The sequence below is a fragment of the Dermacentor silvarum genome, chromosome 6, assembly GCF_013339745.2.
Source record: "Dermacentor silvarum isolate Dsil-2018 chromosome 6, BIME_Dsil_1.4, whole genome shotgun sequence".
Lineage (NCBI taxonomy): Eukaryota > Metazoa > Arthropoda > Arachnida > Ixodida > Ixodidae > Dermacentor > Dermacentor silvarum.
In genome coordinates this window covers 95,251,094-95,395,272 of record NC_051159.1, presented here as the reverse complement: position 1 = coordinate 95,395,272, position 144,179 = coordinate 95,251,094, and positions in this window count along the sequence as shown.

Here is a 144,179-nt window from a genome sequence, read left to right as displayed (position 1 = left end):
GAGCATTGGTCGAAGGTGTCGCAACAGATAGTGCTGAAATATAGCACTCGCGGGACGGTGACAACGTGGCAAGTGACATCCCTCGAGGAAGTACCTGAGGGCACTGGCCGAAATTGAGGATGGGAAAGACAGGTCTGATTGACCGCTACAGAAATGACGGTGTGTGGGAAGGAGACATTGTGGGAAAGCAGGACTGAAGTCGCGGGAGTGAGGACATAGTCTCCGTCTGGAACAGGTGGAGAGGCGAAAACGGTGATGCAGGTTGCTGCTTGGGGAAGAAGACCAATAAAATCCGCAGAACAAAGCTGAGTTGGGGCTTGAGCAGGAAGGTCAATGGAAAGGGGTAGGTCAAGTTGGACAACACCGGCTGAACAGTCAATCAGAGCAGAATGGGTGGTCAAAAAGTCGAGGCCCAGGATCACATCGTGGGGGCAGCGTTCGAGCACACTAAACAAAACGGACGTGTGGCGTCCGGCGACACTGACACGTGCAGCACACATTCCGAGCACAGCCGGAGTTCCACCGTCGGCGACCTGTAGCAGTCGAGTCGGAGCAGGAGTAAGGACTTTCTTCAGGCGAGTTCGAAGGTCAGCACTCATGATGGAAACTTGCGCTCCAGTGTCGATGAGTGCTGTAACAGGCAAACCATCCACATCCACGTCCAAAAGGTTCCGATCAGTAGGCAGGGTCAACAGAGGAATTTCAGGCCGGGGTGCTAGAGCAGCGTCACCTCCCGGAGCTGCCCCAGTCAGTTTCCCGTCGGAGAGCGGCGACGGTAAGCAGGGGACGGGGAACGATGCAGCTGGGGTGAACGGGAGCGGCTACTTTGCGGTGATGATGAGCGGTTAGTCGCAGTGACTCGGGCGTTGTCAGGTGCATCTTCGAACTCGGTGGGGGGCACAGGCGGGCGAGGATTCAGTGGGGAGCGGCGGTAGGCGGGAAAGTTTGGTCGAGATAGGGCTGGCCAGGAACCTCGGCAATGGCGAGAGATGTGGCCCACACGTCCACAATAGAAGCAGATGGGTCGATCATCATGTGTGCGCCATTCGGCCGGGTTGCGATAGCTCGGGTAAGGACCGCTCTGGTTCCGGTAAACAGGGGCAGAGGCAGCAGACGAAGCGAAGTCAGGACGGTTGGCGGAGCAGATGGATTGCAGACCCACATTGGAAAGTTCTTGGCGAACGACCGATTGAATGAGGGACGCGAGCGGCCGGGAATCGTCAAAGCACTGCGTCACTTGTGTGGCAGGAGACGCTGCTTCACTTTCTCGCCGGACTATACGTACGACGTTCTCAGAGGGAGTGGGCTCACGCGGAAGACAAAGGTCTTCACACGTCGATGAAGCAGCGGTGTTGGGTAGACGCGTGAACTGCTGAACTATGCGGCGGCTTTTCGCTTCTTCAAAGCGGCGACATTCGTTTATGATCTCATTGACTGTTGTGATGTTCTTATACACGAGAAGGTTAAACGCGTCGTCCGCTATGCCTTTTAAAACGTGACTGACCTTGTCTGCCTCTGTCATGTTTTTATCCACCTTGCGGCAAAGAGCCAAGACGTCCTGGATGTACGCCACGTAAGATTCAGTGGACGTCTGTGCACGGGTCCCAAGGTCCTTCTGAGCAGCACGTTGGCGGCCGATGGGCTTGCCGAACAAATCACGAAGCTTCTGTTTGCATTGCTCCCAACTGGTAATCTCTTCTTCATGTGTCTCGAACCAGACTCGTGCCGTTTTTCTGAGGTAGTATATTACGTTGGCCAGCATAAGCCTGTTATCCCACCTGTTGCTGGCGCAGACCCGTTCGTAATTTGCCAACCAGTCATCGACGTCAACATTGTCAATCCCAGAAAACATGCCAGGGTCGCGGGGCTGGGTTAGGATGACCGTCGGTGGCGTCGACGGGGCCGCGGTTGAAGACTCCCCTTCGGATGACATGGCTGCCAGGTTACGTCCGCTGCGGAGCTCCGTCTTGCGCAAGTGAGTACCCCGCACGTCCACCAATAATGTTACGGGAAGGAAGAAACGTACTGGTTTTACAGATGGGTTTTAATGGCTGCGCAGAGAAGCGAAAACCCAGAATCTTCTTTGTCGTCTCCCAGGGCACCAACCATGTCCTCTTCTTTCCACCTTACGCACTGTGACAATATTTTATCCTTTATAACTGTATAGCTGTGTATATAAATTATATATCATGTACAAGCTTCAATTTCACAGCGACATTGATTAATTGAGTGGGGTTCAGTAATGCTTTTTCTTACGTAAAACGTTTACCGAAATGTTCCAGAGTTGAGTGCTTGCGTTATTTTATTATTTCTTGCGCATTATGTGGAACAGTAATGGCGGACGCAGACGGTAGATGACAGCTATTAACGATTGTTCATTTCACCCCATAAACGGCAGGGAAGATCCACCGTCCTGAAGCACTGAGATTTAAAGTGGGTGGGAGCATTAATTACTGGTTAGCGGTAGAGATAAGCATAATACGTTTAGAGTATTGGTAGAAACAAAGCATGGACAAGATCAATAGAGCGGGGGTCAGTTGCAGGCATGGGTAACTAACTGCACAATATAGAGATATAGGTTTTAAAAAAGAGAAAAGATCAGCCGAAATATATCCAAAACGTTGGACTGCAATGAATATAGTAAAACCAGATTAACTCTAGCAGGCTAGGTGACTATTTGTCTCCTGCCCATTTTGAAGAAGATGCCAGTAGGTGTCATCATCGTCATCATGTTGGCGGTTAGCCAGCGAAGTAGCATGCCATCCGCCCTGGCTCCAATAGTTGGCTCCTTCTCTGTTCACGCTCAGCCTCTCGTCTTCTACACTACCGGACCCGGCGAGCGCCCACAATTGGCGCTGCTATAAAAGTGCTGAACACAAAATAAATAAGATAGTAATACCTGGGCTTTTATTGCACAAATGTAAGCGAAAAAAGCATAATGCAAGATTTTAAAAAACAAAGGTAAGTAATTGTCGAAAGTGATACAAATTGCACATCCATAAACCCACTCGAGCGTGTCAGGTTACTGACTGATGTCTCTCTAGGTCAGGACCAATTTCTACTTTAATAGCAAAGCAGGAAGAAGCAGAGAATTGCACTGTACATCGCTTAAACACCTTAGAGAACATGTTTGGTCTACGTAGTACGTTTCCACGGTAAAGTTCCGTTCCTGACTAACACGATTCCAATTCACCTTTGTTTGCAGCTCACTGTCATGTCTTTTTTATCAAAATGCAGTAACAGAAACCAATACCACGATGGACGTTCCCAGTTCAGATATCAACGTTACGTTTATTTACCATTTCGCCATTTGTGGCTATGCCCTCATTGGGTCGTTGAATTTTACTAGGCTTCTAATTCACATGCTCGACTTTGAGGCTGAATGAGGATAGCAGCGAATATCCTAAGGTGAAAAAAAAAGAAAACCGAAGAACTGGCTAGCACAATGACAAAGAATGAAAGAAAACAAAAGAAGGACCGGAGATTCCCTAAATGCGTAAGCTATAGTGAAGAAGCCACACTTTCATGCAAGATCCTCGCTCTTCATGTTCGATGTATTTGATACCACTTCATTAAAATAAACCAGAAGCGCTGCATGCAATTCCCCAACACTGTTGTTGAAATGTGAGGTGCAAAGCTGGCCTCCAATGCTTCCTCATCACGCCTAAAGCTGCAATGTCTGAGACAGAGAGAGAGAGAGAGAGAAATAAAAAGCAAAGGAAGCCCGAAAGTTGTTTTGCCTATATTCATTTGTGGTCTATGGCCTGGCGTAGCATTCACTAGTGCTTACTCTTTCCTCATTGGAATAGACTGAGGTACCGAATGTGACACTTGTTGGTGCAAAGGGACGACTGCAGTATTTATTGTCATCGTCCTCGTTTTGGTGCACAAAGGCAAGTACTTCGCATTGCGCTCCACGCGGTTGACAAGCGCCCCTTACGGAGCACAGAATCTATGGTCCCTGGTCTCAGCCGACATCAGCAATAGTTGCTTTAAATGCTCTAGTGGTTTTTTGAAGCATCTGGACTGCATGCAAACCTAAACACTAGCCGTTGTCAGTTGTCTTCCTCATGTGTGTGCGGACAGACGGATACAATCTGGTCTATTCTCTTCATCTTTTCTTCCCCTATACTCTTGCCCCAGAGCAGAGTATCCAACCTGACAGTGAACCTGTTAATACCTTTGTCCTTGATTATTTTTTTTTCACATCATGTAAAAATGGCATTCAATTTTGGGATCCTAGGAAACGAATATGTCAAGTATTTTGATGGTGTCGAACCTGTGGCAGCAAAGGTAGCAGCATGTTTTTCTTTAAATCGTATATTTCAATGTCGTTCCGCCGCATTCTGCGAAATGCTTAAAGTAGCTGCGTATCGATCGTCCTTGAAAGCATTACTTGTAATTACTCGCCCACTTTCAATGTGCATGGGAGTGCGTCGACACACTTCTTTCGAATCACGTGGCGACAGTATTATTCATCGTCTGCAACAATAATATACATTGTCAGGCCATAATTCTAGTTGAACAAGCTCTACTTCTTTAGTGTTGTTATGCAGAATGCTCCTGCGATTCCATTATGCGTTGGTTCATATTTTTTGCATGGTTTTGAATTAGGAGCACGTTTATGTCCATTACTATAGGTTTGCGTAAATAGTGTTGCTTATCTATCTTACATTAGGCATAATGGGTCTTAGTTGTTCGTTATAAATCTCATGCAACAGCTTACCACTTCAAACGTTTGTTCAAAGCACTTTAACTATATATTGTGCAGACTAGTTTGAGAGCTCAGTGTCTCTACATGAGGCTTAGATTCGAAGTGCACTTAGGCTTTTAGATCAACCTCAGCTCCAGGACTGTGAATCCAGCAATAATAAAAAAGATGAACAGACAACATAACGGCAGCCTAAAGCTCTTTAACGCAGCAGTTCTGGGGCCGAATCCGCGCAGGTAATTTGTGTGCGCTGTTTGTGATTAGTCAATCGCCTTCGCTAACAATATGTCCGATGTCACGATAGGCTGGAAGCTACTGTTACGAAACATTTTTGCGCAAGAACGTTTTCTGAATTCGCCCCCTGAAGCGCCAAAACGTAAGCACCGTGGCACGGTTCATTGGACATTAGTCAAATTTGAGAAGTGACGTATAGACTCATGGTTTCGGTCGGAGAACGACTCGGAAGGCTGGGCGATATCATTCGAGCGTTAATGCCAGGGGCGGATCACTTTTTACTCCCGACAGACGAGTTGTTATATGCGACGGGATGCGCAAAGAATCGAGTCAGCCGAGCCAAAGAGTCAATGGTGGCTGAGCGCCACGGACAGACCTCAGCAATTTCCTACGGCGCATCGAACACGTGAGTGGATGACAACGAGGAACGCGAGCGTGCAAGCTGAGCTCTGCGTTCGCTTTCACAAACTCCCCAGGCGGAAAGCGACGTGACGGGCCTCTGCATCTGCGAGCAGGCCGGCGGGTCCACATGGGAAACGGGCCGTGCCGGAGCGCTTATCCGGTCAGTTCCATCCGGAGTCGCGGGTGCCTATCGAGCACCGTGCTGCGCGTCGGACCGCGAACGGTGCGCGGTAGCCACTGCTGGGAGTGGCGGAAGGGGTGGGTATGCAGCATGCAGTCGACCGTCTCGGATCAGACACTGTAGCGCTCTGCCGCTGCCGACCGCCCCAATATATTCACGATTACGCGCGCGAGCCATTTCCTTTCCGACCTCATTAGCATTCACCTGACATTTGTGGGCACGAGGAACGGGGAAACTGAAGGCAGCGGAGAATCCCGCTGTATGTGATCGTTCACAATAGGCTCCCGCTAAGCCTAGGCAGCGGCGCGATTACGTGATGCCTTTCGTCATGTGCCCATTGCTCATGCAGAAGGCTGAGAGGGAAACGGAGACTGATGGGCAGAAAGTTGTAGCAAAGTACGATGACGTGAGTTCGACATACTCAGGGTAATAAAAAGTTGGCAACACACGTCGCACTCTGCTTCCCCTGCTGGCTTAGACTTAGCGATGCGCGAAATTGTGGCACATGAAAGGCTGTTGTGATTGTGTGGCGTATGGACGCGAAAGTTCCCATCCATCTGAAAGCGTCTGTACGTTTCATACGTGACTTTACGCCGCTAGATGCGGGTGTGCGTGAATGAACGAGAGAGTCAGCCGATGTGGGTGCTCTGATTCATATAGTTTGCCGCTGTGAACAGTACGTATGCAGACAAATGTTTGTGCCTAAAATACTGAGCTATAGAAAGCGGCTTCTGGGCTTAGTGCACGTACGCATCTGGCCTTCAGACTTCTGAATAGCTACCCATCAGTTCTTTGAAACATGATGACCTCTTGTCTATTTGTGCCTATGGAAGTGTGCAGATGTGACTTGAACGCGATGTGATGGATGCAGCTAAAGAAACAAGAAGAGAAGGAGAAGGCAGACTACAAAAGCCAGTAAGGTGTAGCTAGGGGAATGTTGGTTCTGCATTATTTTTGCATTCATGGGCTAGGTCATTTCATCCTGTTTAATTAGTGTACTTATTTTCGTTTCTTGAGTCCTTTCGTTCTTTCTGGTTTTTAGCTTAATTTGTAACGTCAGCACTCGATACATCTATACAAGTGCGGGATTGATTGCCAATATAGGTATTCGGAAGCCCACGCCCGTATTTCGTCTCCTTCTGTCATTTCGTATTCCTTCATGAACAGCTCCATATAACCCAAGAGGCAGATCCAGTAGCAGAAAACAAAATGTGTAGTAGATATATATAGCAGATCGATTTTTATGGTTCAGGATGAGGCGTCACGAAATGAAATTTAACTAAAGAATATACTTCCCTTATTGCTTCCCTAAATTGACTCTGGATGCAAAAATACATGACGCACAATTTTTTTCTTATGTGACGTTTCCTATGTTTTTGTTATGCTGGTATTCCCGAGAAACTACGAGACTTAGTTTTTAGAGTGGTGGAAGTGCAACGGCGATTAACGAGGGGGACACAAGCTCATCATAGTGGCTTTACGTCATTTACCAAGCGTTCACACCGTATTACGATGTCATTTATTGATATTACATCTGGCAAAACTTCCACGTCTATAATGTATTATTTACATGATAAATCTGGCTGCGCAAAATAAATTTACCGTTTCGTTGTTATGCATAGTGTTTCAAAGCTTGCAACGAGGGCCACACTGAAGTCATTTGTGAACCACACGCAAAGTGATGCATCTCGTCACAAGAGCCTTTTTACTGAAGCTCACCCGCCATGGTTACTCAGTGGCTATGGTGTTGGGCTGCTGAGCACGAGGTCGCAGGATCGAATCCCGGCCACGGCGGCTGCATTTCGATAAGGGCGAAATGCAAAAACACCCGTGTACTTAGATTTAGGTGCACGTTAAAGAACCCCAGGTGGTCCAAAGTTCCGGAGTCCCCCACTACGGCGTGCCTAATGATCAGATTGTGGTTTTGGCACGTAAAACCCCATAATTATATATTTTACTGAAGCTCACTGCGCATATAGGTGCGTAGAGCAGCCTGACATGCTCCCACGGTTTCGCCAATTTAGTGGAGCTGTTTTGGTGCATTTTTGGGTGACTTCTTGGTTCTAAGTCACCCAACAATGCACGAAAACAGTACCACTAAATTGAAGCAATAGTTCGTGGTTCTAAGTCACCCAACAGTTCACCACAGCGTTCTGTTGCCAAGGACAAGGTTGCGGACTACGTTACCAGGCATGGTACGTCGCCAAATTTTTATAACGGCACAATGCCAAACACCCGCGCATGGTGGTTTGCATGGGTGCAGAATGATCGCGTGCACTGAAAATAAATCCTGTGCCATCCACTAAGATGTCCCGCTTACCTCCCTGTAAGGGATAAGAGCGGCAAACATCAGTAATTAATTCTTGCACACACCTTTACAATTCAGTCGAGGGATATCCGTGTTGAAACGAATAGTGGTTTCTAGCTGTAGAAACTAATTCCACGCAATACACTGGTGCCATACCAGTGTCTGTTCACGGCAACGTATGTAAGAAAACCACGTGGTTTATAAAAACAATTCCCCCTGCTCCTTGGACGCTACCCCAAATTCTCTATAACATGTCGGTGACTACGCTCACACCCTAATCAAAACCAGAGCGGAAAGAGCCTTCACATTTTCGAACGAAGAAAACGCTGGATTTATTGCAAATTATGTGCAATTCCCTGATTCACGCCAACTCGCCATTGCACTTTCTCGAACCGACAAATATCCCCTTTCATCTATAGAAAGAAATGTGTTGCGATAACTGCGTGTTCTCACATATGCAGCTGTTCATAGCTTATACATACTCCAATCCTGTCTATATGCAGCAACACGTATGAGAAAATAAACGCGGTTATGTTCAGAGCTTTATCTAGCGCACTTCCACGAGCTCTTCAATACCCTGCTTTTCTTTCTGCTAGCTGTCCAGCCTGTGGGCGGCTGTGGAAAGCCACTAACGATCTAGGTGGATGGCGCCTTCGTTCTCTCAAAGCCCTTGTGGCATCACAAATCTGCCATTTTGTTTCTTCCTCTTCGTCTTCCCCTTCGGCCGGGGTCTCTTATGTTACTTTATATCTTTCTGTGTCTTTCAGCGTATCCTGACTCAGTTTCGTATGGAAGCTAAATGAAGGCAAAGGCTTTGACCAACGCCGGCTTTTGCATCACAAAAGGACGCTAATTGGCTGCCACTGAGCGGCTTCTATGCGTCATTCTCAAGAGCCAGTGAAGTGCTCGCTTTCGTGATTAACCGAAGCAAGCGGAAGGAATGCGGCTTGAGGAGGGAAATTTTAGCGGCTCCTGAAAAATTGGGCCCGACAACAGCGAGAGCTCTCACGTGACTGCTCATTTAAGCCCCGATTTCCTTTAAAGGAGCCTGAAAGATGAGGAATGCGTCTAAAGAGATAAATATTCTAGAGATTGTTCAGCTGAGTTGGCGTGTCCATAATGCTGGTCATACTTGAAAAACAAAATAACGCCTTCTTACTTCTAATATAATTTAGGTGTAATTTCTAGCGCGCAAGATTTGGTCGGCACACGTTCTTTGACAAACTGAACCTCACACACACAAAATGTGGCGTAGAAAGAACAGTAGAGGATTCTGCCATTCTAAATGTGCACGCCACATACTAAGGGTTTTTTGCCCATTTTTTCATGCTTAATAGGCACCGATAGCTTTACTTTAATTAAGGAAAAGCGCTTAATAGCCACGCTTAGCCCTGATGACCTTTTGGACATCTCTGCCAGAAATTATATAACTACTAGCACAAATTTCAGCCCTTGCTAAGAAAAACTTGTCTCAAAAACGAAGAGCATGGTGGAAAGTTCGGGCGTCATAAAGGAATTAGAAGATGATAAAATTTCGTGACTGCTTAGAATAATAATGCCCGCCTCAAAACTGTGATCCTATCATAGCAATTTACCATGAGGCATTAGCCTTGCTTGTGGGAAAAATCGGCCTCCATTCAATCCTGTGAGAGTGGATGTACAGCGAAGCTATTGCCGAGGTTAGACAAGCACCACCACCTCAAGGGACGTACGTCACGCACTCACGCACGCCTGAGAAACTGCAGCATACATGCTCATTCTCCTTGGCCCTCCGCCAAGCGCAAGTGCGTTATTGAATAAATTAATTTCTCAAAGCAAATTGCGTCAGAAAATTTGTAAACCGCCACATACACGCAAGCTGCAGCTAGACACGATAGATTCTGATTGTAATTCGAATACACGATAGTAACGGCATCGTCACGTGACGATATCTCCTGATGACGTAATTTGATGCCGTCATCAAGTCAAACGTGACGTCAGGCAATGACGTCTTCCTCAAGAAATGCTGTCACTTGATGACGTCATGTGATGCCTCTTGCAGAAGCAGCACACTATGCGCTTCCCGCTTCTTTGCAGTGTCTCCGGGATCGGCCCATATTTTTGGGAAGCAACGCGCACACCGGCACGAACAATCCCGACCAACTAGAGAGTAAGAGCTTCACTGTAAAACAAAAATGGTTACAACAGGAGTGCGATCGTGTCCCTATCTTCAAAACTTTGTTTTCCATTACGCAAAATCTTAACGCTCCATTCGTGAACTTGCCCTGATGAATTAGAAGGATGGCTCGCGATACAAAACAGATGAAATGGAAACTTTAGCGCCACGTCCAAGGCCGAAAAAGAAGGACTTCTGCATATAAATCTAACAACACTCAGTGATCTGCCGTGGTGGCGACGTGGCTTCGGCTTTGGACTGCGAAGCCCGAAGGCGCGGGTTTGAATCCCGGCCGCGACGACAGCATTTCGACGGAGGCTAAATGCAAAAACAGCCGTGTACCGTGCATCGGGTGCACGTTTAAGAACCCCAGGAACTCAAAATTAACATAGTCGCCCCCTACGGCGTGCCTCCTAATCATATCCTCGTTTCGGCACCTAATACACCGGAATTTAGTTAAGAGTAAATCGCCACTTAGCTTTCTTTTCGTATTCTTATAGTTTGTTGTTCTGGTTGTTGTTGCCTACCTTCATCACAGATTCAAAATAACGGAGCCTGTTGTCATCGTCGTCATTGTTCTTGTTGTTGCTGTTCCTGTAGTTGTTTGCCAAGGATCATAGGCTGTATAGCTAATATAAGGAGTTAGCGAAGTATTGGATTGATTATTTAAAATGACAATCACAAATGAACTTTTTGGATTGATAAAACGTCCAGCAGCAAGGCAGAATTGCAAGTTAAAAGGACAAGTACCGCAACAATCTCAACATTTACCGGAAATCATTTATTGTAAAGCCCACCAAAATAATAAAATAAGCAACGTTACCAGGGAAATCGGTTGGACCGAATAATAAAACCTTGACTGAACCCTTATTGTTGAATCCTAGATCCCAGATTCCAAAATAACGAAAAAAATGTGGTTGATCCCTCTTATATAGGAATCGGTATAGAACACGAAAGTGAAACGTGTCTTCACAGAAGTAGTGTAATGTTTATTGCACATTGATATATAATGTCTATTGGTGTTTTGTGGCTAAAGCGCCCTTAGGCGTTGATGCACCCACGCTGACGCCTGGTGGCACGTCTCCTCCATCACGACTACCAACGTCGATGACCATGAGCAACCGTCGTGCATATGGAAGCTGCACTACGCTGCACACGCTAGCACAACGCGAAAGACGAAGCACGTAACTGACACACTAATACAACGCGCAAGACAAAGCACGTAACTGAATCGTCACCGAGTCAAATCAGCGCGTACAGCGCGTCGTAATTGCAGCCTCCGCGATCAACTTCAGAAACATTTTCAGAGCTAATTGCGGAGGCCACGCTCCGCTGTGCTGAGTACGGTGAACGCCACCTAGGTGGCGTTGGTAGTGCTTCTTGATGCCAGCGTCCCTTCGAATGCTGGCATCGAGGCGTCGTAGTGCTGAGACCACCGAAGCGTTCACTGTCGGTGCGCGTTAGTGTCATAATGCAGTACTTCTCTTTTCTGCTCGTAGGCGGCGGCACCGCCCCGAGCAAGAGCGCGGGTACACGGAGGAGTGTTAGATATATAAGGCGCGTCTGTGTAGCTCTCTGCAAATGCGTTTGTGGCGCAATGGGTTAAACGCTCGGCGATCAATCGTCGCGGACCGAGAGGTCGTGGGTTCGATTTCCAAATTTTGCATGTTTGTGGAACTTTTTCTTCTGGTTTCTTTCTTTGTATTATGTTCGTGTACATTGTAAGCTGACGTATTTCCGTGACGGAAATACGCCAGTGAAGTCTTGGTGGACCCCGGCATAAAACACTTTCGTGTTAAAATAGAAACTGTAATCTTCAGGTCATGTCTGCGAAGGCAAAGTTGTAAATTTCGTCCATTTTTCCACGGCCTGTTTAGGTAAAACTTGATTTTCCAGGCAGCTCTCTGCTTTTCATAATCTAGAATGCACTCTGCTGTCCGCCAAACGCTATAGACTAATTACGCTTAGCTGTCTAGAATAGGTACTAATATTTAATTTAAGGAAACTTGTAAAGCTTGACAAAAGACTAATTTATTCACCACTAGTATTAGCTAATGACGCAATGGTTGAGCGCAAGAGTTATACAACATGTTGTAATTATTATAAGGTCCCTCTTGTATTTCAACTGATGTTAGTGGGCAAACGCTCTTGAAGGTGCATGAGAATGTTACTGTAGTGAAATCAATTACAGACCACGATGTCACAACAAAACGTGACCTAGAGAATAATAATCTTAGTGGACAGCGATCTCAATAAACTTCCTCCAAGTCCCAGTGTTTTCAGTTCTTAGTTGTGCTATAAACTAGTAGGCTGCACGCGGGTTTCGAGGGCGGATATATTTGAGAATGTTGTGTAGGGTTCTCGCTATGTCATTACTGTCGCACTGGAATGTCAGGGACTCGAATAAAGCTAATTAATCCCGATATCGAACGCGCGAAAAACACTTACCGATAATCGCGCAAAATAACTACATCATAACGAGCTGGATTGGATATATCGAAATGGAGTCGTCAGCTCCCAGCGCCATACAGCCGCTCGGTTGTCACGGAAGCGTGTTCAACTGAGTTATTTTTATTGTTTGTTTCTATTGTCATACTTCCTTGGTCGAGTGGACTAGAGTAGACCTACACAATATCGCGCATCGAAAATGTAGTTTTGAGGAACCGATCATGGCGTCGGAAAAGAAATGACTGCCCCTTACACGTCGTTTTGCATTAGTTAAACGGATTCCTTAATTCCTTCTTTTTACAACTGGATATAAGAAATCCGTATATAAAGAACGCATGAGTGCGTTATAGGCGAGTTTGGGTATGCCGAATTACTTGATAGCTCGAACTTTTTTAGTGCATAAGCCGGTTCGTTATAACCGGGATCGCTGGATCGAATTTCCAGTGTTGGTGGCTGTGGTGACAGAGGTTGCGTACATGGGACTTGTATTAGTACGTTACTGTGCCTCGTTTAACTCCTGTTTTTATCTTTCTGTTTATTTTACTCGTGGTCAAGAAATGTTTTGATATTTTGTCCCTCAAAAATCTAACTTCTCAAGAACGAAAACTTTATTATCAAATCAATCAGATTTGATCCGGCGTCTTTTTAGTGGGTCTGGGCACCCGCCGCGGACGCGGTTCCGAGACCTTGTTTCGAAGCGGCTTCCTCGGCTCGCTGGACGGCCCAGAGTTCTACTGTCAGGTTCGAGCTGAGCAGTGCGGTCTTCCAACGCGAGCGGAGGCTGGCGGTGGAAGAGAGGGAGGTGTCGGCACTGCCCGAATTGTTTGTTATGTCCTGACATTTTCATAACATGTGATTAAGTGTGGCAACCTCGCCACAGGATGTGCATCTGTTTGTATTGTACATGTCTGGATACAGGGAAGGAAGGAAGGAAGGAGTGGAGAAGGAAAGGCAGGGAGGTTAACCAGTTCTGGACAACCGGTTTGCTACCCTACACATGGGAGCGGGGTGAGGGGGAATGAAAGATGGGGAGGAGAGAGAGAGCACATAACGTACACAGCACACACATCGTAAGTCACAGTCCGTCACTCTCGCGTGGTACGTGACATCACTGTCATAGCTGGATACAGGGAGTGCATGAATCTCGGGTTTATATAAGAATCAGTTTGTAATTGCCTGTAGTGTACTGCTTGCGCCCTGTCTAACCTAGCGTGAGGGAATGGGTATACACGTCTCTGTAACTGGTAGTGTGTCGTGATGTCGTGGTACCTGGTCAAATGATCCTCCCACGCCCAGACGTTTGCAGTACCCCGTGGGCGCTCTTCCTCCGATGATGCTCGGTGAGTGAGGCCTCGAGCAACGCGGTGAGCCGCTTCGTTGGGGGTGCTCATTCCAGTGTGTGCCGGGATCCATAGCAAGTGCCTTCGGTTATCGACGTCGGCCTCTCCCTGGTGTATGGAAGTCGCTTGAGTATGTGATACGTCTCTTGTGATATGCACCCATTTGCAAAATTGCGAATTGCCGTTTGCGAATCGTAGATTACGTATGTAGCCTTGGTTTGTGTGAGGGCCAGTGCTGAGGTCGCTTCCTCTGCCGCTTGGGCATATGCCGTGTTCACGGTGACGCTCGTGAGGTGGTTACCTCGGTGGCTAGTAACTGCCGCCACGAAACTCTTCCTGTCTCGATAACGGGCTGCTTCGGTGAAGACTGCCTCCTTGTCGTTGGAGTAACTTTGGTTCATGTGCTGTGCCCTGGCTTTGCGTCTCCCCGTGTTTTGTTGGGGGTTACCTTCTCAAAGAATTTTTTTAGAATTATGTCACTTAGCGAGGTTGACAGTGAACAAAAGTCGTGTGCTGCGAAATAAAGCTTCAAAGGCTATTTTCAATTATCCAGCCGGTGTTCTGTAGTACATCTGTGTTTACTTTCATCCTACGCAGAGTATAATTTGATGTCATGTTTATGTTTGTCCACGACAAAGGACAACTTTAGACCCATGCATTTTTTTTCGTTTATGCACAACACCATTCACATGCTAGGCCAAAGTGCAAACACCAAATCAGGCGGATGCACAGTGTGAGACGTCTGTGCAGTAGCGTCACAAGGACGAATGCAATGTATGACGCTTGCCCAGGGAGCAATGAATATGGCGAGTGTGCGCACACAGAAGTACGACACATTGCGAGAGATTCTTTAAAACTTGCGTCAAAGTGACACATGCCCATTCTGTAGAATTGGCGAAGAATGGGAAGACACCTGTAGGTGTCTTCCCATTCGGTACGTCCCACTATAGTGGGACGTACTGAATGGTTGAATCTAATGGCGAATTTGGGTGGCCGTTTGAGGTCCCTTTGGCTGTGTTCCGAAGTTGGCGAAAATACAGCTTCAAAGCCGTATTACCAGAACAACTATATATGTATTGACCCTTTTCACTGGGATCCCGTGGGCGCTGCCATGTTTGATCATGTGGTGACGCGTCCATTGCCTTCCTCAACTGCCTCCATTGCCTCAGTGTTTACAATGGATGTGCATGACGGCGGTGCGGCTTAGCAAACCTCTGTTTCGGGAGACATCGTAGACGGTGACTGGGTGGACGACACGAAGCTTTGGCCACAGCTTCAGAGAACATGCAAAAGCGTTTTCGGAGCTGATTAAGCTATGTCCTAACGGCGCGGGAAGCGTATATACGGTGCTTGTTCTAAAAGCGGTGCTAAATACATATTCCAAGCTATCCCAACTTTCCGTTCATGAATGGAATCAGGATTATTGTGTTTTGCTCTTCGTTCTTTATTTGGAAAATATTCTGAAGCAGCGGCTTGTCACGTTTCTGACTCAGTAAAGTTCCTCGGTGCGGTCACTATCTAATTATTTTCTACCTAATCGCTCACGGATGTGCTCATTTCCGACAGACTTGTTCTTGCTGCGCGCAATGCTTGAGAGAGAGAAAGAAACGTTTATTGTTGCAACAGTGTCCCGAGCGAGGCCCGGTACTACCCGGAGGTTTGAAGGTTCCTTAGTCCAGTAACCCTCTGGCCTCGACTGCCCTCTTGGCCCTGGCGATGAGCTGTCGTTGGTCTTCCAGGTTTCCGAGGGCGTGGTTGGCCTCCCACCTTCGGACTAAGTGGTCTTCGTTTGCTTGTGGTGCTCGGTTCACGTCCATTTCTGGCTGCTGTTAGCTGTCTTCATGCCACGGGCATTCCAGGAGCAAGTGTGCAGGGTGTCGGGAACGTTGCAGAGAGGGCAGAGGTAGCCGCGGAGCGTCGGGTAGAGGCGATGCATTACAGTTTCATGGGTGTACGTATTGATTTGTAGGCGTCTGAGGACCATACTTTCGTATTTGCCGAGGTTTGGGTGAGGTGGAGGGTACACGTGGCGCTCGAGCTTGTAGCGTTGCAATATCGCCGAATAGTTGTTGGATACGGCTTCCGCCTCTTCTGCCGCGGGTCGGAGAGCGTGTGGGGTGACGGGGAAACGTAGCTTTTTTGAACATTGTAATATCTTGTATCAAAGATGTATTACTGCTAGTAACTCGCTTACTCTTGTGGACCGTCACGAAACATTCAGCTTCGATCATTCATGCGCTATCAGTGTAGTCCGTCATTTGTTGTGCGCATATATTCAGGTGGTCGCCTATTCACTTATTCTTGACACGTTGGTAATAGATTGGGCGCAAGTTTCCGTGCCAATTGGAGTAGATGTGTGTAGATACTGTGCGCGAAACTTACGATGACAGGAAGCAGCACTACTTACTCCCTTTGTAATAACGAGCGGTACTCACTCTTGCCAACGTTCCGGAGCTGAAGCCCTTGCTTTGAATGTTAACGATACAACGCTGGTGGATGAGCAAATTTCTGTATCCTCGAGGAAAGCCGCACAGCTGAAAGTGCCGGTAACACGCACGGACAGTTGCAGCCGCGGTCCGCGAACTTGCCACACAGATTCATTCCATTCCTTAGTATTCCAGTTACTATTTTCGCAGCCAGCTACTGCACACGTCTTCAGTCCACATGATTCAATCCAGCATGATTGGAGCACAGTGCGTTAGTGAAAACTCAGTAGTTTTTCCGACAGCTTATCGCACAGAAGCAAGGCAGAAGCGGTAATCAGGTAATCAGTCGCTACTACAATCTATCGTTTCCCTGATGACGATGTCGGAAACGGACCAAGCAAGTCCATCCCTACTGGTTCGAAAGGGGTTTCTGGGGGTTCTATTGGTTTAAGGAGGCCTGCGGATTTTAATGGAGGCGTTTTGCGTCTTTGGCAGTCCCGACATGTTATCAGATAATGCTGCACCGAACTCAATAGCTTTGGCCAGTAGTACTTCGCATGAATTCGAGCGAAAGTTCTATTCACTCCGAGGTGTCCTGCGGATGGGTCATCGTGACAGGCTTCCAATATTTCGGATCGCAATGCTGAAGGAACGACGTGTTGGAATTTCTCTGTGCTGTGCTCAAAATTTCTTTTGAAGAGGACGTTATTTTTTATCACATACGATGATAATCCCTGAATGAAAACTCGCGGAACACGGACGGGGTGTCCTTCCAGATGGCTGATGAGTAGAAGCATCTCGGCGTCAGACTGTTGATGTTTGGCCATCTCAGATGCGGTCACGGCTCCAAGAAACGGAAAGTTGTGTCTAACTTCCACAGGAGCAGATTCGACCAGTGCACGTGAGAAGCAATCAGCATCACTGTGATTGCGACCAGATCTGTACACGACCGTTATGTCGTATTCCTGCAGCCTCCATCTAGTATTCCTGCAACTCTATCTAGCACGTCGCCCAGAAGGATCCTTCAGGTTTGCAAGCCAGCACAACGAGTGATGCTCTCTGATTGCTCGGAACGGTCTACCGCATAAGTATGTTAGGAATTTTCCTATGGCCCGTATTACGGCGAGACATTCTTTTTCCGTTGCTGAGTAGTTAGTTTCAGCCCTCGAAAGAGTGCGGCTAGCGTATGCAATCACTCTTTCCTCTCCGTCTTGCACTGGACGAGGATGGCACCAAGCCCGAAATTGCTTGCGTCCATGTGGATGTCTGTTTCCGCTTCATCATCAATGTGCGAAGAACCGGGTGGTCTTGAAGTCGGCGTCGTAGCTCATTGGATGCATCTTCTTATTAACTTAGCCAAATGAAAGGTGCATCTTCTTTTGTCCATGGTGTTAATGCCTCGGCAATCTTTGAAAAAAAAAATGTGGTTGATCCCTCTTATATAGGAATCGGTATAGAACACGAAAGTGAAACGTGTCTTCACAGAAGTAGTGTAATGTTTATTGCACATTGATATATAATGTCTATTGGTGTTTTGTGGCTAAAGCGCCCTTAGGCGTTGATGCACCCACGCTGACGCCTGGTGGCACGTCTCCTCCATCACGACTACCAACGTCGATGACCATGAGCAACCGTCGTGCATATGGAAGCTGCACTACGCTGCACACGCTAGCACAACGCGAAAGACGAAGCACGTAACTGACACACTAATACAACGCGCAAGACAAAGCACGTAACTGAATCGTCACCGAGTCAAATCAGCGCGTACAGCGCGTCGTAATTGCAGCCTCCGCGATCAACTTCAGAAACATTTTCAGAGCTAATTGCGGAGGCCACGCTCCGCTGTGCTGAGTACGGTGAACGCCACCTAGGTGGGCGTTGGTAGTGCTTCTTGATGCCAGCGTCCCTTCGAATGCTGGCATCGAGGCGTCGTAGTGCTGAGACCACCGAAGCGTTCACTGTCGGTGCGCGTTAGTGTCATAATGCAGTACTTCTCTTTTCTGCTCGTAGGCGGCGGCACCGCCCCGAGCAAGAGCGCGGGTACACGGAGGAGTGTTAGATATATAAGGCGCGTCTGTGTAGCTCTCTGCAAATGCGTTTGTGGCGCAATGGGTTAAACGCTCGGCGATCTATCGTCGCGGACCGAGAGGTCGTGGGTTCGATTTCCAAATTTTGCATGTTTGTGGAACTTTTTCTTCTGGTTTCTTTCTTTGTATTATGTTCTATGACGTATTTCCGTGACGGAAATACGTCAGTGAAGTCTTGGTGGACCCCGGCATAAAACACTTTCGTGTTAAAAGTTTTGATGAAACGTCCGTAATAGCCACAAAGTTCTAGCAAACGCCTAACGGCTTTTTATCTGTTCGTCTAGGAAACTTTTCGACTGCTGCGGTCTTCTCAGCGTCAGGACGGATGCCTTCAGAACTAATCACACGGCCGAGGAAAAGGAGCTCATGGAAGCCGAAGTGACCTTTTTGTGGCTTTATCGTCAACCCTGCTGAACTAAAAACTTAGAGCACAGTCCTCAGTCGGTTCCACATGCTGATCAAATTTGGTAGAAATAATACCGACATCTTCAAGATAAACAAGACAGGACTGCCACTTTACCCTGGAGAGTATAGTGTCCATCATCAGCTCAAATGTGGCAGGTGCGGAACAGAGGCCGAGCGGAAGTACCTTGAATTCGTATAGTCTGTCTGGTGGGACGAATGCGGTCTTCTCACGATCTCTTTCATCCACTTCTACTATCTGCCAGTATCCGCTTTTGAGGTCGACAGAGGAAAATAATTTCGCATCCCGTAGTCTATCAAGGGTGTCATCGATCCTCGGAAGTGGATAAACATCTCGCTTTGTGATGACGTTCAACTTTCGGTAATCCATGCAGGAGAGCAAGGTGTGATCCTTTTTCTTTACCAGCACCACAGGCGAAGCCCACGGGCTGGTCGACGGTTGAATTACGTCGTCTCTCAGCATTTCTTCAACTTGGTTTTGATGACCTCTCTGTCCTTCGGTGCCACTCGGTAGGCATGCTTGCAAACATGCCTGACAGCTTCGCCGACAAAGATACCGTGTTTGGCGATGGATGTTCTCTGGACTTTGGATGACGTTGAGAAACACGTGGCGAATTCTCGTACAAGGCTTTCTATTTGCTGCTTCTGGGTCAGTGATAGCGATGCCTCGATTTTGATGGGTCGAGTATAGAGTCTACGTTGTCAGACTTGAGTGGAGCAGCCTCGGAGGCGTCCAAATCCATAATCTGGACTTATTAGTCAAGGCGGGCAATGACAGTTTCCTTCGCAACATGCTGGACTTCATTTCCAAAATTATTTGAGAAAAACATTCGAGCACCCATCACGCAGCCGAACAAGACCTCTGGCCATACAGATCCCTTTTTCGAGCAAGCGCCCAGTGTTACTGTCTGCTATTCCTTCATAGTCGCTGAATACGTTGCTTCTTACGGCGACAGCTATGCTGGATTTTAGGGGTATCGTAATGTCGTCGTCTATAATCTGGGGCACATCAAATTGCTCTTCACACTCGAAGGTCGTGATGGCGTGCTTCGTTGAGAACGACGCACAAAATTCCTGCAAGCTGATTACTGCACCGTTCGCCAGCAAAACGTTCATTCCAATAATTAAATGCCTTGAGCATTCTGACAGGACAATGAAACTAGTGACATATGCGAAGCACGTATTCCAAAAGTGCACCTGCCCACCGGGTTGATAAGATGTCCTCCGGCGGTTCGAACTTGCGGTACTCTCCAAGGAGTCAGTTCGTTCTTCAGTCTTCTGGCAAGTTCTTTACTCATAACTGAATGGTCTGCGCCTGTTTTTACTAAATTAAGCAGTGATTTCGTAGCCATCTATAACAAAACACAAATCGGAAGCAACGTCACTGTTTCCGCAACTGCTCTCGCGTCTGTCATTACATTCCGGAATCAGTGCTGGAGGCTCTGTTCTTGCGTCCACAGCGGCCTTACCTCCACAGGTCGCCGGTATTAGTTTTCCGACGCGGGCATTGGGGACGTCGCCTCGGGGAGCTTGAGGATGGACGCGGGCTCGGTGACTGATACCTCAGCGGCACTGTTGACCGAGGTCGATGTTGCTGTGAAGTGTGAGGGCTTTGGTGCGTTGACAAATACTCCTGGATTTCAAAAGGGCGTTCACCGTTTCTTGGGCAAAGAGCGCTTACGGAAAAACCCCGAAATTCCGCACTGCGGTATGCGCACATCCGGTAGACATGACCAACTTCGCCGCAGTGGTAGCACAGTGGGGTTTTATGAGGGGTGCGCCATATGTCAGCCTTCCGGAATCTCGTCTCAGGCGGAGGCGGCGTGAACCGAGGTTCGGGTACATGAGTAGTTGCCGTGACGAAAGTACGTCGAGGCGTTCCTCTGAGTACCCCGGCGTACGGTACCGTTGGCCGTACCCTATGACGACGCTTGTGGCTGTGCGTGTGGGTGCTGTTCGCGGACTGCTTGTCTCACTTTTTCGCGAACCTCTTCTGCCAATGAAGAGACTGCTGTAGGGCCATTGTTCAGCTGTTGCCTCTGGAGCTCTTCTAGAACAACAAATCTTAGGAGTTCTCTTAAGACATCGACGCCGTTTCCGAACACCGCTGATACTGCGTCCACAGATGTGACATTCATATCGCGGATGGAGAGCCTCGCTCACTGTTGGAGTGCATTTTCCATAGCTGTCGCCTCGGAGCGGAATTCGGTGATGGTGCGTGGAGGGATTCGAACAAACCTGGCAAAAAGCTCCTCTTTCACACCGCGCATCAAATGCCGAAGCTTCTTGTCCTCGCTCATGCTCGGATTGTCCTGGCGAAATAAGCAGGACATACCTTCGACATACATTTCCACGCTTTCGTTGTTTCATTGGCTTCTTGCTTGCAAAGCGGCTTCAGCTCTTTCCCTGCGGTCTGTTCTCGAATACGTAGCCAGCAGCTCCCGTCGAAAGTTATCTCACGACCTGAGGGCAGCTTCATGGTTTTCAAACCACCTTCGTGCAGAGTCTTGCAACGCGAAGTAAACGTTGCGACGCTCCGGTCTTCCTCCCATCCATTGTAGTGAGCGACGCGCTCAAAGCCTTCTAACCAATCCTCCGCGTCTTCAAAAGTGTCACCGTGGAAAGGCTCAGGCGTCATCGGCTGATCAACGACGATGCGGGTTGAGGCGGTTTGGGATGCCATTTCAGTACTGGCTGCTGCGGCTACTCTAGTTGGCTCCGGCAAAAGAGGAAACTCGGGTCGCTCACCACGTAGGTGACGACTCGTGCGCTGGTGGACACGCGTGAGCTCGTTGGGTCCGAGTTGGCGTGGCTCCGGGCTGCTTTCTTCAACTCTAATGGGGCTGGAAATCTTACCCAGCACCACCACCAAAATTGTAACAAATGGTTCAAAGAATTCTAACATAACTATTATTTGTGGGCTAACTTGTGCCCGGCAAGTAAATAAATAAGAGAACTGCAGAGATCCAAGCAGGAGATCAAGAAGCCTTCTGTTTTTTTTTTCCTCGAGCGGCGCTTCACTTCCTCTTCTTATACAGAGCCTACATGCAAGCGCTGTTTTAAAACAGCGCTTGCATGCAGGCTTCTTATCTTCTTATATTGTTCACCGACAACGGTCACATACGATGCGAGTACCGGCGGCGAATGCATGTGCCATTACGTCTTCGTCTGTTTTTCTCACCAATAGGCCATTGTCCCCTTGGAGGGCGCACGAACCTGCGCGCGGGATTTAAAGTAGGTTTTTGTCTTGTCATATATATATATATATATATATATATATATATATATATATATATATATATATGCGCGATGAATCAAGCAGCGAGGGCACTGAATGCAGCAGCCGGGCCAAATCCAAGATGGCAAGCAAAGAACGCTTTGTTTTACAGAATAAAGACATAAACCGTTTTATAAGGCATGCTTCTGCGTTGGGACTGAGCCAGCCATTTGTGCTGCCGTAGAAGAAACCATTGTCGTCACCGGTGCTGCAACACACTAACACTCTTCACAACTACAATGTCTTCTCTCCGTGAGCATCTAGCTGGCCAATTATCTGGAATACCTGTACTTCACGAGATGTAGCTCAACAGAAGGAACAATCAGCCAGTTAGATTCGTCCGCGTAGAAAAAATTTCACAGCTTCTGCCGTGCACTTGCTTTAGCGATGGCCTTTACCAAGAATGGGAAAATGTGGGTTTGCATTGCCACCCTAAGCACCATGGGCAGAATGTCAACAGTTGGAACACAGATGAAATTTTGACGCCGGAGGTATAGCCCTAAGGAGGAGAATCTCCGCTTTCAAATGTCACAGGCAGGAGGTACTGATAAATGGGGCAGGTTAGGCTTTCTACCTAGGACTTTGGGGCCACGTCGTCCTTTATAAGTCTCAATTGGGCTTAATTGAGAGTCTATGGCTGGAATTCAGGTGTTTTGGGCGTGCCGACTGAAAGTCAAAACACTCACCGAGCTGCTCGCAAAAGAATTGAATTTTATAAGATCAATTATACAGTTGTAATGAGGTGACAGACAAGCTGTGCCACATCGCCCAAGCTAATTGACGTCGATGTGGGTAGTGAATTCCTGCAGTTCAGCCTAGACAGCCTGCATGTTGTTCAGCCAAATGAAGCTCAAACTCTGAACACTAACGTGATAGGGATGCTGCTAAGTTCGCTGGGAAAAATATTTCAAAGTTGAATCCTCAATATGTAGCGAGTCTAACCACGTAAGATAACCTCTGCCCATAACACTTTTAGACATCATTGCTGACTCCCTGTTTATGTCAATGTACCAGACACACAATGAATAACTCGTATGAAGTCAGCTTCATCACCATCATTAAAGGAAGACCAAACCAATGAAATTGGTTTGCACCGTACACCGGTGCAAACCAATTACGGTGCGACATTGTACCGTAATAACATCGTAAATGCAGGCTAGCGATCTACGTGACCACTCGCTTACAATGCGTACGGTTTGCGATGTAGCGAGCGGCCGATTTTCATCTTCTTCCGATGCTCAGTTTCTCCCACCAAATGGCGTTTCTGCGAAGGTCGATAAACATCTGTGCGTCGGTGAGGTGGCAGCCCACTGTGGTGTCCTTTAAAATGCACCCCACGCCTGATAACACAAGTCACGTTCCTGAAAGGAGTCTCCTCTCTCCGAATCCAACGAAGCACTTGTCTGCATCCCACATTCCTCTTTCTTGTCCCGCATGTAGCTTGCCACGATTTTCAAAAATGTGAAGACAAAAATTTTATTCTTCGGCGTGCCTTTTACAAAATGGTTTCTAAGGCGAGTTTGGCTCGATTTACTCACTCGCCCCATTTGGGAAATGATTTTGTTTCGCTCTCTACTCTCACCACCCTTTCTTCCTCTCCCTCTCACACTTCCTTATTTGCTTCTTCTTTCCAGCAGTGCCAACTGCAGTAAAGACTCGGGAGGTCACGTCAATACCAAGACAAGTCGTTGCAAAACCATTTCACCCGACGCCGAACCCTTTCGCAGCTGCTGCAGCCACCATGGTGCCGTTCCTACTACAATATCCAGTGAAATGCTTCCACAGTGCACATTCTTCCTTTTTCCAGGCTTTGGGATTGTTTCCCTCATTGCCCTTTATTTTGATGCCGACGTATCGTTTTACAGGTCTGCACCTATGAAAGTGACGCGCTCAAATGGCCCTGCAGTGCAGCCACCTCCTTTTACGATGGCTGGTACGTTGATCTTATGGGCCTTGCTGCACTACTTTCACGGATGTCTGTTCCTTGAAGCCGCTATATGCTACTGCACGGCTGAGCCGGCTTTCTATTTTTCCTCTGCACGAGTACGAAACGGTTCCCATTCCCCAGCATTATTTATTTCGCCTGTTGTTGTTCTTGTTTTTTTTTTTTTCATGCACGAGCATTCATTTGCCGCACGCGTCGTCCGATTGTTTGGTTGTTTCTTTTTGTGTTGTTTTATTTTTATTTCACAGCCTCACTCTACGGAAACGTATGTGGAATAGCGAACGAGTTCTGCCCCCTACCCAACAATGGCTCCAGCAATTCTTTTTCATTTTAACATGAACGGCTTAAATGTGCAAAACGTGGTTAGGGTAAGAGACCGCTAGAAACATCCAGATTCGTCTGTCCAAAAAGGGCTAGTAGTGGGGATGCTTTTCCGCACAGAAATTTTTTCTTGTACTCCCACAATTTTTCCAAGTAATGTTGGAGCTTCATTGTCGCAGCCAAACGAGGCCACTTTTTCTGAGGCTCACTTGACACTTATCGCGTCGAACTATCGGTACAATTCTACGTTGGCCAAACGCTTATTTTTCTGTTCTTTTTCCGAGAACCAATATATCAGTGCGGTTTAATAATTGCAGCAATTTCCTGGCGCAGTGTATTCGTTCATTGTATTCGTTCAATTCATTCGTTTTTCGATAATTTAACAAGCAGCAGCGCTAATTCCAGTGCAGTGAGAAAATTTAGTTACACGCGTCTATATTTAGACAGGTTATACATCATGAGTTTAGATTTAAGCTGCGTACCGAAATGCATTAAAGAAATTCAGTTCTGAACTATTTCCTTTAATGGTAAGCTCCATACGATTACACGGTGCCATGTGAACGTACTTCTTTCTCATGCTGCTATAACCTGTTTTCGAGGTCATCTACTTCGCTGCGTTTACAGATATCTTGTTTTTAGTGTTTTTTTTTTTCTCGTTGCAAACATTGCCACGTGCAATCAAACTTATATACTACGTATATACCGGGTACTCGTGAGTAGAGCAAAAAAAATGCTCATTGAAGCTTGAAGCTAGTGTTTGGCATTTGTATTTACATTTGTATCTAATGTATTTTCACCAAGATAGCTCATCGACAACAGAGCACAAGGACCTTTTAGCTAGATAAAGCAAGACAAATAGAACTTCTATGACCTTTGCAGTTTGTCGTAGATGTTCTGTATCGACAAAATGGCACCGTAGCAATATTTATTGCGTCGATACAGTAATGATGGTATGGGTCGGTGTGCATTGTCGAAATCTAGTACGAACACGTGCAAGAGTTCAAGGTAGAAATAATTTTATCGAGAAATGTGTCGGAAAAGTGCAAGACATGTGTCCAAGCTTATGTTACAAAGCATAGCGTGGCAGGTTTCTTTCATTCGCCCTTTTATTGTTAAGTGTGAGAGCTCTCTGTGGAAGCTTAATTGCGAACGTGTTTTTATCAATGCTGCGAAGAAATGGTGTAGCCTAGGTGCAGCTTCTTTTTGTTCGTACTACCTTATTTTCGTTTGTCAAGGATGAATTTTAAAATGCGAAGCCCTACAACTCATTTCTTGTTTTTTACGTCTAGAAGAATTGCGCATCATCACAATAAATTCCTTTAGAATTGCAATGTCTTCTCCTTACCAAAATAATTTATTCGGCCAGATGTGCAGCGAGAGGGAAAATTTACGGGCTATTATGAAACATATCACTTCAAGAGCGTTTGTTCATTAATAATGCAATGCTGAAGTAGGATGCAAATCTTCTTTCCTTGTAAATTTCTATAAGCGTGGCCTGGTACCTGTTCCAGCTCAATCTCACGGAGGCAGTTAGCGACAAAAAAGAACTCCAGTACGATAAGAGATTGGGACTAAACATCTAGATTGTCTAGATACGATAACATCAATTTGAAACCGCGGGCGGAAAGACAATTCAGAACATTCTGCCTAATTACCATATATCATTTATGTAAAATAAGGGCTCATATCACTTTTACTCTCAGGAGGGAAATCTTCCTGCTTGAATTAAGTCACCAAAGTAATTTTCTACTCTTATGTCGTAGCCAAGAACCCAGTGCTTATGCGACTACTATGTCAGTTACGTTATGAAATCCCAGCAGCTTATTCTAAGCTAAATAAAGCTAGTGAACTGGGGAAAAAGATATGTGGATCGCGCTGAAGAATTTTTATTAAAAGTATTATTTCTTGGAGCTCTAACCAATTCAATCATATAACCAATTCATATTTAATCAGTAGGTCGCATCTCCTACTGCGTCGGTCGAAGTCTACTGCTTGGCAGATGGCGTGATAGGCTTGCAATTTTTGCAGCAGCGAGTAGCAGCTTCCTCGTCGATGGGGCTCATTAAAATACCTAGGTGCCAGGCAAGCACTATGGAGTGTAGGGCGAGAAAATAAGAACACAACACGTGAAACCTGCGCAAGAGTGTAACACACGAAAACTCCCGCTCTTCACTAATACCCAATGTGGTGCTGGGTTCTCGTTAAAACTTTGCATCTGCTTAGCCGCTCGAGCGCGCCTTCAAGGACTCAGAAAATCTTGTCAGAATAGTCTCCGAACGACTGAGCCTCCAAGTAGTATACCAGGCATTAATGCCAGGCTCGCGAGGCCTTTGCGACTTTTTCCAAGATGCCTCATCACCATGTGAATAGACGGCGGCTCGGCTGTTGGCGAAGACCGTTCCGTGTGCCAACGACGTTCGGACACTGTAAGAAGACGTTCCTTCTTCGTCATCGACGCGTACGGCTACCGAATCGCGCACTCCTCGTCGAGAGCAAGCTCTGTGCCAGCCTTGCTTGGCTGAAACCTTTGTGATACGCAGATTTATGCAAAGTTTGCCTAATTACCAACCTCCTCAGTTGAGCGCTGAAGCTTAAATTATTATCTTCAGGAGAAGCAAGAGCGGAAGGCCCACTGAGAGGGGAGCACGATGTAGCTCAATCTTACTTCGGCTTCAGTGGTTGTGCCGTGGTCTTTGGAAGCTGCGCCGTGTTAGGTAGGATTAAAATGGGGGGAACTTTCCTAAACCAGTAGCGTGGAAGCTGTTGTCAGACTTTGATGGGTAATTTGCGCGATGATGTTTGAATAACTAACATGCTTGCTGTTCTGTACTTGTAGTGTAGTGAGTCTGTTTCAGGTGCTTTAGCACCTGAAGGAGACTCACTAGGAACGATACTAGAACACCGCGCTATGACGTTTTTATGAACTACGCTTATTGCTGTCTTGTCTTTTCACCACACAAGAAAGCAAACCTTCCAAGATTCGAATATGTTTGCTGGCTGTACATGAAACCTTACTTGTTAAAATGCATAGATGGTCTTGGTTTATGAGAGTAACTTTTTTTTGTACAAGGGTTCGAGAATACGCGTTGTCCGGATTGACGTGCGTCCTCTCCAGCTTGTTGTTAGTACTTTCGATGTCCTGCGATTTCAGCCATTGACTTGCTGATAAGTTCCTTTGCGTGATAATGATATTTGTCTCACAAGTTATAGCATGGCGCGTGTTTTCAACGTTCTATGCAACGGCATTTGAAGCCAGGTGGTTCTCGGCGACGTCACTTTTATGGAGTTGCAGTCGCCTTTGGATGTTTCGCGTTTCTCCGATTTAAACAAATTTGCAATCTGCGCAGGGAATCTGGTAAATCACTCCCGGATGCTTTGCCTTGATCAAAGGGTCTTCCAAGTTGATGAGCTCGTTCCTTAGCTTGTTCGTCGGAACATGCGCAGTGTAGACGCCCTGTTTCTTAAAATTTATCTACAAAGGTTCGCTAATTCCACAAATAAGGCGGATCGCTGGGCGTCTTGGTTTTGAGGATCCCAGGGTGTCTTCTGCTTGCTACCTTCAATGCCGGATGATGATTTGCCGCACCATCTTCTGAATAAAATGCCTTGTGTAGCCGTTCCATTTCAAATCACCCCGGACTGTCTCCAGCTCCTGGTTCAAGTTTGTAGCCCTACAGCATGTCTCCATGACACGGCTGACCAGCACCGAAGTGACGTAATGCCTGTGGGCAGACGAGTGCATTAACTTGAAGTTTAGGCACCTCCGGGAACGCGTCCCCTTTTCGAGAAACATTTCTCAATACGGAGCATTCGGCTGTTTATAATATCTTCACAAGAAGTAAAATTGGATTGAGTCACAATGGACGCCGCTATATTTACAGCTGGCATTAATAACAAGCAGCAGTTTACAAACTCGAGAGAATATAAACTTACGCATACTATCTCAATAGAACACTAAGCCACAAATTGAAGAATTCCGTATGAAGAATAAATGGTAGAACTGTCTCTCCTTTTCTTTTGACTGCCAGTGAATATCGCTTATGTCGTCCATTTGAAGTAAAAGAACTTCACAGTCAAATATAGTATAAAAATCTTAATCAGAATGAGCATTCTATGACGCTCAGCAAAGATAAATTGGAACATATTGTCACCATCAGATGAGTGCCAGATTTCACTGTCACCTATTTTACGTCAGCACTTTTGTCCGCCGACGCGCCAACTTCTCCGTAGGTACAGAGCGCTATCGTTAAGATCGGCTTCACCACTACTGTAAGTTCATAATGTAATGATAAAACAAAAAAGATTGCTTCTTCGGTGCCAATTATCCATGGTCTATCGCAAATTTCGGAGGAAAGAGTGCAACGTTTATTGGCAAGAGGGCTTCGAGTGTGTCTTGGCGTCCTCCAAGCAACATCGAGTTCACCTAATACCACAGGAGCTCATCATCCACCTTTTCTAGTGGTGCCAACAGTTGAAACTTGTAGACACGAGTACCGCATCCTAACACAACACCAATGGCATCCACTCAAGAAGTCTCTTAAGGACGGAAACAAAAGTGAAATCCATAAGGTTATTCAGGATCATTAAACATTATTACCATGTTTTGAAGCCTGCAGAAGTGATCTTGGTTCTCCCCTTTGGATGCTGTCAACGCCCAAGATAGAATTTTAGGTCGAGGGTATCATACGCAAGAGAGACATGTTCACAATAACTGCGCAACAACTTGCGCTATTGCAAATTTACTCCTTATATCTACACTATATTCATGCCTATACGGACGGATGTTGCGAAAATAATTCGTCTGCATCTGCATTTATCATTCCTGACCTTGAGCTCGAACAAAAGTTTTGATATCGAGCGACATATTCTACAGTAACTGAACTATTAGCAATTATTTCTGCCTTGCGCTTCATAAGTCATGGAGATCGCACAGCAATGGGTAATCTTTAGTGATTACGAAGCCGCCCTCACATCAATATATAGTTCAGACCAAGAAGCGTTGTATACACCTTTGGTATATGATACCATAAAGAAACAAACAAAAGTCAGTGAAAGATATCATATTATAGCGTAGCAGTCGATTCGAAGACACCGCAATATTCCTGGAAACACTGTGGTGGAAGCTGCTGCAAAACAGGCGCACGAAAATGAAAATACAGCAAGTCTCCTTCTCACCCATAGTGAAAATCCCCCTGTTGCTGAGACAGATATCCTGTCGGCTTAGCACAAACACCTGGTTTGATCAGAAATCAAGTGCTCAGTGTTTTCTTTATAGATCCTAACTTTAAAATGTTCATCCCGCAAAAGTTGAGCAACAATAGTATCTTCGTAACTTTATTGCACCGTCTGCGGCTTGGGACATTATTCGCGCGTCACTTTTTACACAAGATTCAACGCGTTGCTAGTCCGCAGTGCCATTGTGGCCAGGCTGATGCGGACGTGGGCCACCTTCTTCTCGAGTGAGGCGAAGTTCACAGGCCGATTTAATGTAGTTAGGCCACATACATTTCACTCTGCAAAAAAAGCACTTGGACCATGGCCAACAATAGTGCTACAGATAACAGCACCTGTGACTTAAAATTTATTTTGAAAAAAGAAATATATTAGGCTATTACTAAATGCGTGGTGGTTGACCCCACAATTACATTTGCTTAGAATTCCAGGGGTTGTATAGTACATAGTATGTGTGTTCCTCACGCCTGGCGTTGTTATACGTTCTAAAGCGCAGCTCATGGGCACCTTTTCCTGGCTTGAGCGTTGGCGTCCCTCGGCGTAACCGCTCGAACACGCTCGTGCCACTGCTCGCGCGTTCGTCGTGTTCTTCCACAGCTGACTCCGATGCCGCTCATCATGTCAGCGTTCTCATACTGCCCCTCGTTGTGCGAAGGCGCTGACGGCACTGGCCTACTGGACATCGGCGCAGTGATTTAAGTGCAACATTATTTGCCTCAATATATCGCGAAATGAAAACACGTTTACAGCTGGGCTAAAATTTTGCTTTAGGGAGTATCGCAATCTTTTGTAGGAATCTTATCAATTTAAGGCCACTCATCATTGCTGCGCCGCGAGCACTCGTCAGATTTGTGTCTCACGATATGCTTGCAGCATATGCGAAGCTGCAGCTGGTCTCAGCCAATCAGGAAAGCAATACTACGAATGTGCCGTGTTACTGCTCCTATATGAGCGTCGGCTGCTCTCGAAAATACATGGCGGGGTCTCATAATGGTCTATCGACGTCCATATATACCTTCGAATCAATCGACTCAATACAAATAAAACAGAAGGATAAATCCCATTTCTAGCTAGCGCTCTATTGGGAAATGTCCTAGCTGTCAGCTACTCGTCAATTAGGGGCGGATCAGGCCGGCGGTGCAGGCGTATTTTTCCGCTTCCGTCAGTACAAGTTGCGGAACGACCACATTCGGGACTATTTGTGCATCCTTGTGTTGAATGTAGGTTGACCTTGTAGTTTGTAGGAAGCCTTGCGCAGTGCATGCCGCGAATATCGCGTCAGTGTTCCGCTTTCAAGAGAAATCAACGAGCATTCAGATTGCTTAGCGTGCTTCAGAGAGTGTACGAAGTGTTTATTGCACCGATAGTCATCCAAGAAGTGAAAGTAACGCACACATGGACCTTACAGCGCCCGTCCTTACTTAGCGGCGGCCGTATCAACAAGCTGCGAGATAACTGATGATCACAACACAAGATGATTTTGGCGCTACCATTTCATGAACATGAAAGAGCTTGTTGACCATGCGGTGGTTAATCATTTCACTGCTATTTACAACTATAACAATTCCATAGCAATATAGTGCGCAGAGTTGAGATACCAGATTTGCAACTTCTGAAAGAAACGTGTCAATAGCCACTATAAAAGCACTGATGAACGAGACAGCTTACCATGAGATTTTGAGACTACGTATATCGCGCTCATAAATGGCCGCACAATGACAGATGTGCAGTTCATAATCAAAACCACTTTTTATCATGCAGAACTGAACGCTGAGGAAATGCTCACAGGCTCCGCTGCTGATACACGGCGAGTGTACAATTTCCCTTGTTTGTTCGGCCACATGGGCTTCAAAGAATCAAGCTATGTCTAACAGGTCGAACATGCCTCACAGGCGGAAATTGCCAACCGTCGCCCTTGTACTTACGTAATTGATTCATTTATTTGCAGTGTCCGGTGCATATTTACGCTTCCGCGAACATAATTATTCCGACGTACTTTAGATGTATATATATATATATATATATATATATATATATATATCGGTGTATGTATGTATGTGTGTGTATGTATGTATGTATGTATGTATGTATGTATGTATGTATGTATGTATGTATGTATGTATGTATGTGTGTATGTATGTGTGTATGTATGTGTGTGTGTATGTATGTATGTATGTATGTATGTATGTATGTATGTATGTATGTATGTATGTATGTGTGCGTGTATGTATGTATGTACGTATGTGCGTGTTTTTAAGCACTGCCACGTTGTTTGTAAATAGACGTTAACTTACTGGTATGTTCTTAAGCAACTGCTGGAGCTGTCAGTAGCTTCCGCTAGGCCTTTGTGCTTAAAGGCATTGTTTTCGAATGTTGCAAGCGCTATATTGTAATTTGACGCATGATCACTGTGTTAAAAACTACCATCTTCTGCGAGACCGCACACAAACCTTGCTATTCGAGCCAGCTTTTGATACCCCGCTATGAACACTCTGCTGCGCTGAGTACAGCATGCCGAAAAATAAGTACAACGTGAGGTCTTCATGATTCCTACATCCCAACTACATAACACAGACAGCTACACTAGCCTATGTAGCAATATTACCGAGCCAGTCCACTCACGCACGAGGTTTATAACGCAATTCTTGATTGCACTTCATTGCATCGCCGGGGCCTTTCATGTGTAGGGGTGCAGCCAGGCGAACAGCCGTTCGGGAGGGAAGCCGCAACAGCACAGCACTATGCAGCAACGTGTTCCTCACTCTGTCTTCGCACGATCTACGAGACGCTGATAGGCTTTTGCCACAGCTGGCTGATGCGCCTCCTGCTTCTCCTTCGCTCCCTTCCAGCATCTTTTGCTCGTCTCTTCTTCGCTACCCTCCCACACACGCCCTCTTCCCTCTCATTTATTGTATTTTTTATTTATTTCTTGGATGTTTCGCACCCTTGTTGCTCTTCCGCGCGCAACACGGCGTCTATGGCCATCGCCATGGGCACCCTAGTTGCCATCCAAAAGCAATTTTCTTGATGGTTCACCGCCTCCACGGTGAACGTTCGGGAGTGCATCTAGTAGAACACATCCACGCAGTTTCTGTTCGATGCCGCTTAGCCCCGGGATCTCGCCCGCATTTTGAAACTTCATTCATCGGGAAAATGAGGATTTGCAACTGACTGTGATGCTTCCCTAGCTTCTCAATCACTTCCCAATGTAATTTTTCCATGCGCCCCACGTCCTTTCAATGCCTTAAGAAAGTGAATCTTTGGCCTTTGAGCAGGGGAAGAGGGAGGAGCCAGAGCTTAGTTTCGTTCACGTAACAACGCTGTCTTCTTGTCATGCTTTGTATATTTTTTTTCACATGCGATCTCATTGCAGAGCTCGGGGTGAGTAGAAGCGAACAGATAACACAAATTCAAGCCGAGCATGCGCCTGCAATTGGGTCGCAACCTGTATTGTGCTCCCGAATTTGTCGGCGAGATCAGAGCACTTGCTATTGTATTCCCCCTTTTGCTGGGATTTGCCGTGTTTATGTGTCTGCACTTTTCGCGCATTCTTTCTCATTTTTAACTTTCATTTTATGCTAAGTGTAAATATGCTGACTCATTCTGAGAGAGCCGGTGAGCCAGAGGTTCCTCGCATGCATTTCCATACAAAATTTTAATAACATTTTTTTTTCATTTGTTGCTTCCTTTTACGCTGCCTGTTTCTCACGTGCGGAGCTCCTAGAGACGTAACTAATTCGGGAATTCGAGGAAGTAATGCGCGTGAGGTCTACAAGACCAATGCTCTCTGTGGCACATGGCGAGAAGGAATCGTCTTTGTGTGCGGTCCCAATTTGATGGGATCCCTCTTCCCCTAGGGCCGTTCCTTTGTTTGCTCTCAAGTTCAGACCCGAGCTAGATTCACAGAACCACCCACGTTTGCCATCTAAGAAGATCCGCTCGAGGCACGTGCTGGACACGTCTCCCGCTCTCTGGGCTTAATTTGCGAGATTGCCGGCACACCTCGAACCTAGTGAAAAACGTTTAACGCTATTTGCACCTCTTGATGATGCTACGCATTCCAGTTATCAAATGTCAGTGCTGGATTCTCATCTGGAAGCCCCTACGCAGGGGGTTTCATATACAGACTGCTTTTGCGAGTAGGCATAGGAAAGTGCGATACTGTTTTTTTTAGATGAACACAGAAATGCGAACATGGTTTTCAGAGGCTTCAGCTTTCAAGGAAGACGTAAATATTTGCGGTCAAGCTTTAGAATTTGGGCGTGAATCCGGTGTAGGTTTATACGGATTTCAGATGCAGGAGCTTGTTGTGAGTAGGTGTATTGACCTGTGGGATGGTGTGGTCTTCTTCAGGGTCCAATATGATCTGAAAATGCTTTGCGGAGACGACTGTTTTCAACAACTGCTAAACCTGGAACTCAACTTGTTCTATTTCTTGGGTATATTTTAACAGCAGAGCTGTTTAATGCCGAGGTTGATCCCAACGGAGGGATGGTGTTGGCAGTTTCAAGCGAAGGGGAGAGAGGGTGAAATGAGGACAGGAGGTGCAGATAAGTGGTTCTTGAGGGAAAGGGAAAGGTTGGCGCTATCTTCTGCAGCCCTTGAGGGAGCACGGCTCAGCGCCAACGGGGAGGGGTAAGTGGGAGCGAAAGAAGGGATAGAGTGGAGTCGCCATGGCTGGGCGAAGCAAAACCGGCAGGCATAGGCGGCACGTATAAGGCCGAGATGGAAGGCCTTGGTGTGCTGCAGAGTCTGCAGGGGTGTTGTGCCAGGCCGGTCAGACCCGGGGTGGGGTGGGAGGCCGTGAGGCCTTCCCGCTTGTAGAAATGTCCTTAGAGGCGTGCGGAGAGCCCTGACGACTCAAGGAACTCCACGACGCCTCGAAGTGCAGAAAGGTGGTGTCGGCCGGGGAAGAGGAGATCTTCCTCCTTGCCAGAGGGGAGGCCCAGGCGGCGGAACTCCTGCAGGAGTGGGCCCCGCTGCTGGAGGTACGCCGGGCAGGCCAGCAGGAGATGTTCGATCGTCTCCGGCTCCCCGCAGGAGCTGCAGGCCGGGGACGTCGCTCGTCCCAGTCGGTAGCTGCGTGCTGTGAGGTGCAGAGAGAGAAAGAAAGAGAGACAGACAGAGAGCGAGAGAAATAAATAAATAAATAAAACATGATAAAATTTCTTGGCGAGGCTGAATTCAAACCCGGGTACCCACAATCCGAAGGCGAGCGGCACGACCACAAGGCTATACAGCCATGCTTGCAGAACATGCATGTGTAATAATCATGTGATGGCGTTGTACCGACGATTGTAACACAACCTGCTATGGGCAAGAGAAATAGAAAATGAGAGCGAGAGAGATAGAGACACAGAGAGAAAAAAGAAAGAGAGAATGGAAGAGAACCCCAGATAGAGAGAGAAAGAAAGAGAACCACAGATAGAGAGAGAGAGAGAGAATGAAAGAGAGGCGGGATGTGAACCCGGGTACTCACGGTGCGAAGGCGAGCGTCATACGCTATACATCCACGCTTGCTGAGCTCCGCTGCTTCATCATATTTCACGAGCGTGGAACTAGCTGAATTTTTTGGTCTATTCATGCTATTCCTGCTAAGTATGTGGCTGGTGAACTTATAAGCTGCTATTTAAGTCGTTAAAACCAATTTATATGCATGACGAGAATATAATATATACAACTCAAACATCTCTGTTGTTCTGAAATAAATGTAGCAACAAACAGTTAATGTTCCATCAAGAAATATTCATCCAATGCCGGAAAGATCAATCAGAATAAAATTCTTCCAGTTTGGCTTGAGGTATGGACACCCATGTAACTACTTCCCTCAATAAAGCGTTCTACAAGGAAAACACCAAAAGGCAAAAAAAAAATGAACGAGAACATGGCGCACTGTAGACATAAAGTAATGACATCATTCACTGCGGGTTCTATGTGCGTCGCACACTTCCTGTAGCCGGTGGTAGTGCAGGTGCCAAATCCAATTTGTTAGCCGCGTGAAAAAGCTATCCTGAAGCATATCCTGCATGCGCTCAAATTGATTTTAGAAACTCCTCCCCCAGCTCCCTCCTCAAAGCCCGAAGGACGTCCGAAGAAAGAGAACAATAAATTGCAGTATGTGATGAGTTTAGCATCTCAGCTATCCCCACATTTGGTGATGCACGGCGTTATGCTCCTGGGTATATCACCGCTAGAAAAACTTGTGGTTTGCATGTGCTGATTACCTGGAGCGGCCCACGTGTAGCTAACACTATCACACCTTTGATTTTTACGCCTAGTGCCCTTAAATAGCCGGAAGGCGGCGCTCACATTATGGTCTCTGTTCGAATGAGACTTTTTTATTCTCTTTTACGTAAAGTGTGGACGTGAATGCACTTATTTCTTACTTCCGGGATGCCTTCAACGGAAAGCAAAGGTGTAGGAAATACGGTACGGAAGCTTCCTCAAAAACTCGTATTCCCGTTATAGTGCCTTAAGAGAATCTGCTGCGCCATTTCATTTTGTAGACACTGGCCTAGCCAAGCCCGTTTCGCGCGGCACATCAAGAGCCGTGCTGCGCATGCGCAAGGATCAGTGATGTCACACGGCTTGCGCACCGGAGCCGGCACCTCTCGCGCACTCCGCCGCCGGTTTGCGCATTCCAGAGGAGTGACGTCGTAGCCGTGGTAGACGCACTGGCGCCGGCGCGCACTTGCTGTGCAGGCGCCGTCTGACACTGCGCTGGAGCCGCTGCGCTTCTGACTGGCGTTTGCCAGTGTGGTATAGCCATGGAGAAGGAGAGCGCAAATGCTGCTCAACAGCGCAGAAGAACGGAGAAGCTTGACTCATCGGATCCCGAAGTAGTTGCCTGGCAATTAGCGGTTGAGCGTAGGAGGAATGAATACATGTGCCACATAATACGTATACCGCGTGTGTGTCATTGGAGCAGCAGTAAGCATGACAATCAAGCTAATCCTTGACAATCTAGACAACTAGGAAAGCTAAGAATAATCAGCTGAACCTTTGCTAACGCTACGTATATCCTGGCATAGCCGAGCTAAGCCACTGCAACTTTTTTTTTCAGGCTGGAAAAAAACCCTTGTTGGGGCGTAGTTTCCGATATTATCTAGAGGGAAATAATTTTGACCCCGCCTCAACAACAACAACAAAAATATTTACAACATATGCTTGAAAGGTAAATCGCTAACTTCTGTCCACACCCGTTTCGAATATTTCATATGAGATTCGTTCATGCAAGTATCAATGGCAGAAATTTTACGAGGTCATTTTATAAACCCATAAAGATGTCTATGCCACGTCGGGTCGTAGGGCGCAGTGAAATGTGTTATCGCTTAGCGGGTAAATGAAATCAGATGTCTTTAATTTCTTCGCATGCAGGTAAATACGCTGGGAACTTCGCTAAGCTGTTACAGAAGCATGGCACCGGCGTGTTATTCGATCATGCTCGGCCGAGTCAGGCAACCGCAAAATATTTCCTTGAAAGGCTCAATTTGTCTATCACGCCTACATCGACAATTCTGCTCGCTTTTTGTTTCGTCCATTTTGATTACGTTTGTTTACATGTTTATCTTTCACTTTGCCTCAGATGATGTTGCAGAGAGTTGCTGGGCCGGTATTTTGTAGCGATGCCTTTCCGGTAATAATGCCTTTTCGCGCTTATCGCGCTTTGTCAGTGGTCGGAGCGACGGTCCGTTCGCCTTATGAACGGTATCAGCCGGCCGTGAGCGGTGGATGATAAGACTAGAGTAGAATAAGTCATAAGGTATCACTACAAAATCGCGGCCCTGGTTTCTTCCATTTCGACAGTAGCGAAGGCGTCTTCCTAACGTACGTATTAGTTTTCCTTCTTTTTTATCAATTGTTGTTGTTATAGCAGACGACCGGACAAGAGCGCTTTGTTCGTAACTGATAGCATCTTCCGGAGCGATCGACGAAAACCACGACAATAGCTGAGCCTGCATAGATGTATCATGTCTGCATCTTGCGCTTTGTGCTGCTTTAAAGGAATGCCGTATAACTTATGTAAAGGGTGTGCCAACTACCATGGACCAAGATTCAAAAATATGCAAATGTCACGTAGCTGGACAGAACCAAGGTAATGTTTGCGGACGCTTGGAGATACTAGGATTATTTTTGCATTACGCCGAATTACGTAATTAGTCTTAGTTAAATAATCAGTTTCTCAAATAATATAATTAGATGAAAAGTGTCATTGAGGCAATTTTAGAGCAACATGGAAAACTATTGATACAGCTTTCTGTTGCTCAATACGAGCTACATAAAAGTTTTTTTTTTTTTTTTTTTTTTTTTTTTACAAGCGTGAAAAAAGCCCGCGAATACGCGCAAAGGGCCTCGAGCGGCCGATCGCGCGACATCTTCACGTAGGATGATAAGCGCTCTTGTTATATAATTTTTTGCTTGTATCAACGGCACGTGAGATAGTAAAAGCAAGTCTGGTCTGTGGAAATTATTTATGCTTTTCGTTTGCCTCGAACGCTTCCGAAGCTGCGATAGCAACAATCCTTATCGAAAACGATCCTCGTTTGCTGAGATGTCCCAACAAAATATGAATATTAAAAAGAAACCGTAAGAAAAATACAAAAACCTTCGTGACGGGAGTGTAGGCATTAGAAGGAACGGCACCACTCTCTCCTTTTCATTTCACATCTCGCCGTGGCGCTGCGCCACATGTGGGCTTCGAGGCTATCTGCCACGCGCTCACGTGTGCCCTTTCATAATAATGACGGCTGTACGTACGTATGCACGATTGCTTCCTCTCGCGTGAACTCAGCACCAGCTAAAGCTAAGAAGAAGCACAGGAGCATGATAAAGGAACTACTTCCTCCACTCCCCTGCGAGGAAAAGAAAACGTCCTTTCCTTTCTGGGTTCCTGGCAGCCGGACCTGCTGCTACTTCTTGCTGCCTGCTTCTGGCCCATAATTTATCTCAAGTAGGCACGCGCTCATGGTGAACTCGCTGGAGCTTGCACCAAGGTTTCCTCCGGTCACTGCGGCGACTGCGAGTGTCGAACACCCCCCCAACTCATCTTCACCTTTTACTCCAATGGACAGTCGCCATTCTAGCACGAGTCCGTGCGAACGCGACGCCCTCTTTTTCTCTTTTTAAAATATATTTTGCAGTGCGCGCTTAATCGTCGCTTATTTTTCTGCTTCCGCCCTCCCCATTTATAGCGCATCGCATGTCTCTGCTGTCGTCATGATGGCCGCGTGAGTTAAAATCAATTGCGTTAGGACCCGGCCTTTATGATGATTGACGACAGCTTTTCATTCACGCCCAATGGGCTAGAGATACTTTCTTTTCTGCCGTCGCCACTTATTTTTCATCGGTGCTCTCGACACACTAAAATTATTGCCAGAGAAGAAAATGGTGTGAGTTGAGATCGCTCTCTGCATTACGCGAGGAAGCCATAACATTCTTTGAAGTTGCTAACCCCCCACCCCCACCCCTCCTTTTTTTTTGTTGTCATCGATCACTGTCTTTTTTGCATAAAATAGAAAAAAAAGAGACTGGGAAGTTTCGGGGTTCATGACGGGTGTCCTACGCGAAGTGGCGTTCAATATAACCACTTGTGTGTGCATTGGAAAATTCGGGGCCATATGAACCCTCGTGTGGAAAACGGTCGCTGTGGCTCTACTGGATTAGACAGTTGTGCTTCATTAGCGCCGTCTTTTGATACGTGTGTTCTCGCCATGGGTAAAGGAGTGAAAAATAATATTAGGACGGAAACAGAAACCTAATTTTGGCTACTAGGCACAACAGATACATTATCTCCTACTCTATCCTCGTGGAAAAGTTTGCATTATTTTGATCAAATAAAGCAAAATAATCACCAAGATAATTTCCTCTATGTTTCTCTTTTGGCAAGTTGCATTATGACGGCCAAACAATGCTAGCTGTTGGTCCACTGGAAGAATGGTTGCTGAAGGTGCAAACATTTTGTAGTTCCTTTCAAAACGTTTGCAATAATACATTCCCTTTTCTCAGGGCGCGGAAAACAGTTTAGGTGTTCGCACTAGCCTAATTGTATTTGCTTGCGTCTTATACTATATTAAATTCATAACTATAGCGGTCTCTTTTAGGGGGGTGGTGGTATATCATAAATTTAAGCCTCGCACTTGGAATATTGATTATCGTACATATAATAAAAGAAACCTAGAAAATATTTCTTGTGTAACAGAATTCGCTGGCTAATATGACCAGCCATACAACCAGCTTCACGAAGACAGGGCACACTTGCATGCCCTTGACAATTTCGCCATTGTGCACCACCTTCGAACTTTCCGGCATCCCTGGTAAGCTGATTAATTAGTAATTGACAACTTTTCTGCGTTATTTCCGCATTTAAAGCAACTCGCTAAATGTACAGTTATCGAGGGGCGCACTTTGACACGAACGAAGTATAAAACCCAATACGCAGGCCTGAAACCCCATCCCTTATACCTTCAATTATACTTTTCTACGCTGGCAGTGCTTTTGTACAGAGAACAGTGCTGGAAAGAGCAAACGCACCGTACCTAAAATATTGCGCGGCTCGCAACCCTCGTATGCGAGAGAAATCGAAACTACAGAGGAGAGGATGGGTAGAGGAGACGAAGGAAGAATACAGGGCGCCCAGAAATCAAGTCTGTAGGAAACGCAGTGCGTAGAAGAAAAGCAATGACAAAAGGCTTTTGAAGCCCGAACTAGAAAAAGGAAAAGACGAATCGGTAAACGCGCATGGAAATACGAGCGCGGGTGCCGGCGAAATGAAATAAATGGCGCCTCGGGGTGTCATTACTTGTGATGATGAGGGGGAGGGGGCCGGCGAGCTCCAAAGGAAATCAGCAACGGCAAAGCGGAAGTCGTCATGTCCACGCGAACAAAGAAGGACAAATGCGTGAAAGCGGGGAGGCATAGAATCAGCGGATGGCAGAAAGGGAACGGCAGAACGCACGGCTCACCAAAATTACGGACACGGTGCAAATTTAACTGCATAAAGCACTCTGCCAGAGAAAAAGGCGATGACGTACCAGCGGGGAAATGCATGACGCGGGACATGCGGTTATTAATTCCTCTCCGGATGGTTTTCGCCGCCACCGCAGTCGCGCCGATGGTTGCAGCGACAGTGGTAACAGAAAAATAACACTGGAGGACAGCGTGGCGTCGACAAAAGGAGAAAGCGGAAGCGTAGTCGCTTACACTGCGCTGGTGTTACATGCGCTGTCGGCAGGGGACGCTGGTGCGTATAACCAAAAAATTTGAAAGAAACACAGGAGAATAATAAAACAGACTCGTTGTAGCAAATTTTGTCGGCGCCGTCTTGCCCACAAGCTAATGTATCTTTCTCGGCTTCTGCGTATTTGCCACAGTTTAAATTGCTTTCGGTGGACGTCTCAAGCCATCCTTTACGGCAAAGATTGAATTTCTTTGCAGACCCTGCGGTTGGAAATATGGTTGTTCGTACATCAACATTATTTCTTTTCTGTACCTTTCTTTGTATGCGCAGCGGCATTGCGGCTGCGCTTGTCACGCGTATTTGAACAACTGGACTTGCGCGCGATGCAAAATACTGCAACGCTGGCTTAATTTCGTGCCCTAAAAATTAAGTTCAAACTCGAGCAACTGGGCGAGCCCGAGACACCCGAAGTTCGCGCGTTCTGATGCGTAAAATTCACACCCGGGAAGCTTGCTTGTGTTTTGATGTTTCTTGAAGATCATGCAGTTTTTTTTTCTTCATAACGTCTCCATTCCGCTGGACACTCGTACTACGACTACGCCTTCCCGCTTTCTTATTACGTGAGCCCCAGCCAGTTCGCGTGCTGCAAAACTCGGCCGAAAACTGTGCTCTTTATATCACTGCGGGGTTTTAATTATACGACCACCGCAGTGGCAGGTAGAACACTCAAGTATGAAGCTTATTTGCTGCAGAGAATGAAAAAGAAGGTATGCATTTAAGTTACAAATGGTCTTTGGAAACGTCGACACTTGCAAAGAATTTAATATTGTCCCGAGTGCTTGAGTATGCGTCAGAGAACTCACGCATTTGGGGAAAATTCAGTCTTCAAGTTTAGAAGGTAAATAGAGCCATTTGTAGTGTATTTGGTGCATTTTCTTTAGGATATTTTATTATCATTATTACTTCTATGAGCCAGCTGATGTTTAGCTATGTAGTTTACGGTTACGCCAAAGAAGTACCCGATTTCACCCACGTTGAGAACTTTGCGTACACACATTTATTGTATTTATTAAGAATAGGGATCGCTTCAGTGTTGCTGGAGTGAAGATAAGCTTCGTTTCATCGCATATCTTCATGCTCATTAAATGTTGGCTGATTTCTTACAAGCGCGATGAATTGTTGATGGTGCACCGTAACACATTTATTTGAAGCAGCGAAGCGGATTAGTCAGTACATTGTCTTCATCTTCTCCCTATTGGTTTTCTGCAGTTTTTTTGTTTTATTTTTATTTGATATGTATGAGGGCTATATGTTAAGTTTTGTAGTTATCTCATAGGATGTTTGAATAGCTTACAATACCTTTCGTAATTCCAGCATTAATATCACTATCTCAAGAAATGAAACAGCAAGTTACAGAAGCTGGCCGAAACGTAGTGAGAAGGCAGTATAAAAATAAACTTCCGATCCCACCCCCAAAAGGAAAGGTATAGTTGAGCTATTTTATACTTTTTTCAATTTTGTTTATTTCTAATGATCTTATGAATTAGGCTCACGTTTATTCTGAAGCTCTCTCGTGTAAAGATCAAATAATTTTTCTTTTCGCGCTCTCATTAAGTATTCATGTATCTATGTACCCACAGCATCCGTTAATAATCGCTTTTCATGTTTATGTTGGCGCCTCGAAGCTGATTAGGCTTAACTAAATGTTTAGTTGGATACGTTACCGAAATCTATGCTTCCGATCTGCTGAAGGTGCAGCCAATCCTCACGGCACTAACGTGACGCCTCGCATGAGGGGACTCGAGGGAGCGTTGGACTTCACGCTGTAATACCTTCGAGATCGGCCCACATTTTTATACTGCACAACTTCCGGGATCATTCCATATTCTTAGACGGCACTATCTGCTGGATTGGCGCACGAAAGAGGATGGAAACGCACAAGCCCATTAGGAAAGCTGGGGGTAACAGTGCTGCAGGTTCTCGTACGTTTTGCTGCGGGTCATTGAGGCAGAACTTCGGAACAGCCAATCAATGACAAAGTCGTTTGTGAACACTGGCACGCACAATACATATAATTACACACGGGAAACCAAAACACCATAGCAAAACCCAAATAGCTAACAGCAGAACACGTCTCAAGCTGACATTAACGAAGAAAAAGGATGGAAATCCAAAACGATACGAGGAAAAACATTTCGGAACCTGCAGTTCTGTGAAAGGAAGAGCAGTTCACCGGTGCGTGACCGACGGGCCTAGGTGTACAGGCAAGCGTTGACGAGCTAAGCGGTATAGACGTGTTTAGCGACGAATCAAAGATGGCTGGAACGCTGTATTCTCCAGACCACTAAGGAAATGCAGGCGTCGCAGCGGGCACCTTGAGAATCGAGGAGGGAGGAGACCAGAACGTCCTGACCAGGCAAGTGCACAGTCGCAATCTTTTTGAGGGTGAACACGGGAGTGCGTGGCTTTCTATATCACCAGCGCCGTCAGACGGCAGCCACAATATCTGCGCGCATGCTCGGGGAGGGTAGGCTCCTTTCGTGCGCATTACGTCATCGTAGCGCGCGTGTGTCGTCTGCTAGCAATTTTTTCCCCTCAATAGAAACCAAATTATGACAGAAGCCACGATTTTGATGCTTTTAATTCAGAACGTTGTGCTTCTTATGCTTGGCGTTATTGTAATTACTTCAACGTTTCACTTTGTTTAGTTTTCCTTCTGGTGTGTTCTTATCGTACAACGAACAGGCAAGGGAGCACAAAGATCCGAACCTTTATTTGGTGCAAGTTCAACAAAAGATTGATCCGTTTAGAAGTAGTATTAGTAAGCAGGAATAATTTTCTCTTTGGTGATGTTAGTATTTTCTCATACAACCCTTTGCGGAAACGACTGCTGCCCTCCTATAGCTAGAGGGCAGTGACACGTACAGTGCTGGCAAAATGTCATGATGTGCTCGAAGGTCCTCTCATTCTTGCCGAACGGCTGCCCACAGCTCGTCCCCAGTCGTCGGGCCGACAGGTTTTCGCACCGTGGCTGCTTTGATGTACCCCCATATATTTTCGCAGATGTTCATGTCAGCGCCTTTGGCCAGCCATGAAAGCATGCTGATTCTGCGATTTTCTATATGTTCCTTGACAACTTTTGCCGTGTGAACCGGCGCCAGGTCATGTTGAAACAAAGTCGGCATCGAGAAAGACGCTGTGGGCGTAGGGCAGCAACACATTGTCCAAAATTTCTGTGCAGTATCGCTGCGATGTAAGGGCACCTTCTATGCGATGCAGAGACCCGAGACCATGCCTTGACACCGCGCCCCACACGTTCACGCAGTTTCGGCCACTCGCACATTGGCTGGCTCGTAACTGCATGGAAATCGTATTTTTGACCATCCTTCGCAAAATTAAACGTGCATTAAGAAAAGTTTCTTACCGTGTGCCTCTGGTTTGCCAAACTCGCATCCGTTGGTCGTGGCGAGTTGTAAAAGTCGACCCATCCGAGAAGATCACTCACCCCCCGTCATTTGCCATCTATGAGGCGTGTGCTTCGGCAAACTGGAGACGTGACTTGTTTGAAGCAGTGACGACTGGCTTTCGTGCAACTACAGAGTTTCGCAGTCCAGCACTTCGGAGGCGTCGCCGGAGCGTAGCAAGGGAAGCGTCCACATCTAGCTGCTCCCGCACTTGCCTCGCGGACTGGAACGGGTTCTCGACGACAGCAGCTACCATAAGCGCGTCTTCATCCTCCATCGTTGCCTTTGGTCGACGCCTGTGTGGGGGGGGGCATCAGAGTCGGCCTTCGTTGCTGAATGCCTGAAATATCCTGTTGACTGTATCTAGCGGCCTGTGCATGAGAGCACCGATGCAGCGCTGTGAATATCCCTTGAGCGAATATTGTACGATTTTCCACCTCTCTTCCTCGGGAACGCGGGCCATGCTGAAATTCAGTTGCTGCTCTGACACATGCGGTAATGTGCAAGAATATAAATACGCTCCTCAAAGACGGAAGCCGCTTTTTAAGTACGCCCACAAGTGTCATGAGCATGCGTGGCCTGGCTACAGATCAATGATCTTGAGAACGCCCACCAAAACATTACATATATTTTCAAGTTTATTGATGCATCGTGGGGAGCCTAATGGGAAGTTCAACATCGTCACCAATCCCAAACCGTACGGCTACCTTATTGCGGTACGCGCGCAGCAGACGACACGCACTTGCTTGCGCGACGCAATGCGCGCGGCGGGAGAACTTGCGCTCGCCGGACACACTGTGCATGAGCAATGCTTCTCGTTGCCGCCGCTGAACCGCGCTGTGAGTTCAGAAGGCCACGCGTTCCCGTGTTCACCGTCAAAAAGATTGCGACTGTACGTAAGCTCTGGCCCGTAGCCCAACCACTCACTTTCAGCCAACGGGCGCAGGCGTCGACAGGCCTCGGGGTAGAATTCCCTGGCCTGGCGAAGGTACGAAGCGCAGGAACAAGTTGACAGGTTTCCCCGGTTGGGTGAACCCTGGTGGCTCGGGTCCAAAACCCGACGGCCCCATCTTCAGCTGAGAAACGACGGAGGCAGGTCCGACGGTAGACCTGCCTCCGTCGCTTCCTGTAACTTGTTGTTGTTGGCCTGAGTGGTTGTGGCCATGGAGAAAGGAAAAGACTGAAGAGGGGCCCTAATCAGCCTGCGCGCGAAGAGTGCAGAGGAAGTCACGTAGCATTTCTCGCTGTCGCGGCCATGTTGTCAGGCCACGATGGCGGTTTTGTTATGGTGGTGTGTGCTCATGCGTGTGCGGTTCCGTATGTCTCGTACCGTGTCAAAGACGTTGTATGTGCAGGTTAGCGTTAGTCCAAGTATTCCGTTAAGCTGTGTTATCTAGACCGTGCTCTCCCCGCTGTTTTAGCCAAGTGGGACTGCAAGAAGCAAAAATCGTGAAACGTGCGCGCATGCAAACGCCGTTCATCACGTATGTATGTACAACACCACAGATTGAGGACCATCGGGGAGCACAATTGCCGTCTTCGGTCGATTCATGCTAACGTGTCATCACGGACTTTAACCACTGCTTACGATAACTGTTTACGATAACAACCACAGCTTTACGATAAGCTCCTTGCAGGTCAGGGACAGCTATGTCGTGTTCCTGCTTCTGATAGTGGACGATACACTTGTGGGACGCAACACAGCCACGTGTAAGGATCGGAAAGAAGCGGCTGCTGTGATCAATTACGGGACGAACCCTCCTTACCACAAATATCTTATCTGTGTCCCGACGGGCGTAGGGAAGTGAAGGTTGGCGAATACGTCAATTTGATACAAGAGTTAAAAAGGCTCGACAGAAAAACGTACACCTGCGCGCCAATCAAATGACTGACGGTCGCACGTAGGCCCGGTCAACGTGCTAGCCGCACTGTTCGGCACCGCGCGGCAGATAATTGAAGCGGACGCACCTGCTCGTTCATAGAGACACGCCTTGCTGCGGTGCGCTTCGCCGTCCTTGGATTAGCGCAGTCAGTGGAGATGTACCCGAGTAGAAATCGCTCAGGACCGGGGCGAATACCGGCCCTTGCGCAGCAAGATCCGCATCCAGCAATCGAACAAACAGGCGATACACGCACCAATGGCAGGAATCTTCGCAGTTTTCTTTTCAGTGACTGGAAGTCGGCCGCAGTTGGAATGTATCACGCCGTGCTTGAACTAATCCGGCTTTGTACGGTCAGGCTCAAGGAACACGTGAATGCACTGGCGCCGATAGTAGTTTTGGAGCACTCGCACGAAGAATACCCGTATGCAAGTAATCAGCTGGCTCACGCACACAATAAGACGACAGATCACTAGCACTAGCTGACCGTCTTCTTGACAGGACAGCCGATCTATCTCTGCGCAGCAGTAGAATTTATCCGTTGCCGAAGCGCTCTAGACGATTGCACCGGTCCGTAATACGATGCTCTAGAATATGCTCAGCATAGTTAACGAAAGAAAATCTATGGAGACAACTTGCGTCCATCGGCAAAAAGCCGCCGAAGAGAGCGACAGATCACATGGTAGCCATGTTTACGTACTAACCGCACTCAAGGAGCGATTCAAGTTAGCGGTGGGGCTACCTTGAGATTCTCGAGTAAACCGCTCGAGCTTTCCTTCACTCAAGGGGCGTTTCGAGTCGAGGTGCGTTTGTGAATACGGGGGTAAGAATTGGTCATGACTTATTCTAGCATATAAGGAAAGTTTAGTACACACCTGCACATGACAGAAGCAGGGGTTACGGGCCATGTCGAAAGTGCTGCTCGAGTGCCCACTGAGGGTAAGATTCCAGGAAGCCGTTTAAATGTGCGTTGAAGGACCACGCAGCGGTCGATGTGGTTGGCGCATCGAAGACGAGCCTTGGTGAAGACACCAGGGCAGGAAAATGCGCGTCGACAGTGATGCATGCACAGCTTGCGCCAGGAAGGTGCGCGGAAACGCATTCCGAGTCGATGAGTGCGTCCGTTGATAGGGCCAACAGGAGTACGATTGCAGCCTGCGCAGAACAGGAGCAGGGGTTACGGGCCATGTCGAGAGTGCTGCTCGAGTGCCCACTCATTTGCATTCATCACGAATCTACTGCATTCTTATTATGGCTACATCAGCAACACGTAACAATAGCATGCCATTCATGGTAACCATGTCATGGCTTGACATACAGACATGCCATTATATGCATCCATATCCTTCAGGCCAATCTTGTTATGACATGTCATTCATGGCACTCATGGTGGCCATAACACGCATATCCAGAGTATATCCAGCTATAGAAATGCATGTCATGTAATTCAATTCATTATTGTAATGTCATCTCATGTATGACATTGCTGTCATAATATGCATGTAATGTTATTTATGCCACATGATTGTACGTCACTCATGTCTGGTCCATTTCTAACAAGGCATATGTCAGGATATCAATCACATGAATAACAGGGTACAAATATCATGACATCATTGTCATGAATGATATAAACGACATGATTTGATGGCATCGTGGTCATTTCTTTACCTGAAAAATTAGTAGGCGTCCCAACTAAGGTGACTAGAAGGCGAAATCCTGAGCGCCGCTAACTCAATGACACGACGACCACTTTTTTGTTTAGTCATCTTCACTCCGAACCCATAATTTGTGAAGTCAATTTTTCAAGTCATCCTTACTTCACGAAAAACGGACAGTGACTCAGCACTTATGTTTGCTCAGTCAACGTCACTCTGAATCCATATTGTGCAGTAATTTTTGCAAGTCATCGTTTTTGTAGCAAACTCGAACCAGGACTCAGCACTTTTTTGCTGAGTCAGCATCACTCTGAAACCACAAGTTACGGGCATTTTCGCAAGTCATCATGTTTTTTTTTTTTTTTGCAAGCAACCCTTACTATGATTCACCAGACTGGAACCGTGACTCAGCACCTTTTTTTGCTGAGTCACGCTCAATTGGACCTTCAAATGTAAAAAATATTTTTTGCAAGTCAGTCGCCCACTCCATAACCCCTTGATTCACTCTTTAATCACACTTGATTCACACTCGATTCACCCTACCACCACTTCATTCACCTTCAATACCCCTAATTCACTCTCATTTACTCTTCATTATCTTAGCTCACTCTATCTCATCATTACCTCACGTTTGACTCCTATCACCCAAATAAACCCCTTTAATTCACCATTACTTCACTCTCAATTCACCTTATTCAGCTCTCCGTAACACACTTTTTAACAGTTGGTGATTATCATTACCATCATCACCCATTACTATTATTATTTCTCGGTTCTTGGTCACTTCTCGCTTTCAACCCACTTTCCGCTTTGTCATGCTAATTTTCATCAATTTAATGACTATGGCTGTATTTTATTGATATTGTAAGCACATTTAACGTACTTCATCGTTCTCACTTGTACATAGCCATCATCATCCCTGTTTGTCTTCTTGGTGTTCGAGCCTGGGCCGTGCCTGCGGAATAAACGGGTCTGCCAGTGATGCCTGTCCTGGTCGTCGTGCGTCTTTCAAAGTGGTGGAGGCGCGTCAAGATCCCGACGTCCTCCTGCGTTCCTGCCCTACCTAGAGCTACGTTCCGGTCGCCGCCTGCGCCCGGCCACCCCTACAGCTATGGCCAGCCGTGCGTCGGCCGCTGGCACTATCACTACCCCTAACGCTCCCACTCCCACGACATCGGCTGCACTGACATCGTGCACCATTACCAGCCCTCACCGTGATCCACCAATCTTTGCGGGTCTCCGCGGGGACGACGTCGACGACTGGCTCGACAATTACAACCGCGTGAGTTCGGCCAATGGGTGGACTGACCAACAGAAGTTGACTAACGTCGCGTTCTATCTGACCCACGTTGCGAAGACGTGGTATTTTCACCACGAAACTGACTTCGCCAACTGGGCAGCGTTTACTACCAGCTTGCGGCAAATCTTCGCGTCTTCATCTGGCCGTTCAGAAGTCGCCAAACAGAAGCTTGCTGCGCGTGTTCAACTTACACAAGAGTCATATACATCGTACATCGAAGATGTCCTGGCTCTATGCCGCCGCGCCGACAGTGAAATGACGGAAGCCGAACGCATTCGCCACATTCTTAAAGGCATTGGTTCCATCGCATTCAACGCCTTAGCTGTTCAAAATCCTACCTCGGTTCAAGATATTACATCGACGTGCCAGCGCTTGGACGAGCTTCAAGCCCTCCGTCTTCACCATGACAGTGACCTTTCAATGCCTCCTCATTCTGATTTACGTGCTCTTATCCGCACTATTATTCGTGAAGAACTTCAGGAGCAGTAACACAGGCGATCCACTGTTGTTTCCGCCCCATCCCCAACGTTCGGAACTGCGCAACCTTGTGAAGCAGGAGTTGGCAGCCATGACGACACCGACAACGTCTGTTGCCCCAGCAGCGTTCCCTATGCCCACATACGCGGAAGTCGCTGCAATACCACCTGCCACTGTCCCTTCTGGGACTCCTGACCTCACCTGCGGCCATTTGGCCTCTATGGGCGCCCGAGCACCTGCTGCACCTTCGTATCCTCCGTGGCGTCCACCTCGTCCGGTCTGCTTTTACTGCGGTATACGGGGCCACATATCGCGTTACTGCCGTCGCCGCCAGCTGGATGTAAGCCGAGGCTATGCCGATTTCGAGCGAGACGAGATCCGACGACACGATGCTTACTACCCAGGTCCGTCCGCTTTCACGCAGCGTCGTTCTCCATCTCCTCCAGCGTCTCCACATCTGCCTCAGGGCTCCCGTTCGGCCCGACGACGTTCTCCTTCGCCCTACCGCCGTTCTGCATCACCACTTCGCCCCATCTCCCGCCTTGCTGACCAACACTCGGAAAACTAAGGATTGCAGTTTTTGGAGGGAAAACTGCGTCCTGTCGAACATCGGAAATACCTCCTTGTCGCCCGGCCAATATGCTATCTGTAACTCTCGAAGGTGTTCCTGTGCAAGCTCTCGTCGATACTGGTGCCGCTGTTTCCGTTCTGCGTAGTGATTTGTGCTCACGGCTCCGTAAAGTCAGAACGCCTTATCTTGGACCCGTTCTCCGCGGCGCTAATAACGTACTCATTCACCCCGACGGACAATGTACGGCTCGTGTTTTGATCGACAGCATTCGTCACCACATTGAGATGATTGTGCTACCCGCGTGCATCCATGAACTTATTCTCGGCTGGGACTTCCTACATTCTGCCTCCGCTGTTATATCATGTAGGGAAAACGTCGTCCACATCACAGATACCACGGATGCACCTATGTTGGAGTCGTCACCCTCCATCTTGAACTTGGCTGTCGCTGCAGACTACGTCCTGCACCCTGGTCACGAACACGTTGTAGCTGTCGCCTCCAGCCAGGTAACCGATGGAGACGCACTGGTTACCCCATCTTCACGCTGCACTTCACGAGGAATTCTAGTCGCCCCTTGTCTCGTCCGGTTTTCATGTGGCCAAGCCCTTCTGTTCGCCTGCAACACAACCCCAGATCCTGTGCTGTTGCCCAAAGGGATGACCGTGGCAACCTTCACCGTCCCACCACTGATATCTGTCGCAGCGCTCTCCCCTTCTTCGTCACCAGTACCAACCTCAGGTTTGGATTCTTCTTCTCTCCGAGCCCTAATTGGTTCCGACCTAACCGCTGCCCAGTCGGATGCGTTACTCGCCCTTTTGCCTAAGCACAAATCCTGCTTTGATAGCTGTGCCACTGCACTGGGTCAGACTTCCGTGGCTGCGCATCGCATCGAAACAGACGGTTCTGCAATTATACCCCGTCGCCCATATCGTGTTTCGCCGTCGGAACGGAAGGTCATTGAAGAACAAGTTGATGACATGCTAGCACGCAATATTATACGACCTTCATCCAGTTCCTGGGCGTCTCCTGTCGTTCTCGTGAAGAAAAAGGAATGGTTCCGTTCGCTTTTGCGTTGATTATCGAGCGCTCAATAAGATTACAACCAAGGATGTGTATCCCATGCCTCGAATTGACGACGCCTTAGATACACTACAAGGAGCGGAATATTTTTCCAGCCTCGATCTGCGATCGGGATATTGGCAGATTCCCATGAACGAGGCTGACAAAGAGCAAACCGCTTTCGCCACGCCGGACGGACTTTATGAATTTAATGTAATGCCATTTGGCCTGTGCAACGCTCCAGCCACGTTTGAGCGTATGATCGACACTGTTCTTCGTGGCCTAAAATGGAAGACCTGCCTCTGTTATCTGGATGACATCGTTGTTTTTTCTTCCAGCTTCAGCCAACACCTGCAGAGATTAGACGAAGTCCTCCAATGCCTTTCAAATGCTGGCCTCCAGATTAATACTAAAAAGTGCACATTCGCCAGCAGAAGCATCAAAGTGCTGGGTCACGTCGTTTCCAAAGACGGCATCCAACCAGACCCTGAGAAGATTGCTGCTGTGCTTCAATTCTCTTGCCTATCGGATCAAAAAACATGGCGCAGCTTTCTCGGCCTGGCCTCTTACTTTCGCCGTTTTATACGCAATTTTGCTACAATAGCAGCTCCTCTACATAAGCTACTGGTCACCGGCGCCTCTTTCACATGGTCCGAAGACTGTGAGTCGGCATTTCAAGCCCTTAAGAAACATCTCACTTCCGGACCGGTGCTTCGCCATTTTGATGAGAGGGCGCCCACTATACTCCACACTGACGCAAGTGCGCAAGGCATCGGAGCAGTGCTCCTGCAACGGGGTCTCGCGTCTAAAAAGCAGGTTGTGGCTTATGCCAGCCGGACCCTCTCGCCATCTGAACGGAACTACACGATCACAGAGCAGGAATGCCTGGCTATTGTTTGGTCCATTCAGAAGTTTCGCCCGTATCTCTACGGTCGCCACTTCACCATCGTCACCGACCATCATGCTCTGTGTTGGCTGTCATCTATGAAGAACATGTCAGGACGCCTGGGACGCTGGATACTGCGCTTACAAGAATATGATTTCACGATAACGTACCGGTCTGGCAAATGTCATCATGATGCAGACGCACTGTCTCGATGCCCGCTTTCCCCTTCTATCGATCGTGGGCAATCACCGTCTCTACCACGTCGCTCTGACGCAACGCCTGCCTCCTACCAGCTCACGCTAATGTCACTGGATCAAGCTCAGCTTTCTTCACGCTCCGATTTAACTTCCCTTCAGCACGCAGACTCCTACTGTCGAACTCTCATCGATCGCCTTCGCGGCTCAACTAAACCACCCAACAGCCGCTTGCGACGCCAGCTTCGACTGTTTCGCCTTCAAGATGGGGTGCTTCATCGTTATATTTATCATCCCACGGGTAACAAGTGGGTCCCAGTCATAGCTCGCTGCCTTCGTCTTCGAGTTTTAGAAGCATTTCATGATGTCGTTGCCACCGGCCACTTGGGCTTCCACAAGACCTACGACCGCATCAAGACCCGCTGCTTCTGGCCTGGATTGTCCACAACGGTAGCCAAATACGTTGCCTCGTGTGCGTTGTGTCAGCACCGTAAGCGCTCCACATCCCCTCCTGCCGGTTTTCTTCAGCCTCTGCCATGTCCGACCGAACCTTTCGAGTTCGTTGGAATTGACTTATACGGTCCCTTGCCGTTGACGCCCTCCGGTCACCGCTAGATCGTCACTGCGGTAGACCACTTAACAAGATGCGCCGAGACTGCGCCTCTTCAATCTGGTGCTTGCTTCTGAGGTTGCTGACTTTTTCTTGCAATCCATAGTCTTGCGCCATGGTGCTCCTCGCGTTCTTTTGTCCGATCGTGGCAAAGCCTTCATGTCCCACGTCCTCGAGGAAGTCTTGCGGGAGACTAATACGAAGCATAAAACCACTTCTACATATCACCCGCAAACCAACGGCCGTACTGAACGCTTCCACCGAACGCTCTCTGACATGCTTTCTATGTACCTACGTCCTGACCACACAAACTGGGAGAACATCCTTCCTTTTGTTACATTCGCTTACAATACTGCGACACAACGAACTATCGGTTACAGCCCTTTCTTCCTCGTGTATGGACGATCTGCCGCCTCCGTCTTCGACACCGAATTCTTTTTCTCTCCTGCTTCGCCTAACACCTCCCTCCCAGAAGAGTTTGCAGCTCGACTCGCGCATTGCCGTGAAATTGCTCGTCGCAACACCGCCGCTACCCAAGAAGAAAGAAAACGTCGCTGCGACAGTAAACGCCGCGACATCGCCTTCCATCCTGGAGACCAAGTCCTCCTTAGAACGCCGGTTCGAACCTCTGGGCTTTGCGAGAAATTTCTTCACCGGTACATTGGGCCCTACACAGTCCTACAACAAACTTCCGCAGTGAACTATCTCGTCACTCCGCTTCACTCCGCTTCACTCCGTCGCGGACCGCCGTCGTCGTAGTGCAGAAATTGTTCACGTCTCCCGCATGAAGCCCTTTATTCCCCGTTCAGCTGATCTTTAGAATGCGGCCAGGTTGACCACTTCCACGAGGGGGGGAAATTAGTGTAAGCACATTTAACGTACTTCATCGTTCTCACTTGTACATAGCCATCATCATCCCTGTTTGTCTTCTTCTTGGTGTTCGAGCCTGGGCCGTGCCTGCGGAATAAACGGGTCTGCCAGTGCTGCCTGTCCTGGTCGTCGTCCGTCTTTCAATATTTATATTCCTCATGTAATTACCTATCGATTGATATTTAATGGTATGGGGTTTGTAATGATATTGTTGAGTTATCGACTTTTTCTGCATATTACAGCGAAGCTGTTAAGGGCTCACTCTTCGATGGTCGTGTCCTGCAATAGAAAGAACTCTCATTGCCGTATGCTGCATGTGCGAATGAAAGCGGGCGAGGGCGAGGGACGCGCGCTTTCACGGGGAGCGAACGCACAGCGGAGAGCAAACGCGACTTTCCAGTGGAAGGGGAGCGGTGGGCGAGGAGGGCATCGAGGCACCCTAGACTGTGCGTGTGCGTGCCCGCTCTCCTACTGCGGCACATGCGCGCAGCCCTGCCGGCCTCTGCCGCCTGTGCCGCGAACTCTCTCTGGGCTCTCGTCCGCCTCTCCCCTAAGAGTGTCGACAACGGAAGTTGGGCCATTCCGTCACGTAGCCAGTGTTTTGACAGCGGCTGTGTGTAAAGTCCCCAGATATTTTTATTTTATATAGACACTTCAACCGGATTTCTGCCGTCGTCGTCGTCGCGCCGTCGTCGTCACCGTCGCCGTCGCCATGAGGTTCCATATAGATAAAATCTTCGCCGCGCGCCGTATGCCCGAGCGGAAGCGTGCGGGGACGCACGCTATCACGGAGAGCGAACGCACTCAATCTCCCACGCGCAAGCAAGGAAGCGGGAGGCCAGCGCTGGAGGGAGCGGGAGGGGGGGGGCGCACTTCTACTCTGCCAACAACCGCGCTCATCGCTCGCCCGCACCGTCTCTTATCTCCACACGGCTCTGACCTTTGCATGCGCTGTGCATTCACCGCTCAGTTTCCGTTCAAGCGATAGACCGCACGTACCTTCACCCGCTGCGGCGTATGCGGTTGCTGCCAGCGTTTCGACAGTCGTTGTCTGCAGTCATTCAGTGTGATCTATTCATGTTTGTTCGTGCGCGCTCACACCACGCTTGTTCATTCAGTTAGTAATAGTCGGGCCACATTTTCCAACGCACGCTACACATGCAATGCTGCCCGGATCGGCAGTGCAGAGCTACAGGTGTGTCCCTTCGCACGCGCTGCCCACGGGAAGCGCTTCTCATCAACACCACCGTTTCACACGCGCCTTGTCGTGGTCATCGAGTCTCTCTTCATGTCGGTCTACTTACGCTGCAGCACACCTGCTTACTTAATCAGCTGATGTTTACTACAATTCATATTGCTACCAAAGCCGCTCACCTTACTTCGTATGACATTGCTGTGTTGCTATCGCATTCATTGCTTCGCCCTTAGGGCGAAACTGTGACATTTTTTTTTACTTTCTTTAAAAAAAGAGCAGAAAATTTAGGGACTTTAGTTGTGTTGCGTGCGCTCACACAAACAACACGCACAACTGTTTTGTCGACGGCAGCGGCGTTTTGCCCGCGATCGCACCGAACGCGCGCCGCGTTGGTAATGTGTTTATGAAGAACGTGCCAACCTTTGCCGTACACCCTATGGCGGTGTACCGTAGCGACCATAAGGCCATGGTCCCTATACTAAATAAATGAAAACCACCGGATCATATATATATTTCTCATTCTTTAATAGTTCAAATAACCAATTACACAATCACATCTTAATAGTCGTAATTGGAAATACATAATTCCCACCATAGTACAGCTTCGCTGCTCTTGCATCTCCACCCCAGTGAAAGGGCTGGCAGATTTACATGTGAGAGCATCTTATGCTCGTGGCAGTGTCCGTTCTGCGGCGTCCGCACCCATACTGCGCATGCGCAACTCTCCCTCAGCCTCCTCTCCTACGCAGGTGTGCGCTCTCCTCCTCCCCTCTCCCCCTCTCCGCCACAAGTGCGGCGCAGCAAATCATTGCATATAACTCTTTCTCTCACTCTCTCCCTCTCTCTCTCTCTAAGGGTAAGCCGGTAGGCGGCGCAAGTGTCGCGGCGCAGTATAAAGCGCGCGTTCGCTGTGAAGCCACCGTCTTCAAGATACCGTGCGCACCGACGCTAGGAATCGCGTACGATCTCTAAATAAAGGACACAACAACCCCGTACAAACGTCTCCTCTCTTCTCAATACATTCTCTCACTCTAACTTTCATTGGGTTGTGTTGCCAAGTGAAACGAAACGGTAACTTGATGCGCACCCCCCGCGATGCTTTCGCATCCCACCATAGTTGCCCGTAGGGTGAGATGATGTGATTTTTTACAGAATTTTTGCCCGAATTTTTTCTTTACCCTTTCAAGGTCACCTCGAAACGAGACATATAAGGTTTTCGCCTTAATATTTATCAGGATATGTGTGGTGAGACATTCGTGCATGACATGACGAGAATGACATGTTCATGCATGTCTTGTAATTAATTTCATGTCATGCAATTCATGACTTTTATGTCATGACATGAATGTCATTCATGTGATGATATTTCGGTCATATCACCGGCCACGGCGGCCACATTTCGATGGGGGCGAAATGCGAAAACACCCGTGTACTTAGATTTAGGTGCACGTTAAAGAACCCCAGGTGGTCTAAATTTCCGGAGTCCCCCACTACGGCGGGCCTCATAATCACAACTGGTTTTGGCACGTAAAACACCATAATTTAATTTTAATTTTCGGTCATATCATTCTTGTCAGGCCATGCACGCATGACATGCCATTCATATACAAAGATCATCATCATCATCAGCGTATATTTATGTTCACTGCAGGACGAAGGCCTCTCCCTGCGATCTCCAATTGCCCCTGTCTTGCGCTAGTAATTCCAACTTGCGCCTGCAAATTTCCTAACTTCATCACCCCACCTAGTTTTCTGCCGTCCTCGACTGCGCTTCCGTTCTCTTGGTTTCCATTCTGTAACTGTAATGGTCCACCGGTTCTCCGCCCAACGCACTACATGACCTGCCCATCTCCATTTCATTCGCCTTACGTCAACTAAAATATCGGCTATTGGCGTTTGCTCTCCGATACACACCGCTCTCTTTTTGTCTCTTGACGTTGCGGCCAACATATTTCGTGCTATCACTCTCTGCACAGTCCTTAACTTGTTCCCGAGCTTCGTAGTTTACGCCCCATATGTTATCGCCGGTAGAATGCCATCATTATACACTTTTCAACGACAGCAGCAAGCTTCCAGTCAAAATTTGGTGATGCCTGCCGTATGCAATCCAACCCATTTTAGAGCGCAGATCTTAGGCGCCTGTTCTTGCGGTGAGCGTCGGCGTCGGCGTAACCGAGTGAATGCGCACAGCGAAGGATGAAAGAGCAAACCGGGAGCGCAGTGGTGGATGAAAGACGCGAGGAGGAAAGCGGAGGTGGAAGGTATGGCGAAAGCATAAGAAAAGCACAGCGCAGCGACGCTTGCTAAGAGATGGCGCCAGAGTAGCGCGCGTCTTCAGGGAAGTCTGTCTGCGGCGGCTGCTGTCATTCGCGCCCACGCGTAACGCACGCTCTGCCTCTCGTGATCTCCATATTAGCGAGGCAGTCGCGCCACACTTCGCTCCATTTGCAACGTGCCGCATGAGACAGATTGTGCGCGTCAGCCAATATATCGCAAAATGAAAACGCGTAGAGAGCTGGGCTGAAATTTTGCATTAGGGAGTAATGTAATCATCGGTGTTTTTTTTTTCTGTAAATTTTCTTCTTATGATGAGCGTCCCCTGTGAGTAAATGACCGAGATAAAGGTACCCATGCACAGACTTTAAAGCCGCACTGGCGATCGCGCAATCTTGTTCTTTTGCCAGGCTTTTGAACATTATTTTGGCTTCTGCATAATAACCTTGCACCGTACTTTTACATGCTGCTGAAAAATAGCGCGAATCAACAAGGGACGAGAAACAAACACGATACGAGCGCAGACTAGCAACACAAATATACCATCGGTACAATCATGTGTAAAGCTTAAAGATTATCGACTAAATATTCAATTTCGAGTTTATGGAGCATCACAGGTGGCCTCGCAACACGCATGTCACCGTACTTGTGAATAAAGTATGCTCCAGCATTCTCCCGCGCAGTACTATGTTTGTGCCTTGACAACACCGTAGTTTCATTCAGCAACGGTTTGCTGAATGACGAAAGGACGGGTGGACGGACTCAAAGCGCCTGAAGTTCGCAAAGTATGCTTCACATTCAGATGTTCTGCCTTTACAACAATGTTGGTAGGGCACTTTTAAATGAAGTCAAAGGGACAGTACTGCTGACAAGAGCTTTGTTCCTGAAAGGGCCACTGGAATATTGATATGAAAAATGTACCAAGCACATAGCAGGCCCAATTTTCCAAAAACCGAGTAATTCATGTGGTGAATCTAGGTAGAAGAAAAATAAATTACCGACGTTCCTTGTACGCAACACACACGGAATAGTGCGAAGCTCCTTTTTCATGTGACGTCAAACTGCAGGAGTCGAATACTCAAGGTGCATCATTCGGTTTAGCAGGGAAGAAGTTTGGGTGTGTTGGTAGGTCATTGGGATTTTTACTGAGATTCATAGGTGCTAAAACGACACGAGGGCGAGGAAGAACACGGAATGAGCGCTCGTTCCGTGTTCTTCCTCGTCCTTGTGTCGTTTTAGCGCTATGATTCTTAGTTAAAAGCATCAATCGGCGTCTGATTGGCGCAAGGTCTTGGTAAATGGAAAGTGGCAACAGTTCCTCGAAAGTCTCCCTCGAAAACTTTCCTCGAAAGACAACTTAGTGTCATTATACATACAGCACCTCCACATTTCAATCTCATCTTCCGATGTTGCAACGCAAAACAACAGCTCTGCAACACTGGCGAAACATGGGCCTGGACGAATCTACATTTGCAGAGGGCCGTATAGGTGGCAGATAATCCTAACATGTTACGGCGTACGGCTTATTGCTATAAGCTTCAGTGGCGCGGCATCGTAAGAAACTGTAAAGAAAGGCAGTGAGGAAAGAGAGAGAGAGAGAGCGTTCTACATCCTCAAAATAATCTTCCACGAAGGTCGCTTCACGGTACAGGAGCCGCAGCTAATCGCGGAACGCGTACGCCGGGTGGCTCGCTGCCGACCTGGCAGCATTCAAATCTAGAGTTACCCCGCGAGTTTTTGCGAAGGCGTGCAAGCGCGGCAGTTATGTACACAAGGGACGCTGGAAGCCAGAGGTGCAAAGGGGAGAGATTCGCCGCCGGTTTGCTCAAGTTAATGATTGTCCTGTTGACTTTTCCGGTGTGTGATGAGGGGACGTCCTTTGCTCCTCATTTCTCTCCTGCTCGCAGCTGTTTCCACAGGATGGTGGGCGAGCCAGCATGCTTCGGGAACTTGTGTGTAGACGGTGAAAAAGTATCGAGGTGCACGGCGGCACGACGTCAAAGCGACAGCACGAAGAAAAATTGCGGAAGACCAAAAAAAGCTAAATAAAGAAAACAACCTAACTGGACAGTTAAGCCGCTGAGGCAGGCGCGAGAACAAGATAAAGGTCCGAACCAGTGGTAGAAAATAAAAAGAGGAAGCAAGAGGGCCGCGAGGGGTTGGCGACAGGAAGATATGGGAAGTAAAGTTGGAGGTAAATGAAAAGCGGGGTCCTCGGAGGTGAGGAAATGAAGGGAAAAAAGACAGAGACAGAGGTGAAGACAGGGAGGGAAAGGCAAGCATTCGGGCATTTCAAGCCCGCGCCGACCCGCGGTCCCGCGCTGCCATAGATACTCGCAAGCCTTTCCGGCGGAATGAAGATTGGGTCGAGTTACGGGCTCCTCATAAAACCTCCGCCCTGGATTCCCTCGTCCCTTCTCTATCGTTTCCAGGGAGAGCCCAGCGAGCCGCCCTTGTGTCATCTAATCCTCTTTAATTGCGTCCGCCCACCGTTTGTCTTTCTGGGCACTGTCTTTCGCTATTGCTATTCGTTTTTCTTTTTTGCTTTTGGGACGCAAAGGCCACCTAGGCTATAAACCACGCAGCGTTTAATTTTGACCTTCGTATCGCAGTAGCCACTGAGTGGAAATAGGAAAAGAAAATCAGACATCAGGAATGAAAGTTCCTCTCTGTCTCTATGCTAGGACACTCATGCGGCATCTTAAAGTAGGGTTGTCGATGTCCTGCAGTCGGGGAATAATTCTTTTATTTCTTGCTCTACCTATCACTTGCCTTGTGCCTGTGCTCGTCTGGTCTTATCTTGTGTTGTGTGGTGTTGCGCTTAAGTGCAGCGTACTAACCAGGGCCCATATTCACTAAAAACATCCTACGCTATAATTGTTCGTCAGATGAAATTTCAGTCAATCCTGTTGTTGCACAATGACAAAGACCACTTGCTAAAGAAAAGCTTTGTAAATACGGCTCAGATTATATTTAAATATTTTAAACACAGACCTTTCAACACAGAAACCAACAGGTACTCTAGCAGAAAAGTTCTAAACAAAATAAAAGAATACGCAGCAGCTTTAATATAGTGCCACGAGACGTTATCTCCGTAACAATAGGAACAAAAGTAATGTTTTGAGCTTCTTTGGGGGAGAGACTATGTCCTTTAACTCCGTCGTTCACGCCTTTTGCACTCTCCAGCACCATAGGGTAGCTTCAATTGCTGCTCTGAAGAGGAAACGTGCTCGATGACAGCTTTAGAAAATTGAGTTAAAAATATAAGAAGCAGCCACTCTTGCAAAAGGCGTTGTCAGCACTCTCTTTGTTCCTCGAGCGCACGCAAAATAAGTAGTCAAAAGGCGGTGCAATGCATTGAAACATCACAAAAAAAGGTAAAACTTCTGTCGGCGTGAAGAATTTTGCCTAAAAGGATTTCGTAACACTTGGAAGGATTCACTACGTGATACCACCAAATGAAACTTCGGTGGACGCTCCACTTGCTTGGGTTCCGTGTTGCCGAGGTCAGTCAGCTATCCGTTACACAACTCCACTTTCAGCACTCGCAACGCCGCTTCGCAATTTGTTTGCTCTTTCAGGGTGCTGTTGAAATCGCATAGGTCTATCAAACATTATTCTCCCTTTCCCTCAATACGCCTTGAGAGACTCGTTCAAAAGCAGGTGAGGGGTAACATAAAGTTCTTGCTGTATTCTTCCACGTAATCCACCTGAATGCACAAAGCACTGGTATATCGCAATGTATGACAAACTCTATGAACCAACCTTGACTTTTTCTTCATTAAGACAACGTTTCTAACCATCTCTTGCTATGCCGTGGCGTAAGATACCAGCTGAAAGTTCTCAGTCATAGTATGCCGAGTATTGACTAAGGAACCAATATAAAGCTGAATAATATCATGGAAAATGCATTTTTATTAAGGGTATGCGAATCGAATCGAATGCGAACATTTGAAAAAAAAAGTGAATGCCGAATTTTGAATCGAATATCGAATACCGCCTTGGTTGCTTAGTGGCTTTAGCGTCGCGTTGTTAAGCAAGAGGTCGCAGGATCGAATCCGGCTGCTGCGCCCACATGGGCGAAATGCAAAAACACCCGTGGACTGCGCATTTGGTGCACGTTAAAGAACAACAGGTTATCTAACCAATAGCCTAAATTTAATCCACAGTCCCCTAATACGGGATGCCTCGTAATCAGATCATGGTTCTGTTGAGTAAAGAGGCTGAATTAATTTTTTAGTGTCAACTATTTCCAAATTTTCAACAAATGAAATGTGAAGATTGCGCTCTATTAGCATGTCTAAAAAATGAAGAAAAAAAAAAGCTTTGTGTACATTTCACGTACGCACGTTATCATGAAGTACAATTCGCAACTAGATGTCAGAAGAATTCAGGGGATAGCTGACGAGAAACAATTAGTTTGAATTGTCTGGGGTGCGGTGGTCCTGGAATTAATGAAACAAAGGAACAACACGTCATCAGATACACGGACATTGTTGTGTTCGTTGAAATCGCGAAGTGAGATGCTACAGCAGAGCGAATTGATTTAAAATAATCCAAATATGTTTAGAATGCTAGTGCAATAAATCGAAACAAATTGGTTTATAGGCTGCCCAAATGCGAGCTATTCTTACTGAATGAATGAAAATTATTAAGCGGAATGTATCTGTTTCATGCTTTCAGAAGTGAGAGAGATGCATGCTTTAATGAGATGCTGAAGATGTTAGCCTGGCTATTCGCCTGACATGCTATTCCAGGTGCTGGGTGATGATTACGATATAAAGTTATAAGCAATTAACAGCACATACAGTCAAACACACACATATATTACACTATTTACAAAGTTTTGTTAAGGCTTGTGGCTAGGAAGAGCGTCAGCAACGCTTTCGTGGCGTGTAACTCGCAGGTGGTGCTTTGTCATGGGCCGAGAATATGTCGCGTTTCCAAACTCGAGTCCTGATTAAGGTGTAATGCCGCCTTCAAAGACTGTCTCTCTGACGCGTTGCGGCAGCAGTCACACAGAACATGTTGCAGATGTTCAGGGGCATTACATGGAAAGCACATTGGCGAGTCAGTCAGTTTAATCTTTCTCTTGAAGTAGTTTGTGTAGGCGACGTTTAGTGTGAGGCGGTGTGGGCATGTTTGGTGTTGTCTGTTGAGACGTCGCGGCATGTAGAATGCACACGATGGATAAATTTTGTATAGGGGTCCATACTGGTGACTAGCATCTGTCCGGAAGAATGGCTGGAAGCACCAAGCGTTTGCAGATACCAGCGTCGCCGCGTCTTTTCTCGAGAAAGGTATCTGGACCATATCTCTCGAAGTGTGTCCAGCTTTGTTCATGCTGTGAAGACAAGGATGGGCACTGGGGCTCGCGTGCTCGGACCGCGAGCGAGAAAGAGGAAGCAGAAGTAAACCAGGCGTTCTGGCGGAAGGCCGATTGTCTGTCTGCTTCTCCTCATTACAATGGCGCAGCCGCAAGTTCACAGTGGTGACCGATAATGCTGCATTAACATGGATGTTCTCAAAGCAGCAGCTGAAGCATAAGTTTGCGCGATGGATTATCACGCTGCAAGAGTACGATTTTGACGTGCGCCACCGTGCTGGGGGGCTAAACAACATCGCCGATGCCCTCTCACGGAATCCCCTTGACCCCGTGTCCGAAAACGAGGAGAGTCGCATTTTCTTCTCGCAACAAGGTTTCTCCAAAGCCCAACAGGAGGATAAAGACTTAGCTTCAATCATTGCCTCAATCGCTGCTACGGGAAAGAATTCCACATATGTATTACGCGATGAAACGCTGTATCGGCGGCAGTGGCACAAGGACCACTCAGAAGAACGGCACCTCCTAGTGATTCCCAATTGTTTTAGATCACAAATATTACGAGCCATTCATGACACTCCGGAAGGAGGGCACATCGGCCAGCGAGCCACGCTCCGGAAAATACAAGAACGCTTCTGGTGGCCGAAGATGGAAAGCAATGTCCGCTCCTACGTCGCCAGTTGTGAAGTGTGTCAGCAATATAAGTGACTGCCAGGATGCCAGCCTGGATTACTGACACCTATTCCGCTGCCAGAAACTATTTTTCATACTGTTGGCATCGACTACATCGGACCTCTAGCTATTACTACAGCAGGAAACCGCTACATTATTGTGGCCGTGGACTATTTGTCGAAGTACGTCGAAGAGGCCGCTGTGCCATCTATCGCGTCCGGCCATCTAATCGATTTCCTGAAGCTACGATTTGAATGGAGACATGGCCTGCCAAAAAAATTAATATCAGACCGTGCCACGACATTCCGCAGTCGCGAACTAAGAAATTACCTGAGTACGGCAGGAGTACAGCACCATTACACGTCCGCATTTCATCCCCAGGCAAATGGCCTTACGGAGCGAACTAACCAAAGCATCCAGGCACGACTCGCTCCGTATACGAAAATCGGGAAAAAAGGAGACGCCGACTGGGACGTTCACCTTCAGTCAGCGGCTTACGCCGTTAACACGGCGTTGCAGACGTCTACCGGGACAACGCCATATGAAACCGTCTACGGGAAGGTGCCCCAGCTGAAAGCGGATCTTAGCCTAGACACTCCAGTTACCATCTCCAGCTCCGCCGACCGAGCGTCCGCCTTTAAAAAGATTAGAACAGCAGCGATCAGAAGAGCTTCACAAGCGCAAGAAACGCAGAAACGACACTATGACCGCCGACATCGACCTGCTCCGGTGTATAGCGTCGGTGAAGATGTGTGGGTACAAAGGGGAGTCAGCGCACCAGGCCAGAAGTTACTACCGAGGTTTGACGGGCCCTTCAAGATTACTGAACGCATAGGAGAGAACACCTGGCGCGTGAGCACCGCAATTCCAGGTGCTAGCCTCGATAGGCGTAAAAGAAATAACTTTGCCGTGCACGTGTCATGCCTCAAGAAGAGGTTCCGGCGCTTGAACTGAACTGCCAATTTTAAAATGAACTGTCGATCTATTTTTTTCAGGTCCGCAGCGTGGCCGAGTGTGAAGACAAAGATGGGCACTGGGGCTCGCGCGCTCGGACCGCGAGCGAGAAAGAGGAAGCAGAAGTAAACCAGGCGTTCTGGCGGAAGGCCGATTGTCTGTATGCTTCTCCTCATTACAATGCTTTCAGTTATGAACTAGCGTACTTGCGCAACCTTCTTCACTCGTCCTTCTTTCTTCTGTATCGGCGTCATACAGTCGTCGTCATGCCGGCTTGCTCATGGGCGACCTTGGAAAGCGAGTGTCATAGCAAAGCGGGACGATACCGGATTTCTCGCACATAACCGAAGCAACAGAAGTCTCTGAGGTGCCACTACAGATTTTATTGCGATAGCAATTATATGGACACTTCAACCGGATTTCTGCCGTCGGCGTCGTCGTCGTCGTCGCCGTCGCCGTCGCCGTGACGTTCCGTATAGATAAAATCTTCGCCGCGCGCCGTATGCCCCAGCGGAAGCGTGGGGGGACGCGCGCTATCACGGAGAGCGAACGCACTCAATCTCCCACGCGCAAGCAAGGAAGCGGAAAGCCAGCGCCGGAGGGAGCAGGGGGGGGGGGCACTCTTCTGCCAACAACCGCGCTCGTCCGCACAGTCTCTTATCTCTCCCACGCGCAAGCCAGGAAGCGGGAAGCCAGCGCCGGAGGGAGCATGGGGGGGGGGGGGGGGGGGGGGGGGCGCACTTCTACGCTTCCAACAACCGCGCTCGTCGTTCGTTCGACCGCACCGTCTCTTATCTCCACACGGCTCTGACCTTTATGCCGCTCAGTTTCCGTTGATAGACCGCACGTACCTTCGCAGCGGGCGAAGGTACGTTGCGCTGCCAGCGTTTTGACAATCGTTGTCTGCAGTCATTCAGTGTGATCTATTCATGTTTGTTTGTGCGCGCTCACACCACGCTTGTTCATTCAGTTAGTAATAGTCGGGCCACATTTTCCAACGCACGCTACACATGCAATGCTGCCCAGATCGGCAGCGCAGCACTACAGGTGTGTCCCTTCGCACGCGCTGCCCACGGGCAGCGCTTCTCATCAACACCACCATTTCACACGCGCCTTCTCGTGGTCATCGAGTCTCTCTTCATGTCGGTCTACTTACGCCGCAGCACACCTGCTTACTTAATCAGCTCATGTTTACTACAATTCATATTGCTACCAAGGCCGCTCACCTTACTTCGTATGACATTGCTGTGTTGCTATCGCATTCATTGCTTCGCCCTTAGGGCGAAAGTGTGACATTTTTTAAATAGACGTGACTTCAGACATAAGGTGTGTAGTTATATTGCTCAAATGCTAATCGCGTTGCCATTGGACGTCATCGAGATATGAGTTCTGACGAATTTTTTTATAGAACAAAAACATGATAGATACGACATAGGCACTCGAGTGGGCATTTACTTTTTTTCAAGTATTTATAACAGGCGGCGGCATCCTTTGTACTCACCGCATACATATTCCCGAGTTTGCTGCAGTGGGCATTTCTGTGCCTTCGCGTGCACAAAATAAAACATCTAAACGGGAGATGATCTTTAACAAAGACTCTATCTTCAAATAAGAAATCCACCGACGATTACGATACTACCTAATGCGAAATTTGAGCGCAGCCCTATACGTGTTTTCTTTTCGCAATATATTGGCTGGCGCGGACAATCTGTCTCGTGCGGCACGTTTCAAGCGCAGCGAAGTGTGATTCGACTGCATCGCTAATTGTGCGATCATGACAGGCAGCGCGTAGGTGACATGTGGGCGCGATTGACAGCAGCTGCCGCAGACAGACCTCCGCTCATGCAGCGCTTTGTTTCTATATATGGCATCGTTGGACGCACTCGGCGCATGCCATCGGTGAACAGACGACGGCGCACTCTTCTAGATCCATCGCGTAGCGGTCGTAACAAGTCTTGCGCGGTACTTCGCTTTCATCTTTCGCTGAGCTCGTTTGCTCGATTACACCGAGGGACAACGCCACTGCTCGTCGCAGGAACGCGCGCTTAAGAGCTGCGCTCTAAAAAAAAAAAAAAAAAAAAAAAACAGTATCTTAGCCACGCAGACAACCAGGCAGCAAAATGGGCAGTTACTTCTTACTTGACAAACAACAGGCTTAACAGCTTCCGCTACTTACGGTACGCCGTTACGACATTGGTCTTTTCTTGTTGAGGTCAGAGCCTATGTTGTGTGGACAAGCAAGGCCCGCACACACTACTTTGTGATGAGGTTCGCGAACTATGACGTGAACAGGGGCTTCTTACTGCGGTTTTAAAACTAGCTCACGTGAAATGTTGTGGGCTTGCTGCCCAAGTTCTTCTGCGTCAGGAATGCCCCTACAGCATTGTGTTGTGCATTCTTTACATAATATGTGCACTTTGTTGTGAAGGAAACTGATGACTCCTGCCGCTTTCTTATTTTTTACAGCATGGACACGTTGGGGGCACAGACGACCTATGGCCGCTTTATCACTTGAGAATACAAGCGCTGGAAATGTGGCCTGCGTCGACTTCTGTTCACTCGCATCGCTTATGTTTATCTTCCCAGCGTCTCTGTAGACTGTATCTCACTCGGAACAAATTCGTCTGAACTAATTAGACGTCTTCGTTTTGATACCCCAGGTGTAAGTGGTTTTGATTAAGCTGGCTGCTTCCGGGGCTTCGCAGCACATGGTACCTTGTATGATGGGCATCCAGAAAAACATCGTCGGAGCAGCTCCGGGTTCAAGCTGCCTTTGCTTGCAGTATTTTCTATGATCGGAACACAACAACATCATGCTAGCGCGCTCGGCCTGAGCGGCTGCGTTAACCTGACGCTCCCGAGATCCATCGACATCATGGCTGGCCAGATTAAATAAACCGTAGCCGCCGAGGCTACCTCTTTGTGCTGCCTCCTGCACTACTTTCAATATGACCCATGTATCGCCCAAATCTATTCGGCAAGCCAGCAGTAGCCAGCAGCAGAAGCAGCGGGAAAGTCGAAGGAAGAGGTACGGAAATATTCGTTTTGAATTCCATAAAATTCGGAAGTAGAGTCAATGGAGACCAGAATCACCGTATGGTGGTGTTGGTCGATGAAGACCCATTGCTAGCAGGTAGCGTCGCCAGATCTGGTTGAGGCCAGGGCATAATTAAAAGTTGCTTAAATAGTAAAATTTTCCAAAAATAATAAAAGCAACTAATACTACAGAACAATATTTTATTACATATTTGGACCCACAAATAGCTATCGATATGCCTAATATTGTTGTGCGGCACAGTCGACGTTAATAATGTTTTCACTCACTGTAGTGATTGTAAAACTGTTGCGCACTATATTAGAGAGAAGCTTTTGCCTAATTGGCTGGCAGACAAGTGCTCAGGAGAGTCGCACCAATGCTTCCTGGAATTCTTGCAGGCATTTCGCTATTCCAATTCCCGTTATGCTAATCAATTTATGAGTTATGTGACCGTCATTGAAGTAGGAAACACCGCAGACATTTTTGCACTCCTCCGAAAAGCAAGGTTCTGGGTCCTTCAACTACAAGTACAAGATTCTGTAAGTTGTACTTTTTCTAGGCGTCCTTTGATGACATTACCGTCTTAGTTTTCTAGCCGGCTTATAATAAAGCTGACTAAACGCGTCTGTAGTCTTTTTACAGCACAATTTTACGCAGAGCTGCAAATTCCATCAGAGCGCTCTGTAAAAAATAAATTAAGAGCAGCAAGTTGCTGCTGCGGTGGAAAAGAGCGAATCGCTGCAGGGAATACGTGATTCTTATTATATCTGGACTAGGCAGCCAAAATCTGATTTGGTTAACGTGTCGCTCGGTCGCTGTCTAGACTGGTACTTTTAATCACATTTTTTTGAAGGGCCAACGGCCGGTAGTTTTGGCTTTCTTTTTAGTTACTGCGTTAGCTCCTAGTCATGCTTCCTTCGGTATATATTGGTCTTCCTTGAAGATAAGAATACAAGAAAATGTGTACCGAGCCTGAGTGGCTACCGGCGTAGTGCTTGATACCCGTGCCTCGGAGTGTGCTGTCACAGAGCCTGAGCGTCGCGCGGAACTCCGCTCCTCTTCCTTCATTCAAAATTCGCGCTCTCACCAACTCTGATCCACTGACTTAATTTGCATGACTGAATAGATCCAAGGATATCTACAAAGAGCTGCGACAAAAGTAGCGGTCTAAAGTAGGTGCGTAGAGGCTGCTACATGTGCCTACTCAGGATCTCGTTGCTGAATAATTAGCTCTTACTTAGCGAATCTGTTACCATCTAATGATTCCTTTAGTGCCATCTCCCGCATCAGTGTTTGTCGATCTTGATTTTACACGTGAAATAAACGCAAAACAATTTCAGCCAGTGTGCGTCTTCTCGCCGTAGAAGAATTTTTTGGTTCAACTTCAGAGACAGTGTCACATATAGGTACTACGCGAGCTGAGCGCGATAAGGAGGCCATACCTCCAAAAAGCAGCGAAGCAACTTTGATTCATTACGGGGAACTTCTTGAGCTGCAGCGCTAGGTTGCGCACAGACGCAGAAAACTGAACTGCTCGATAAATGTTTCGGTACATGGCTAGCCTATCGAATAAACCGACATTCTCATGCCCAATTATCCCTTAATAACACATCGGAATCGCATGTAAATATAGGTATTTCTCATATAGCATATGGGGCACTCAATTGCAAAAATGAAAACTATGCAACATACCCTCTTTATCCAATATTTGAACATATGGAGATTTCATTAAAGTCCGCGTGTCGCATATATATTCTATGGGGAATGTGCCATACATGATATGTGGCATGCCGCATATCACATGTGGGAACACACTGGTTTTTATATACACGGTGTCCCCACAATCATGCACCAAACTTTAAACATATGCAAACCCCGCGTAGCTAGACAGAAGCAAAGTAATGTTTGCCGTAGCTTAGAGATACTCACATTATTATTTGCATTCCGCCTAATTACATATTCAGTCATAATTAATTATTCAACTTCTCAAATATTATAATTACATGAAGAGTGTCAATGAGAAAATTGTAGAGCAACATGAAAAACTCCCGATACAGGTTTCTGTGGCTGAATACGTGCTACATAAAAGTTTTTCCGAGTGTGAAAGAAGCCCGCCAATACACGCAAAATTGGCACGCGACTGGCCGCTCGAGGCACTTTGCGTCTATATTCGCGGGCTTTGTCACTTTGACACTTTTCCATCACCTGTGGTGATGGGAGATTAGTTTTTCTACCGGCATTGTGTGACACTTTGCCAGTACCAGTGCCAGTACTGGTAAAGCTCTAACTCCTCTCTCTTGCACTATTTATCAACTTACTCACATTCCACTCGTGCAGGGCAACCAATAAGAACAACGTTTGGTTAATCTGTCTGCCTATGCATCTTCAATGCACCTTTCTCTCTCTTTCTTTGCTATGTGGGGAGGGTGAAGTTCATATTGGGGAGGTGGCCCAATCATGACGACGATAAGATAACGACTTTCGCGCTGGCATGATGACCAAGCCTTGACGTGAGAAAGAATGATCGAACGGACAGACACAGTAAACACGATTTCCAGTACTTAACTGCGGTGGCGGAAAAATACCAGAGGAAAAAGAGGCCATAAGGTGCTCGTGGTAGGAAGAGAGGCCCCGACGGGCAAATACCGTTCTCGGTTCAAACCTTCTGATGTGAAAGCAATTTCATCGTCTCTTGCTCGGCCGAGACTATCACTAGCCGATGACGGTGCGACAGAAAGATTAGAAAAGATGGTGCGATGATTCCGCAAAACGTTCGCAGCGCCCTGCACTGCGAACTGTTCGAAGTGAGCCCTGCAGAACGGGAAATCGGTTTCCCTGTGTCTCACAATGATGGTAGCAAAACTAATCTCCCATTTCATGAAAAAAAAAAAAAAAGAGCTAGGTCAGAGATAAATGACCAGTCCTCCCACGTTACTCCTCTTCCCCAACTCCTCTTTCACCTTGACGCCCCTTCTGACTTTTCCCGACCTTCTGGCTGATTGATTACGGTTGAATTTACATGGTGCAGATCGGCGTCTGTGCACGGTCATATTTGGTGTAAGGGAGCCAGAGTGAAGAAAAAAGTCAGAAAGAAAATTTTGCTACGGGAAAAAAGTAGAAACAGAGAAGGCAGCAGAAAAAAGCTGTAGCTCCAGGAGAAAAACAAGAGAATGTCTGCATAAATTACGAAATAAGCTAAACTCGAGAGCAAATTTTTCATGTCGGACGCCTGAGCTACTTGTTGTATTTCACTCTGTCACGTTGTCCGAACTACTTCGTGTTTTCAGTACTCCGAAATCAGATTAATGACACTGGTATGCTGTGTATGGTTGCCTGTTTCCTCTCTTTTTATTTAGATTTTTACTATTGATTCTTTAGGCAATTTTGTATCGTGAACCTGTGTCATGCTCCTCTCACAATGTCGTACTTGCACCTCTTTTGCATAGTTTCCCATTTGTCACGTTCCCTTGAATATGAGAAAGCACCTGGGCCTCTTGGAAAAACGTACACAAAGAAATGACACAAATACCTTTCTGGTCATTGTCTACAAGCTCACTTGGGGATTAGAACGAGCACCGATAGTAGCTGCAGTACAGCGCGAAACATGCCAAAGCAACCAAAGGAAATCAGAGTGCCTAAGACTAGAATAGCTGATAAATGCAACAGGCAAACGATAGCTAACGAGATAATTAGTGTGCTAAATAGTCTGCTTCATTGAACGCCCACCTGAACTGTAGGCTGTACGCGAATAGTTGCGCAGTGCAAGGCATGGCAGCCACCAGACTAAACGCAAGCATACTTGTAGCGATTTGCGCGCCCCTACTTACTGCAAGCTGGAAACACAGAGTAAATGTTGATGGTTTGTCGAAGGAAGCAAACCAAGTTAGCAATTACGAAACATCATTGCTGTAAGTGCTTGCGTGAGTCTACAGGTAACATAAAAAGATTTCTGGCATGTTCGCTTTCGCGGTAGTTCTCATGGCATATGTACTCTTTGGTAGTTATCGTCTGCAGTACAATATCAAGTAAAACTTCCATAGATCAATTTAATAACAACCGGACCATTGCCAGGTTTGTTTGTTTTTAATTAACGTGCAAGGGGTTTTGTCCACCTTTAATGATGACGGCTACGGCTTCTCATATAATATCTGTGACATTAAAAAATATTTTAAGAAATGAAGTTGTTGCAGAAATCCAGAGTGGAGTTAGCTAAAGAAAGTAACTGAGGTCCGCATATATTAGCACGGCGGAGTCAAATTTGGACTTTACTAAACCGAATCAATCAGAAAGGACTGGATAATAAACTAGAGAAGCCCTCCATATACGCCGAGCGGATTTCACTTCTGTGTTGTTAGGTAATCTGCTGACTTCTCCATAAGATAAGTATATTTATTTTTTGACGTGACCACGCTATCACACGGCTACTTAGCCTAAAATAATTACTAAACACTGCGAAACTGTGCCGACAGCATGGACGATGATTGCTAATGTGCGTGAATAACCGAATGCTTCTAGAAAGCTATTCGTTTTATTCAAAGAATGATGCTCTTGAAGGCGCATATTGTTTTCCATGTGGATATTTGAGTAGTGTTTCTTGTTTTATTGTGTCATTCCGTTGAGAACAGAGCCGTTAACCAGCCCATAAGTGGCGGTAGTATAGGTGGGTGAACATGATAAGCCGATTCGCCATGTGTGTCGTTTCCGGAGGCACCAGCGCCGCAGAGGAAGGCCCGACCGTCGTTCTTCTTTCCCGCCCCAACAACAAGGTGAGGTTGGCTGTGGAAGAGGAGAGCTGTACTTCCCGAGCGCTCGAGCCACTACAGCATCTAAACTGTCTAAAACTTCAGACGTCCCGAAGCTCTGGCACGAAAGTTCATTGATATTCTATCTGCGTGTGTTGTACTTCAGCTAAAAGAAATTTGAAAGCAAGTATGTTTTACTTGCATGGTGATTGTGCGGTGAAAAAGGGTGTGCTAGTGCATAAACAAATAAACACCCGTTAAAAAAGAACATTTTTATCCAGCCCTCCCAAAAACGTAAAATATAAAACTGCTTAAGACAAGCTGTAGTTTCCCTTCATTCGCGTGTCTAAAATATTGAATGGGATTTGCAGCTTCGGAGTAATGGAGGCCAAGCTATTATGCAGAACTTCTGCTGAAGTTCATCACTGCGTTTTTCTCGCTCTCTTTTTCTCGACACGTGTGTTTAAGGACATAATCTGCTATCTTTCTTACGTCTGCTTCAGCACTATGTGAGGGTCACAATTATAATAGCTCATGCTTCAACACTTTGAAACGGTTACGATTATAATAGGCCTGCCCAGTTTAACATAGCTACCATCCGCGTGATTTTAAACGTCCTTTATTTGTTTCATGACCCTTACTTTCACGATTCTTCGAAGTACTAAGAGCCTTTCGTCTCAGAAGCGCTGACTACGTATTTCTCACACAGTTTTAGAAAGCTATAACTTGACTCATTACGGACGCATTTCATCTCGTACATTGTCTGCTTAAAATTCTCAAGAAACGAAACTTCAATTCACAGACGCCTTCATTACTTTCGTCACTGAGAGGATTTATTTCTGTAAAAGCTTAGCTTGAAGCAATGCGGCTGTGACCCATCAAATCAGAACATCTTTTAATATGAACTATGCAATGTGTCTGTGTAAAAAAAAGAGAGAGAGAGAGATTTTGCATGGCTTGTTCTCCCGTGCAAAGAATACACACAAAACCGTTAGCTGATCGTGAGCGAAGCTCTAGAAAGAGCAGCAATGCCACAGTGCAGAAAAAGCGCAAACAGAAAGTGAATTTAAACGTGCGCTCTTCTACCCTATAAAAATGAAAAGATAATCTGACAACGGCAAAGGAAAAAAAACTAATACAAGTAAATTCTAAACATGTCAAGCCATGTTTGATTCTACTGAGGGTTGGAAACGTAGACAAAAAATTTTGCATTTCACAAACGAATTGAAGAATTCCAACCAGACCTCTCCTAAAGAAGAGGAAGAGCATTGTTTGAGAATCCGACATGAGGCTGTAGACAAAGGCTGCAGGTGTTTACAAAATCGACAGCCGGTCGGAGATTGCATCACGCATATCTCAAAGTCGTACGGCGCATGTACAGCTGTTTTTTATTATTACATTTTTTATTTCATTGTGACGCACTCGCCGCTTAAACGTCACAGCCCCTCAACTTTGTTACAAAGAGGCTATATTTATGAGTCCACGTGCCTTCCTTTGTCTCTGTCGTTCAATTTTCAAAGTAAATAGATGATCATGCTGGTGGTTGAGCAAGACCATTAAAGCAGGAAAATCAAACGTTGCTTAACAACCTATTTGACTTCCCTTCCTGTGGATGACGTAATAAAACTTGGAGTGAATAAAATAGTGTCTCGCTGCTGCGCAATTATACAGATCATGTGCCAGCTGAAAGAATGAGACGTTTGAGCAACTGGCGCGTTCAAAGGCTAATTTATTTGATGTTTCCTTAGTTTCCTTAGAAGAGTTTATTAAAATGAGCACGCATATACTTTAAGCCTAGATGAATTATGTATGTAGTGCAACGGTCCAAAAAAATGTTTTGCTAATGGTTCCAGATATTCATTACGCAGGAGTAATAAATTTATTCGGATGACAAATAAGGCTCGGGAGTTATTTTTTTCTTTGAAACGAGAACGAGAATGGTTTATGCGCAACGGTGTGTATTGCTACGAAAACGAGTGTTCGTCCTTGGCATATTTCCATTTCGAGAATTTTCATTTCATGAAAAACTGGTTGTGTGTTTTTATTGCGTTCTTAACGGCATGTCTTCCTTTGCATTCTTATAACTGGTTTGCGATTGTTTTCCATGGCTAGTAGAACAGTGTGAAACCATGGCCACTGGAGAGGTGAGATAGCAAATTTTGCTCCACGGTCAGAAGAGAAGACAAATGAATACCGTCGTATACCATCGCACTTGTGCTGCTGCCCTCGTGTTCCCATGACATTATATTAGGCGGGGGCACCTTTGCAAATAATAACGCCGTTATTGACTGTTGTCGCCCCAAACTCGAACTTTCTGCCATTCACTATCTTGAGACTAACAAAAACCGCCCTTCTAGTGATAAAATGTTTATGTCCGAAGGCAATGCCGTTCCTCCGTGCTCTTCCCTGCTTGTGCCTGTATTATGCGCAGCTATTTTTGATAGCACTCTAATATTTTCGTCCTCTGAAGTGTTTATTCGTCGCAAATGTTCTCCGCTGTCCGTTTGTCTCCTTACTCGTCGCAGTGGTGCCACGCAGATGCTCGTAGACAATCCAACAGCGTGCCCTTTACCTTTATTTCAGGGCGAATACCTAGGCCTAGTTCAACCGGTCGACACCTTTTGCATCTTTGACGCTCCCGCCGCTTCTACTTCTGCGAACCTTAGCGCACTTACTTGTGACCCTGTTGTTGATCCGTCACTCCTCGACGCTTTCCACCGCTCCATCGACGATGAAACGTCGTCTTGTGAATGAAGCCAGCTTATCACTCTCCTGCAGAAGTTCGGCACTTCTTTTGACAGCCATGCTTCCGGTTTAGGTCACACATCAACCGTTCTTTACCAGATAGATACCGGCAGTCATGCACCTCTACGGCAACACCCTTATCGAGTATACGCCACGGAGCGCCGTGTAGTTGACGACCGAGTTGCTGACGTGCTGAAGCGAGGCGTTGTGCAGGCTTCAAACAGTCCCTGGGCGTCACTGGTCGTTCTTGTTAAAAAACAAACAAGAACACCGCATATCCACGAAGTGAATGATGATGAGTGAGCGAAGCATCGACCGGGGGATCATTCTGGCAAAACGCCGGAAGCGTTCTCGGGAAGCCGGAGCGAGGCGTACACACACACACACACACACACACACACACACACACACACACACACATATATATATATATATATATATATATACTGTACATGTGTAGAGTACATACAGCGCTTATATAGCCCTTGTGCACCGCAGCGCCCCTAGCTACGGACGAGAGAGAGAGAGCGAGTGAGAGAGAGCGCGTCGGGAACGAGAGAGAAAGAGAGCACAGCTGCACCTCTAGTGGGGGCGGCGAGTACTAGCGTGGCTACGACGGCGGGACGAGGGACAAGGTTCGACCGTATGGAGCTTCGCCCATAAAAGGATGGCTCTATTCGGTTCTGCTTCGACTACCGACGTCTGAACAAGATAACGCGCAAAGGCGTTTACCCGTTACCGCGCATCGACGACGCCCATGACTGTTTGCAGGGAGCGGAGTTCTTTTCTTCGTTGGATTTACGTTCCGGATACTGGCAAGCCTCTGTGGCACCATCTGATCGACATAAAACTGTATTTGTAACACCTGACGGATTATACGAACTTACCGTTATGCCTTTCGGTATGTGTAATGCTCCAGCCACTATTGAGAGAATGATGGATAATATTTTACGCGGCCTCAAATGAAACGCATGTCTATGCTACCTGGATGACGCTGTTTCTTTTCCGCTGACTCCCGCAGACTTCTCAGCCACCTAGAGCACATTCTCAAACGCATCACTGATGCGAGACTTCAACTCAACTTTAAAAAAGTTCGTTTTGGTGCCCGAAAGCTCACCATTCTTGGCGATGTTGCAGCGCGAGACGGCATTTCTTCCGGATCCAGCCAAGTTCTGTGCAGTCGCCGACTTTCCAAAAACAAAGAAGTTAGAGGAGCTTCGAAGTTTCATTCGTTTAGGCTTGTATTTCCGACGTTTCATTCGAAATTTCACCTCCACAAGTGCACCCCTGATAGACCTTCTAAGCGGCGACAAAGAACTTTCAGCTTGGTCGCCAGCCTGCGACGACGCCTTCGCTAAATTACTCCGCCTGCTAACCTCGCCACCTATCCTCCGACGCTTCGATCTTGCAGCCGCCTCCGAGGCCCACACCAATGTCAATGGCGTCGGACTCGGCGCCGTACTCGCGCAACGGAAAGCAGGGTTCGATGAATATGTCGTCACCTACGCGAACAGAACTCTGACAAAAGCCGAGGCTAAATACTCGGTTACATAGAAAGAGTGTTGAACAATTTTTTGGGCCCTTGGGAAATTTGGCCCTTATTGGTATGGTCACCCTGTCGACGTAGTCACTGACATTAATTATCAATTTCCAATGATGCCTTAAAGAGCCCCTTCCCAGGCCACATAGCAAATTTCGGTTATACTCTGGAAGTTGTTACGGGCCCTCAAATGAGTGTTCTACGGCAAAAAGTTTTCAAATAAGTTCATTAATAGCAGAAATGGAAATATTTGAAGTGCCGCGTACCCATGCTTGCAGGAGGCGAGTGTCACCGCCAACATAGACATTCTCGCCACTTGCCCCGTCCATCCTCTGCAAGCGAAATTCCCTCCCTGCGTCCTCCTGTACCGTAGCCAGACATCGCGTGACATATACGTAATAGCACCCCACCTTTTGCTTCTTTCTCTATCTCTCTCTCTATCGCGTTTTTTCTGAGTGGTGAACTTCCGATGAGGGTCTTGCGCGCGACCTGTTGCGTTTGTCTCATTTTGCGGAGCGGACGATTTTGCGTGCTCTGCACGAGAACGCCTGATGAATGGTGTAAGTCAGTGCCGTAGTCACGAGCACTGAGGCAGTCGGGAGCGAATGAAACAGCATGATCATGGCGCGGGAACACGGTAGAAAATGACAATTTCCTTCTCTGCGCGCGCGACTGGACGACGTGGGAGCAAGCAGCCGAAACGGAAGTATATCTCTCTAGCTACGGTACGAAGAAAAACAATAACACGGAGACATTCGATTTGAATGTTTCAATATTTCTCTCAACTTTAACTCGTCTATTGAAGCAATATACTAAACAAATTGCTGATGAGTCTATTGCTGGGCTTTTTGGTACATACTTGTAGAAACGATGGAACACAGCCTTTAAGAGCCAAACACCTAGAGAGAAGTAGACGGACACTCGCTGGGTCCGTCTACTTCTCTCCTGGTGTTTGCGTTTTAAAGACTGGGTTCCATCGTTTCTACAAATAGCTGATGTGTTAAATAATTCTCAAAGTTACGTGTCACTATGTGTGACATCAAAGCACGGCCATGTACTTTGGTGCACTTGCGCGATTGACGTCGAACCTCTGGCTGGGAGTGCGGCGCTCGTGAATAGAAAGGCAAAGGGCGTTGGATTAGAAATTTAAGCTCTTACCGCAGCCCGTAGGGATAATACTTAGAAGACACGATCGTCAGCGCACATTGTATGCACTGCGCTTGTGAGCTCATAATAGCCAGACTTGGTGAGATGCCCTTTAACGTCCTCCTCCCTCCATTTACTCTAAATATAAACTTTCTGAATGACAAAGTTCTTTCAGGACACCGTGAATACATGCAAATAACGTTTTCGAGGGTTTCTTAGTCGCACGAACACCTTCGCTGTATAATAAGCAGATAAGTATGTCGTGCAGACAATGAGCCGAACTCGGTAAATACTAGTATCGTGTGACACTTTTTAGTAAAACGAACTGGTGCCCTAGTTGTGTAGACGTGTTCTAAATAAAATGTGAGCGTGAAAACAAGCCGGGACAAGATAGACAAGTGGAGAGGTGCTCAGCACATGATGAGGTGCTGAGCATTCGTCCAGTTTTCCCTCTTGTCCAGTCTTGTCTTTGTGCTCTTATCTATGCCCTTTTTTTTTAATGGCATGAAATGACATCTCGGACGAGTACAACTTCTTCTTGCATTCCATTACGATACATCCTGGCTTTCTCCAGAAGCTCTCGCTGAAACTGCTTCAGAAACAAAAAATAATGACCACTAAGGAAAGTCCGCTCTCCGTCTACATTAACTTGTTTCCGTAGAAGGGGTTAAATCCTCGTTTTCTACCGGTTTAGAGGTGTTATACGAAACGCGTACAAAGTATCCCCGCTACCCTGGTACAACCAAAAATGACAGCAATTGACAAATGACAGCCCGCGAATACAGGCAAAATTGCCGCGCGACTGGCCGCTCGAGGCATTTTGCGTGTATTCGCGGGCTTCTTTCACGCTCAAAAAGCACTCTTACGTAGCGCTTATCGAGAAACCGAAAGCTGGCTCGGGAGTTTTGCACGTGGCTCTACAATTTTCCCATTGACAGTTTTCATCGAAATATAATATTTGAGAAGTTGATTATTAAATATTAATAATTATGTAATTAGGCGGAAAGTAAAATATAATCTCAGTATCTACAAGCGAGAGAAAACAGCATTACATTGGTTTTGCCCAGCTACGTGGCATTTGCATATTTTTACATCTTGGTGCATGATTGGTGGGACACCCTGTATACTCGTCACACCACAAGCCGGTCAAGACGCTCTTGAAGTTTTTATGCTCGAGTGGCATATTAGAGAGTCTATTGTATTCAGAGATGTTCCCCACCTCCTCTATGTGTTTTTCGTGCCTTTGTTTCATCACTCCGCTATTCATTGCGTTTTTTTTTCTTTTCTTTTATCCTGCACCCAGTGCAGGGTAGTAAACCAGAAGCTCTTCCGACTAAGCTCCATGCCTTTCCACACTATTTCTCTGTCTGTCTGTCTGTCTCTGGGTGAACAGGGGGGGGGGGGGGGGGGGGGAGCGCCTGCCCGGTGTGCCCCTGCAGCTCCCCCTGGCTACGCCACTGGGTATAGGCGATGTGTAAATGAATATTGTGTGGGTTAATTACGGCCTTTGCATTATAGTGCGTATCGAAGCTCTGCGTAGAATTATGAACGTGTTTTATAGCGAAAATGTTAGCCTCTAGTTTGGGATTTTTCGTGTGCTCGTTCTGTACTCATCCAAAAACAGTACCGCCGCTTATCGGCCGCGGCCACTCGAGCAGACCTCAAACGGCAGCTGGAAATGTGCTTTGTCTTTGAGTTTACGTGGACGTCAAATAATTATGTTTTATTCGAATTACAATCCCAAGCTATCATCTCTGCAGCTTATGTGTAAGTCGTATTTTACAAATTTCATGACGCAATTACTTTGAGAATTCTATTTTACTTCAATAACGCACTGGCGTTTGGCGGAGGCCTAGGAGAATGAGAGTGTATGCTGCACTACAGCACACGTGCGTATCTGTCCTTGATGCGGGGGTGCTCTACCCATTGCATCTGTCGCACAGCGTGTGTCGCTACCGTAATCGACATTATGGCATACAATGTCCAAAAACAGTACCTCCACCTAGCGGCCGTGGCCACTCAGACAGACCTCAAACGGCAGCTGGAAAAAGAACTTTGCCTTTGAGTTTCCGGGTGACAGAAATCATTTTTCTCCGATATTCGAATTCCAATCCGAAGCTGTCTTGTCTGCAGCTTGTTTGTAAGTCGTACTTTACGAATTGTCTGACGCAATTTGCTTTATTTGCTTTGAAAAAAATTGAATTAGTTCATTAAGGCACTTGTGCTTGGTGAAGGGCCTACAGGGATGAGGATGTATACTGCACTTCCACACACGTGCGCGCGCGCATGACGTTAGTCACTTGTGGTCGGGTTGCTTGTCTAACGTCAGCAACAGCTTCGCTCTACACCCACATTAACTGGGTGGAATTGAGGCTGATTTCTCTCTTTTTTTTCCATGTGATGTTCTTAAAGTTAATGCCCGGGCAAAAGGAAACGATTCGCAGCAGTTCAAACTCAAGCGGACTTGTCTCTCCAAATGGGTTGACCATTATTGCGGAAAACCTTAGGCACGTGAATATATTTCGTTCTTCGAACCCGTTTGAACGCTAATGAACCTGTTCACAAAGCTCCGAACCGCTTTGAACCGTTATAAGTTTCGCTTCGGAGCTCAACCTTAAACGAACCGAAAAGCATGAACTCGAACAAGAACCGAACCCGAAAAATGTTCGGTTCGACACCCACTATAGAGCCATGAGAGCGATCTGAAACAAATGTGAGGTGAATGGGTGGAGGCGTGCGTCAAGCGCTACGCACTCAAAGGCGTTCGTGCAGGCCAGTAGTATACAAAAAGCACAAAGCCGCCCACATTTCCTTTCTGGCTGACGATAAATGAACAGGGTGATCAAGCTGTGCGGGCGACTTCTAGGCGCTGTGGGCGATTGCCTAGTCGTCTCAATGCGTTGAAGAACGACTGTCTTCTCTCTAAACCGAATCGAGGAAAGTGACATGATCTCTTCAGAGCCACGTGCAGGACAATCTGCCATTTAAATTAGTGTTGCTTGTATAAACAGTTGATCATGTTTTTGCACGTACAAACATGCTGGTCGACTAATAAAGATTTTTTGTGGCTCTTTACTTATCCGCTTCTTCCATAATCATTGGGATTTCAGCATCATAAGGGAGCTCATGCATCGACTCATGGCGTGTCCACTGCGATCCCCAGCAGTCCTTTGACGACCTGCCAATTCGACGTTACATGTGAAGCGTAACACCTCATCTGATGTGCACGCATCCTTAAGGAAGCAGAATTCTTTTTAATGATAGAACATATATATATATATATATATATATATATATATATAGAGAGAGAGAGAGAGAGAGAGAGAGGAGAGAGAGAGCCACCCTAAAAGACGAGACGAACAAATCATTCACCTATCGGTGTGAGGAGGAGGGAATGGGCGAATCCGAAGGGTTTCCGTGGCCAGTTCCTAGCACGGCGACGGCGCTGCCCGAAATGGAGTCAAGCCCGGGGTGCGAGGAACATTAGTGCCACATCAATCACGCATGGGCCACGGCGGCCGACGCTCGCGCACCACCCGACGGGACAGGCCATCGTGCGCTCTTCAAGTGAACGATCCTACGCCCACCGTACGACAGATGCCAGCAATTCCGTGCAACTTGACTGATGACATCGATTCCAACTGAACTGAACAAACGTGCAACTAGAATTTTGGGTCACGGCTTCTTTCCTAAGGTCTCTGTCAACTTTGCGTGACCATCATGTTTTATGCGATGGGCTGCATTCTCCGCTTGAATAGCGCTTTGATGACAGTGAAATCTAAAGCTGGCTAGAGGAATGTACGACTGGTTCACCTCTCCGCCATTCTTTTCAGTAAACGTTTGCCTGTCTCGATTTAGGAGTATGCCCTAAAGTATTCCATCTGCGTCATTTTTTTTTTCTGTGGCCTTGAACAGTTGTTTTAAATTACAGACAAATGTAATACAAGACTCTGTTATGGTTTTCGGTTCCAGTGTGCTGTGAGACGCACAGGCTTACTACGGCTGCAACACCAGCGCTGGCTTGGCCCTCGGTACCATGTGGTGGCCATTGCCACTGAACATCTGTAGGGATGACCACACCCAGATGACCAAGTCACCTATCTCTATCTTTATTTAAAGCTCTACACACATGCTCTTACTTTCTTTTTGAGCTGTTGTTAAGTTGAGAATGCAGTGAGTCCCGTTTTATACTGGAGTAAATTGAATGTTTTAATAAAACACGTACGGCGCCATGCGATCCTGCACTAAACGTCATCGGGACATGTGGAATCATTGTCGGGGAATTTGCATATATGAAACGCAGTTTCTTTGGGCAGCCTAGGCATTCGAGCTATTAGTATATTGCGCAAGGTTATTTCGTATTTATATGACCATGGGTTTGTGACAGGCTTGATTCACCGAATGAAAGACCTACTGAAGGAGCCGCTGCAAGCTGATCAAGACAATGACCCCCAAGTTAATCTTAATTTCGAATCATTACGCTCCTACGTCTGAAGTCGTTTAATGTGCGCGCAAATGCAAAATGTCACCGGAAGCAAAGAAGGATAGATCAAGGATTCGTGTTTCATACTATTTATTCAGTGCGCAGTTAATATTCGAAATCCAGGCTTAGAAAGCTCAATCTGACTAGTGAATGCCTGTTAGGTCGCCCTTTGGAAGCGCTCGACGGCCGCGAAGTCTAATATGTCTCCTCACGGCTACAGATCCTGTAGTAATGCACTCGCTATATGTGAATCAGCCGATGAACTAATGATATTACTTCAGGAACATTGACTGACCACCCTCTCCACCCTTCTAAACTTCTGCTCGCATTCAGATCGCGTTGTGTTCCTTAATTTCACGCCAGGTAAGCATTTCTTGCTCTCGTCATTGCTTCATCTGTGCTTATGATGTACGTGTACTATCTATGGACCCTCACTTATATTTCACCGTGAAAACTGTATTACGTCTTTGACAGGTCGAAATTTAAACATCTGCTCTATACCAAGATATGCGTAGACCAGCGGGTTGCCTAAATCTGGTTCTTTCTCATTTGTGTGCAATTGAATTACGTCGGAACCTGAGATCAGTGTCTAATTACCAGTTAACCGGAGAAAATAGAAAAAAAAACATATATTCTACAGCACTCAAGAGGACAGAAAAAGTCACTGAACATGAGTTAATTCCTTTTGCATAAAAAAACAAGAGCTTACCGTGCGGCAGCTCTGATTACCATTTTTGTTATAATCAGTACCTCGTCGTGTGTTTCTTACTATCTTGTGCATTTTTATTTTGTGGGAGAGGGGTAGAGAAAAGAGGGGAAATGCGGGAAGTGCGGATAGTTAAGAGTAATCCTTACTAATGAGTGCTTAGCAAAGTACTTGACCTATTACATACATTCATTTAAGTCATAAGTTGCGGAGATTATATTCGCGCTACAAACACATCGCAAATGCTGCACGGAACTGATGCAGTGGTGAAAAGGCGCGGTGGCCTGGAGGGACCCGAACTAAGATGACGTCCTCCAGTTCCCTCAGCCTCCAAGGCACTCGGCGATCTCTCGACACCCACACGGGAGCAGAGAGCGGCTTGATTGAGATGAAGAGGATGCTTACGTTTGTCGCCACTTGACCCGTACTCGCTAATCACCAACTCGAAGCGCGCTCATGCAGTCACGCCAGTGATTTCAGTAGCCAGCTAGATGTGCGTGCAGGTGGGACTGTGCTTCGAACCCCTGCGTGTACTCACATCCTTCTTCCCGTCTTCCTGCAAGCACGTAACATAAGCTCTACTCACCGGCATCGCGACGCTCCCCTTAGAGAAAACAGTTTGAGTATAATTTTCAGTGCATCAGCGTTTGACTTAAGTGCGTTATTTCGAATTATTCTGAGTAGAAGCCTTTCACATTAGTCGCAGTAAAACATTCTCCCACTAATAAATCAATCTATATTTCAGAACTCTAGCTAAATTTTTTTAGATAGATATATGTGTTCATTAAGAGCACCAATGATCGGAAAGCTTGCTAAATTTCCCGCCCAAAGTGCAGTTGCGACGATGCCAAATATTTGTATTCCACGTATTGTTTTTCTCCTTCCTTCTTTCTTTTCTTTTTCTTTTTATTGCGATAGCAATTATATGGACACTTCAACCGGATTTCTGCCGTCGGCGTCGTCGTCGCCGTCGCCGTGAGGTTCCGTATAAAATCCAAGCGCGATAATATCATCGCCGCGCGTAGTCTGCGCGAGTGAAAGCGCGCTATCACGGAGAGCGAACGCACGGCGGAAAGCAAACGCGACCGTCGCGCGAAAGGCCGTGGGGGTATGGGAGGGAGGGAGGTGGGGCGACGCTGTGCTGCGGCACGAAATGCGTATCTTGCAACCCAATCTCCCACGCGAAAGCAAGAAAGCGGGAAGGCAACGTGGGAGGGAGGGAGCGGAGGGGCAGCTTCTACTCTGCCAACAACATCGCTTGTACTTTCCCGCCTGTGGTGGTCGCCCGCACCGTCTGTTATCTCCACACGGCTCTGACCTTTGTATGCGCTGTGCATTCGCCGCTCAGTTTCCGTTGAAGCGATAGACCACACGAACCTTCGCCCGCTGCGGCGGCTGCGCTTGCGGCCAGCGTTTTGACAGTCGTTGTCTGTGGTCATTCAGTGTGATGTATTCATGTTTGCTTCTGCGCGATGACACCACGCTTGTTAATTCAATTAGTAAGCGAATGTGTCCAAGTTTATGCAGCCCATAAAACTACTATCCCTACTCCGAATAGCTCTCTACTAATTTGCTATCGCAATTGATGCTTCACCTTTCGGGCATAACTGCAACATCTTTTTTTGTGTGTTTTTTTAGCGGCAAAAGTCCATAAAATTTGTTTAGGGGATGTAGATTTAAGCTTCTGTGGTTTTCTTTCTCAGAAGACGTAACAATTCGTTATAGTGCTAGCAATCAGCAAGAATAAAGCAGACGTTGACAAAATTTATGACGTTTTGGCGAAACGTTGCCACTATTTCAAAATTCCATTACCACCGGTCTGAATTTTATGCTATTTATGGTTTACTACAAGTCATCGTGTACGTTAAGTTTCCCATATGTACAATTCTGGAAGCGCACTTTGTCTACGTTTAGGAACGCTACATTTCACTTGCGCCTTGCTCTCTCCCACTGGCCTAAATATTAGATGTAATCTCACCTGATAAGTGTCACATTTACCCCCCCCCCCCCCCTCGCCACCCCTCTTCAAAGGATCGACAACTGGACAACTGCGTAACATGGCGTATCAGCAGCACACACGTAATTACACAGTGGTAACGTGGCTTCCTGTAACATGAAATGGCAAGTCGGGCGAGTTGTATAGCCCTAATGGGTTTGGACTATCACAGATTTTACTTCAATAATTATACAGTTCGCATTCTTTTACAAATAATAAATCTTCACCGTCACTGCCTCTTCTGACGGTGAATGTACAAACTGTCTTTTAAACACCCAAGATATGCACCCTAAAACCTAATAATACTGAACATGTGTCTATGTTCAACCAATCTAGTGGATCACCAGATTTGTTACGGCATTGCAGCCCGAAAAAAAAATATTATTTGCCTGCAGCCTTCACCCCGTCTCTAAACTATCTTTTTTATCAATCACGATGGGGTGCACTCTTGGCCTAGCGCATCAAATAAACATTCAAGACAACAAACTTATTCACTACAACAGCGACATCTCAACCTTTTAACCGTCAATGCCGAGCTTTAATCGTCATGGGAGGTTGTACCAATATCGCCAATGACGATATTGCCAATATCGCCAATGACGGCACAATCGTTCAGCTCGATGTTGCGCTGCCTACACTGCCAAAGACGAGTTACGGTCGGCATTGAGGGAAAACTGTCCTGAAAAGCAGTTTTTATTTTTTTCTAGTTTTATTTTTGGTAATTATAAGCAGAAACGAATGAAGAAAGCGCATGGCATGAAAAAATATTGGTACATAAAATTTGGGAAATTTAGTAGATTTTTCGGGTAATATATCGAAGGTTAAAGGGTTAATGAAACATAAGCTTTAGCGGAAATGAAGTACTTAAAGATCAGCTATCGACTTGTTCTAATACACGTGTTGCTGTCATTATTGGGGACGAGTGTAGTGCAAAATCTTCTTGACACTGGATAAAATTCTACAAAGGTAGTCCATAAAGTGACACTAGAGAGAAAAGTAAGCTGAGCTGTACTAATAAATTACCTGTCTACAATACACAAAAACAACTCTTATCGTGAAAGAGGGTTTTATAAACCGGCAAAGGACACAAAACCGTAAAACTGAAGGTGACGCCTCCTTGCAGTTTCCACACCATCTCGCCATGACGTCAAAGATTCTGACATGGTCTCCTTGGGTTTAATTATTTTTTTCTCGATAAAGATGAATTCTATTGTATGCTAAAGAAGCGAGACTAAATGAACCAAGTATAGAAACTGTTTCTCGGCCACAATGGCCAAAACACGCGAAAATACCTTGTAATTCATTACGTCACTCTGACTTACGGACACTGCGTCTGAAGCAAAATTAAAAAAATATCAGACCTCGACCTTAACTTTTTTTTCGTTTCGCAATCAACCTTTTGCCCCGAACTTATCGGAAATAGAGTTCAGAAACAATACTTCTTCAGTCTCACGTGATGTACTGCGTTTCTGTAGTGCGTTTTTAAAGATTTAAAATTATTAGGATCGAGCACCATCAGGCAGCAATCTGTATTAAGATTCTTATTCGAGCTGCTGATGTTCACTTATATGCGCTTCTTCTTGTGTTAGAGCGTAGCTCTTAGGTTCCCGTACCTGCGGCGAGCGTCGGCGGAGAGCAGCGGGGGATGAAAGACGGCAATAGCGGAGGGAGTGCGAGAATGAAAGCGGAGGAGGAGTTGTAGCGGAACCATGAGGCGGAAAGCAGAGGGGGAGGGGGGCGTATGGGGAAAGCGCGAAAAGAAAGGCGTAGTGCCGTGCACAACAGGCTCTGCGGCAGCGATGCCTACGAGATGGCGCCAGAGTAGCGCGCGTCGTCTGTTCACCGATGATGGCGCCGATACCATATACGGAAACAAAGCGCTGCATGAGTGGAGGTCTGCCTTCAGTGGATGCTGTGAGTCGATCGCACGCGTCACCCACGCACTGCCTCTCGCGATCTTCCGAATAGCGAGGCAGTCGCGCCACACTTCCCCCGTTTGCAACGGGCCGCTTGAGACAGATTGTCCGCGCCAGCCAATATATCGCGAAATGAAAACACGTATAGAGCTCCGATAAAATTTCGGATTAGTGAGTATCGTATTCGTCGATAATTTTTTACCGTTGTGTATAGTTTAGAGGCTTCCTGGATGCATCAACGCATACAAAATGTACCATAAAAACATGCCAGCACCAAGAAGTCGCCGTAAACACAGCATGCGGATTAGCTGTGAGATATAGCTTCAGACAACCACATTTATGGCATTGCTTTGAGGTAGTTTTTTCTCTCGAGGTGGTTGTTTTTCTTTTTGTTGCTTAACCAGGTTATTCTGGTTAGGCAACGTTCCGAGAGAAAACGAAATACTGTTGAAGCGATGGCAATCATGCATTTTTTTTTCATTTCACTGCACAACATAATACATGGGTTCGAACCAGAAAGATGTTAATCGTTTCAGCTAGGCTGACTTATGTCAAATGCGCCGTGAAATGAACATAACACCATCAACTCGCTCTTACTTGCACGCGCTAAATTGATGAACAAAAGTTCGGCTTTCACGACGCACGGCCATTCGCTAACCACCAAAACTGCTCGCCGCACAGAGATGAAAGTCGAGATGCAGGTTATGTTCCGTCGACACGCTGCCGTCAGCCCACTTCAGAGGCAGCAGCAAAAAGGTGGCTGCACGAACGCAGAGTTGGGTGAAGGCCCAATTTAGCGATGATACATACCTTCGCATATTGCGCCACATGTCGCCACTCTCTCCCATTCCCCCTACATGCCGAAGAACAGGGAACGCGCGGAGCACCGCGTAGCACAGAAAAACTTCGCATTGGCGTTAAAGCTATAGCGGAGGCAGGCAAGCAGCCCCGCCTGTCACTGCCAGCCATCGCCAGCACAGCAGTTCGCCTTTCCTCGAGCACGTCGAGCCTGCGCAGTTGGTTGCGGTAGCGCAGAACGGCCGTCATTTAACGGAGGGCCACGCTCGGCTCGGAAAGCGAAAGGCGAGAAAAATGCCAAACTGAAGTCGGAAGCCATGTACGGCAATTCTTTGTAGCGCGCAGACTGAGACCGAATTTACGGCGCTCTGCGCACATTATCTCTCATGTCTCTCTGGGCGTATAACTGATGGCGGCCCGTTTTGAGCGCAGAGAGGCTAGCACACGCGCACGATCACAAACGCGATACCGCGCAGGGCTGCGCAGCAAGCTATAGTCAACAAGGAATGAGCGCATAGACCGTTCGGCTCGACAGGCAAGCAGCCTTCGGCCTCTTAATTGCCACTGCCACGCCTTCTGCTTCGCTTTCTTCCTGGCCCATGCGAACGTTTGGGTGCCCTCAAGTCGACTAGAAAAGAAACGTTGTGATGTCTGTGCCTGACAAGAAAGTGTGCGACCTCCCGCTTTCGGCGCTCGAACATGGTACTTCTGTTTCTGCTGCTCCTATAAATCAACAAGGTGTAAAAGAAAGGTGAGAGAATCGACGTTTGCTAGGTTGCTGATATGTCTCGAAGCAACGCGGCGCGTCTACTAATTGGCTCTGTCAGGTTGCTTTCATTCCGGCAATTGGCAAAGTTCGTGCAATCCACCACGACCGTCGGTTCGCGTTGACCGACGCTCGTACCAACAAGCACGACCTGCTCGTCACCACACCGAAATGAATAGCGATTTATTGATGCCGTTCACATACGCTCGCACGATCCACAGCGATCACCAGGTAAATTAGGTGCCAGCGCAACCAACGTCCTCGTCAGGCCGCGCTGATTACTTCAGCAACAGTGAGTCCAGTCGAAGAGCCGAGGGAAACAAAAAAAAGAGCAAAAGAAAGAAAAAAAAGAAAAAGAAAACAAGCAGCGAGTGCCTGACTCGAAATTATGGTCTTTCCACTAAAGCGACCATATGCGACTGGCGCTTTGAGACCAGCTTGGTTACATGACTTATGCGACTGGCCGACGGGAATGCCGCGCTAGTGATGTTTCAGCTGAAGGTCCGTAGCTTGTTTTCTGCACACCTACATCAACTGCTGTGAACGATAGAACTTTTTCAAGGATTAACTTTGCAGGGCGGAACAATCCTTCATGTGAATTAACGAAAAGTACTCAAATGTTTGGGCTGTAAGGTGTAGATAAGTATTATTCAAAGCCATTGGCACTGGTAGAATTCGAAGCTTTTATTTTGATTAGATGTTTCCTTAAGAACGATAAGTTCACATACATAAGGAAGGTGTGCCTGATAAACGCGCAGAAAAAATGCCAAATCATTCTCTGTCTCCTTTGCTAGCTGCCTCAACGCTCAAAAATATAGTAGTTAAAGCCTACCTCTCTTCCCGAGGCTTCCTTTGCGAAGTGATGTCTCACTTTATTATATAAAGAAATCGCACCGAAATCGCACAGCTAGAACATTCTAGCTTCAAAATGGGATCTTTCAACTGTATTTAGAGGACTGTTAAGCTTTGTTATTGCGTTACTACTTCATCACTGTATGACTTGTATGATGGTATTTTGCACTATAGCGTAGAACGGTTCGATATCGTTATGTCAAGTATCACCGAAACATTTCAGAATTGTCGCCATTCTGTATTAGACGAAGACGGGGGAAGTGGGAGACATAAAACCTAGCAGCTCGAACCTCGAAATTGCTTGTGTCGAAAAGTTATGATCCATGGTACAGGCATCATTGCACAGGGTCGCACTACGCATGTTTACTAAATGGGCCAAATTTCTGGCTGCAAACACAGCGCGACTGCATAGTTCGACGGGTCTGCATCCGCCCCGCAACTCCCTCGTAAGCAGCATAGTTGTCCTAGGCACCGCGGTGCCTGCGGTATTGTTGTGTTCAAAAAAAAAAATTGCCCGCCAATCCACCCTGTGAAGGTGGTTGGAAAGCGAAGCTTTTTACGCCACCCTCACGGTGACTGCGGCGCACTTGATATTTCACACACTACAACGTAACTTTAGCCACGGCCTTTATTATTATTTACTTCACAACAATGTTCACTACTGCTTTATGATCGGTATGATATACACTACTAGACTACCCCATAGTGGGGTAGTCTAGAAAATGAACCGAAGCAGTTACTAGGCTGGAAGGGTTTCGAATGACGTCAACCCTCTTTCAAGCAGCTGCATAAGCTTTGCAACAGCTGCAATCTAATCTTACGGACCGCGCCGAGCCTGTTTCCGTTGTTTGCCCGCAGCCCTTATCATCCATCATGTTGGCTCATCACTTTGAAGCTTGTTTTTGTGGTTTTTCTTGCGAAAACGAGTGCTTAGTTGTACGCTGAATGCCTGAATTCAAGTAAGCTATACTGCTATACCTGCAATTGTTAGCGGTTCGTCGGGATCGTTTTTTGATTACGACGGACACGACAGAACCCTTGGCTGGTAGAGGTACAAAGCTTCGCTTTAAAAGCAAACACAGACGCGAGGAAAACAGAAGGAAGCCTCCTTCTAGAAAGGTAGCTCCCTGTTGAGAGTTTGACCGGTGCTGCACCCCAGCGACCGCCTACTCCATGGGCATGTCGCTCAGCTTCGTACTTGTGGCGTAATCTAATTTACCGAGGCCTCACGCAAGCGCAGCATACTCTACCGCGCTGTCCTACTAGCGACCACGGGCATGTATGCTCAAGCAAATCCTGCTGCCGTGTACACAAAGTTACCGAGAACGGGCAGTATTGTTTAGCTCCGGCTTGAATGAAAGAATAATGAAGATTTGTCGAGTATTGGGTTATGTACAACTGCCCATTTATCCGTATTTATTAAATAAAACATTGTGCCCACCACTACCACCTCTCATTCCATCATGCTTGTTTTTTGCTGACTAGGAAAAAAAAAGCAGAACGAAACTCGGAGATGACGGGATCTGAATAGTTGAGGACAGTGCTTGTGACGTTAAGGATGAAATATTCCGTGTCTAAAGTATCGACATGTTTTCGTCAACGCGTTGTTGTTTGACCGTATGCCCTCGGTGCATTAGATTCAGATGCAAATGACCACATGTCCGGGGTAGATTTTCTGCACTTCCTGTTATGAAAGTTACAGCAAATCATCCTTTAGCATGATTGAAGTAGGTGCCCATGCCATTGACAATCGTTTCGCCGATCTGAACATGCAACATTATTCTTAAGCATCTAATAACGCCGCAGTTAACGCGCCATCTTCCAGAAAATTTTCTGGGTACCTCTGGCACACTTCTATTTTAAGTTGTGAGCTCGGTCGCTCTTCTTGACGTAATCAGCTGACAATGAAAGGAGCCATTTCATGTCTCTAGAACGCAAGTGTGACTTGATGTCAAGGCGTATTGCAGTAAGTACAGCCTCTGTAAGCCTGGTAATGTGTGCTGCACATATAAGGTACACAATAATAAACAAAAAACGTGTTGCGATCTGCAGCATGTCACATGGTGCGATCTGCCCTGTCAAAATGACAGACCTCGTTTTAAGCGACGTCGGCATGTGTAACTCGAGACACTGCTCGCGTAAAGACGATCTTGTTACTCGGAGTGAGGGAATGCTTCTTTTCTCTTTTCTTTAGGCTTTCGTGATAATTCAAGTTAAGACCTTTAGCATATGAGTGGCCTCCGCAGGGATTCAGTCCGCTGAAGTAATTCACTTCCAGACTTTCCACAGGGACAAGTGTATAAGAAGTGCCTGCGAACAACATCTTATGGTTTCCCCACGTCAGTATAATCTGGCAGATGCTTGCAGTGGAACGCCGAATCGACTCTCGTAACATCGTCTGAGCCAGTCATAGCCATTTAATTACACGTGGTGGTAGGTAGAATAAAGAAGCGAAAGTATGGCAAACACTCACAGCGGAGTTTCCCCTGGCAAATAGACGACGAAGTTTTCTTCCTTTTATTTTTTAGAAGCAAGTAATACCATTTAGTGGATTAGTCGGTGAAAACGCAATGACCTAAAATAGAGATGCCCTGCGGACCGCTTTGAAATTTCAATTTTCGATAATGCGAGCGCCTAACGCTTAGGGTATTTCAAGCATAACAGCAGCCCCCGGCGTGACTGGATGTCAAACTCGTAATAACTTCTAAACGCAGCTTATTCGAAAAATAAATAAAAAATACTATGAGTAAAGGACATTGCGAGCATCATACATTACGCTGGGAAGTCAAATTCTTGTGCTTTATAAGAACGTTTATCATCAAATTTGTGCCACTGGTTTTAACTGATAAGTATTTTTCGTTCAGTTTTCTTGCAATTTCCTGTGAAGCTTTTCTTGCAGAATTGACGCCACTTATTATGCATATTGTAATCATAGGTGACCATGATCCCGCAAATACCAATACCTAAAAAACGTGCTTTATGTTTTGTTGGCACTTTGGCAATTATGGCACAGCCCAACTAACCTAAAGTTTTCAGGCATCCAGAATTCGGTACCACATTTCTTGCTTTTTCTAGCATCGTCCCGAATAACTGGCCGTTTTTAACCACTTTCTTAAAACAGTCGGCATCACGCTGTAATGAAGCTTGACGCTACAACTGCATTCGTCGAAGTCAGCGCGACACTGAATGTTGCAACCAAGTTAACATGCCTTAATGCTAAACCTCCAAATTTGGTGTGGGCGCGGCCTATTATTGTAAGCTCATAATAACTATTCAACGCGATGCTTACGGAGGACGCAATGAACTATTGCGTCTATTGATCGCATTAGCAAATACAGAGCTGCCATTTGCCGTGTTTGGGTTTCGAAATTGTATCGAAAGGCCGAAAATGGTAATGGAGTGGTGGAAATTCAACAAGGACTGATGCAAGGCTGTCCTGTTTATCTATTGTTGTTTGCGCTTTATGTTAAGGTCATGGAAAGATGACTGGAAAACAGCGAATTAGGGTTTGATTGATCCTACATGCGTAATTGGGAAATGGGGCAACAAAAGGTCCCTAGACTGATGTACGCGGACGACAGTGCAACTAGCGGACATTGCGCGATATTTATAGAGACTTGCGAGTATGTGTAGGAACTAAGCGACCATTTATGCCTTAAGTTTAGCAGAGAGAAATTGGAAGTTATAATCTTTATTGAAGAGACGAGTAATTATGTCGTTTCAATTCAACAGCAAGTCATACGGATAGTCAAGCAATATAAATACCTCGGCGTATGCTTACGCGAAGGGAAGACTTTCTCAAGCAGCCAGCAAGATAATCTGAAAAAAATTTATAGTCTGTTAAGTATCCTTACATGATTTGAATGCCATTGCATTAAGACTTCCCTAATTAATTTGATACGTGCACGATACGTGTCATCATACATTGTCACGTGTCCTTCACAACTCTACCTTAATCCACCTTGCTCCAATTTGTACTAAGCTTCATCAACTTGAATTCACCTTAATCCACCTGCTATAATTTGTACGAACCTTATTCTACCTTAATACACGCTGATGATGATTTCTGGTAGTCCTCATTGAGGACTACGCCGGTTTTTCTGCCTCATGGGGCATATACGTAATGTTTTCTCATGAATAAACTAGAAGCGGAATGCAGAAATTAACACAGCACTTTGGGACCACAATAAGTACGAGACGGTGCGTGGAATCTCGAAAGCAGTAATGATGCCAGCGCTGACGTTCGCAAATGCCCTTCTGTGCGTAAAATCGGATGTCTTGTCGGAGTTGGAAGTTAACGAAAGATCTGTAGGCTGGTTGGCTTTGGGAGCCCACGAGAAAAACAACAAATGAGGAAGTGTAGGGTGACATGGGTTGGGCCTCTTTGAAGTCAGAGAAGCACAGAGCAAAATTAGTTTTGAAGAAAGGCTGAGGAAGACGGGTATCAATAAACGGGTGGCTAAAGTGCAACAAGTATTTGTACCTGAAAAGTGTGGACACGGCATGAAGGAAGATGTCAAGAAAATTTGCGACCAAGTACAGGGTAATTGAAAGTGTTTTACGAGAATAGGAAGAAAGAAATTAGGAGAGAAGATCTGTATAATAACAGAAAAGGCAGTACCTTGGTATTTGATGATCGAGCTGGTTGTCTAAGGACAATAACATACCGGTATGTTTTTGTCCTTAAACAACCAGCTCCGGATTTGCTTCGGACTATCCGGAGCTAATATTCACAACAAGATGGGGCATGTTTATACTGCAGCAACAATCCGTAGATCACTCAGCATATTCTAATGTAATGCGAAGGCGACCCGTAGGTAACGCACACCTTCCAGAAGCACTTGAATCTAATTTATTGAAATCACCTATACAGAGCACATAACCAGCAGCCGAGATAAACAAGAGGCGTTTGGAGTATTGGTGTAGAAAGGGCAGGGAAGAGATTGGTATAACAGGATTTGTTACAGGGCATAGGTGGGGGTACAAGGTAGATAGAGAAGTTTTGAAGAAGAGAAAATAGGTTAAAAAGATCTATACAAAAATATCTGAGTGAAAAGCACATATAGCTTGCCTCAATAGCTCAAGCAGGCTAGGTGACTATTTGTCTCCACCCAGTTTCCAACGGGAAACCAATAAGTCATTATCATTATCTAAGTGCGCTTTCTGACCAATAAATAATTGCCCCTTGTGGTAATCGAGAAAATCATTTCTCAGACTCGTAGCTTACATTTTCACGTGATAGTAAAAAATTTCTTGGTGTCCTTGGCTCCGATGTCGCACTTTGTGTAAACATATCTTGAAAGCAGATACATATCACCGCTAGAACAAAATCATGTTGTCATCCATGTACTTCTATATGGCAGAAGAAACCTTCGGGGTATTGTTTTCTTTCATACCAGGTCCTACTGTTGAAGCTGGCCGCTCCATATGTTTAAGGACAACAAAATATACTTACCTGAATATAGTCGCCTTTCCTGTATTACGGTATTTGGTCGTCCCTAAGGCATGCACGTGCTTATGCTTTTGTAAGGGAAGGTATATAGTGCTAGAGAACGGCTCACGTCGATTGTTAATATTTATAATGCACAAATACTGGTAGGGCACTTACCGCACGTAATGGTGTTTCGTTGTCGCTCGCCGGATTTTGTTATAGAAAAACATCCAGGAAAAACATCCATTTCTGGAAAAACAGTCACCGCTGAAATCTAAGGTTATTGCTACTGGCTTATTATTTATTATATAAAAATGGCTCTTGGTCATAGCCATTTTAATTGTCTTTTCCGAAAATACCTAAACAATTAACGTGGAACTTTGCACCATTGGTCCCAATAGCACACGCAAAGCTGCCATTTGCCATGTCTTCTTTTTGAAGTTTGGTTTCTCTTACGCGTCCGCTTAACCAGTCTTGCCGTTCCAAACCACCGATCTGGGTGCGGGAAACGTGCCATGACTAGATCCTGACAGTGACTTCGAAGCAAAAATCACGTCCGCACAGCCCAGCAAAGAAAAAGCGGTAAAGTCGAAATCGATTGTTGGTCTGTCGAGAGCCTTTGAAGCCGGAAAGGCTCAAATGCTGCGATCGGTCGAAGGCGCAATGCTGAGAACACATGGATACCGAGCGGCAAGGGGGGCTACACAAACGTGACGGGCGAAGCGACCGCGGAATGCCCACCAAACGCAGGGCACTCAGGCTTCCGAAACTGACCTTTATTTTTTTCTTGTTGTCCTTCTCATCTATCACTAGTAACTCTCAATTATTTTTCTTTTTAGTTCTTCTTTCATTCCACTTCCAGGCGTGGCTCCCTTGCAGAAAAGACGAGGGTTTGAATAAAACAGAAGAAAGCCGTCAAACAGGGCTCTTTTTCATGTCTGCTTAGCGTTCTAGTGTCGCAACGCGGGAGGCAGCTTCGAGACGTGACGTTGAAGCCAATGTTTCACGCCGCGTGCGCCGTACCGTGTAGACCATTGTTCTCGCCATGATTTCCTACTGTTTCTCGCTTCGTGTGTCGTCTCTTTAATGACGACTCGAGATGCCTTCTTGCCGAAGGACCCAGTGTCTCAAAAGAAGGTAAAGTAAACAAACTAAAATATAAAATCAGGCCCGTGCAGCACGTTTCGTTTTCCTGCTATTCATTGCGATAATATGCAGGAATGCTCACCGTCATTACTCCCTATAGAAGATGCAATATCGCACGGCCAACGTCGCTATTGACTTTTTAATCCTACTAAATCGCTCGACTTAGATTTCAAAATGAGAAATTGCATATGGGATCGAAAGTATTCCGCAATGCGTCTTGAAAGCGCTGTTGTAAATATGCTTCAGAAGTTTTGAAACAGATATCAAAATTGGTGTCGTATGCGAGGACGGAGGGGCACATCAAAATGCTATTCGAAAAGCACCAGATAACAGCTTCTGTATTATGTATATTTTGTTTCGGCAGAAGGCGCTTCTTAGAAGCGTTGCCTTCTTCTTGTGCCTCGGGAGTGAGAACTTATCTAGATGAAGCACGCCACATGAAGGCTTTTTTTCATGCCCAGCTCTACGGCATAAAGAAATTAAGACCACTGAAACTCGTAGTTAAGGATTGGTTGTGGATGTCGTTTAGCACAATCGTAGTGCAGATAACCTTCATTCTCAGACATATATTGGAGGTCTCTTGGGAATTTACTTCAGACAAAAATTAAAGTAACTTTGAAATTGTTTTAAAGATTCTACTTTGTGCAAATAAACTGCTATAAGGGGTATTTTTCAGCACAAATTCGTAGTGCTTTCTTGAATAAAAACGACGCTTGCACAATGCCTCCTGTAAATGCTACTTTTCTGTTAGTTTCATCTGTGCACGGACGAAGCCAACATTTTGTTCTGTTGTTTTATTTTGCGTTACTGCTTTGTTTATACATGCAAACACGAACTTCTGCTTTATAACTTTTATTGAGAGTGCAACATGCTTATATCTTACCTCGCAGAAAGAGTGAACATGAGCAACTAATATTGTTCATAGTCCTGAAAGAAAATGAAGTAATGCAGTGGTTGATTGATATTACACGCCCGTAGGCGCCCGGGCAAGGAAAATGCAGAGATTCTGCTATGGACATCATAGCACAAGTTACAGCACCTATAACGCACAAGGCTACTGTGCTTATTAAGTACAACATAAATAATATCGCAAAAAATAAACTCAATTTCCTGTGGCGCTTTGCCGGCTTGCCAGCCTGTAGACGAACAAGTTGTTTCTGCAAAGACTATGAATTTGGGAAGCGGTGTCATCTTTTTTTTCTTTTTTTCTTCCCTGAGCAAACTTGGGAACACCGAGATGCAGTGAGGATTGCACGTGTAGAACCAAACGAGCAACCGGCTTGAAGGCCATGTCCCGTCTCGCACGAAAGTGTATACGGCTGCTTCAAGTACACTAAAGGCGGTCAGATTTTCGTATCCCGCCACGGCCTGAGGCGAGGCATAACCATCACTTTCGAAACCAAGTACGAGATTCCCGTTCGCAAACACGTCTGCACACGCGATGACATCATCGAATTTCATAATTTTCGCGCGTCACACGTGATATTGTATACGGCAGCGCTTGCCACCACATCTTGTTGCAGTCGCCAATGACGTGGGGACTCAGCGGGGCCGCCATACTGCGGCATTCTTTTGATAAGTTGTCCACGTGAATACTTTTTCTTACTAGTGGGCGAGAGTGGAGGGGGGAGGGGGAGGGCCGTGATGACACGAAAGGAAAGAGTAGTGACCGTGTCAAGTTACATTTCGTCACGTGATACTATTTGCATTGTGGAGGCGGCCCGATGAGGCAGCCGTCAGCCATGATTTATTGTAACCGGCCAGCCACGGTGCTGATGGTGCCCGAGAGCAGTCGGTAGATGGGGCTGATCAGGCAGGGATGCAGGGCCGGTTAGCGCATTCTAATCTTGTGCCAGTTACACGCGGGGCCCGTCATTTTCTTCAACCATGACCGGCCGGCCGACTGCCTCTGATTGTCTTCACCCCCCCCCCCCCCCTCTCTCGGCTCTCCCCTCTAACGTGTATTGTGATGGCAAACAGATATACAAAGGAGGCGCGTACAGAAAAGGGGAGACTATATGCATTAGTGGCAGTTCAGTATGTTTATCGGGCGGCGAGTCCAGTCGAAGTACGTGTTGGGGCGAACGAGGCAAACAGTTCCCTGGTGGACCAGGCTGAGAGTGGTACTGGGGACGGGCAATGTGTGTCATCGATACACATAAGGCGGGCAGGAGGTAGAAGCGGCCGATCAGGCCGGGCGCGTTAGTGCGTTCTAGTCTCGCTCCTGTCTCATAGGGCGCTCGTAATCTTCTTCAGCCATGGCCCGCTGCGTGCGATTGTCGCGCCATCTCTGTCTCTTGGCTGCCGTGGCACAGTATGTGGCAATTTATGATAATGAGCTCATATTTCTTTTCTTAATGCGGTATTTTGCGGCATTTCAACGCTTCGTGTATAAGAACGAAGACTGCTCGACAAACTAACAAAAAGACCGGTAAAGAAACCGGCGAATCCAAATCCGTATTTTCAGCCGTCAGCTTACATTTCTGCCACTTGATTAAGGTTATGTGCTATCATGCTTGAGTTTCTAAACCCAGATATACCTAATTTTGCATAGTATCGACGCCTACTACCCTTGGCGCCGAAATTTCTTTCAAACTCGTAAAGTTAGAGTACCTGTCACTCGACTACGGTGCTGAATACCTGTCTCAAACTTTTATCAATGCAGTTCTGGTCTACATCCTTCCCCGCGGTGTCCATTGTGTGGGGAAGATACGACGATTGATTATTTTTTTCTTAATCTGCCGGCGATTCACAAATGCAAGGTAGAATATTTGAGAAACAACATTAAGGCTCAGCTGGAGGGAATTTTACAATTCCTGAAGTTCTTTCTCTCCTTCTCTCTTGGCCTAGAAAGTCCACGTTGAAGCTTTCAGGCCAGGCGCTCGCCGCCGCCGCCGGCGGCGACTGCGGCTGCGCAGAGTACTTTCAACATGGCTCTGAGGCGGAAAAATAAAAATATAAAGTGAAAAGCGCGCGCTATCATCGTCCAATCGGAGATACAGGAGAGAGAGAAGCGGTGTTTATCAAAGGATGGCGGTACTTTTCTTATATAGGGACTTTAGTGGTTCATGGGGCTTAGCACCATCTGTGTGAGGAGGGAACACTTCCAGTGGAAGAAAAAATGATGTGACGTCATATCCGTTAAAAACAGAAGTGACGTCATTGTGTTCTCAAAGGCGGAAATTTCTTTTGCAGAGGCCTGCAATTACAGCTGTATATTCAAATGCCCCGCCACATGACTTGATGGGCGTTCTGAGCTTTCAGCGCGGTATGCGATGCAGGAAAAGGTCAGCCGTACGGGTGTAGAAATCGCATCCCTACACAGAACATACTTTCTTTGGAGGCCGACGAACGCTTTGGGCGTAGAGTGCTCGTCCTTTCGTCGGACGCCAAGCCCGTCGGCCAGCGCTGTCGCCCGGAAACAACAAAATTAAACAATTATCTGGGGGTCGCAACTTACTGCTTTTGACTGAATAGGTTAAGAAACAATGAAACTACCTGCGTCACCAAATTTAGGCACACGTCGGCAAGCAAAACAACACATGTGAGGGGGACGTATTGTAACAGGTGAACTTTACGAGCGCGCCTTTCTGCACATAAGAGCTGCATTGCATTGCAAGTGATAGCGGCGCCCGCCGCTATCGGTGGGCGCTCTTACGGTGGGCGCTGAAAAAAGGAATTTATTGATAATGATCAAGTAAAACAGAATTGTCTCTTCTTTTTTCGCCATGCGTATATAAAACTGATTAGGAACCAAATTTTCGTTGAGGGAATCTGTGTCTCTCTTTATTTATAAAACGCTTTTTTTCTCTCCCAATGTTTGTTCCATCCAAACATAGTCGCGCTTCAATCGCTGCTCCCATAACCACCCTTGCTGATGTCGGTGACAATTCGTTCTGAACCGCTTTTCGCCCGATCTTCGCGACCTATGTGAATCGGCCTTGGCCGATCCACGAAGTGAATGCTGATGGAGCGAAGCTCCTTGGACGATTACGGCTGCTGCTCGAGCTTTCGCTTCGGGGTCTTGCTGCCGTTGCCGGCGTGCTGATGCTTCTCGTGCTCGTAGCTCGGGGTTTGCTTCATGGCGTTGCCGTTGGGCTACCGCGTCTCGTTCTCGAAGTGTACGATCAGAGTCACGACGTTTGCGCTTACGTTCGCGCTCCTCCATACTGCAGTGCTAAGTGTAGCGACAGCGGCGCGGCGCCGGCGCAACACCTGCGCGTGGTCGGTGTGCCCGCTGCGTGCGCTCTGCGAACGGTTCTGCGCATGACGTCGTGCGCTTGCTCGGAGAGGGGTTTCGGAGCAGCGCCGGCGCAGCGCAACACCTGTGCGCGCTCGGTATGCGCGCTGCGTGTGCGACGGGGAGCTACGACCACGACGGCGACAACGGACATCGTGAGAGCCTAAGGAGCTTGGCTCCTAAAAACGTCAAATGAGGCATTGCGACAATCACGTGCGAATTGCGGAGTGGCGCCAGATTCGTCCCACTAATGGAGAACTCAAAGGCTAGCAACACAGAAAAAAGAAAACAAGTAAATCATTGCATCACCAAGATAATGAGACAGTTAACTGGAAGTAGATCAAGGAGGAGTTAGAAAAAAAACAAGAGGTGAAAGGCAGACAGGTTAACCAGATTAAGTGTCCGACTTGCTATACTCTGCACAGGGGTATGGGGTAAGGGCAGAAATTATAAGTAAACAAAAGAATGTTAAAAAAGAAAAGGAAATAAAAGAAACACATTAGTTTGCATGTTATGTAGTTTTTAAAAGAGCCCCGTTTCTTTTAAGAAGCACACTAGCGCTTTCAAAGCAGAAGTGGATCAAGTTTGATGCTTGTCAATATGGTGACACAAAGCCGCATACACGCATACTTCTTCACACTGTGTTGACAACACAACAACAACAAAAAAAAGCAAAGAGACGGAACGCTCCACTCTTTATAGACGAGACAGGATAGCAATATACGCAGCCGCCGAACGACTCCACTTCGAGGCTTGACGACAGCACGTTTTCAGAGAGAGTGAGGCTCCCTCTCGGACCCTCCGGAGTTCCGAAAACCCGCAGGGGGCGAACGGGCAGTGAACGACAGCAGGCGTTGCTCTGGAGGCGCATGTAATGCGACGACGAGTAGTTAGGCGAGAGGGGTTGTGGGAGCACAGCGCGCGGGACGGGCTATGTGTCCCGGTCTTTTCGAAGCCATACGCTCCTCTCATGGCGTTACCGCGTTGGCGTCGTATGTGATGAGTTCCAAGAGAAGAATAAAGAAGGAAGCGGCACTCCGTTGTCGAGGGTCGCCTGCAACGCTACGACGGGGCTTTATTTTACGGTCGCTTTATAGCCCGGTCCTCGCGCGCACGGCCAACGAAGAAGAAACTTGCACCGATGCCGGGGTTGTTTTCAAAGCAACGGTGACGCCCCTCCCCATTTCGCGTTTTCATCTCACCGATATGAGAAGAAAACATAAGCTCTGGATCCTATGTCCTTGGATCAACAAAGCGGCAGAGGGAAAAAAAGTCAAATGGCCCAAATATTCGCGATGGTGGCGGCATACGCTTTTGCGGGCTGTTTTCCGTTCCCGATCTACATGCCCACACGTCTGGCCCATCTCACCGATGTACTGGTAGATCGACGACTCGCGGAACGCTTACATGGCGACTGCGCATCGTGTCCGTATATAAACATGCGTTGTCAATACAGAGGTGACATGCTTTCGTTTCTATCTTTCCTTGTTCCCCTACCTGTCGATGCGAGACACACTTTTTTTCCAGCGGAAAAGTGTCATAACGACCCCCTTCCTTATCCGCACACTTCTTTGAAACATGCGCATCTCTCTTACCCACTACTGCGGCCACTGCCTTCTGTATTTCTTATTTCTTCCCGGCTAAAATAAGAATGTGGCCATAGTTAAGGAGTCCACTTTGCACCGCTGCATTTTACTGCGGTGAGAGAACTTTAGGTACCTCAGTTCGGCTAGCCCCGTCCGACTCGTTTCTGTACCTTCCCGAGCAGAAAGACCCTGTGCGTGGGCTTAGAGAGCTATTGGGGGCTACGAACTCGGCCGAATTAAGGCGGGTCTACTTAGGAAATGGGGTTCGAGCCTGTTAAAATATATTGCCCACCTCGGAAATGATATGGTTACCGGGCTTCTCAGCACATCAAGGCTTCCATGCACGGAGGCAAATCAGGGTTTCTGATTAATTTATAGACTAGGAGGAAAGAACGGGCGTGGAGTTTTTCTTTCTTTTTTTAGCCTTACTCATGAGATTTTGATTACCCTAGTTTCATGTTGACTTGTGCGCTTGTACGTCACCGTACTCACTTACTGAGCATGAAGCGATGAACGTCGCATTTAGAAAGCTTGATGTTTCCTTCTCTTTTTTTCCATTTCCATCTGACGCACAGAATCACTGCAGATGAGTTATTGTGACAGCTACCAATGAAAACCATTTTCTTCAACATATTTTCTGTAGCCGTATCCCGCAAGATCGCAGCGTCGTAAGGCAGCAGTATAAGTAACTATGAAATAAATTTAAGTAAAAAATAACAGCATGGTTTTACCTTATAACCGACCCGTCGTTTCACGCCGATAATTTTTTCGTGGTTTAGACTAGAATAAACCTTCATAAACCAGCACAAAAAGATTGCTGAAGACAGAATACAGAAATAGTAGAAGTAAGACTGAAGCAGTGGAAGTTTGTGGGCATAATATGAAGAAATAATATTCTAACTGGAACAACTTTACATTTAAAGTCAAAGTTTGGATGAATGTACATCAAAATTTGTATTACTTTTGTGATTTCTTACTAAGCGATTACGGCAGTCTTCCTGATGCATTTCGAAGAGTACGTTGCTTCGTTGAAAAAGCAATAGTTCTTGATCTTTGCTATTCTTTCTTACCTAAAAATTTAATTAAAGTCTTGACGAAAACTTCCCGCGTACGTACAGCCGAAGATCAGCAATACCAGCCAAGATTGTCGCTCTTTCTTACGAATATTTAAGAGTGAATGCGATTTAATAGCAAGGAGAGCCTTAAACTGCAGAACCCACACCCAGCAAAGCCTGGCCGAATCGCACAGAAATCCAAGTAACTTGCTTTTCTAAACCGGCTTTAACGTTTTCAGGCCCATAAAAGCGAAAAAAAAAAGAAGAAAAGAAGTGAAGCGTGATGACCTGCCACGCCCTGGGCGGACACATTTGAGCAGGTTGTAGCGTGTAAGAAACGCGGAGACAACAAAAGCGAAAGAAAAGGTCAAGTAGAGCAAGTCACCATCATGTATTCCTGACAGACAACGTGTTACTTTCTTGCTTTTCTTTTTCTTCTTTTGCGATAGAAGATTTGTGACGGGGAGTGCTTTCGTACACACGACATTCACAATATTATTCGAGTGATTTCCCGTGGTTCCTTAACAATTTCCTCCCGGCAATTCCCTCTCGGTATCGGGTTTTCGTTTCTCGAGACAATGAAGAGTCGATATCGCAACGAAATACACATTGTGTTTTCCTAACAGCTGGGAAGAGCACTTTTGTATAAACGTAGCTGGAGCCTTATCGTAAACCGGCCCACAGGTTATCACTGAATCGCTTACACGAGGAGCAATGGCCTCCGCTCATCCACAGGCCACATTGCTATTCATCTGCTTTAATTCGGCCGACTAGTAAATGGCTCGCGTACGAGGGAAATACCAGATTACAGGCGCCCAGCGTATAGGTTCTCAACGCGAACACCGCTCAGGACTCGGTAATCGGATATCCTGCGAGATCTAAGCGGCGCAAGCGACCGAACGAAAGGCTCAGCTATTTATGCCCCTAAAAGCCGTATCCATTGAGCCATCTCTGAATGCTCTTCCAGATCTACGTAAAAGCCCTCGCTTGGAGGGTCCCTCCTAATGTATGATATATAACGAAGATCACACCACTGCGGTTCCCTGCCGTCCACGCGCTACCTGGCGAGGTGAATATTTAAACGGGACGACAGGGCGCAGAGTAGCAGCCCCGGTGCGCAGATGAGGGTGGGATCACGGGATTGTAAATTATAACATTTATTATTTAACCTCACCAAGGCCTTCGCCCGCCTCGGGAGGTGGGCTATCCCGTGGTGCGCTGGAGAACGGCTGCCGTTGGTAGAGTAATGTGCGCTTCGTTCTCGGGATGGACGCTGGTTTGAGGGGGATGCAGGGAAGGGTCGAACTGCGTGCGTGAGGTTAACTTGGCGAAAACCTACGACCCGGTAAATGAAGGATGCGTGTGGTGAGGTGTAACTGAGGCAACGCTTACTGCTGCGTTCTTTGTTTTCTTTCTTGCCTCGTTGTCTTTTACTACAATATTCCGAGCAACACTGTACTTATTAGCATTATACATTGCTTCTCACTCTCACTGCCGCAACACTCAGTGTGCATTAAAGTGAATCTTGCATTTCTTAAAAAAATTATTTCGGCTGTTTGATTGAACAAGCCATGTGTTTGATTGAACAAGCCATTGAACATGCCATGTGTTCGAGCGATGGCTATTACATGAAAAAGAAATACCTGTCCTTTTTATCTGACGTTAGCTGCTGTCATCGCTAGATTAATAATACCCATCCCCATGTATTTCTGTACGTCTAATATGTGTACCGTTTCCTACACACCCTAAATATTCCAAGACAACGATGCACAATTTAGGCGTACATTCCCTTCAAGTGTTACGTAGATTGCGCACAGGATGCTCAGGTTTTGCAATTCCACACTTTTTGGTGTGGTGTTCTGTAAGATGTAACCTCGCGGTTGTAATCAAAAATAGAAACGTCAGTATGGACTACCGTAACTAAACTTTATTTTTGAGAAGCCAACGAACTTTTACACAACGGCCGGTTATGGCACTCTCTCCCGATCCTTGCCATTTCTCTATGTTGTATCATTTGTAAGTGCGCGAACAAACTTGGCGAAGTATCCATGTATTTATTGCTCAAACGTCAATGTCAAATTATCATTTTTCGCATAGAAAACGGGAACACCATTGACATTTCATTTACTGTTTATTTAGACGAAAGTTTCTTTCGCTTCTGCAACTGCAAAAGGTGACAAAATCGTTGCTGCGGTTTCTGAAGCTTTCGTAATCTTTTCTTCCACTTTTGCTATGACCCAGTGCAGGGTAGCCAACATGCCTCTGCCCTGGTTAAGCTCCCTGATTTTGGTCTAACATTTTCTCTCTCTCTCGTTGGAGCTTGCTGCCACCTCTTAACATTATCCAGGTTATTGATATGGTCACATTGCAAAAACTAATAATTTCGTGACTCAAATATTTTATGGACCAAATGTATGCATAAGTCTAGCTTCGCGGTTTTTCCGACTACAAGATTCTCGAATGCCCTGAAGGCTCACAGCACTTTAAAATATTGAAATTCCAGATATCAATCAAACTATCACTGATAATAAACAGGCGGCTATACGAGCAATCAGTAATAACTTGCATCAAATGAGCACTGTGAATAAGTGGAGCAAGAGAGATGAAAAGGCTCTTAAATTAGCATTTTGAGAGAGAAAGCAAGGAGTTGAAAGGCAGGGAGGCCAACCAGACTAGCGTCCTGTTTGCTTCCCTTCACTGGGGGTAAAGGAAAGGGCGAATAGGAAGAGGAAACAGAGAGAGAGAGAGAGAGAGAGAGACGGATCAGTGTGCGTGCACGCTGTACCCTATTCAGTAAAATATATCGTTCACTTTATAACAATTCATATATTTTGTAAACATTACAAAAAACACGAATATTACCGTTTAACCATACACATCTTATTGTGTACTTATGCATTTCATGATTATGCAGTTGTATTGTATGTTAAACTTATTAGATCTCTTACTTTTTAAATATTCCTTAACAATTGGAGATTCCTTTCTTCAGCTCTTTTTAAAGAAACTGCTAACACATTGTACTTTTTATATTATGCAGTCTTTGATGTTCTCTTTCCTAATTAAAATTTTGTGCGTGTTTTGTAACTTTTTCGCCAAATTAGCAAATACATATGATGAATGTTTGCCTAATGTATCAATGGAAGTGTAGTATAACGAGATTTATTAATAATAATGAGATAAATAAAATTGCCTGATAGCTTAACAATATATATATATATATATATATATATATATATATATATATATTTGAATAGAGGCAGACAAGCCTTTTGGGATTATCAAGGCTTCACCCGCATGCAGATAACCTTATTCGTGACTCCTAGTTTTTCAAATACTGCGATCCTTTCGCTTTTTCAGCATATGCGTTTTTGGGAACAACTCGGAACAATGGGCAGTTTTCTATCGGTCTTCGCTGTCGGCTTTATTCTTGTCTGTTCTGGGCACTTCTTCTTTTACCTGTATTTCTTTTTTCCAGTATTTTTGTCAACCTAATGTACGATATATCTGTCAGCAAGCAGCGCCTTTTTTTTCCTTTTTGTCCGACACTATATTTTAGTCTCAGAGAGAAAAGATGGTGAATACCGCTTGCAGCAATGAAAAACAAATGGAGGGTCAAACATATGACCCTATCACTTGTCTTGCTTACGAAGTGTTTTCCACGTGCCTTACTTAGGCACGTGGCGAGAACTTACGTACCGACTGCTGCAACATCAACAAAATGTTGGCGAACTAACAATAAAGATTACAGAGAGGACAATAAGGTGCCGTTCTCGAGCTTACTTTCATTACTCCGATGAACCCTGCGGTCCACGCCCTACGTTCTCTTGTACGACAGGTTTCCGCAACACCAGTGGTGGAACAAAGTAGCCGCAGGACTGCGGAAAATCCCTGCGCGTGATAAAACTTGCACGCCACTGTCTACGGTGATCGGCAGCACTGTCCGCGTCTGCGGCCATCTAATCCAGTGACGACAGAACTAGGAGGCAAACCTAGTGCGTTCACTTCATTAGTTATCTCATTAGCGGGCGCTTCGCTGCACACGCATTGCCTCTCTGGCGACGAGGTCCAATCAGAAGGCATTTGGGAGGGCGCAAAAGACGTAGAGGAAAAGCAAACATTGACATAAAGGTTGGTGGGTGCCGGGGCAGAGAGTATCCATCAAACACGTTTTCGAGAAGGGTGAGGCTGGCATAGTGACCGGTGGACCCGCCATACAACTTGTCACTCGCACGCTGCTTACGGCCGTCAAGTCAGTTTAAAAATGGAAGCTGGTTTTACTGGGCGTGCCTGAATCGGAAAATCACGGCGGACACTGTAATGTACCACCCCTCATATTTAGCGGCACCATTTTGTCTGAACGGGCAGCCGCTGCGTTTGCCTTGCGGACTGTTTGAGAAGGAAGACTCCGCTTGAGAATTACGCGTGTATGCCGTAATGAAAGCTAAACTCCGTATTCCTGCCACTTTCGTGGTTTTCATCAAGCTTGGTGCCAGATTTATCCTGGCTCGGTACGTTACCACGAAGCACAAACACGGTGAACTGCTTCAAGAAATCAACTTCATGATGGCGAATACACACAGCGCGCGGGGCTGTAGTAATGGAAACCATCTGTCACGACTCGAACGACAACGGCGATGATGACGACAAAAATAAGCAAGAATGATGCGATGGGTGTAAGCGGTGGTGCGCCCCTGCGTTTCAGGATGTACGAGACCCAAGGACCACTGCGAACAGCGCCATGAATACATTGAATGTTGACTTTTGCTGCTTCACAGCCACGAACAGTGTTCGTGCTCACAACTAAATTACTAATACCACAACTCGCGGTTGATCTCGATACATTATGAAGCTTAGACACAACGGCGCACTTTGGCATTCTATTGAGTTGTGGTATGAGAAACACCACGCTTCAATGTACAGTGGCTCATATTTTCTTTTTGCCTCTTTAATGCTTCAAGTCCTAAGAGAGTTCTTTTAAAGACAAGCTTTAATTACTTTTTTTCCCTTGTTTTCTGTCGCTGCTGTCTATTGGGTCGGTCAGTATCTCCGCAGATGTGTTTGTGGACATATATACGATTGCTAGTACCAGTGAACCAGCTTATATAACCCTTGTACGCTGGCCGACCAAGAAGTGCGAGTAAGCACACCTCTCGCCCTGCGTAACAAAAACAAAACAATGAATTCGTACATAAAATCTGAACAAATACGGGTGACTCAAAAGTATCTCTGAAGCACACCGACTTATTCATGGAATGGCGCATGATATTCAATGACGTCTTTGATTGGGAGTTGAACGTGATTGGCAGTTCAACTGGGGCGCATACATGAATTATATATGCGCCACAGGATGTTTGCCTGCTCCTGGACAATCCTCCACACCGGGTATGAGCCCCGGTCACGAGTACATTGTGCCTTCCATAAATGTAGCTAGATATGTGTCGCACTTACCTGTGCATACACCTGCCAACAGAATCTTTCCTCAACAAGTATCATTCATCACCCTACGTCCTCCTGACTCAAGAAATTTTTTTAATTACACGTCCCACACTGTGCATCCATCTGATATGGTGATTTCAGTTCGGCATAGCTCGCAAATGGTGTAGTGCATCAACATAAAAATAGTATGGTATTAAAGTTATGACCATTGTGGAGGATAAATGTAATATTGCATAGGGTTGCACAGGCTGCATACGATGCAAATAAGCACAATTGTACGCATCGCCGTAATTTGTACAGTATTTAATTAACCACTTCACTAAAGCTTCGCCTCACACAAATTGCAACATTTTCGTTGGAGCTGGATAACTTTTGTACACGATGATGAAGATAGAAGCGTGTGTCTTTGCGTACATACTCATGATGGTTAATAATATTATTGCTAGTTGGCTGTTTAAGTATACAGGAATAACAAATAAATACGAAATTTCTCAGTGGTGTCTTGACCGGCTAGAGTGGGACCATAACGGACAGTTAAGTGCATGTCAGAAATAACGCATCCTCTTCGCCTTCTGGTTCATAACGACGTTGCCGCAAGAACCAGCTATGCCACTCGAAACACTCGCCGAATAATGGTGCATATTGGAGGGCATTTTAGTACAAGAGATTTGAGCGGCTTTGTTTCTGCAGGCGGCACATATTAATAACGCTCCCCTTGTTCCAAACAACGAGCAAATGCAACAGGAGCAACCGGAACAAACGGACAGTGCTCTTATTTGAAACGGGAGAAATGGGGCTCGGTGGTGGAAGCAACTGCCGCGTAATGGAGAACTTCTTTGTGAATGCTTTATTCGAGACCATGTACAGCGCCGTCATACTAACAAGAATACAAAACGTTCTACTTCGAAGTAAGCGCCTCGCTATTGGAAGCGGAGTTGGCCGGCTGGTGCCATGAGGAACTAGCGTTCAGCACAATTGCCCCCATCATCATGGACTCCCACCCGGCTTCGCTCTGCTGCGCGACGCTAGCTAGGCTGGAAGAGGCAGTGTTACCGACTCAAACAGGGAACTTGGAAGTGGAAAGGGCGAGTGCAGTTGGGACAAGAGCACGGGAGAAACATCATTTGAATTTCGCTCTTGCTCACACATTCACTCCCCCCTCCCCTCAACACTGCCTTTGCTTTCCTTGGGTTCGCTGAGTGACGGACTAGATATGGGCGAAGGAGGGAGGAAGCCACCATCAGAAAACAATTACTTTTTTGTTTTGTTTTTGAATGAAGCGTCAGCGTGCCTTCGCTAGACTTTCGATGCGCTTTCTTTTCGTCCTTGTTTGAAGTTGCGAGTCTTTTTCATTTAGCTTTAGCGAGACCAAAAAACAAAAGTGATTCTCAAATGCATAAATCTATTGTTTTTTAGTGCTGCAGAAATAGACATCGCGCTGCTTTGACATTTTCTTGTGCTGCATTCCCAAAAAGTTTCGTTGCATATTTGTTTCCGCAGATAACTCAGCGGGGACGCGTGCGGACTCTTTGAAGCGCGTTTAGCGCCGCCTGCGGTGGTGTGCGCGAGGAACGAAATGGAATTGCTTTCAGGGAGGGCGGGTACCGATAGAAAGAATAGGGGACACCAGGCCGCACTTCATAAAGTCAGGCGGCAAAACAAGCTCGCCGGGAAAGGGGAGAACGACGAAAGGCCTGTCCGAGCGGGATTCGTAAGACCATGAAGGAAATGGGGGCGAATGCGATGGGTTGTCAAGACGGGGGGTGTCTTCGAGGAACTGCGCCCGTACAAAATGAGAAACGGGGTTAGGAAGTGTACTGGCTGGAGTCATTGGTAGTTCTGAAGTTTTGTTTTAGTTGTAGTGTGCGAGGCTGCTGCTCAGAATCAAAGATGAGAACACAAAATACGTGTATAGAGAGATAGAGATTGAGAGATCATATTTAGCAGAAGCAAGGAAGCATCAACAAGAAACCAAATAAATTAATTTTCGCTTTTTGCTAGGGGGATGCTAGCGAGGTGCTTGTTACGGTGAAAGACAGCACTACGTTTCTAAAGTAGAAGCTTCCCATGAAGACAATGAAAACTCTCTATTGCAGCTTTTTTATTCTGTGTATATAAATTTCTAACCAAAAACCTGGAATATTCTGTTAGGCATTCAGCCAAGCACGCATTTTCAGCAGTTCGTAAAAGACAGCCTCTCTGTGAGGATGCCGGAATGTTTCTAATCCTTGCACAACAATGACGCGATAGTGCCCACTAAGTAAAGCAAGTCAAAGAAAAATACCACTCACAGCAGTGCGGTGTTCTGAACTCGGTATCTGACATCGCTGAATCCACAATGAAGCATAAGTTCATAACCCATGACTGCGGACTCCTTAAACGTCAGTATCTCTCTTTTTTTAGCAAACAGTGTGCTTCGCTGATACAAGTTCCATGGACCCCGCCCAAGCTTGCAGCCCAACGTCGATGCACAGTGTACTATCAATCACTGCACAGCTCGCAAACAATGTCCAGACCACCCTTCAAGTTGCGCTACGTGCACCAGTCGTAATCCCACCTACCACCAGCGGTTGGCAGGAAAACCGCATTGATCGAATGTGACGGGCCACATGTAGCAGGAAAACTCTCCTGGGTGCACAACTTCTTGCCGGATGGATCGGCTAATCAGGCCACAAATTCCGAGATGCTCTTAGTTAATGAGTTCCACCAATATGCATTAGGTGCTGCCCGCTTTTGTCCCAGAGTGCGCTTCACCCACGCACTCGTCCCATTCCTTAGGCCACATAGTCTGGCCGACTGGCCGTGCAGGCGACATATGGTCGCGCCGCACTTAGACATATACCACAAATTGTTAGTAATTTACCTCCGTGGAAGTTAGGCCCCTGTCACGGACCTCATTCTCGCAATTACACACAGAACTTCGACCACTTTTTACCAGGCTCCAGGAAGTATAATTTCCGCGTCACTAAACTCGGAGCACACCTCAACCTGGTAGTCTGGACATTGAATAAAAAGAGCATTAATTGTGTTTACTACCCCTCGATTCACTTCACCAACTGCAGCAGACTTGGATAGGGCCAAACGATCGAAAGCGCTGAATGATTGAGGGCAACGTGCCTTCAAGTGGTAGTTCCGTTTCAATTGCGGGAAGAGGAAGATTGAACACGGTATACACTTGAACTGAACAAGGAAAAAAGTAAGGGATTAAAATTGATTATGGAAGAAAAGATGGCGAAACGGAATAGGAGACAAAAGCCGGGTCAAACAGGGATTTGAAATTATCGAAAAGGCTACAAGACTAATAAATTCTGAATGTATTGTGTCACGAGAACGTGAATGCAGCATACCATATTTCGAGGGAGCCGCGAAGTACCATAAGATCGCAAGCTTAATATATCAGGGGATTTCAAGTGTCTGACTTTGGGGACGACAGTTCTCGACAGATGTTTTCTTAGAAGTCGTAAATGTCCCTTCCTAGTGACGGCCGGGACATCGACTGCCACTGGAAGCACTCCCAGGGGGAATAGAGTAGGCCAAAAGAATCATGAAGTGCATGCTTTAAAAAAATTTATTAATTAGAAGCCGCCCAAAGCAGACTCGTTTTCCTTTTCCCAAAGCTCACACGAGTGGCGTCACTTGTGTTGCAGTTTAAAAAAATAATAATTGCAGTCAAGTGGAGAAGGTAGCTATGCTGCATTAAACGCAGCTATCTCAAAAAGCAGTCATTAAATTTAAAGTGTTTATTGGAAAGTTGCATGAGAAATGGGCACAGATATATTCGGCACAGAATAAAAATTCACGAACTATACGCGTGCACTGATCACATGTTTCTGTGGGAATCAATCATGGCCATAAAAAAAATTGGAAGGAACAGTTTAATTCTTACAATCTTCTGGTATTATGAATTACTGTAAATAATGCTTGATACAGACTGTAGACCAATCAGTACATAATATTGTTATGGAAAGTTTACGCGAATGGACAGTTGTGGCTACTACAAAAAAATAAGCTTTTCGTTTGACATAACAGCAGTATTATTGTTCTTACGCTGCAGGCATCAAAAATCAGCAAATCCAGTGGAAATTTGCAAAACTGTACGCAAGTGATACCTAATAATAATATTACCAATAATTTAATCATGATTACATAATATAATAAACCATACATAATAATATAAAAATAATATTTATGCAATAACTTTGAATAAATTAAATAATAAAAAATTTGTCGCAGTTTCACCCGAAAGGCGAAGCACCAATTGCGATAGCAAATTAGCAGAGAGCTATACGGAGTAAGGATAGTAGTTTTATCAGCTGTATAAACTTGGACATGCAGCAGCACCAGCAACGCGCAGAACTGTTGTCGACGTCGTCGGCGTTTTGCCCGCGTTCGCACCGAACGCGCGCGGCGTTTTTATATAAATACGTATTTGGTGCCGCAGCTAAACGTCGCCTCCCCTCCCTCCCTCCCGTCCCCCCACAGCCTTTCGCTCGACTGAAAAAATGTTGTCGCAGTTTCACCTGAAAGGCGAAGCATCAATTGCGATAGCAAACTTGTAGAGAGCTATACGGAGTAATGATATTAGCTTTATCAGCTGTATAAACTTGGACATGCAGCAGCATCGGCAACACGCAGAACTGTTGTCGACGCCATCGGCGTTTTGCCCGCGTTCGCTCAAAATGCGTGCGGCGTTGGTGACTGTTGCCGGAGCCTCTGATATAAATAGGCACTGCGTGCTGCAGCTAAACGTCGCCTCCCTTCCCTCCCCCTCCCCCACGGCCTCTCGCTCGTCGGAAGAAGGCGCGTTTGCTCTACATACATGGTGATTGTGAAGGAGAACAGAGACGCCTACTTCTGCAGCCCTTAAGCGAGCACGGCGCAGAACGCGCGTTTGTTCTCCGCCGTGCGTTCACTCCCCGTGAAAGACGCGCCCCTCGCGCCCGTACAGCGTTCGGCGCGCGGCGACGATTTCTTCTCCAAATGACGTCATACGGAACCTCACGGCGACGGCGACGCCGACGGCAGAAATCTGCTTTTGAGTGTCCATATAATTGCTATCGCAATAAAAGTTGCGTTTGCTCTCTATATATGGTGATTGTAAAGGAGGAAAGACGCTTAATTCTGCAGCCCTTCAGGCAGCACGGCGCAGAACGCGCGTTTGCTCTCCGACGTGCGTTCGCTCCCCGTGAAAGCGCGCGTCCCTCGCGCCCTTTCACTCGCACATACAGCGTCCGGAGCGCGGCGTCGATTTCATCGCCGTTGACGTCATACGGAACCTCACGGCGACGGCGACGGCAACGCCGACGGCAGAAATCTGCTTTGGAGTGTCCATATAATTGCTATCGCAATAATATTATTAGTATAATAGAGTAAACTGAGAAAAGCATAGGCGCAGCAAATATTTTATTGCGGTAGCAATTACATGGACACTTAAAGCGGATTTCTGCCATCAGCGTCGTCGTTGCCGTGAGGTTTCGTATGACATCCAACGGTGATGAATCCAGCCGCGCGTCGTATGCTGTATGTGCGAGTGAAAGCGCGCGAGGAACGCACTTTCACGGGGAGCGACCGCACGGCGGAGAACAAACGTGCGTTCTGCGCGGTGCTGCCCGAAGGGCTGCCGAATAAAGCGTCTCTCTCCTCCTGTACAATCACCATATATATAGCGCCCCCCCCCCCCCCTGCCTCTCGCGCGATCACAGCCCTGATATAGAGGAAACGCGACTACCGTCGCGCGAGAGGCCGTGGGGGAGGGGGATGGTAGAGAGGCATGGGAGGTGACGTTTAGCTGCGGCACCAAATGCGTATATATATAAAAACGTTGCGAGGCGCGAAGGTGCTAAAGACTTCCGATGCTGCTCGACGAGTGTCCCGTTTTGATCTCGTCGAAAACCTCGGAGCCGCCCCCAGAGGCACCGGCAACAGTCACCAATGCCGCGCGCGTTCGGTGCGAACGTTGGCAAAACACCGACGGCGTCCACAACAGTTCTGCGCGTTGATGGCGCTGCTAAAACTACTATCCTTACTCCGTATAACTTTCTACTAATTTGCTCTCACAATTGATGCTTCTCCTTTCGGGTGAAACTGCGACATTGGATTATAACACCTTGAATGAGCCAGTGGCGCACCGACGGGGGGGGGGGGGGGATTCGGGGGTTGTAACCCCCCCCCCCCGCCTGAGGCCGACTTAACCCCCCCCCCCCCCCCTTTTGTGTAACCCCTTTTCTTTCCTTACGCATTTGAGTACTGCAACTAAGATGTAAGACGCGCAATCGTCTGCACACTCGCAAAAAGCTCATTTTTTTAACAATTTCCCGTGAAGAAATCGAAATTAGTGCTGGTTAGATGGCATTGGCAAACTGTCACCCCCCCCCCCCCCCCCTGGCAAAAAAAAATTAAATTATTGGGTTTTACGTGGGTGCACTACTGGAATCCTGGGTGCGCTACTGGAATGAGCTTTGAACGTTTGGAAACTTTCATGGACACATGATTACGTACCTTATACATGGGGGAAGCGTTAGCCATTGAGAGGAGCCGAAAGAATATTGCTAGCCGAGGACATACTCAAAGAGCATTCATGCAAATATACTCATTGCACGAGAAGTGGGCTAATTGAACGCTTTGCCAGGTACAAGAAAGCGGGTGAATATGTCGCATGGTGTTTTCCACCATGCCTCGGACGGGCCTAGATGGCGTCCATTTATCCACAGTTTTCTTCATTTCATAGTCAAAGCTCCGTCAATTGATTTTCTTCCAGTTCTAGCAGTACATGCACACATGGATTGAGTAGTTAAACATGCTGCTCTTGCGAATTCTGCATTAGCGCGTTTTCATATTTTCATGGAACGTGCGCCGGCATGTCTACTACTCTGCATTCAGCAACGTTCAGACCTCGGCGGGCACTTATCACCTCGCATTAGGCGGAGGGGTCCTTGTTTCTCTACTCTGCGAGTGAACACAGTCGGGAAAGCATCCCATTAAAGCGTCCGCCGTTACACATAGAAATTGCCGAATAAAGAAATAACATAGAAACATATATATAACATAGAAGGCATCAATCAACATTACTCTGAACATCATATTTTTAGAAATTAAAAGCTACATTTTCATTCTTTTTCAAACGCACGAAGGCTGAAAAAAAATCAATAGATGTAACTCGAAGCCCACGCTGTTATCTCAGTTGCAGGAGCGGGCCGGCCGATTATGGAAGCCACAATTATGATTATGCCTCGCAGGGCCATGGAATAACGTCGACAAAAAAGAGGGGGGGGGGGGTGCACACTTGTCTAACTCAATTACAAAATGAGACTTCAGTTTTTTTTAACGCCTTCTTTTGATTATGCCTCCTATTTTAATTCAAATTTCAAGCTCGCAGCTTATCGAACATTCTTGTTTATGGTTTTCATTGATTTCTGTTTCAGCGCATAAAGTGATCACTACGATCTACTTGACAAATTTATAGTTATACGGTTATCTACTTTTCACTGTCTACTATTCTCAGTGCCCTCCTGTCTCCTTTGCGCGATATTAGTAACTATCCTTCGAGTTTTCGTGTGTCTAGCAAGTAATAACTTACCTAGAAATAGTCTCAGTGGCTTCGGCTCAGACGCTGTAACGACCACACAGGTAAATATTTAAACACGACGCTTATCTCCTTCTAATTACATGTCTTAAGAAGGGACTTGAAAATGTTTCCATGGCAACTAGGTTGCATTTGGTTACAACTATCATATGCATGTCTTTCTCCATTACATTTATTTTACTTCATGGCAATTAGATCCACTCGTTTATACTGCTAAACGGCGAAGGTTGGGTTGACAATTATTTTTTGTCAACAGTCAACAACATTTCTGAATGCAAATTAGTTCACGCATGGAACGTTAGAAAGAAGAGGGAGAGAACGAAAGTTCAGGAGTTTAAACATGGATGGCGATACTTTAATTAGTTAACTACGTTATCTTAATCCTGTTGGCCCTGTTGGCTGCCTCAGTTTATTTTTTCTTTCCTCTTTCACTTGTGAGAATCGTGGGTGTGTATTGGTTTCCGTAAAATCGTTTTTAGATGTTAACGTTTAAGTTTTGTCCATTCTGTCCTCCCTGCCTGTGCGAAAATTTATAAAGGCGTGCTAACCAAACACAAAGAATCTCAAATTTTGGTTAATTTATTTCTTACTGCAGTATGGTTCCCCGCCCTCATGCATTCAGGAGATACAATCTTGAACGCAGGTCTAGACAACTGCTTCTAGGTGGGGTGATGAAGTTAGAAAATTTACAGACGCAAGGTTGGATTCAGCTAGCGCAAGACAGGGATAAATGTAGATCACAGGGACAGGCCTTCATTCTGCAGTGGACATAAAGATAGGCTGCTGCTGATGATGATGAACGAAATAATTGCGATTCACTGACGCAGCTTGCTTTGATTGCTAAACGTCGCCGACACGAGACAACTCAATGCACAGCTCGCTGCAGTCAAAATGGCCGTATACAATGCGGGCCATCAATTCAAATCTGCGCCACCTAGTGGGAACATTTGCTGTCTGCATTTGGCCGCAGTAACAAACCCCGATGCTACTTTTCCTCTTTTCGCTCGCTTCTCATCTTTTTTTTGTTCGTTTGTTTCTTTTGTTTGCTGAAATGCAGCTCTGCGGCTATCTGAAACTCTAATCTCTCCTCTTTACTACGATATCTAGATGGCGGCTTTAGGACAGTACGGAGATGGTAGCGTTGCGTCAACGGCCGGAAAGCTGTGCATTTCACAGTGCAATGAAACCTCCTAAAGCCGAATTTTCTACATTTTCTTCTTTTTTCGACAGCCCACAACAAAAGTGCATTTTCTCATCTTCTACTTCACATTTCTCTCTAATTAATATTTCCCCAGGGGATAAAATAAGACGCCTGAGAATCAGTGAAAAAAATAAAATTGGAAATTTTGAGTGGTGTAAGTACTCTTGCAAAAAGAAATGTGCTAGCCACTGACGGCGCTTTTCATGATAGCGTCGTCCCACTGTTAGAGTCGTACCCTATCATATGAATTCCACATTCACGCCACTCCGTGCTGGCAGAGTTGTGTAATTTACCCAGAGTGTAATGCCATTAACTAATTCGTACGCTTCCAGGACCAGAAGATGGGTCCGAATTATCAGATTTTTGGTGAATTACCGAGGGTAGATTTAATGGCGTTTTACTGTACTGGAAAGCTTGCAATCTGTTGTCTTTAGACATTATCTTGTTAACAAATGACGCGGCACACAGTAGGGTGAACATACCACAAACAAAGCAGATTTCACTCACTGTGGATATCTTGGCAACTATTTACAAGAATTCCACAGCTACCGTGGCCACACGAAAAGTAGAGAATTACCTATCAAAAAAGTGTCAGGCAAGGAGACACAATCTCTCCAATGCTATTCACTGCAGGCTTAGAAGAAGTATTCAAGCCCTTAGACTGGGAAGGCTTAGGAGTGAGGATCAACAGCCAATATCTCAGCAACCTTCCGTTTGCAGATGACATTGTCCTATTCAGCAACAATAGGGACGAATTACAACAAATGATTGAGGACCTTAACCGAGAAAGTGTGAGAGTGGGGTTGAAGATTAATATGCAGAAGACAAAGATAATGATCAATAGCTTCGCAAGGGAACAAGATTTCAAGATCGCCAGTCAGCCTCTAGAGTCTGCAAAGGAATACGTTTATCTAGGTCAATTAGCTCACAGGGAACCCTGATCATGAGATGGAAATTTACAGAAGAATAAAATTGAGTTGGAGTGCATACGGTCGGCATTACCATGTCCTGACTTGGAACTTACCACTGTCGTTGAAAAGAAAAGTGTACAATCATTGCAGTCTGCCGGTGCTAACATATCGGGCAGAAGTTTGGAGGTTAACAAAGAATCTCGAGAACAAGTTAAGGACCGCACAAAGAGCTATGGCCGGAACAAAAAAAATATTAGGCCTAACCTTAAGACACAGGTGGTGGACCATTAGAATTAAAGAATGGATACCAAGAGAAAAGAAGCGCAGGCGATGACGGCAGAAATCTATGTGGGGGATGAAGTTAGGACATTTGCATGCGCAAGTTGGAATCAGATAGCGCAAGGCAAGGGTAATTGGAGATCACAGGGGGAGGCCTTCGTCCAAATTGTGACTCTGCATTGTGTTACGCAGGACGGAACGTTCACACTATGCAACACGAGAACGCCTTCGCGGACTTCATGACAGTGCCCACAGAAACAGTCGGCCTGCAGTGGACATTAATATAGGCTGATTATGATGACTCTTGCTCTTCTGTATTGTCTCGTGCCGTGTTGAGCTGTACCGTTTTAAGTAATTCTTGACGTAACACACGGTCATGCCTGGCGCGTAAATGCTGTTTGCCTCCTTCCTACGTTTACTTCTAATACTAGGTTGCTAAAATAGTTGGTATCCTGGTATGGTTGTTATTCCATTCGATTCCTGTACCCTGATTATATCAGGTGGTCTAGGTTCCTTTTTGATTCGCTGCAGCAGCAGCGCCTTTTCCTTTCCGAAACCTGTGCAGTTGCATTGCCAGATTATTATTTTATTTTCATCTGGATAGCTTCTTTTATTTCCGATACCGCTATTCATGTTGGGTGTCATGTTCCCTGGGGATATTTTTTTATCCGATTCCTGAATTACTACCTTGTTAGGTGTTTCACCTTGTCAGTAAGGCGAGAGGATTTGAATGCGCTTTCTCGTCATGTTGAAAATTGTCTCGATACGGTTAGTTGTCCTTTCTGTTGGTTCTTATCTTTCTGTGAATAATGCATTTTGCTCTGCTAATTTTCCTATGACAGCATCCCTTTTATGCATTTCCGCTTGCAAGTTCAAAATGTTTTCCTGCATTTTAGTTACTACAACAACGATTTTATTTAGTCTGCTTAGGACCTCTGCGATTTCCATTGCATTGTTATGTTGTGTACCTGTGTCCACCTCTTTCTCTTTAATGCTCGTTGGTTAACGTCTAATTATCTTCGTTTGAGATTGCGATGTCTGAGCTGCCTTCAATGCCTGACTGTAAAAAGGTGTGGATTAGGCGTGTGGTGTGAGGGCGAAGACTTTGCAGCTGGTGAAAGGTGCGAACAACTCACCCACGTACATTGCTCTTCTCGGGAACATCTTTTGTCGTTCGGTGTTCCTGGATGGGTCCTGTTCGTCTTTTTTTTTTTTTTAGTTTCCTCTTGGTTTCTGGTGTATAGTTGTGGTACCTCTCTGCCATCTTATTTGTTAGCTACGGTACTCTTGTTCTGGTCGTTGTCTTTGCTGCGGCTGGCGCTTCGGTCACATTGCTTTTCTGGGCTACTAAGTCTTTCGAAGTGGTTTCTTGTTGGGAGCTCAGGCCAGTTGTTTCTACCGGGGCTCCTACTTCGGCTGCGGTGCTTGTTCTTTGAGTTCCGGGATTGTTTCGTGGGCTCGTCCTGTTCCTGATCTTTCGTAGCGTTTAAGTAGCGTTGCTTGCGGCTTCCTGTAGTTTCTCTCCTCGCTTCATCAGCTTCTTGGTGTTTTAGGCAGCGTAGCTCGCAGTCATGAGGAGTGTCGTCATTGGATCCGGGAGTTAACTTAGTTCCACATGTTATGCAGGCCACATATTTGCTCTTGTGGGGACAGACATCGCGCGCATGTCCAATCTGAAGGCATGAATTGTGCAGCATGCTGCGGGGCCTATACTGGTACATTCGAACAACTAGTCCACAGTAGAGAGCATATCGTGGCAAATATGTTCCCTCAAGAGTTATCAGCATTGCTTTCGATGAACGGATGCGTCTTACTTGCAAGATTTTAGCTCCCTGCACTTCTATCTCCCTTTCAAGTTCTTCATCTGTCACGGTACACTGTATACCATGAATTACACCTTTGACTGTGTTCGTACCATTCGCCTGGTATGTGAGGACCGGGAGCGGTGTTCCCATTATCGAAACTTGCCGTATGCAAGAAGTTTCTCTATTGCTGTTGGGCGGTAGCTGTCAACTGCTATTAGGTTTCGTACAGTCCGCACCTTCATGTACGTATTATTTTGCGTAGTTATGCACAACACTGTGTGCAACACAACGCAAAGATTTCTCGAATACATGTCTGCGCCAGAGAACCATTGATGGTAATTACTTTCTAGCGTATAGCGGCTTTGAAACAGGGATAACAAGAGAAGAAGAAAGAAAATTCCGTCTGGGAGTCTACTAAACAGGCAGAGGCTCAAGTCGTTACAAACTCATCCTCCTTTCTTTACGAAACAGTCACACTTACAAAGGCGCGCATTCGCCCACTATTCCGAGCCCACAAACTTTTTTTGGCTAGAGATCCAGAGAGCAGCATGACATGTAAGGTTATCGGGGCAAGCAAGCTTTACTAAGAAAATGAACTTCTCAGGAAATTATCCACAAAAGATGAAAAGCTAAAGACATACAAACGCCCATGGGGCCAACGTTACTCGGATGTAAGAATACGCGCAATTTTTTATTCACGCGAATGCCAAAGCAACATGAAGCGCTTAGCTTAGCTTTGAATTGGCGTGGTTTAGTTGCAGTCTTACCTTGCGCCGTTGCATTCACCGCCGGCTCCGCCGCTATGGGCAGGCTTAGCAGAACAAATACAGAAAGGGTGCAGTGCTCGGAGAAAGCCGAGAAGGCACTCGTGCTTAGGGTCTTTCTAATTTCAGATTCAGTGTTGGTGTGCACGTATGTGCTCGCTCTTCTGTCGCTTCGCGAGTCACATTGAAACGGGCCAACGGGTTTTCCGGCACTGCCGTCGACTCGCAAAACGCTGTGCCGCCGACTTTAAAGAAAACTGGCCCCGCTGTACACGTCGCGCACTTTTCATCTGCGCGCGAGTCTCTGCCTCAGCGCAGAACGCGCCTAAGCGCTAACGTGGCATCAGGCGACAGACGTATAGCTTATGCAGTTCGAGGCAGGTGTATGTAAGTAGACGGCGACGAGCACGGAGGCTGGATGAGCTATAGGTGCTGTTTCTTCGGCGACAACTTGAAATGTCACGCCAACTGGAGAACCCTGGCCTCTTGGGAAATCATTTCCATGCCGGCTAACACAAAAGCCCATCGTCTCCCCCCTCCCACTTTTTTTTTTCACTGGTTCAGCTCTTTTGTCCTTCCCTGTGCGTTTCGCATTGCACGAGCACTCAAGCTTTCCATATTTCCTTTTCTCTGGCGCCGTGTCTTTCGTCTATTCAATTAAAGCAGCCAGATGCCACCATGTCACTGACAACGAAAGACAACCGTGTCGACGGGAAGCCCGGGCTGTATAGGACGGATTGGTTAACGGGTGCGCTCCGAGAAGTGACAGAGACGGAATAAGAACTTTTGGCTGTGGGCCTAGAAGGAAGATGCAGGTAGGACGCGGAAATTGAAGAGAGTGTGATGGTGCCTAGGCAGCTCTAATAGGCGGGGAAGTCCGACGAATGGCCTCCATTTACGTTGTGAGAACGCAAAGCACACTGGGCACACGTGCTCGCACCCAGAATTTGTGTGTTTATATGCAGCATGCCCAGCGCCCTGCCCTCACCCTCCTCCCCCCCCCCCAAAAAAAAATAAGTTTCTGCCAGCACCAGTGGGTCAATATTAACGTGATGTGTTTACAGTAATTCAAAATCGGAGAGACCAGCCTCAGTATATCGGGTGTTTCACTAAACTTGGGCAAAAAAGAGAGAGAGAGAGAGAGCGAGGAAATGCAAGAAGGTTAACCAGTGGGAGTTTCCGGTTTGCTATCCTGCACTGGGGGGTGCAAATATACAAATGCTACGTAGCTGGACAGAACCAAGGTAATTGTGGTTTGCCATCGCGTGGAAATACTCAGATTATTTTTGCTTTCCGGTTATTTGGATAATTAGTATTTCTTATTTATCAACTTCTTAATTATAATAATTAGATGAAAAGTGCTAGTGAAAATATTCTAGAGCAACTTGAGAAACTCCCGATACAGCATTCTGTTGCACAATACGTGCTGAACGTATTCAGCGGCAGAACATTCGCCTCGTATGCGGGAGGTACTCAGTTCAAAACCCGGTGCCGCTTTTTTTTTTTTTTTTTTAACAGGTAGAGATGTTCTCTGGCTTGGTGCGCTCTACTTCTCGTGGGGGTTCACATCTCGAACCAGGGCCCAAAATTTTGTGCTCACGAGGGTTTCGACGGGAATTTAGGGCGCAGGCTCCTTTTCCCAAGTGTATCACCCCTGAAGAAAGTCGAACGCCAGGCCGGGGCACACTTGTGCCCATTTGTACTAGTGGGTGCCCGGCGGAGGTGGGAATCGAACCCACAACCTCCCGCAGCCGAGGCGGGTGCTCTACAACTAGGCCACGGCTGCGGTTCATCGGTGGTTCATCTACGGTTCATGGGGCTTAGCACCATTTGTGGGACGAGGGAATCCTTCCGGTGGAACGAAAAACAATTAGATGTAATATCGTTAAAAAATTAGGTGATATCATTTTTTATCTTCAAAGCTGCGAAATTTGTTTAGGTGCCCTGACTTTAGACCAGTCTTTTCAAATGCCCCGCAATTGACTCGATGGCCGTTTCGAGCTTTCAGCGAGTAAAGCCATGTAGCGAAACGTCATTACCATGCAGCAAACAATATTACTTTGGTTCTGTCCCGATATGTACAATTGCGTATATTTAAAGTTTGACCAAAGTTAAGTGAAACACCCTGTAGGTAGCATTTCACCACGGCACTTAAAGTTGTAGTCGATGTCATTTGTCAGCCGCTTCTCGTAATTATAAATCTTGCGTTAAAAAATGGCATTTTTCCTAATTTCCTAAGAGTAGCTAAAGTTCTTCTGGTGTTTAAAAATGAGTTAGGCTGTCAATTTCTCATTGCAGACCAATCTCTATTCTCTCTTCTAAGAGAGAATAGTAAAGTTATCGAAAAATTATAACTCGCTTAAACAACTACCTGCAAATTTTTTATTTACTTAAGTCCTGCCAATTTGGTTTTGGCGTGGGAAGCTCTACTAACTTTGCCCTGTTTTGCCTAACTGAATATGTTAAACGCTCTATTATTTCAGAACGCGTCGCTGGCTCGGTTTCTTTGGACTTCACAAAGGCATTTGAGACCATTAGTCATGTCGTCTTGTGTGACAAACTTGTAGCATATATGGTATTTCTGGTCCGGCCCTCAGTTTAAAAAAAAGTTACTTGGTGAAAAGAAAGAACACTGTATATATATCAGGCTCTTTCTTTGCTGCTAAAATAATTCATCAAGGAGTGCCTAAAGGCTGATTACATGCTCCCTTACTTTTTTTACTTTAGATCAGTGATCTTCCTTACAGTATAATCATGGCTCACTGTGTATTATATGCCGACGATACGACCATAAACGCTGTCACTACTAAATTAAATACTGTTTTCTGTAGTGTGTCCAAGTGGTGCCACGAAAATTATTTACTTATTCATCCGAATAGATCTGAATTTCTGGTTCTTAAATCACCTGAACGCATTTGAACCTCATTAGCGGGAATTAGCTGTCCTTCTTTGCTGCAACCACTGTTTTTTATTTGGTTTAGTCTGGTTGTGTTACTGTACAAACAAATAACAAATGAAATTTCTAGTAATTCCATTAAATCTGAGCTTTTAATAAATCAGACTACCAGGTTTGCAGCTAACAATAACTTTTTGCTACATAGGGTCTCTACTATAATTATGGTAGGTCACCTTCATCATTCTGTGCGATCACATTACGGAATCATTTACCCATGTCTCTTAAGTTCACCGTTTCGTTACTTTCAATCAAAAATTCTTTATTATTGTATGTAAAATTTAAATTTTTAAATCCTTGATGTTGTGGTTCTTTAGTTCGTGCACTAGTATTGTGTTTATATATACTGTCTGTATTTCTCAAGTTCCTTCATCTTTGCATTCAAGCTTTTGTGTTTTTATTCTGTTGTGCTTAGTGTTATTTCTTATTATTTGCAGTCATGTACTTTGGCACCCTAGTATGTATATTTTATATGCTGTAAATAACCGCCAATGTATTCATAAATTGATTGATTGATTGATAATCACGTCCGCAGGAGCTGTGAAAATAATGGAACGTCATTTCTTGAACGAAAGTGCGACTGTACCGTTATTAACATCGACTGTTTCAGTTGGGCAAATTGGCAGATAAGCGAACTCATGATGTATCCTTCCATATAATTTTACATGCTACTGTTGAAATCAAAGGCCACCATAGTGGGCAGTCGCGATGAACCTCAAATTAGGTTTCTCTCTCCAGGAAAGTTACAGCAAAAGAAATTCTTATTTTTAATTAACACCTATCACTAAATAGTTAAGTCGAAATACAGCAGCACGCCACTATACGTGCGAATGACGCACCTTTTTATCAACGAAATTAATCACTGTCATCAATTTTATTCAACTGCAGCGTCTTTAACAGCCGTACGCGGCTGATAATTTTTTTCATGAACCAGCCAGACTTAACCGGGTAGAGTTGCTGCCTTAGGCGATTTCTACATTTTCGCGCTCAACTAATGCGCGAAGCAATGTCTGCACGGAAGACGGGGCTCGGCGTGAGAACTTTCGCATCCAAAATGCGCAGCAGCACGCACGTCGCGTCAAACACTGGACTCCAGCCATGCGTCATAAGCCGTGAGTTTAGTTGAGCTCCTCAGACAAATATCTTCTTCCACGATCGAGTTTCCGGCAACTGCATGCGATGCGCGCTGCACGGGAAACGTTCACAGGCGCTGACGTGAGATATATGAGATATGAGATTTCCTTTTACATACATGCGTGATTGCATCTGCGCAAGTTTCTGACATTTCGCTTACCTATAAGATTCGCTTCTGCTCGCGGCATAACTTGGGAGTTTAGCGGATGCCTCGCCGTCCGCGTGCTCATCGCAAGAGACTCAAACGTTTGTCTGGGAGCCGTTGGTGCACCTTAGTTCAGTGAGTTGCCGTGATGTGACACTACCCAGAGGGTACGGCTGCTGGCGTCACGCGTGCGTCGGAGCCACTGAGCGCGCGCCACTGCCGTTCCGGAGGAGATGCCGTAGGCGCACATTCGGGCGCGCCTGTAGCAGCTGCTGTACGGAGTTGGCGTGGGCTCGGCACAGTTCTACTTTCAGGGCAATTCGGTTCGGCCCAATTTTTTCATCGGGAACGCTACGGAGGCATCGGAGCAGCCAACGTTTACAGATCTATAAACGTTGGGTGCACATCAGCGAAGCCCTTGCAAAGCGCCAGCTGCTTCCGCTCCTATAAGGCCGTGATGCCTTCCTCGGAGCCTTTCCTATACAATTACTTTGGCGGCTTTTCCTTCTTCTACTTTATTACAGCGTAAGCTGTTATGCGCTCATTCCAATAGCCGTTTCGGGTGGCGATGGTGTCCGCCGCCACCTGTGGTGTCCGTAGCAGCTTTAGCTGGGAATGGGAAGAAATACCCAGTTCCCGCCGGGATCGAACCCGGGCCTGCTGCGTGGGAATCAGCAAGTCTACCACTGAGCCACGCCAACTTTTTTCTTCTTTATTGCCATTTCAAAAACAAACAAAATTATCACATACACATGTACATATTCTAAATACAAAGAAAAACAAAATTATCAGATACACATGTGCGCATTCTAAATTCACCAGCCACACCTCGGCCAGTGTATGTGGTTTAAAAAGGCTTCACAGAAGCCAATTGGTCTAATACAGGTAGCCACTCTGGGGGTTCACATTGTGCTCTGAACGAGTCTCAGGTGTAGATCATACTCTCAACAAAATAGTGTCTTGCTGAGTGAGCCTATAAATGAGCATGCCTAATATCCATTCTTGTCTTCCATACGCTATGCATGCAAAGCAACATTAGCATATCACTCGGCACTTTCCCTGCATCCGCACGTGGAAGCAACCGGATTCCAAAAGGGCTTAACGGCAATTCTTTTTTAAGAGTTATTGGTAGGACATCCTACAGAAATACGGAATCATGGCAGTCTAGAAAAATATGCTCTATTGTTTCATGTTTATTACAGATTAAACAATTTACTGACCAAGGTACAAAAAGACCTTTACTTTGTAACCATGGCTTTACAGGAAGAGTATCGGTATGTATCTGAAAAAGGAACGTTTTTACTGAGGGCCTGACCGGCATTTTTTAACACGCTTTAGCACATCGCACTCAGGACCTAGCTTGTAGACAGCTCGATAGACAGATATTGGTAGGAACCGATGAAGAATATTACAATACAAACACTTTTTTGTAACATCAGACAAGTATTCGTATGAAAATCTCGCCTTGAGCAAACGTATAGACATAACCACTTAGCCACGCCAACACTTGCTAGCTGCCAGACCTTACCTGAGCAGAATTCTAATAAAATTGTTACCACCATCTTGCAGTGGGAAAATGCCCTATAATCGTGCCCTAGCGCGCGAGAAAACACGTGATGTGATATGCGCACCGCGTAGCGTCGATATGTGCACACTTTGCATTTCATTTGCATGTTATTACACCATTTGGCATGTCATGTAGCAGATGCATAGGGAGCCTCCGTTGCATGTAGGCTCCCTACAGATGCACAGGTAGCAGTACAAGGTAGAAGGTTCCAGGAAGAAAAAAGAAGTTTAAGGAGTCGTATACAAAAACAGTCAGCCCTCGCACTGCGGTGGAGATGGAAGACCAGCGAAGCTGTACTATGGTGGGAATTATGTATTTCCAATTATGACTATTAAGATGTGATGGGGTAATTGGTTATTTGAACTATTAAAGAATTAGAAATACGCGTATATACCACGTAGTCGTTTTCATTTATTTAGTGACCACAGGGGCCATGACCTTATGGTCGATAACGGTACACCGCCGTACGGCAAAGGTTGGCACGTTCTTCATAAACACGTCACCAACGAGGCGCGCGTTCGGTGCGAACGCGGGCAAAACGCCGCCACCGTCGACAACAGTAGTAGTTGTAGTGCTTTTATTGAAGAAGAAAATGACGCTTATTTCTGCTGCCAGTTGTGCGTGTTGTTTGTGAGACCGCACACAACCGCTGTCAAAACGCTGGCTACGTGACGGAGAGAGATTGTTAGGGAGCCTACATGCAACGCTGATATTGTGGTTGTGAAGAGACGTACACGAACGGCTAAAAGCCGTTGTCGACACTGTTAGGGGAGAGGCGGCCGAGAGCCCAGACACAGTCGGCGTCTCGTCAGGCGGCAGAGGCCAGCAGGGCTGCGCGCATGCGCCACAGTGGGAGAGCGGGCACGCGCACGCACAGTCTAGGGTGCCTCGATGCACTCCTCGCCCCCCGCTCCCCGTGCTCCCTCAAGGGCTGCAGAAGATAGCGCCAACCTTTCCCTTTCCCTCAAGAACCACTTACCACCCCCGCTCCCCTTCCACTAGGAAGTCGCGTTTGCTCTCCTCCGTGCGTTCACTCCCCGTGACAGCGCGCGTCGCTCGCCCTCGCGCGCTTTCACTCGCACATACCGCATACGGTCAATGAGAGTTTTTTTTATTGCGATAGCAATTATATGGACACTCCAAAGCAGATTTCTGCCGTCGGCGTCGCCGTCGCCGTTGCCGTCGCCGTTGCCGTCGCCGTCGCCGTGAGGTTCCGTATGACGTCAATGGAGATGAAATCGTCGCCGCGCGCCGCCGAACGCTGTATGTGCGAGTGAAAGGGCGCGAGGGACGCGCGCTTTCACGGGGAGTGAACGCACGGCGGAGAACAAACGCGCGTTCTGTGCCGTGCTCCCTTAAGGGCTGAAGAAGTAGGCGTCTCTTTCCTCCTTTACAATCACCATATATGTACAGCAAACGCGCCTTCTTCTGACGCACGAAAGGCCACGGGGGGGGGGGGGTGCAGGGAAGGGAGGCGACGTTTAGCTGCGGCACCAAGTGCCTATTTATATCAGAGGCTCCGGCAACAGTCACCAACGCCGCACGCATTTTGTGCGAACGCGGGCAAAACGCCGACGGCGTCGACAACAGTGCTGTGTGTTGCCGGTGCTGCTGCATGTCCAAGTTTATACAGCGGATAAAACTACTATCCTTACTCCGGATAGCTCTCTACTAAGTTGCTATCGCAATTGATGCTTCGCCTTTCGGGTGAAACTGCGCCAACTTTTTTTTCTACTGCCGGACGCGACCATCGAAGAGTGAGCCCTTAACAGCTTCGCTGTAAAAGCCGGTAGACCCCGCGCCTTGTGGAAATCGATGTTATGCGAAGCAGTGTACGGGCAGCCTACCAAGTTAACGAAACGACCATGAGAGCACCAAGACGTAGGCGGCTCTTTCATGACCTACATGACACGCATGCCATGACATTATTGTCATGAGTCAGCAGGAGTCCCTTTAGCTACACCTAAGAGACCTTAAGGCGAAAGCCTTAGACATGCTTATGACTATGACTTCGACCATGAACATTTAGCCTATTTCTTCACTTAGTGCCTACGCCCGAACCCCTTTCAGTGGTTTTTGAGTATTAATCCTCTTTCGCTGAGTCATTGTCATTTTTGCTCAGTCATGGTCATGACTATGACTTCCACCACAATCCTTTAGTGTTTCCTTCCCTTAGTGCCACGTCCGAGCCCATTTCAGTGGTTTTTGAGCATTATTTTTTCGCTGTCATTGTCATTTTTACTGAGTCAAGCCGATGACTATGATTTCTACCACCATCCTCTAGTGTTTCCTTCAATTAATACCCACATCCGAACCCATTTCAGTGGTTTTTGAGTGTTAATCTTTTTTCGCTGAGTCGTTGACACTTTTGCTCAGTCATAGTAATTACCATGACTTCTACCAGCATCCTTTAGTGTTTCCGTCAGTAAGTACCCACGTCCGAACCCCTTTCAGTGGCTTTTGAGTGTTAATATGTTTCGCTGGGTTATTGTCATGACCTACATGACACGCATGTCCTGAAATTTATGTCATGATTTATCACTTATGTTAGTCATACACTCCTGTCATAATATATCAAATTTGGTGCCTACCAAGTTAACGGAACGACAATGAGAGCACCAAGATGTAGGTGGCTGTTTCATGACCTACATGACACGCATATCATGACATTCATGTTATGGACATATCATTTATCTTCGTCGTACACTGTTATCATAGTATGCCAATTTTGGTAAATACCAAGTTAACGAAACGACCATGAGTAGTCGTAGGCGGCTAGATAGATAGATACTGTGAAAGTAGCAAATGTTCGCCAAGAAATGCTTCGCATTTAATAATCATGATTATCTGACTCGATTTTACAGCACATACATAAAGGGTCAGCGAGAATGACGAACGACCACGCTTGTCTTTCGTCAATCTTGCGGTCCCTTTGTCTATGTATGCGCTGTAAAATCAAGTTTGCAAATGGAATACCAACTAGCCCATACCCAAATGCTGCTTCATCATTAGCTGGCTAGGTGACTGTTTCTCACCGCTTTGTTTCAAAGGAGATGCCAATAAATCATCATCATCATCAATATCATCGTAGCGTGCCACTTGTCACGATGATGATGATGATGATGATGATGATGATGATGATGATATATTGGCATCTCCTTTGAAACGGGCCGGCGACAAATAGTCACCTAGCCTGCTTGATTTACTCAGGTATACTATACATGTGCTTTATCTAGCATTTTTGTATACCTCTCATTATTCTTTTTCTTTTTCAAAAATTTACCTTGTACCGCTACCTATGATTTTAAGAGATGAGGTCGTATCCATCTTTTCCCTGCTTTTTTTCCACCAGTACTCTAATCATCTCTTGCTTATCTCTGTGGCTGATCTGTTGATGCTTCCTTCCACTTTAAACCCAAGCGCCTCTGCGAGTTGCACGTTACCTACGGTTCTCGCTGGGTGGATCCCGTCGCATTCTATTAGGATGTGCTGACTGGTCTCTGGATCTTTACTGCGGCATACGCATGCCTCATCTAGTTCCGAATATTTGCTCCGGTATCTTTTGGTCCTTAGGAAACCGGCTCGAGCCTTAAATAGCAAGGCAGTGCCCTTTATGGTATCGTACAGAGTTCGAGACGGATGTAGAAATGTACTAATTTTTTTTACCTAGAAAGCATAGGTGGCGAGGTCTTGAGTGTCGCGAACGTTTATTGTACAAAAATGAATTTAGCAACAGAAACACGATCACACATAGAAGAGGACACATAGACAGGACGAGCGCTCATTATTGTTCGAAATGCACCAACTAGCCCGCAGCAAGTACGACTAGAACGTTCCGGACAAGGCCTGAAAGACCGTAGAGTTCTATCTGTGTCGCAAGGCAGGAGTTTTTTAGACGGTCTTCACGTTGCTCTCAGTAGCCAACCGTAGAAGCTGGCAAAACAAAATTAGAGCAGGCGAAATCACATTCATGGACAAAGTGGAAAAATATTATTCGAGAAAAATGTTACACATTTTCATCCTTTAGAATGAAAGAGAAGTTCGTAGGAAGACCAAGGCTCGAACTGATTAACAATGGTTGAACAAGGAATGTCGCTGAGGTCAATGTTTCTACCAGGGGACTTGTCTGTGGAGAAGCCGAGAATATACATGTAAACATTTTCAGTTCGTCGAAATAAAGAATTTATTAGTAGATAAGGTCAGTACGAGCTTTCATGCTCTACCCTGCTACTATATGCTCTACCCTGTTACGTTTCGGCCTAACTATAGTCTATGTGTCAGTATGGGAACTCTGTGTGAAATCTCGCATGGTGAGCCGCAATAAGGGTTTGCTCAGCAATGCCCGTAGCAATGCCCATAGCAATGCTCTTAGCAATGCCCGTAGCAACACAACGCGACTGTTCAAGCTGTGAATCCCAAACGCTGATCTCGAATTTGTCAGAAAAGTAATGCATTTATGAGTTTTAACCGCATTTCTTGGTCGGATGTCCACAATAAGAATCAAGATCGCGCGGAATTGTAGGAGTCGTTGTCCACGCTGAACATGAATGATTGCAAAATTTGCTAACCCCTTCATGACTCGTTGAAACTCACCTAAAGAAGACTGATGAAGCTGTCTGCCTACAGTAATAGCCCGCCTATCGCAAATAGTGTTCAGGACTCCGACGCAGGTTGCGTTTCTGGATGTTCTTTAGTCGACACTTGATACCGAGCAAACCGTCGAACTAACAACGACTGCAAAACTCTGTAAAACAGATCACAAAGTGGTAGGCAACTCTGCAATACAGAAATACTGGGTGTCACTCGGCACACTTTTGATTGCGATCAAGCACGATCCTGATAAAATTTCTCGGTCATGGTTGGCTCCTTTGCGCAAGATGTGCGAGGGAGCCATTTGCAGGTGAGAATTTCGACCCGGGATCGGGCTTGATCGCGAATGAAAAGTGGTTGTGTGACACCGGTAAAAGACATTCAACAAGCGCACACACTCCCATAGAGCCCAGCGGCCGAATTGAATGTAGCGCACCAAGCGGCTGATCTGAAAACCTGAACCACTACTTCCGGTTTCGGTTTTGGGCGCACTCGTTTTGAATGCTAGCTGGTACGCGTATGCCGGCTGCGCTGATCGGTGCAGCATTTTTTTAAGCAGTAAAGTATTTTATGCCGGGGTCCATCATCAACTTCTGTAACGGATGTGACGTCTGCGTGAACGCGCGAAATATGCTCTCTCTTCACAGGGATGGCGCCGCCATTTAGGAGCGGTGAAGCGAAGTACTGCATCATGACAGTAACTATCGCCGACAGTGAGCGATTCGGTAGTCTCAGCGCAGCGGAGGCTCCAATGCAGTGTAGCCTGTTGTAGGCGGTATAGGCCTTCTGTTCGTGTGATGACGCAGTTCCACACATGATTTGTCTTTCACGTCCGCTTAGCCTGTAATGCCTCGACACCTTACGGAGTGTCGCTTCAACGTGCATCAGCAGTGCTTACACGCCACCTGCCGTGGCCCCAACTAAGAAAACTGCTGCGCTAAGCAGCGCAGAAAGCCAACGATGTCGATGGGCGTATCTCGCTTTGGTCCGTCGAGAGATGTGCCAGCGTGAAGCAAACGCAGCCGCGCGTTCGCGGTGCACGCTGCGCACTCTGCCACTCTCATTCCTGAAGCTGAGTGGGCCGCTAATTCACTGGCTACCCAAGACACTACGGAGCCGAACCAAAATGCTCGTACCTAGAGCACAGCACGGGCCGATTTTTTCAGCCCGGGCCCGGCCCGGGTCCATTTTTACGTTGGGCTGTCCGCCCGAGCCCGACCAAAACTTTTATGGCGCAACCCGGGCCCGGCCCGGGCCCGGAAATAATCTACGTTACCCGCCCGGCCCGGCCCGCCACCCCATTACCTTAGGCCCGAGCCCGGGCCGGCCCGGCTCGAAACCGGCCCGAACCCGGCCCGAGACCAAAAAAGACCACCCAGCGGCAGTTAAAAAATAAAATAAAGAAAAGAATGAAAGGAATTGATTCTTAAGGCATAAATACATGTCATATACAATTATGAACTCCATTTGAGCGGTCTGAACGCAAATACCAGCGCGCAAAGTAGTACGAATGACCCGGCCGAGCAGTATCGCCAGCAGTTTCCAACGGCGCGACCTTGATGCGGTCCAATCCACTTCTATCGCAGCACAGCCAGAGTATTTTCCACGTCGGGCGCCGCACTCCAGAGCATGCGCAGCCCCAGCCGCTCGTCCCACTCAACCGTATTCTGGTACACTCTAGCCAAAGCGCAGCCACGACCGGTCGTGAGAGCATGGATGGAGTCAATGGAGAAAGAAAGCTTCTCGTTCCTCCATGGTGCAGCGTAATGCGCTGCGGCTAGGCTACCGCTTGCAGAACATGCGTGTAATCATGGATGGACGCAGTGCCATACTTCATCTGCGTGACGAATTATCTTATCTAACGAGTCATCGCTTTACCAATTCGCTTTTGAAGAATCAGCAAGTCACGAACGCGCTTACACCGCGCTGAAAGCATTAATTACATTGATTTAGGTAAGGACTACAATGGTATCCTTTGGGTTGAGGTGACTTCGGTCTTTCCGAACTTCTACATTCTGTTCAAACAGCGCAAAATACGACGGAAGAAGAAAAGGGAAGTACACAGAAGTAGCACTGCTAGCTTCCAGCTGCGCCGGGGCAACAGCTTTTTCAGAGTTGAGACGCGCGAGGATAACTCGCTGCACGTTACGTGCACACCACCAGAAAGTCCGAGCCCGGCCCGGGCCCCATGTCAAAATACCCGAGCCCGGCCCGGGCCCGGGTCAAAAAGCGCATTCCGTGCCCGAGCCAGGCGCGAGCCCGTGAAAAAACTGCCCTACCCGGCCCTAACCAGCCCATAGGCAGGGCCGGGCCCGGGCTTTCGGGTAAGCTCGAGCCCGAGCCCGTGCAGTGCTCTACTCGTACCTTCGCCGAAGCGACACTGCATCACGGCGCCGTGCGCCAAGCAAGCCAGCAACAGTGTCGCCGACCCGCAAATCGTGCGGCTTTCGCTGCAACGGACCATGAGTTCCCTAAACAAACATGCAAAAGCTTCTGTGTAGACGCATTTCCCTTTCGTGTTCTACAGAATCCTATGAAAGAGGGATCAACCATATCTTTTTGCTTCTACTGCTCAACCACACGCTGTCTTGGTGCAGAATCGTTCTCTATATTTAATAAAATGAATATGAATTGCGAGCGATATTTACAAGCCTCCACCGAATCGGTCTTCGGTACAACGTGAAATTCTATAAAGTAGACGCAAGACGCTTTTTGAATAGAGGAAATGTTTATTTCACTCGACATAAATGCTCGCTGAGGGCTTTATGTGCGTTCATCCAATATTATCAGGAAAAGAAAACAGTCAAAATGACGAAGGACAAGCGAGTGGAATTCCCACCACAATGACGGGTGGTGTGAATGTTGTGAATACGATGTTGTGGCACCAGGTGAACAACAGTATTAACCGTACGAAGCTCCACTGGACGGCATCCGCTGAAAAAAGTAAATTAGAAGCATGAGTCATTTAGGTATTTAGATATTTTTAGGAAAACTGCGTGTAGAAGCAAAACGTGCGAAAGTGGTAATGTAGGTGACATTACGAATAAAGGCAATTTACTTTTACAAACATGGCGTAGAAGATACCAGACTCATTCCAAAGAATACCATACATAAACTACGATGAAAACATCTGATTGCCAAGCATTCCCCCATTCCCGAGCCTTATTTTCTGCTCCTTAAGAGCACAATTACACGGGCGACTGCACGTTTTGAACACAACTTCTCCTCAGCCGACGCGGGGTTACGCCACGCACACAGAGGTGGCCACAACACAGGTTCCCAGCCAGACCATGCTAGACGCTCGCAGAATACCTTCTACTCGCGTTCTACTCGCAAGGCAAATGCGTGGGTGCAAGGCCTGTTTTCAGTCGTTCAGAAGGCGGAATATTCGAGGTACAAGTTGCTCGCTTTTAAACTCCTCGGCGCTATACTTTGCGCGTTATGCCGGCGCAAGCAACACACTAGTCGCGTTTTCGACGCGTGAGTACCAAAGGAAAATATATGTTGGGGAAGGGGGGGGGGAGGAGGCCATAAAAAGCGTCACGAGCTTCGCCCCGTAAGATTCAGTCACCGCAATACTAGCCTACGCTACACTGCACCACAGCGGCCGATCTGTCTTTCGGTAAGTGCGTCACAATGCCCTGAGCAGCCAGCGTGCCCAAAATGTACCCCAATACGTACAGAAATAAGTTACAAAAAAGTTGGGGCCCATATAGAGAATGCCGAACACTACCCAGTCAGATTCAGTACTCGCCAAACTGCGTCACAATGCCATTTGCGGTCAGCGTGTCCAAAACATTACCTCAAAAAAAAGTACCTAAATAAGTTACAATACTGTTGGTGCCCATAGAAAACGTAACAAACATGTCCCTGTAAGTGTCAGTAGATGCCTAACTAACTGGGTTATAACAGACGAGCTGTCTTTCGCAAACTGCGTCACAACGTTCGGTGCCGCACCCTAAGAACTTGCTTGGAATGCAGCGCAGAGTCAAATAAAATTCTCACCTTGCCAAGGTTCAATAGCGAAGGAGTGCAGCGCCGAAGTGCAGCAGGAACGTAAAAATACACCGAGAGACTAAGAGACCAGATCTACATAAAAGAAATAAGGCGAAATGGAAGCAGAACAGGCGAACGCTCACATGCGCAGTCGGCCTCGCTCGCTTCGGTGGCGTGCCTGATAACTGGTCTGGCGCATGGTGCATGCATCTGGCATGTCTATCGCTTGTCGCTATGTAACTCAAGAAAAATAAGTCGCAAAGTATAAGTTTATTTATGCACAAAGAAATTTAATTCTAGCGGGAAAAATTAAAAAAAAACGAATAACTTCATTGCACAGTCTATTTTTTTTTCGATGCGCGCGTCAGCTAACGGCTGATGTGAATGCTAGCACGACGTATTTCTTGTTGCCAGGTTTCTCCGGGTGTCCGCTCTTATTGAATTTCTTTCTCTATGACTCACCTCCGTAAGTAGGGGAAAGTTTTACTTGCAACATCAGAGGTCTCATTTTTTTTTCGCTTGTGTTGCCACGTGGCATATAACGTGATAATGGAGCTAAATGTTAGCATGCAGGCCCGTTTCATACAGATACTGCATCAGAGACTTATAAAATGTGTTGTTCATAATCTATCCTTCATAGTCTGCAGCTTGATCACTGTTCAATTTCACACCTTTAAGTGTCCTTTCTAGAATTGCCTTTGTCCCAGGGCACGTCCAAAGTAGATCGCAGACATCCGCTGCAGACGCAAGAGAAAAGCAGTAACTTGAAAAGCACTGGTCACTAACTTCAGCAAAGGCCATATTTCTCCTCAAGCTCTTCCAATCCTCTGCCAGGCACCACACTCTAAAGACAGCATGATCTCCCTGACATTGATTCCGACCCATGCGGGACCTGTCCAACCACACCTCCCCAAGCTCGACGAGGTCACCCACTCCATTGCGCGAGGCCTAGTCAACCGCGCCGGAGACACTGGAGACGAGTTGGACACCAGGGACAATCTGACCACTCATAACGATCTCGTTACGGCATTTTACCTCAGTCGCTGAACCTTCCCCCCACCTCACCCCATGTTCAACCGGGCGCAGACTACCACCCTGCATCTGCTACAAAGAAATACTTACCTTATACCTTAAATATACCTTAAATATATCTTATATTCCCTGAAGTTAACAGCAATCTTACTGCCGGTGCTGTGGCACTCACCCGGCTACGCTTCCACATATGCTGTGGGAGTGCCCAGCACAGTATTAAATCCATGACCCTCTCGTCGAGGTTGCGTGAGACTCTGCTGAGCTCCGCCCTCGACGACCAAACCTGGAAGACCCAGCACGCCCTTGAGGCGTCGGCAAAGCAAGCCCTCGACGTCTCCTCATGGCAGGCTTAGGTCCGCCCATCATAAAGTGCTGGTTCTACAATAAAAGTGTTTTTCTCCTCCCTTGTCCGGACTCGTCGCGATCGCCATCATGAAAGCGTCGTTGTTGAGGTGAAAAAAAAATGTCGCAGATTCACCCGAAAGGCGAAGCATCAATTGCGATAGCAAATTAGTAGAGAGCTATACGGGGTAAGGATAGTAGTTTTATCAGCTGTATAAACTTGAACATGCAGCAGCACCAGCAACGCGCAGAACTGCTGTAGACGCCGTCGGCATTTTGCCCGCGTTAGCTCCGAATGCGCGCGGCGTTGGTGAGTGTTGCCGGTGCCTCTGGGCGCAGCTCGGAGGTTTTGGACGGGATCAGAACCGGACACTCGTCGAGTAGCATCGGATGTCTTTACCACCTTCTCGCCTCACAACGTTTTTATATAAATGCGCATTTGATGCCGCAGCTAAACATCGCCTCCCCTCCCTCCCTCTCTCCCTCCCGTCGCCCCACGGCCTTTCGCGCGACGGAAGATGTTGCGTTTGCTCTCCGCCGTGCGCTTGCTCCCCGGGACGCGCTTTCCCTCGCACATACAGCATACGGCGCGCGGCGACGATTTCATCACTGTTGGACTCTATACGGAACCTCACGGTGACGGCGACGACGACGCCAATGCCGACGCAGAAATCCGCTTTGAGTGTCCATATAATTACTATCGCAATAAAATGCGACCTTAAAACGCTGGTGGAGACGCATTTTAACCGCGGCTGCACTTGCGTTTTTCGGAAACACGGCCGGGACACGCAAATGCATTCAACGAACGTGGGCGCACGCGCGAAATTGAGAAGACGACTCGTCAGTCTGCTGTCGTCAATGCTTTGATGCAATCACGGGACCTCTGTGACGTTGGCTACTTCACATTTACGTCACTCAAAGGTTCGTAGCCCCTGATGGCGGGATTAGTGAAACGATAAACTGTGCGGTAGGAAATGAGTGATACTTCATTACTGTTTACCTGATCGTGCATATGCCGTGTATTACACAAAAGAAATTGTCAGAACAAACGTTCGGTGCCTTTAAGATGGCCCTTTATTTTGCCGTACAGACCCCTCATAATGACTATCTTCATGTCACTGGTTTAGGACAAAACCTGAACGCCGTAGCATATTTTGTCGGAGATCATGCTGCCAACACTCAGCCAAATGTATTACTTTAGTTAGAAACAACGAACTTTTATTTTCCAATTACCCTTGCATTTACATTGGCAAAACAAAGGCGGAAGTTATGCACGGGCTCTAGCCGGCGTGGCGCTATTTCAGCGGTAAAGTCCGGGCAAGAGTTGGCTTCACCACTGCTGGTAAGAATTGCGTGTGCTGCCACTGTATAACGGCAGTGCAAAGGTGAAATTATTTTTCTGTCTTTTTGATATCACAGACATATATAGTTTTCATTTATCAACTCAACATTCGCAATAATAGCAGTACTGAGAATGTTATCGCGATAAAGAAATCAGCCAATAGCTGTTGGCCGGCTTCGCTGATTGCGATCACACTGCATGACGACATTGCGGAGGCGAGAGCAAACGGCTTCTCCCTGTTTTAGGCACGAGATTGTAAATATCCTGCTGCATGCAGTGCTGTAATATTTTGCACAGATATTCACAGGAGCCTCTTCTACTGATCGGCAACGTGTTCTTACTATGTTGAAAAGCTGCTCCAGGGCCCTTTTAAAGCACATGCAGTGTTCTCGGATGTTATAATACAACCGTATTATTTAAGATTTCCCGATCACTAAAACCATGGTACTTGAATGAAATCGCGACAATTCGAGGAAATGTTTGTGCAACATATTGAGGTGTTCCGCATGTCTTTAGGCGAAAGCCGTTATCTGGCCCACACTATATTCATGTCAAAACGACACTTGGCGTTTACATTAACTCGTTGCGACGGCGCCATCTGTTCGTTAAGTCCCAACTGTGAGTAACTTCGCTGTGCGATAACTGCAACCTGTTCCGCTCCCTTCGTTATCTTTACTTTTCCACTTATTCCTTTGTCAGTGCAAAGTGCTCGGGCCACGGTCGGTCTGCCGTCAGTGTCTTTCATAACTCTTTAGTGGACAGCAATCTCATCAATTGCCTCTGAGTGCAATTTGAGCGTTAGTCAAGTTTCTAACATGCATCGCAAATGATTCGCGTAGCGTCATTATCGCCGAACGCCAAATTATAGCACTTTGAGACGCACGCGCTTTAACACGAGAGCTTTGCGGCGTCTGAAGGTTTAGTTTCAGTTATCGGTGCGTAGCGCTGTGGCGCGTTTCTCTGCCGCTAAATATTTTAACGCGACAGTGTTTAGGGCCCCGTGTCGCAGATAATCCGGCGTCGGCGTCGACGTTGCCATCCGCGGCCGAGAAAATTATCCCCAACCACCCAGGCCCTCCAAATATAATTTACCACTAAAGTTGCTCACAGTTTGTCCTGCATTCTTTACAAAGTTATTCCTTGGAATTTTTAGAGCGACAGCCCACAAACAATTTTCATGAAAACAAACCTACAGCGCACGCCTTTTGGGCTAAATCTTCTCAGGCTGAAATATTAAAGGTGCAAACAATAAAAGAACGCCGGCCCACGAAAGAGGCCGCGTTTCTACCAGAAAGCACACCTTCGTGCATAGCGTTCACCGCCAGCGTTTCTCGGTAAACATTACGGTTACGTAAGCTGCAGTTACCGGGAAGTGTGAGAAACAGTCAAGGATCTTTGAATGCTATCGCGTTCCACTCTTGAAGGCGAAGCTTAAGCGTCCTCCTATATTTTTTTTTCTTGCCGTTTGACCCAAGCCTCTCTAAATGTACGGTTGAAACTTGATTGCACGAAGTGATGACCACACTCGGATTATTTCGTTAAATCTGGAAGTTCGTAAAACCGAGAAGGGGAGTTTTCGGGGCTTCGATATCTAAAATTGTAACGTAGCGTCACCCAAAAGCTACCGCGACGTTGTATTCACCGCTAAACCCCCGCCTGCTAAGTGTCAAACGTCCACGAGGGCGGCCCGAATTGATCGTGCGATGTGCGATGCAGGCCAGGTGCACGTTCATGTGAAGCTATGATAGGCTGAGGCTATGCCCTGACTAGGTCGCCTATATATAGAGGTTTTATCGCGACAGCGTTGGAGCGCACGCTCTAAGAAAAAAAGAACCCGTCAGTGTAAAAATTAGAGATCACCACATTTTTTAATCATTCATATCAGGAAAATCTTCGTTAACTTCGGTTTGGGTGGCCATTAGTTTCGTTAATTTGGGTTGATGACAAGATTGAACACTATGGCTACCAGCCGGGAAATGAAAATTTCTTCGTTAGATCGGGAACTCCGTAAAATCTGGTTTCGTTAGATCGACTTTTCACTGCACTCTGCTTTCTGCTTCCATAGGTAAAGAAAAAAAATGCAGCAGGCTTGTGCGACCTTGTAGAGTCAGAACCAGAATTTCAGCGAAGCTGCTTCGGCTGTTGTAATAAGACTTTCTGTGACGTGTAAACATGTTCGTATATGATTGGTTCACTTGAGACTGGGCGCGATATTTTTCACCCCTCATGAAACTCAATCATGTACGCTCTGGATCGTTGGGTAAGTAATTTAGCGCACAGGCCGTAATTAGCCCGAACACTTTCAAGTTTGCTCATAACCCATAACGTGTCCCTTATTTTCACCAAATATAAACGTTGTGTAACGTAGAGCTTTCTCGGGAAGCTAGGAAGTATAGCATAAAATGTCCCTCCAACGCTTTCGAGCACTTGCTAAATAGAACTTTTTTTCAGACTATATTCCATCCACATGCATTTAACTGCGCACACAGATTTGCCATTGCTTTGCTCCCATTTCCGATAAATTTGATTTCGGTGGCGTTTATAATTCTGCCAGAGAAACAGGCTAAATTTTAGGTGCTCGTAAGAAACACTCATAACGCCCCGGAACACTCGCATACGTTATTTACATCACAAGCCACAATTAAGCCACCCAGTTTCAACTTTACCTACACATCACCCTTATCTTATCTTCTGGCCCTTACGCTCACTAAGCATAAACAAAGTGCCTCATGTAGTTCACGGGGGACATCGGGCGAACCTCGTACTACAAATAAAATTAGGTACCAACACACTGAAATGTCGTTACACATTGAACTTAATATGCCTCCTATTTCTACTAAATATAGACTTCGTGAAACTCTCTTCGTGAAAGTTCTCTCGGGACATTGAGAGACGTAACTGATATCGCGCACGTGACACTTTCAAACACTTGCTTGATAATTTTCTTTTTTGAAGAGGCTGTATTTCATCCACATATTATTAAGTTCAAATACAAGTTTGCCATAACAATTCACTCATTGTTGACAATTTTCATTTTGGTGGCATTTGTAGCTATACCAGGGCTGAGTTATGAAGTTTGCGGCGCTCGTAAAACCCAATCGTATACGTTGTGCAGCGACACATGAATACGTCATTTAATTTTCAACCCGTAATTGACCCAAAAACTGAATATTGCCTACTCATAACTGATAACATGCCCCTAATTTGCGCCAAATATAAACTTTATGTCACGTAGAGTTACGTTGGAACAGTGGAAAACAACATAAAATGGCCATATAACGCTTTCAAAATTTTCAAAAACAAATGTTTGACAAAGGTTGTCTTTGATCAATATAAATTCATTTCGGGCACAAATTTTCTATAGCAATCCCGTTATTTTCACTTAGGTTGACCTGCATGGCATTTGTAGGTATGTCAGGGCAGTGGGCTAAATTTTAGGCCACTCGTAAAACACTTTTACAATGCTCCGGAGCACTTACATGTCGTAATTAATTTTGAAGGCTGCAATTAGGTCACGCACTTTCCAGTTTGCCTACACATAACCGATAACGCGCCCCTGTTTTTCACCAAATATGAAGTTTGCTTAACGAAAATTTCCCTTAGGACATTGGGAAACATATCGTTAAATGGTCATATAACGCTTTCGAGCACTTATGATAGGAAAGCATTATAAAGACTAGTTAATCCACACACAATTAGGTTCGCTTACCATAGCGTTCCCCTCTATTCGCTAAATTTTACTTCGGTGGCATGTGTAGTTGTTCCCGGGCAGCGGGCCAAATTTTGCGCCATTCATAAAACACACTTTTAACATACCGTCACGCTCGCATACGCACTTTATTTCAAAAGCCCGAATTAACCTACACACTTTGAACTTTTTTTAAACATTACCCATAACGTACCCGTTACTTTCACCAATCATAAACAAGTAGTCTCGTTTAGTTCAGCGAACACATTGAAAAAACGAACTACAAACCTTGTACACGTATAACGCATGAAAATATAGAACAAACGAGGGTTCCGTAATTATTTTCAACGCTTCTAGTTAGGCAGGATGGTAAATGTTTCGCCACACATTACACTTAACATTTTATCTATTTTCGCCGAATATGAAGTTGGTGTCTTGTACAGTTATATTAGGACTCCCATAAAGATGGCGGATAACTGCAGTATGACACTCTGGAAAGCTTGAATAGGGGAGTTTTTATAAAGGCTGTAATAAAGTTACGCTGACAAAGCACTTGATAGGAGAGTGAAAGTGATGCGACCAATTTGAAAGTGAAAGTGACCAAAAATGATGGGAGATGGTGGATGTCGCCATCGTCGTCCCGGAAGGGTCGCAGACGGGGGCGGATTGGCTAGGAGGCGTGAGAATATGATTTTCCATGTTTGTAACTCGTTGGACAATACCAATGAGTGCGTGCTCGATGGAGTCCAGTGCACGTTGGAAAGTGCTCATAGTTGTTTGAAGTGAGATAGGATGGCGTTCTCGCGCTTAAGGTGAGCTATTTCTGGGTTATCTGGTGAGGGAGGAGGGGATGGGGCTTGTGTGTTGTGATGTTACGACCCTCTCGCGAGGTGCCCTTGAGAGCCTCTGCGTTAGCTCACCTTGTTCTTGTTGGTAGATGTGATGCGTGATGCCGATGCAGACCGGGATTTTGAGCGTTGTTGCCTCGATCGAGATGGAGTTCTGGAGCGAGAACGGTTCCCCCTTGACGATGTGCGGGAGCGTGACCTGGTTCTGGTGCGGAGGGTGGAGGGGCCGGCTTGTTGAAAGGTGGCTTGGCTGGTTGCTCGTCGTTCCCCGATACGCTTGCGAATGACGTACGGGGTTTTATAACGAGCGGCACAGTTTTTACGGGCGAAGCTCCGTAGGGTGTGGGTCGTTCCCTCCTCTGTAGTAGTAGTAGTATGTAGCCACCTCTAGTTTATGAATTGCGCAATAGATGGCGTTGTGTGTCCGTACGTGAAAGAGACGTCGCATGTAGTTTTATGAAGTGTTCACTAGAAGTCCGTAGCTCTGGTTGGCATGGAGACCGCTATGCATGTATCTATACGCATATATACATATATATGTATATGTATAGTATAACCGGAAGCCGACTTCCGCTTCGGTTTCCACTTCCGGTTCCGGAAGCCAGCTTCCGGCTTCCGGAGAACGCTTCCGGCGTTTTTCTCTCTCGTCCGTAGCTAGGGGCGCTGCGGTGCACAAGGGCGTTCGTTCCCGACGCGCGCTCTCTTTCTCGTCCGTAGCTAGGGACGCTGCATTGCACAAGGGCGTTCGTTCCCGACGCGCGGTCTCTTTCTCTCTCGTTCCCGACGGGCGCTCTCTTTATCTCTCGTCCGTAGCTGTGTTTTACCCGAATGATCCCCCGGTGCTTCGCCCACTCATCATCATTCACTTCGTGGATATGCTGTGATTTTTTTTTTTTTGTCCGCGGTGAGATGGGGACCCCCACAGAGGGAGCACCTAGGGTTACAGTTGTGGTCGGCGGGGAGGTTGCGGGCACCGCAGCCCCGGCATAACTTATTATTTGGGTAGGGACAAACGTCCATACGGAGAAGGAAGCCACGTTTCTTTTACAGACTTTAAAATTGAAATAAATTACCTTTTAGGCGTCTGCTGTCAGTCCTACTTCGTGAAGGCGGCCTCGTAAGGGTGACCAGCTGATGATATAGACAATTTACCGTGGACATTTGGTGTCGACACTCCTCGAAAATCAAAAAGGGCGAAGAACGCGCTTCCTAATTTCTGCTATTGATTGACGTCTCTTCGTGCCCGGAGTAAGATGGCAGAGCTCTGGCTTCACTTTAAAGCTATCATCTCCGTTGCAGAACTTTTTAAATGCGAAGCATTTCTTGGTGAACATTTGCTACTTTGACAGTTTCTATCTATCTATCCGTCTAGCCACCTACGTCTTTGTGCTCTCATGGTCGTTTCGTTAACTTGTAGTATACCAAAACTGGAATACTATGACACAAGTATATGACGAACCTAAATTATATGTCATTACATGAATGTCATGACATGCGTGTCATGTAGGTCATGAAACAGCCGCCTATGTCTTGGTGTTCTCATGGTCATTTCGTTAACTTGGTAAGTACCACAATTGGCATAGTATGACAGGAGTGTATGACCAGCATAAGTGATAGGCCATGACATAAATGTGATGACATGTGTGTCATGTAGGTCATGACAATGACCCAGCGAAAAAGATTAACACTCAAAAACCACAGCAATGGGTTCGAAAAAGAGCGAGAAAGAGAATAAGAGAGAGCCAGAAAGAGAGGAAGAAAGAAAGAGAAAGAGAGATTGAAAGGGAAAGAAAGAGAGAAAGAGAGAGAGAGAAAGATAAATAGACAGAGAAAGAAAGAGAGAAAGAGGAAGAGAGAGAGAAAAAGAAAGAAAGAAAAGCATCACGAACGTCAGATACACACACGGCAAGCTTCGCTTACCCCCCTTTTTGTCGACAGGGGAGGGCTGATCATTTTTTAAGCCTGCTTAATCTACAAATGACAGTTGCGCGTACCTGCGTCTGCTGCACATGGCATCCGAAATAGGTGTGGCGTGCTGCGTAGCATAGTCTAACGCGGTCGCCAACGGGGAGCCCACGAGACGTTAAACTTCTTCTAACTCCGCTTATACTCGAAGGATTCGAAAAAAAGCAATTGTTTCAAGAGTTTCTGGAAGCGGTCTGCTTCAATATTGCGAACATTCTATAATTAGTTAAAGAAAGTGTTTCAGGCCCCTTTAAAAGTCACCGTAATGGAATGTTCTGATTAATTTGGGCCATCTGTGATTCTTTAATTATTGTGCAAAAAAATGGTTCGCTGAAAGCCCGGTACACAAACATATAAGAGA